This window comes from Melopsittacus undulatus, chromosome 2 (assembly GCF_012275295.1).
Source record: "Melopsittacus undulatus isolate bMelUnd1 chromosome 2, bMelUnd1.mat.Z, whole genome shotgun sequence".
NCBI classification, from domain to species: Eukaryota; Metazoa; Chordata; class Aves; order Psittaciformes; family Psittaculidae; genus Melopsittacus; species Melopsittacus undulatus.
In genome coordinates this window covers 21,308,399-21,437,474 of record NC_047528.1, presented here as the reverse complement: position 1 = coordinate 21,437,474, position 129,076 = coordinate 21,308,399, and the positions used below count along the sequence as shown (strand labels likewise).

Below are 129,076 nucleotides of genomic sequence, written 5' to 3'. Positions count from 1 at the left end.
GCTGTATATAATATACAGTCTGATAAACTCATTTATCAGGCTGTAGTCCTACTAGAGTGAGGTGTCCCTGTCCATGGCAGGGGATTGAAACTAGATGATCTTAAGGTCCTTTCCAACCCAAACCATTCTATGATAATGTATCTCGTGCTAAATTTCATCCCTTGGCTCCTCAGTCTGTTGTAGGAAAGGCAAAGACTTGCCCTAAGCACACTGTCTTGTTTCTATCACTTGTTTTGGTGGAGAAGGCAAAGCGGAGGCATGGGAGGCCTTGCCCATTGCACAGAGACGGGCTCCTGCCTATGCACAGACCTCAAGCATGGGCTTCCTGCAAGCTTTGGGTTGCTTGAGTTTGTGCCCTTCAGGACAGAAGTCTTTTCCTAGCACTAGGTGAATGGGCAGGCTCTGTGGGTCTGTCAGCTCCTAGGAAGTCCAGAAGTGTTTCCAGAAGGCACAAGGGGAAACAGCCCAAGGCTCAGCCTGGCCAAAGGTCTTGGGGGGAAGGTAACTGTGTGAAGAGGTGCACGAGGGGGACTTGCCCCAAAGCTCAGGGTAAGCCTTGTAGGATGTCTTCAGTTAGCTGCTAGGTTGAGGAGGAGCAGAAAGTGGGATTACAATATACACACAATGGAAAGCTCAAGCTAAGAAAAGCATTGCCATTTTAAACAAGCTTATAAAGAGGCACTTCTGAAGCATTGCTATGAGTGTTCTTTGGCTCCTGGTTCTTCATTCATATGGATGAAGAGAACCAGTAGCCCTCATTCTGTAGATGAGGATAATGGATTGCCAGTGATCCCTCTATAGAGCCTTCTTGAGAGAACGGGAAGGAGAGGAATCCACCAAGGAGAGATTTAGAAAAGGAATTGAGGGATCAGACTACAGAGGGGGCAGAGGTACCGGTATTCTCTGAACAAGGAGCTCTGACCGCACGTGTGGTACCTGTGCCCAGTGCTGATGCTTGTTTTGAGGAACTGAGGCTACAGGGAGGATCAAACACATCCAAGGGATGCTGAAGTAGAAATGGCACCATAGAATAGCACTTCGTGTGGTTTGAGAAGGGATCAATCACTGCCAGTGACTTCTGGACCATGTAGGAGGGCAGAGCTGAGGTTTCCTGTGCTGCCAGGGGGATGGTAATTTAGTAGCCTAATCACATTGTTTTTCACATAATGAAAAGCAGCTAGCTGTAGGCATGTGTACCTTGTGGGTATTTCCACAGCCCAAACTGAGCAAAGTAAGGTCATACTTACGCTCCAACTGTGTTTATGTGTTATTTTTACGTGTCTGCAGCAAAATAAAGAATGAGTCTGTAACATCCCATAATGTTCACAATAATACACAGATAAAGGTCCACAGGGATGAACATGTCACTGAATCACTTTGGAAAGAGGCTATACTTTGTTCAGGGCCAAGCAGAAAGCAGAACAAATTAAAACTAAATTCCTCAGGAATGCTGTTTCAATGCAACAAAATGTTAAAATAGTTCTCATGCAGAGCATGAAACAGACCCATGTGGGTAAATAGCTCCTGCAAAATTGCAAGGATATGAGTGTTGCAGGATGCTACCCCAAAGTCCTTGCTGAGTCTTTGCTCAGCCATTACCTCCTACTGAATTCAAAGTAGGTTTGTTAGCATTTAGCCAATGGGCCATTAAATTGCTTTACTTGAAATGCTACACAGGAGCAAACTTAGTAGTGCCGAAAACAAGCTGCTGCAATACCAAGGACAGATTTATGAGAACTTGCAAGAAGAGAAAAGAGCTTAATATGGGAGAGGAGAGGGGATTTTGTTTGTTTTGGCTTTTTATTTTAATATAACAAAACTCGCAGGAGCTCACTTGTTTAAATCTTTAACTTCTCTTATCATGTTTGCTCAGACACATGCATACATACAGACAACCTCTCAAATGGTTTATCTAGGTAGGACCAATCCATATCACACTGGTGGGTCCTGGTCTGGATTCCCTTGGTGCTGTTGGCATGCTCACGCCCATCACCATTGGCTTGTTGGGAGTGAGGGCTCAGCTGAGCTGTCATTGTGCTCCAGACTGAGACAGATATTCAGGCTGTGTGATTAACCAGCAATTTACTGTCTGTGATAACAGTGTGGACTGTTTTAATGGACACACACTGTGTCATGCAGGGGTCTAGCAAACCCAGGGAGGGGATGCATGGCTGCAGCAGCTCATCAGGGAGAACATGCTTTACCTGCTTTCTTCCCACACACAGGTCTGGAGCTGCACAAACAATGCTGAGTTTGGATCTGCATGATGTGCACATGCTGGTGGGCAAACTTACAGGTGTGAAGCCAACAGGATCCAGGAGTAGAAGGAACCTGCAGAAAAATGGTGATGGCAAAACCATTTCTCAGTGACAGTGGAGTGTGAGTCAGCTGGGGGAGGAACACACAGGGGATGACATTAGAGTTAGAAGCAGCAATCCCAAGCCTTCCTCCACTGATCATTGTGTTTACAAGGTGTTTATTTACTAGAGCTCCATAGCATGCTGGCTTTGTCATTTTTATCATTCACCTCCAGTATTCTCTGGGTATTTGTCTTCTGAGCAAAGGTTTACTTTCATTCAAAACTTTAACACAAAGGGAGGGATCAATAAAATATCCACATCTAATGAAAAAAGCCAACCCCAAAACAGTTAAAAAGGATTAGAGCAAGTCCTGTTATGAGGGAACTCAGAGCTCTCCCACAAGATGGATCACTGTCACGTCAGGACCACAGGTCTTGCAGATTTCACCCCATAGGTGTGCTGTACCATCACCAATGTGATGGGTTTATTTTAAGAGGCTGAAAAATCAGTAATCTGCATCTACACAGCTTTAATCTGACAGAGGGGAGAGTTAGATTAGAAAATAGGCAGAAGTTCTTCCCTGTGAGGGTGCTGAGGCTCTGGCACAGGGTTCTCAGAGAAGTTGTGGCTGCCCCATCCCTGGCAGCGTTCAAGGCCAGGTTGGACACAGGCACTTGGAGCAACCTGCTCTAGTGTGAGGTTGTCTCTGCCTGTGGCAGGGGGGTTGGAACTGGATGAGCTTTAAGGTCCCTTCTAACCCAAACCAGTCCACGATTCTGTGATTCTAAGTGATGCTGCCTCTCCATGAGCATTTGTGAATCCACATAACTGCTTTCCTGTTTCAAAATCCCACATTTTGGCTGCCTTTAAAACAAAACAAAACAACAAAAAAAAAAACGAAAGCCCAACAACAACAAAAAATAACCAAACACCAAAACCACAAACAAATGAAGAAAAACCAAACCAACAACAAAAAGACAAAGTCTGGACTCTGAAAAGTAGCTCAAAATTTCCATTTCAATTCCCACCCCTCATCCCCACCTTTGTGCCCCAACTTCTTTTCTGTTTAACAGCATGGAAAAGGCATGTCCTTACCTCACCTTTACTGAGATCTTAGGTATCTCACCAATAATACAATGGGGACCAGAGGATGTTGGGGTGGGTCCTAGTAGTTAAAGTCCCTTTGAATGAACTTGGATCAGGGTGTCTATAGGGTGCATTTAAGCTGCCACTGCTGGGTGGACAATTGTCTGGTCCAATCTGCATCACTCTGTGCTAGTGGGAATCACAAAAGACAAGCATCACCACCTCATTTCCAGGACCTGCCTGTGCTCAGCACATCCTACCCCTGTCAGATGAGGAATGGAGACAGTAATGTTGGCAGCCATGTTATAACCCACTATGCAGTGGTTACGACAGTCCCTCCTGCAGAAGCTGCTCCTGGTTGTGAAATGCTCAGATGCTGAGATGCTTCAGAGGAGGCCTGGAAGCCAAGTGGTCTCAGGGCAAGGGTCTGAGGCCACCCAGCAGGGACACGAGAGCCCAGTGAGCAGCATTCCAAACCCCTGTACCTGTCCGCCTCCCTGGCTGTCCTCCAGGGTTCTAATGGAAACTGCTGTGGGAATATTGCCCTGCTGGGTCTTGCTGCCTCCTGAGTCACCCACCCAAGGGAGCCCCCACTGCAGGCTCTGGTCCCACACAGTGCAATGGGAGTGGGAGCAGCATACATAAGAGAGTCATGTTCCTGGGGGCAGCTGCTGAGGAGACGACAGAGATGTGCAGCTACCTACCATGTAAAGAGAGGGGTGTTAAATATGCACAGCCCACGTTCCTCATGCTCCTGAGGGAGCGGAGGACTGCGGCCACACCGAGCAAGCCCCAGGGAAGCCAGGAACATGTGGAGTTGTTCTGCATCATCCACACAGGGAAAAGAGGGAAAGAAAGACTTAAGTGGATCTGAAAACTGAGGTAAGGAGAATGAAGCTTTTAGTTTTTATAAGCAATGTGCTCCTTATTTGCCCTACTTAGGGCACTGGCCAGCCTTATTGAGCTGTGCTCTCATGGGCCTTGCACCCGCCTGACCACTGGCTTCAGAAAGAAAATCACACTGCAAAACACCTCTCACCCCTTCTCCCCAGCTGCCCTTCTCCTCAATTTTAGGTCAAAAAGAGCAAGTGTATCTACAGTAACAGAAGCTGGGTACATAGAGCTAAGCAGAGTGTTTGCCATGGTTGTCCTTAGGCAAGTTGAAAACCAGCGTCTCTGGTTCTCAGCATCCATGAGGAAAAGAGAAGGAAACCTCAGTGTGACTAAGAAGTTGAGAAGGAAGAGCTCTCCTTTTTTGGGGTGTTCCACTGAAGGTATCTGAGGTACAGTTACAGAGATAGCTTCAACTCTGGCATTTCCCAGTTCCTGAGTGTTTGACTTCAGATTTTTAAATGTTCTTCTAATGCTGGCAAAGGGCATGTGTTTATTTTGCACAGATTATGTATAAACTGCATATTAGGAAATGAGACAATTTCAGCAACTTTGCACAGAAATAATCAGGGTATTTTATCAGCAGCTCCTACAGACCTCAACAGCGACACTGAAAATATTTTAGCATCTTCTTCAGATATGTGAAGGTAAAAGATTGGTGCTGTGTGGCTTCTGAGCATGTCTGTTCATTGACTGAAGTTCAGAGAAGAACAGCTTCATGTTAAGCAGTTTCCATGTGTGAGTTTCCTATTATGCCAAGTCAAATGTAATGGGCCCAGATCTGTCAACACGAGTTTCCTCAGGAAGGTTTGGTCAGCAGTAACAACCCTTCACTGTGAGCTTTAGCCTGAAGAAAGCAGCTTCTCCTGCAGGTTGCTGTTGCTCTGCACCTTCCTCCATGGCTTCATGTCTGCCTGCTGCCATGTGTCCTGCAGACTCGGGATCAGCTCTGGGCTCCTTGGCAGTACCCTCTCTGAGCAGTACCCAGCAGGTTTGGAAGCAGGTTTGAAGGAGCATTGTTAGCATACAATGATGTGGCATGACCCTGTACAGAGCCCAAAGCCCTGCTCACCTGGGGGGTATCTGGGCAGAAACCACTGTGAGACTGAAAGTTTAAGGATGAGTAAAAGCTCCAGCCAAGATCCCCTAGGAAATTATTTCTGTTTCTGCAAAGGATTTCTCTATAGAAGTGATCAGGGGGCTAGAGCACCTCTCCTGTGAGGAGAGACTGAGAGAGCTGGGCTTGTTCAGCTGGGAGAAGGACCTGGGGGGACCTTAGAGCAGCTACAGTCCCTAAAGGGGGCAGACAAGAAATCTGGAGAGAGACTTTTTAGAAGTGCATGTAGTGACAGGACAAGGGGGAATGGCTTTAAACTGGCAGAGGGGAGATTTAGGTTAGGCATTAGGAAGAAGTTCTTCCCTGTGAGGGGGTGAGGCACTGGCACAGGTTGCCCAGGGAAGCTGTGTCTGCCCCATCCCTGGCAGTGTTCAAGGCCAGGGTGGATGGGGCTTTGGGCAACCTGCTCTAGTGGAAGGTGACCCTGCCCATGGCAGGGGGTTGGAACTAAATGAGCTTTAATGTCCCTTCCAACACAACCGTTCCCTGATTCTATGATTCAGCTATGATTCAACGGAGAAACACTGAAACCTCCCTCAGCACAGCAGGGCGGCTGTGGGGGTCCAAGCCCCTGAACACCAAACACCTTTTGTGATTCAGCATTATGATCCTGAGTCACTACATTTTCCTTCTTTTAATTTTAGAAGTAGCTAGTTCATCTCCTCTCCCTCATCTCAATTTATTCCTCCTCCCATACCTGTAAAATTTCCCAACTCCCAGTGAAAGTTACTGAGTTTCCCACTAACTGATGCAGAGCTCTTTTGCTCTTCCCTACTCTGTCACCACAACCCCAGCTCTCTGGCTGTTATTTCACCTTTCCTTCATCCAGTCTGTTAGCAACTCTTTTCCTAAGAAGCAAGCTGGACTCACTGCAACTTTGGTGGTGTGTCTGCATGGGCTGCTCGTCCCATTGCACAAGCACAAACACGCCTTGAGCCAGCACCCAGTAGCTCTGGGAAAGGGGGAGAAAACATTGGAGGGACCAGAGGTTTCTAAGAAAAATTAGATATTAAGGGAAAATCGAAAAATTCTGTCATCTTGGACCAAACCCGAAATTGTTTTCCTAATACAGAGGAAGAGGAATAAAAAAAGCCCAGAACAGACAGAAACCAGCACCACAGATGGAGCTGAGGTCCTCCCTTCCTTGTCAGGTTAAACCAGGACAGCAGAAAAATTAGACTGTGAAACTGAAAAGCAACGTGTGTCTATAGTCAGATCATGAAGGAAGAGCACAGTTGTGATTGTGCCAGTGTCAGCGTTTTTAGATAACGTTTTGTCTAGGTGAAAGGAAACCATAGACAATGTGATATCAGCCTTGTCTGCAGTTACCACATTTAGGTTCAAAAAAACCCCAACCTTCTTGACATTTATTGGGTCTGCAGTGTAGATGGGCCATTATCCTTGTGCACATTCTTCATACTACACTGATAACAATATTTGACTACCTCACCGTGCTGCTGTTAAAGTAATGACTGTACTTTGTGTTGGGGTTACTGGAGGGAAGGTGCTGTTCTTGCGTATTATTACAAGAAGTAATTTGAGCTGACGAAACAGCACTCTTTTTTTCTTCTAGGTGCCTGGATACAGAACGACACAGGGGCCTGAGCTGGAAAGGGAAGACTGAACTCCAGAGGATTCAGGGTTTCAGTGTTCCTCATGAAAATGATGATTTTTAAGAGGCATTGCTCATGTGGTTAGCCAGCAGAGAGGAGCTCTAAGTAACTGATACAAAGGGACAGCAGCCTCATCATAACTGTTGCTGTGGATGACAGTAAAGGATAGCTTAAGGGGAAAAATGTAAGAAATATTGCACCAGCAGTTAATTTGCACTATTTCCATCAATTCAGCTAAGCCTAAGGAAAACAAATATATGAGTTTAAAGATGGTTGCTATAGAAACCAAAAGAGATTTTATGCTTGCTTATGAGAGTAAAGGAGGTTCTGATTGATAAGACAATCACATTCAAATAGTCACTATGGAAACCCAAGGTGACCTGGAGGAGACGTGACTCCTCTGCTCTCCTCCTGTGGGCAGACAAAGGCAGCCTGGGTGGGGGCAGGTGTGGTCTGGGTGATAAAGCACACTGCAGCAAAGCAGCACAGTGCTCACCGTGATGCTAGATGTGCTCAGCGTTTCACATCACAAAGCTGTGTGAGTGCTGGTCTTTGTATTGGTGAAATACATTTACTTACTTGCCCTTGAAAGAGAGTTTCTCTTACTGAAATCAATAGGAGCTCTGCAATTGACTTCTTTAGGAGCAAAGCAGATTTTAGAGACCTTCCTGTGCCTTCAATCCATCAAAGCAAGGAAGCACATTTGCACGTTCCCCATCGAGCTCAGTGTCTGGCAGCTGCCTGTGCATGCCTGAAATTGGGCCACAGAGCTGCTGAGCAATTTTGCCTTCACTAACAAGACCTGTGCTTGCACTCTGGTCCCAGAAATAGGCCAGAAAGTGAGCTCAGTGTGCAAGCCTTTTTCTTGTAGACTTGTTATTTAAGGACAAAGGTCCTCAACTGGTCAGCCTGCACATGACATAAACCAAAAATTAAGAAGCCTGATAGTACCTCAGTAACCAGTTAGCATTTGTTTTCAGTATCCATTTTTTAAGTTGTTAATAGGAAGTTAGGTTAAAGAGAATGTGCTCGAAACTCCTGGATGCAGTCAAAAGCAAAAAAGTTACTCCATATGTTTACTTTCATGTTATTATCATGATTAATGCAGTGTTAATGCCATGGATGTCAGCTCCAGGTATTTGAAGCACACTAATTCCCCAGCAAGGATTCAGGCTGGGCCAGACCCCACCTGGTTCCTCTGCCCAAGCCCAGACACATGCCTCTCCCATATAATTTAGAAAATCTTTGATTCACACAACCCACATATGATCAAATGATACAGATATTAATCATCAGAGATTTTTATTTGGCATTATTTTTGGTAAGATACAAAGAACTAGCTGTCAGCCTCAGGAAAACACTAATATTCCTCAGATCTCACCAAGTTTCCAGTATAAATATACAGAGAGGAGGAAAAAAATGTTGTTTGGAGAAACCCTGAGGATGCAGGTCCAGGATGCAGGAGTAGGGTACCAAGCAGCACAGGCTCCTTCCCAATCTTTCTCTCTTCTGTCAGCTGCCAAAGCTGGTAAGAATGGCCAGGAAATTAGTCCAACTCAGCTTCAAGGCTGTGCCTTTTCTAACCAGCCTTGGTGGGTTTAGAAATTGCCCTCCCATATAGGAAACCTATCTGTGCTTCTGCAGCAGGTAATCCATGAAACCCAAACCCAAACAAACAAGCAAAAACCAAAACCAAAATAAGAACCCCAAAAGAGAATACTGCTCCTGCTTCCATTATCAAAGAACAAGTTTAACCCTCAGGCTACTCCTAGCAATGCAGGTAGCACTGACACTGTGGCGGGGAAGCAGGGAGAGCTGGTCGGACACACATTATCCTGATAGAAATTCCTACTGCTTTGAAAGATAAGCAAAATTGTTACATATTACTAAAGCTGTCAACTCGCAGCTGGAGTGAGACATCACTGCTTTAATGGGGTCATAATAATTCAGTTACAAACAGCAAGAGAAAGAGAATAATAGTGAATAAAAGATGTGCTCACAGGAAGGTGCAATCTGCCAGGTGAGTTTCTGTTTTGGTTTTGAGCCTGTAGAAAGGAAACACATAGACAAATAACTAAGAACAAGTTAAGCTCTTTGCACAGGAATGAATGGTGTAAATGTATAGCTGAGCTTTTTATCCTCAGCACACTGCTGCTCAATCTCTCCACCACCAAATGCCCATCACCAGCATTGTAACTCAGTTACTGTGCACCTCCCAGCACAGGTAAATCCCACTGAGAGAAAGAACAGCTGTAGCTGTCCAAAGTGTAAAGGTATCTCAAAGCATATGTGGGAGCCCAACAGCTTTTTCTCCTTAGCAGTAAGGATTGACAGCACTACTTTGCCAGTGCTGGGAATGGATTGAGAAGATGCTTTTCTGAGGACTTATCACCCTTTTCCTCCAGGCTGCAGTGGTCTCAGAGCATCCCTCCTGGAAGCACATGCTACTCAGTATTCCCTGCAAATCATCCTGACTCAAACAGGCTCCCTGGCCCTCAGAAGCCTTGTGCCAGAGGCATAAGCTGCCTCTTACAGCCTGCATCTGCAATCTCCACTTTGAAACCTGTCCCAGGAGATGGTACAACTTGCTCTCCTCCTCCCATCCTTCAGTTTTAAAGACAAAACCCTCAAATTATTATGACGGCAGCAAAGCAGCATTTTGAGAAAACAGGCCATGAAAACAACCAGACTCATAGGGGTTTGAAATCCTAAAGCTCCCAACACTATGGGATATGTTTTGCTTTCAGAGCCCAATCCTTCAGCTCTCCACAAAGCATTAAGTGGCTGTCAGCCTTAGAGCTGTTCCCTGGTAAATACCATGAATACACTAGCAGGTAGTGAAGGGTTTCTCCAAAAAGCAAAAGGCAGTAAGCACCATCTGCTGGCTTTAGCATGGAAAAGGAAATCAGGAATTTTTCACTTGGTTGTATGCCTCTTTGGCTGTTCTGCCTCCTGGTTTAGGGCAAACTCAAAGAAACTGGTGCAACAGCATCAAAATGGAGCAACTAGGATGGGTATTCCTAACCAGAGCTAGACTGCCTGGGCAACATCAGTTGTCCCTCAGACAGACCACGATAATATAGGACAAAAAGAAGAAAGTTAAATGCAGTGGCAGTTCACAATAAATCTGTCAGTGTTCAAACTGGGCATCATTAAAGACCTTAATTCCTCACCTGGTTTGCATTATATCTGAAACATAAATGCTTGCATGAGCCAAATATTGACACAGCCTTAAAAATGAAACAGCCAAGAAATGTTTTGCAAGAGAATTGTATACAGGCTCATTTTCTCCCCTCAGTCCCTGATCTCAAATAAGTATGTGGGGATTTGGCACAAAGAGCAGAGCAGCATTTTGCAGATGGCTAATTCGTGTTGTAGATACTGGTTACCAAAGGACCAGTGATTAAGCCAGTGAGAGCTGAAGGCACATACTGGCTTTGCAAAGCTGCTCAGCAATTTGCCATAATTGAACCCAAAGCATCAATAAAAGTTATAGATACATGAGAACTGCCAGTTTCCAAATAACCAGCAGAGCCAGCACCAGCCTTCTGCATTCGGAGTGAGACAGAAAATGCCACGTTCACAGTTAATTCATGGGAAGGCCTCATCCTGCAGCACTGGGGCCTAAGACTATGTCATGTCCCTGATGGTGGTCTGGAGATCCCAGCCCTTCCTTGGCTTGACCCACGTGTGCAGTAGTGCCACCCTGGGGCAAGGTGTCTTCTCCCCATGCCATGGTGTCTGCATGGTCCGACCAAGCCAACATGCAGCAGCTTGGGAGAGACAAAGGGTGTCTGTGTGCATCAGAGGGTCATTTCACACATGGTTGCTCTATAGGGAGCATCTGGGTTTGCGCGGTGAAGGGAGGCTTGCTCAGGTGCATCAGACCAGGCTTCCTCCTCCCTTGCTAATCCTGAGCACTGTGCGCGCTCCTCATTCAGTCAGGCAGCCATAAAAGGGGCAAGATGCCCATTTTGCTAGCTCTCACCATGGGATAATTCTTCCTCAGAAGATGCTTCAATAACCATTTGGAGTCATGTCCTCAGACTGTGTTTAGAATATGGAAATGTTGATGTTTAGCTTTTTGAAGCCTACTCTTGCTTTTGATTGCAGAATGAGTAACCTCATCCTGACTAGGTTTGTCCTGCCAGACATCCGTGGGAAATGGTCACAGTGGCTGTGCTATGCTTGCACAGCAGAAACAAACTGGAGGTGGCTTAGCACCCTGCCTGCTGTGATCAAGTCGGTGACCTAAGAACATAGCATCTCTGCTCTCTGGTTACATGATAACAAATCTCTAAGAGTTCCTTATATCCACAACCTCTGGCTTGTTGAGAGCAAGATGAATGGCAGGTATTACAGGTTTCACTTCAGCACAAACCTCTCCAATGTCTTCTTTTTGTCTCTAATTTGCAAAATAGACAACTTGATGGTAAGTGCTGATATGTTCATGTGGCCATAATCCACCGAGAATGCTCTATTTGGATCATAAGCCATTATTTCAATGCTAATGCCAGCACTCAGGTCATCTAATGCATCATTAAGTACAGCTTGACACTACCAGTATCTTTAAACATCATCTGTCAGCAAAATCCAGCTTCATTAAAGTCCCTGCTAAAACATCCTTATTACTCCATTACTGTAGCTCCAAAAGTCCCTGCTAAAACATCCTTATTACTCCATTACTGTAGCTCCACAATAACATGTTCATGCATTGCAAGGTTTATTGCTTTACCATCCCACTAACCCAACCTTTCTTTGGCAAAGGTCCTACCCTTATACATGTTTACAAAAAAATAATGCTAAGCTTCCCAGGAGCTTAATTGCTTTTGTTTGCAATACTACACCTTAATATGGATGGCTATTTGTAAGTACTTATTATGCATCTTTGTAGAACCTAGTAATAAACTGTGAAACATCATGTGCAAAATTAACTGGAACATGGCTTGTTAATTATAAAAGGTGCTGTAAAGTACATGTTTCATTTAACAAAATGATTAGTTATAAATATTTTATTGCAGGCTGATTGGTACACCACACAGCAGTTAACAGGGACATTGCGTTGCACTGGGACCAACCCTGCTTTTTCTGACTTTGTAGGAAGCACTCTCAGCACTCTCTTCAGGTGAATGGCCCCTAACTCCTGCATCAGAAGGCAAAATGCCTGGACAGGGTCTTGAGCAATCTGGTCTGGTGTGAGGTATCCCTGCCCACAGCAGGGAAGTTGAAACTAGGTGACCTTAAGGTCCTTTCCAGCCCTAACCATTCAATGATTCTATGCCTTCCTCTGGCAGATGTAATACATTGTACCCCATCCCCAGTGTAAAGCTAAAGGGAATGAGGGGGCTTTGGGGTCGTTGGCTGAGCTGCACGACATTGTCAATCATGTCACCTCCCATTTGTACAGAATATTTCTTAGTGCCAAATATTTTGGAGGCAGGTCCTCAACAGGCATTAGCTGCATTTCATGTTCACTCACCATCAAGGGCAGGATGTCCCCATACATTACCTTTTATGTCTGACTTCAAGCTGAATAAACACCCAAGCACATAATGCGGGTAAAGTAATAAAATTAAGATTACAATGAAGAGAGACAAAGTGACATATTTAATGATGTAACTTTGTACATCCAACGGGATATTGAGGAGAAACATCACATGAGACTAATTACTGTCAAGGCCAGAGGGATCCAACAGCACAAGCAGGAACCACTTATGCTCTTCCTAGGAGGAGTTTGCTCTACTGTGTCATGATGGTAAAATTCAACACCCACTTAGGCTTCTCCTTGATGCATTCAAGGAAATGCCATTTTTCTTCTTGCAAAAAGCATGCAAGGATATTGCCATTCCTATGCTCCACGAGAATATAAATTGCTGCTGCTAGGTCTGGTCTCTCTTTGTGGCTGCTCTTGATGCCTCAAGGACCTCAGACACCTTGCAGAGATCAAGTATTATGTGACCTCCACCAGACTGAGTGTGGTGTAGATTGCATCCTGTTAAGTATGGTGAAGAATGAACCATCAAATCCCACCCAGGGGTGAGCCCCTTACTCATCACCTGTAGTGCTGACAATTTAACTATTCTACAACATCCTTTTCTGTTGGTGGGGCTGACCCTTGCCTCATGTCTTCATAAAGTATGGCCACATTTGGGAGCTCTGTGATGAGGCTTGGGTGGGTTTTGGAGGAGTGTCCAGCACATGCTTATTGCTGCACAGGGAAAGGAGCAGGGAGAGCAGGAGCCTGCCTTTGTGTCAGTTTGAGCAGGATTAGGATATCAGGATTGTTTCCACAGTGTCTTGCTCACTTTGTAGTAAAACCCAAGAAGGAAGCTTGGATCCTGTACCATGCAAAGCATCACCTAAAACAGAACAATGAAGTACAATTTACAGAAGAATTTTCATGTGAAAATTTGAATCTCATTTAATACTCCTTCTCTTTTATGTACTGTAAACCATGACTTAAATCTGATTAATGTTCTTACTCCTGGTTTTGGCTGAAAGACTTGTTCTCCACATGAGAGAAAACAAGTGAAAAGCCCCAGAACTGTCCCCCATGCAACACGCACCCACTGAATTCCTCCTGTTGCAACACAGACTTTTCCCATGAAATTTTTTCACCTTGCTCACGGCTCTGAGAACTGTGTGAGCTACAACTCTGGGACAAACTTGGGATGTGAAGAGTAACCGAACCAGAAGGCTTTATTTTCTTGACACATTTTTACTTAGTTGGAAATAACAGGGTTTTATAGCCTTGGTTTCCACACTGGTTTCTGGACAGGTATTAGAATTTCAGGAATAATTTTTTTCTAAATGTGGATCAGGTTAATTCGTTACAGACACATTTTATACAAAAATGTCAAATTTGTCATGACTGAGCAACAATTAATGTGGCCCAAATACAGTTCAGTTCTGTTTGCAGAGTTATCCTACTCTCCTACTGGTTTTACTCCAGGCAGACAGCCTACCCTTCCTCTTTCCATAACCGTAAACACGAAACCCCTCTGGACACAGGGACAAACTGTACGTTTAGAACGTAGCTTTCCCATATTTTTCAATTTCCAATACTCTGGGTTTCAGAATATTCTGGGAAATTCAGTGGCTACAGCAGCAGAGAGGCTGTTGAAGGATCCCCTTTCTGCAGGATTAGGTCCATAAAGCCAAGCTACACTTCTTTAACAAAATGCAGGCTTTCTTTTCAGGCTTTGTACTGTGTTATGTGGACTCACACACTTCCTCACTATCTGCTTGAACTTCTCTACATGCATTGATTTATAATCTGGCTTTTCCAACCCCTGGGAGTAGAAAAACAACATATTATTACTGAGAAAGATTTTATTTGGTTTGCTTAAAGATCATTCATTACCAAGTGTGTTAATGTGAGCCCATGCTTCTGGACAGTTTTGTATAGAAATGTAATAAGTTTCTTAAACCCAGCACAAGTTCATTATTCCAACAGTTGAGAAAATTTAGCTTTGCGTTAGCTTAGCACCTTAGGGTGGATCCCATCACCTGACTCCAGCAAATCGCGACAACTGGGCGTAAATCCCTTGTGCTTTTTACATCCTGGCTGTATTATTTAATAAAATGGAAACCCATTTGGGTACTTTTTAGTCATCTGGATATAGTGATATAATTATTGTTAAATAATGAAGGAAAACAAAAGCCAGGAAATAAGCCCAGGGCTTTCTCTGTGCTACGAAACAAATTATGGTAATTTCAGGCTCCTTGGAAACACATTGTTGAGAAAAGCATGGTCTGCAGAGTGTGAAAAGTCTATGGAAGTTTGGAAAAATGTTTTTAAAATTTTATGGATCAGGTTAAACTATGGGTCTTGTGAGTACCAAGTGCAACGTGGAACAATTTTTCCTGGATATACAAGAGTGGTCCTCTTGGCACCTCCAGAATGGAGACCTCCATCACTTCACTCCTTTCTTACAGGCCAGAACGGATCTATCTGAGCAGCACTTAGGTCTGGAGGATCAAGATTATTGCTACAGAGCTGGACTAAGACAACCTGATTGTCCATTCCCTGGTCTTGAGTGCTTGTGTGGCCTGCCTGAACAGCAGAGGATGACAAATGGGACCCTGACGGAGGTGGCTGTTGCTGTTTCCTACCTTCCTGGGCAGTGGATGGGGTGGCAAGACAGAAATTACTCTGAAGCCTCTGCAGAGATGAATATCCCCTTTGGCCTCCTGGGGCTTGTGAGGTGAAGGCAGAGAGCAGCTTTCATGCAGTGGCAGCAGGTTAGCTGTGTCCCCAGGTACCTGGGAGCGCAAACCAGTGTCCCCACCGCAGCCCTGGCTCCACTGCGATCCCCTCAACCCTTTGGCACTATGAATACATGCTTGTCAAGAGGTTCTAACCTGCAAGTGGTCATCTCATTCACATTTTTCCTCTCTTCTGCTATCTTTGAACCTTGCTGCCTGATTTGGGCTGATTTTCTTCTTGCGTATCTTCCTCTGCTTCTGACACTTGCTTCTGCCATCTGTCTGGCTTGCCCCTTTCCCTGATCCTTCTGTTCTACCTTTTCCCCGTTCAGGTACTCAATTCCCTTCTCTCCTTCCCAAGGCTCATCCTGCTGCAGAGTCCATCCCACAGAGCAATTCCCATAGAAAAAGTAGAGAAGACGACCTTAAGGTCCTTTCCAACCCTACCTGTTCTATGATTCTAAGCCAGGTGAGCGCTGTGCCGCCCCCTCCCCACAGCTGTGACCTCTGCCTGAGCCGCGTCGCATCCTCGCAGTCAAGGTCTCCTTTCTTTGCTGCCCCTACTGGCCATGAGGGCAGCCTGAGCCATGACTCAGTGGCCAGTTCTGGGAGGTGCGATCACTCCAGGTCATCCGGAGACCCGGGCTGTCCATTTATCATTTAAAAGGTCAGAGCACTGTTCCCAGGCCTTGAACCCAGCCAGCCGGGATGTTTTGTATTGCTGGCAAGGTGCTTTGTCTGCAGAGCCCACCTCCTTCTGCAGCTGGACCCCTGACTCCACCGCCAGCAATCTGCTAACCTGAAACTCTGCTCTTTTCAATACTGCCAAAATTCCCATGCTGGAGCAGCATCCTGAGCTGGAGCACAGGTGGGAACACAGGCAGAGACCTCCATCACCCCTGCTCCAACCACTCGTGGCCACGCTGAGCACCTCCCAGCACGACTCCAGCCTTTCATGTCGTGAACAACAGCAGGAGAAGGGATGGATTTAGCTGCCTGGTTACAAACATTTTGGAGCATGAGTAAAGGAACCTTTTGCTTTGTGTAGGCTGCCCAACCCACAGCTGCCTTTCTAAGCAGGTGCCAGGTCTCCTCCTCTAGCAGAATAGATCTTCCCCTTCTGACAGCTCTTGGCTCCTTCCCTGTTACAAGCTCACAAAAGGAGCTGGAGGCTAATCCTGGAGCATAGCTCCCATTTCCCTTCCTCTTCTGGAGCTGTTTCCTCCTCCAGAGCCAGACAGCAGGAAATGGGACTGAAGGAGAGAGAAAATTTATCCCCAGCAAAGTGCACGTGCTGCCAACAACCACAGGCTGGGCAACTGCTCTGTGCTGGGAAGCCTTTTCTTCCTCCACCTAAGCCTTGTGCCAGATAAGGAGATCCCTCCAGCCAAGGGATTGCATCTCTCACAACCACTTGGCTTCATTCTGATGGCCTCAGTGTATCCAGTCACTGGAAATATCGCTCTTGGCCCACACTGGGCATTTTTTTGCAGGCTTGTGTAGAGAGAACAATTTTGCTGGCAAACCCATACCTGAAATACAGAATTAAGCCTCTGGAGTTCTTCAAGAATAATTTGTTGTTCAATGTTGCAAATGAACAAAAGAAAGCAGGTGTTAAGGAAAGAAGTCACCCACAGTGCTATTAGTCACACTCACAGTAACACTGTGCAGTGAATTGCCTCGGAGCCTGGAGTGCGTGCTTCTAAAAGGGACAGGGTTGAATTAGTTAGCAGACACTTCTTTCCCTCTCAGATTGTTTTCCTGTGCAAATAAGATCCCATTAATATATATTCAAAGAAGATGCAAACAAGATCCCATTAATATGTATTCCCTAAATAAAAGTCTCCCCTGTACCTACTGAAGACAATAGGGATTCAACACTACCTTTGAAGGGATCATCCTCTTTTTAATCCGTGACTGTCTTTTCATTGCAAGCTAAGTGTGACAGCTTCTGGGAGCTCTCTGCACTCCTTAACCTGTGCATAGTTCCCAGTAAAATCAAACATGTTATGGACAACCAAAATATTTGCAGCTGTCCAAGGAAAGTGGTTTTGTCTGTTTTCTCCCTCCTTTTCTTCAGGTCAGCGAGGCACAGTGTTTGCTGCAAGTGCTCCACATACTATTATTCATTCAGCAGAATGACAGGCAACAGTTTCAGATTTTCACAGAGCTGCCTTCATCAATAGTTTACTGAATAAGTAATGCTTCTTGAGCAGAAGTATTAAGAAGATCCTGAGATGGTGATGGGACAGAGCAGCATTTTGCTTCATTACCAGTACACATACTCCTGATGGTGTCATCCAGGGATTGATCCAGAGCCATGCTGTCATACTGTTGACCCTGTACAGCCTAGAGCCAGGATCCAATGCAGACCAGGGCACTGGGCAGATCCTGCGAGAGGTGGTAGTGTGAGAGCAGTGAATGGACAAGCTGCAGCAGACATGTTCCAAAGCACAGGAAAACTTTGTAAAGGGATTTGAGGAGAGGTGATAGGGGTAATACTGGAAGTGATGCACATCTGCTCAGCTCCCCCACCTTCCAGAGGCAATCGCACAGGGTTGAACGGACATCTCCAAGTGACCAGAGAGCCCAGTCCCCTTACTCCTGTTAGGGGGCATCTCTATCTGGCTTCCCAGCAACTTGTTCTTTTTGTTCTCACTGCCACATAGGAGGGGAGAGGAAGGGGGTGAGCCCTGAGTTCATGTTTTCCAGAGCAGGGGAAGCAGAAGAAGCTCTCCTGCATTGGGAGATCCCATCCAGTCATGACTTCAATTCTATTTCAACCCCATCCCAGCCTTGGCTCCTCCTCTTGCTGAACCTCTCATGTGGAGTCTGTGGCTGGCTTCCTTACTGCTCTTTTTTGCACTCCCATACTGTGTCAAAACCAAAGGACGACCAGACAGACTCCCCATGCCAGCAGCAACAATGCATATTCATGCAGCCATCATAATAAAAGTGTGCAATACTTAGCATTTATATTGAGAATTTTACCTCCTGAGTAGCAGACATAGATTAAAATTCTAATTCTGCTCCTGAATACCAATATCTGCAGCTGGCCTCCCTCCCACCCCCTTCTGCTTTCCTGAAAGTCAAAAAATAATTGGCTGATGTGAGAGATGGTGTTTCTTTATTCAGCGTGATGGGGCTGGTGGAAGTCTGTTACTCATGCCATGCACGTTTGGGTCCTGCACATAGCCTAAGCTCTGTCATTCCCCAATAAGCAGTACATGCTGCTGTGTGCTCTCAAAGACCCAGCCCTACTCAGAAGGCAAATCAGCCAACACTCAGGACAGAATTTTCCTCTGGTTAATTGTTTATCCTATGCCCGTCTATCTGCATCTGCTGCAGAGGCTTTGAATCCTATTAGCTTTTTTTCAGGCAGTCCTGTAGGCTTCAGCATCCCAACATCTCTTCACCAGTGTCACCTCCTACCCACACATTCTTGTAGTTTCTCCTTCATCGCTTAGAGGCTGAGCTCAGTCATCAAAAACAGAGCTTTACCTCAGCTCCACACTTGGTGGGGTTCACCGCTGACTTGTGCTGATGCAGGCAAGTGTCTGGGAACAGCTTGCCCGAACAGCAAACTTCAGTTTGGGCAGCTCATGCTATGAAGATGAGGCTTGATTTCTCTGTCAGATCAGAGCTGCCAGCTGCAGAGCCAGTAGCTAGCATTATTTGGAGTTTGAATTGCCATTTGGATATGTTTTTGGCTGGCTCTACCATCAACCTGAACAGCTTCCCATGTAATTCAGCATGCCATAAACAGTGTTTTTTTCCTTGTTATTGGGTAATTAGGTTCTCCCAAACCACCAGTGACAGCTCTGCATCTGGCTGCTTGGCTCCTTTCTGCCAAATCCTATTCACAGCAGAAACATTTAGGAGATGAGGGATGCACACTAATGTTTGAGGGATGCACGCTGTAGTGTTTGAGGGATGCACACTGTAATGTTCATCATATCCTTCCCTCCCAGAGGCTCTTTGCAGGGTTGAAGTGATGCTGAGCACTTGTACTCTGTTACCATTACCAGGAACCCAAGGCAGTTACCCTTTTGCTGCCCTTCCCATGCCTCCTTCACCAGCCATTTGAGGAGGGGAATGCCATCCTCCTGGGGTACTCCCCTGAAGCTGTGGGCAGGAGATGCAGCTTGCAGCTTGAGGACTCCTAGACAAGCTGAGGCACTCGAGGTGGAGGGAATCATGGCACTGGTGGGCTGTGGAGCTTGTTCAAAACCCTGCCAGTGTCAGCTGCACGAAAGCATGATAGGCAGTGGGTGGCGAAGGTGGCTTGCAGCCTACCTTAACTTGTGTAGCAATAGCAGATAATCTGAGAGAAGAGATAGAACACCTGAACCTTTGGGAAGGGATGATGAGGTAGATCACACATTACATGAGCAGTACATGCTCTGTGTACTGATTATGTTTTCTCAGCAAAGTTACGTTGGAGTGCTGGATGCAAGCAGAGCATAGCTGCAGTTACAGACATGTTGGCTGGAAGGGACCTTTGGAAGACGCTGATCCAATGCCCTGCTCAGAGCAGAGCTGTCACCAAAGCTGGATCAGGCCTTGTAGCACATCAAACAAATTCTTGAAAATCTCCAGGGATAGGTATTCCCTTTTCTGGATAACTGCTCCTGTAAAACTCTTATGTCCTACCTAAAACTCCCAGGCCACAACACATGCTGCTGGCTCTGCTTTCATTGTCTGGCATTACTAAAGAAGAACTTGACTCCAGGGTCTTCACAGTAGCCCTTTGGGCAGTTGTAGTCAGTATTGGGTAGCTGTTAAATCAGCCTCATGTTCTCCAGAGTAAACCAGCTTGGGTCCTTCAACCTCTCCTCCTGGGCTGTGTGCTTTAGATCCTGATCATCCTGGTAACCTTATGCTGGACCTTCTCCAGCTGATCCATAGCTCTTTTGAACTGGGAAGCCCCAAAACTAGATAATATTGAATATTATCCTGCAGCTATGACTCAGATTCCAGCTCTCTTCACCCACTTACCTCCTCTTTGCTGCCATTCCAATCAGAATAAAGCTCCCTGTTTCCATCTACAGAGCTACTTCCATGCTCTTCTTTCCACTTGTTAGACACTGTGGATACACAACTCAGGGACAAAAACAGGTCAGTATGTCCAAAGAGCTCACATCTTTTTGCTTTTTGCACAGTTTTACGAATCAATATTACCTTCCCACTACAACCTTGAACCACTTAAAATGCTTGACCAAAAATGTTAGGCTGCTCATGTGCCAAGAACGCTCTGCTATGTTCACTAGACTTGTCTTCCTCCTTTACCATATTACACAGACTTCCTTGTACCCATATACTTCATATAGACCTATTGCATACACTTGAGCCGCAAACTCTCACGGTGTAGCTCATCACTTTCTGGGTTTGTGTGGTCACAAACTCCATAGAAACCTGCTCCAGAGTCAGAGTTCCTGCCTGTCACAGCAGCTACAGTTAACAGGAACTTGCTTAATACTGAAAGCAGCAGAATGTTGCCCTGGTTGGTGCTTTCTAGCACGTGCTCTAGCTGCATCTGTGAAAAACACAGATGAAAGCTAATTTAAGGGAAGAAGAAAACCATGGTAGAAAACACAATCTTGAAAAAGTAATTTTCAAGTAGCAACAATGCTCATGCTTTGAGACTGCAGAAAAGAATCTGTTTTGCCAGAAGAACAGTGTGCGATTTCAAAAATGTTAGTAATTATACACACTGTGTAACTGAGAACAATATCCATGTAGCTCAGACCCCTGTAATCAGCAAACAGCTTGTTTCTTCCAGGCTCCAGCATGCAGGAGAAACCCCAGACATCACTGACACACACTTGAGCATGTATTACAACCGGCAGCACACTAACTAACAATCCATGCCTCCTGTAAATCATGCCTGTGAACATCCTGATGATATTGTGTGATGGAGCAGTGGTCCATATGGCAGGTGGTGTTGCAGGTCACCCATGAGACCATCCTGCAGCACAGTAACATGGCTTGTCAGTGCAGCTGAACTTGAAACAGTGAGGGGGTGCCTGGTTTGTGCATTACTGAGACTTTTTGTTATCTTTTGAAGCCACAGAGTGAGAATTATTTCTCCTACCACAGCAGCAATGGGAAGGAGGGGAGGCAAGGCTGTACGTGACTGCCACATTGAGCTGTTAGCATGAAATGCATACAGAAAGCTACAGGCAAGTCAGAAATTCTTGAGTCCTAAGCCCTTTTCACATCAGGCTGTAATTTGTGTCATGTCTGCACAGAAACCAGTTACCAAAGACTGCTGTAACCATGGCTGAGCAGTACCAGGTATTTGTATTTTATCTTTACAGTCTGTATTAACTCCACTGCCTTTAGTGCTACAAAGAGCTTACAAGATGAAAACAGAGCAAGAGAGCAGGGACAAGTGCCTGGCTGTGGGTGGGAAAGATAAAAACAACAAGGAGAACAGGGAGAATGACTGCTGGCTGCAACAAGGATGTTATTATTACTGTGGCTTGGTAATTCAGTCAAGCCACAGAAACAGTTGGAAAGGGACAAATTCAGCTCCAGATCTGAACAACTTGGTTTTGTGGATATACAATACAAGCTTGGTGTATGACCTCTTCCTACAGACTAGTCAATGCACCCACGCACCTGGCACACCACTCCACTGCCTGTAGGGCTTATTGTGTGCCCAGCTACAGGTTTCCACTGCCACCTGAGATCCCCTGGGGTATCCCAGATGTTTGTTTGGGATGGTAGGTACAATAGCAGACCTGAGTCAAGCCCCCATCAACACAGGCAGGAATCCAATGAACAATTCAACTTGCCCCAAAGTGGCAAGAACTGTTTTCTTTGTTAATAAATAACTACAAAAATCTTCAAAACAGATTCATTATCTTTTACTTAACATTTATTCTGCTGTATGCTGTCATCAGTATACAACTCCATCACCCAAACCTAAGCCTTCCTCTTGCTTGCAGGAGAGCTTTTGGCTGCCTTAGTCAGATTACCCCATGTGAGACCCAAGTACAGTGCGGATAATTTCCTTATAATCCTTAATGATGACATCCTGTTTAATGTTTGATTGAAACATGCACAGGATAATATCCCTTGCCAGATGTCTCAGCAAATGATACAAGTTATGAGTAGAGAAACTTTGATGAGCTTCCAGAAAATCCAGTTAACTTGGTGCAGTTGATGAACAAACCCATTTCCTGAATTCCTATACTCTTTATAAGGAGCTTTCTTCACAGGAGCCATCCTGCAGCATGGTCGGCATTATCTCTAAATGCTCATTCATGGAAGTCTTTTCAGGATCAGGCCTGGGATTCATGTTTCACCTGGAAGAAACCTGGCTACTGACAAAGAAAAAGTTGCTGGGAAAAGAGCTGGAAATGGGGTCCAAGAGTGATCACAGGTTAGGCAGTACTGGCAAAGATGCTAGCCTCAAACTGTCTGGAACTGTTTTTTACAAGAAATCACCAAATATTCAGTTTTTGCTACAGTTTAGATTATAATAAAATCACATGAATTACTATAGTAGGAAGTGAAGGAGAAAAGAGATTTCAGTACAATTAGACATTGCTTTGTATAGCCAAATAACTGCACGTCATCATATGTACTGTGAAAATTGGTGAGAGAAAATGACACCATCATGACCAAACGCTGAAATACATGTCTGAGGCAGCTTACCTGGCAAGGACATTATCCCCTGCCCCTGAAACATCCACAGGCATTGCCCTATCCCCCAGGTCCAGTGAGCACCCCTGAGGCAGCTCTGTAGGGGGAGATAAGCACCCCGGTGCAGGCAGAGACAGGGCTGAGCACTGCCATGAGAGCACTCTATTCCCAGGCAGCAATGGAACTTGCGGAATCAATCACAGAGTCATAGAATGGTTTGGGTTGGAAAGGAACTTGAAGACCATCTAGTTCCAACACCTGCAGGGAGACCTTGGAGCAGCCTTCTCTCTCTTCTCCAGCCTGAACAAGCTCAACTCTCAGACTCTCTTCACAGAAGAGGTGCTCCAGCCCTCTGTAACTATAGATGTTCACCCATTTCTCAGTTCATCATAAAGAAGCTCTTTCCCCTCTTCTGAAACTGCAGTGTTGTGAAAGAAATGAGAGGAGACTTGCTTTACAAAATGGTAGCCAATAGAAAGCTATTGTAGTGATAACAAAGTTTGTGTGTGTAATTTGTTCCTTGCTTTGTAAGCTGAAATTCAAAGTGTCGCAATTTGTAACAGCATTCTGACTTCTGATTTATGTTACAGATCATGTAATCAGATCTTCTACATGTAAAGCATGTAATCAGATCAGTGACTACACGTGCTGAGGGACCTACCTGGTTCCAGCTGGACACAGCAGCTGATTTCTTCAAAGCTGATGCTTCTTCAATGTCTTTATGATGTAATGGCCAACTATTACATTTCTGCTTACATTTCTGGACAAGAAGAATAACCCTTATCACAAGGCTTTATCTGCAGATCTGGAGTCCATGTATCTTGCTAAAAAACAATATACCTGCAGGATGAATTTTGGTACTAAACTATAATCCCTGCTTCAGAATAAGTGGATTAAGTTGAAGGGCAAGAGGTGCAAAAAATTACATCATTTCTCAATGGCATGTTAAAAAATATGCAACTCTGATCTTGGAGCTAAAGTGTCATCTCAGTTACTAGATTGAAATATCTACATGTGTACAAAAGTACACAAGAAATCACTTCAAACTAATATCAAGCTAAGCGAGCAGAAAGCTGGTCCAATATTAAACTTCTCGGTATCATAAAGTTAATCAAATAGCATAAAATCCCAGAAGCATCTGCTATAAACTGTATTTGTCTGTTGCAACAGTGCTTTGGTGGAAGTAATAGCTGGCATGGCAGGGTCAGGAGAGTGCTCCCTGCCCACTAAAGCACCCAAAAGCAATTTCTTCTCCTGTAGGCACCCAAACCCTCACAGATTTGTGATTTTGAGGAATTAGAGAAGGCCACTTACACTTCCCTTCAGTCCCTGTGCACCACTCTTCATTTCACAGCTCTCCAGTGTGATCACAGGCAGAATGTTTCCATCTGAATAATTTACAAGCTAAAAGCACTCAAGAAGGATATGACAACATTTACAAAGGTACAGATGCAAGGATGGTTTTCACTAGGCCACTGCAAGGTACTTTTTTGTTGAACCTTATTTCCATAGGAAAGTACATCCTCCACTGAATTGCTACTTCAAATATGGATCAGTTTGGTGAAACATAAAATGTGTTTTTATGCTTTATTTGGATCTCAAAAACTGAGTTGTTATTATTGGCTTAAATCTTAAGAACATGGGGAAAATAGCTGGCAAAACGTGTGCAATTTAACTTCAGGTCAAGCAATCAGTATTCGCAACTACCAGCAAATGGCAGTTGCATCAGAGGGGAACGCATTACCACAACACAAATGATGAACACAACATTACTGGGACAGTGAGCACCAACTGAGCTCTTTAATTTTATTGAATGAGTTTTAAATACTAGGAGATAAGAATGACAGCATAGAAAATACCCACTGTTTAAGGAGACATCTTGTATTTTGACATTTGTAAAGAATACAAATGGTCTGCTTAAGATGATTTCGGTGTAGACTTCATACTCACCATGGGTAGTGAGTATTAATTAGAGCCTTATTAAACAAAACATCACTAGTTGCTAACAGATACTATTTTGGAAAAGAACATTATTTTTTTCTGGTTTTGAGTGTGTTTTTTAAACAAGTGGGGCATATTTTATGAAAGAAAATTAACACATAATTGAGTTTCTGTTACCCGAGGCATCCCTCAGCTAAAGTCACACAGAAAGGGCCTAATACATCATTCAAGGATACAGCACATTCTTTCCCGTTACCTTTACAAGAGTTAGGTAGCTGAACAAAAGCATTTGATGAAGCTGTTTCCAGCTTTATCCACCAGCCTTTGAAAATCTGACCATACTGTTAATTTGTGTTCCCACCTCTCAGGATCCTATTGATACATAATGTATTAGTTATTTATCCTTCAGTTTCAAAGGAAAATGGAAAAAACACTTCTTCCATTAGAAAGCTAGTTCCTTGTCCTTGAACTTACAAGGAAAAACCTGAAAGCACAATCCAAATTACTTAAGAAGGAAATAAATAGATTTTCAGTTGAATAGTTTGGAATAAATGTTTTTTTGATCCCATGTTATGACTTTTGGAAGCCAATTCATATTGTAGAACAGCTGACACTGTCAATACCAGATTTATTTTTAGCTACTCCCATCATTCTTTGCAAACAGGAAAATCAGCTGAAATGAATAAAGCAGAAGAAAACTTTCTCTTTCACCAACAACAAGATGTAAAAAATGAGTCAAGTAAGCAATGCTGTTACCGTAAAAGATAACAGGGAGAAGAAAACACTTGATGACTGAGGCAATTTGATACCTGTTGCATTTTGCTTGTAGCTCATAGTCCACTCTGAAAACCTTGTAATAATTTCTCACTATTATGTCTGCACAGACTGCTATTAAATCCTAATGAAATAAAGCCACAGAGAAAGCCTGTAAAAATACCGGTTCTAAAATAATCTTCTGTATAATCACTTTGAAAAAAACAATATTGAGGATTTAATGTCCTGTGTAATTTGCTTAACATTTTTCCAGCCGTGTACAAACTTTTAATGAAGAGCAGTGATTATTATAATGACATTGTTCATATGAAAGTGGAGAAATAAAGGTTCTAGCCTATAAAATCCAGATGTGGTGCTACATCTACACTTTTCATTGACAAACCTGTAAAAGTGGAACAGAAATAATGCACACTTCCTGTGCAATCCTTTCAGGCTGTCTCAATTTCCGTAATTCCTCACTGTTTCTCTGTAAGACCAATTTCTGATGCAAGAAAATTTTTCAGTGGCAAGACTAACCCCCAGATAACCTCGATTCTTGGAAAAATCAGCTTTGGCTATTGATCTGATTTAGGGAATGATAACCCTCTTAATGAGACACACATTGTCTTTTTCTTTTTAAATTACTTTTGAATGATTATAGAACATTGACTCCTTCAAGAAGAAGAGTGCGTTAATGTGGCTACTCAGCAGAGAATGTGAACTTACAAAAACTCCACTTGTAACTCACACTTTTTGACTACTTTGCTGGGAAACTGTGGTTTTCCAGAATAAAAATATCAATTTATGCTGTAGCATTTGTATGTGCAGATAATAGGTTGCATGTTAAGTCTGTTCAAAGGATGCTCTCAGCTGTGGCATCCAGGAGTGCCTTTCATATCCAGGTGCCCATTGCAGTCACATCCTGGCTCCATCCTGGCTGGATTTTCATTTACAAACCAAGGGCAAACACTATCCCATTATTAGCAGAGACAAACTCAGACAGGGAGATGCTGAAGGTATTGTACATCCCCTGAGTTAGGTGGATGGGGTCGCCCATGCAAGGTCCTTGCCTGCTGCAGGCATGTAGATATGTACACATGCAAGTGTACAGCTGTGGGAAGCAAGGGGTCAACCCAGGCGCTGACTGGGGTTGGAGACAGGAGGTTAGCTCATCATCCTCAGCGAGAGGGATGCTCAAGATGCTGGTGACAGCCCTGCATCCCTGAGCCCTGCATCCCTGAGCAGGTTGCAGCTGAGGTGCTCTGTTTCCCTCTACTGGTAAAAGCTCAATGATCTTTTAAGCTGTGTCTTTTCACTGGAGGTGTCCCAGGGCCACTGTGCACTGCTTTGCTTGGGAGCCCTCCTTTGGACCTCCCCCCAAATCTCCTCCTCAGTTGAATACTCCTTTGTTGAGCATTGTCGTACAGCAATGCCTGTTTAATGCTGTTGACTTCAGCAGGGTTGGGCAGGAACTTAAATTATTAAGAAATATTTCAAGGTGATTTATGAGTATTCAGAAAGGCTTCATTGATTTCCCAGAGTGAAAACGAAGACACTGAAGCTATTCTAAGCGATTTAACAAATCTTCTAATGAATTGCTGCTATTTGAGTGTGCTCAAAAGCCAGGACACAGATTCTGTTGTTGGAAAGTCTCAAGATTACGAGCTGGTAAGAAGGTGCAATAATTGTACACATTGCACTGAGTGCACTATCCAGGTATTCTAATTGCTCAGCTAGACCGCATAGCCAGCAGCCAGCTCCAGTAAGGCTTCATGCATGATCCTCTGTTTTCAGCTGCCAGAGAAAACATCAGTGCTCACATCCATTAGTGGCCTCTAGAAGTATGCAAAATTAATTTGAGAAGGAGCTTTCTGAGCTTCCACAGACAGCATCTGCAAAAGACATGGGTTTCCCGGCTCACAGACTTCTGCCCTCTTGGATCCTTTCAGGTTTTTTATCCCTCCAAGATGCCAGAGGTTTCCCATATTGTATCTAAGCAAGTGGAATTCTGATCTGTGGTAGCAGTGGCAGGACTGTTGTTTCAAACTCAGAATACATTTGAGGTTTTTCCACATGTAATAAGAACAAATGGAGAGTTTACTCCAGGAGAACTATGTTAAGGCTGTATTTACTCAGACACAGAAGTGCCGGTGCTGTTCTTGAAACATCCAACTGTTCATGCTCAGATACTTCAATTTAATATGGCTGACAGATTAATTGAGCTACTGAACATGTCTTAGCACAAAGTCCATTGTAACCACCTCCAGAAGAGCCTTGGGCAAACTGCAGCACAGCTCGAGTAAGACTGTAGCTAATGCCATAGAACCTGGTGGGTCCTACAGTGAGTAGGAGTTGAAATGAAATTACAGTTAAATAAAATTATGGGAGAAGGAGAGGAAATTGAGTGCTCTGGGGGTAAATTAGTCTGCAAAAGCCTAAATACCCAATTACAGCTTTCTTGATCATTTATGAACATGTTTCTGCTACAGCAGCAGCTGGAGTTTTTCAGAGATACCTTTATACCCTTTGTGTGCACCCTGAACTGTTCAAAATGTATCACTGGTTTTAGGTTTTGCTGATCAGACTCTTTCTGTTTTAAAATCAATTTGTAGTTACTTCAGTTTTTCATTTAATTGGAATCTATATTTGAGGAGTTTTCATTACCTGCCCAGATGAAACAGTAGTTTAATCAAAAAAGGAAGAAGGAAACTGTTCCAGGACCTCATCATTCTGATGGTAAGAGCTCCAATTTTTGGCCCTTTCATGGTCAGTTTTGATCTGTTTGGTGATGTCTTAAATTTATCATCTTTAAACCCAATACTGTGCTGATGAAGTTAGATGCAGATGAATTTTGTCTTTTATTATTCTCAACACCCCACTTTTTGAATACACATGTACACTATAGATGTGTAAATTCAGCCAAATCCAGGCTGTGTTGGAAAGTGGTTAATACTGTACATTAGCCCTGCAAATTCAGTAAGTGGCAGAGGAGAAACTTGGTGGAAAATAACTGCTTAATTCAGCCTAATCTCTACTGTTGAAGATAATGGGATTCCAGTGACATTACTCAGATTAGCTGGAAGACCATGAGTGCCTGCAATAACCATGGGCATAATTTAGCTTCCTTCTGCACTGTTGTTAATGTGCAAGAAAGCATGAGCTCAGATGGATGAGCTGATTTCTGTTTGATTTGCAGGATAAGCCATTAAAAGGAAAAACAATCATTTCATAGTAAGCTGAGCACAATTAACAGGCATTTGGGGAAAATAGACATTTTTCCAGAGATACTTTGGAAAGCAGAAAAGGAGCACAATGGCAAAATCATAAGATTTAGAAATTCTTTAGGGAGCACAGTGTGAGAAAGAATGGATCCTTTTGTAAACCCTCTGTAAATGATGTGAAAGTGGGCAATTTCAAATCTCATTGCCATTTGGAAATGAGAAAAATGAGTGATGCTGGATCATATATCTCATTACTCCCAATTTCTCAATATTCTATAATACATTTGATCGGCTGGAAACCTCAATTTTTGTACTTTTACCACACCATGATCTTAATGAACATGAATGCTTTAAGCACGGCAGAAGGACTGGTCTCTTCTTGCCTGATTCTGCTCCACTTGTGGGTCAACCATCCACACAGTGTGATCATTTTTCCATTACACATGTGAGTGAAGTGTCCAGAGCTGGAATTCCTGATGAGAAGTGAAAGACAGCAATGATACTTTGAATACATACGCAGCAGCTTGAAATTTCTTCTTTTTCTCCACCTTTTTTTCTTTATTGCTTCTGGAGTTGGCTGCATAGACATTCAATGCAGGTTTCTGTTAGATCAGCAAACAGTTTAATTTGAAATTAGAATTTGTCACAGGTCAGGAAGGCTTATGGGGTGGATATGCTGAGAATCATGTGGCCTTACTCTCAGTTTTGCACTGATTTCCCATGTATCTGGGAGCAAGACTTGTGCCTCTGTGTCTGGAGAAATGCAGGATTACTTATCCCTGTCTGTAAAGTGCTTGGTGATAACAGGGAGAAAACATTTAATAGAAGTTAATATTTTCCATTTTTCAGTAACAGAAGAACCATAAAATGAACCCAATGAAGGAAAGTTGTGCCCAAGACTTGCGCAGGAATGGCAGGATCAGCAGTACCAGACAGGCACCAAACAACAACTTGCTTTTTCTATCAGGAAGGTTTGCTGGGTGAGTGCTCAGTGCTGCTGCCAGGTTACTAGCAATGGACTTAAGTTCAGGACAGGCAGCAGATGTACCCCAGTGAATATATCCTCTTGTTTGATAATTTCAGTCTGGTACAGGATCTAATCATTTTTGCCCCTTGTAGTCATAGTTTCATGCAGCCCATGTTTCCCTGTTCTGCCAATGAAAACATCATGCAAGACAGCAGAAAACTTGCTGAATTCCACATGTGTAACTTCTATCTCTTTTCTCTTACAAAAGAAGAATCCTGTCACCCAGAAGAGCTGTGGGTTAATTTGACAGTTTCGACAAATGCATTTTATCTGTTACTCATTTTCATGTTTCACATTGTATATTTGTTCAGATTTTTTCCCCCAGAAATGGAATGGTTTTGTTTCCCTAATTTGGATAGATATTCTGTCCTTTACAATTTCCAGTGATTTGGGAAAAACAGCTCAAATTTCATTACTAGGAATGTGAGGCCTTTGTGGGAAACCATCCATTTTCTCTGGTGGCTTTTACAGATGCATGCACAGCGTGTCCTTGGTGCAAGAAGGTCCTCAGTGTGGCTGTCATCATAGTGGCAGACAAAGCCCTGCTCCTTTCCGGAGGCTTCCCAATGCTCTGCTTGAACAGAGCAGCCTTACAGGCATCCCTCACTGCATATATAAACACATAAAACACTGCAATCTCTGTCTTGGCAGGATCTATGAGGGAGATGATTTCTGTGTTAATTTTTCATAAGGGAAGGCTAAGGAAGCAGCAATCCCCAGCTCTGGTAGCTCTTGTGTGGGTGAGTCTGCAGCAGTTTGTGTTAACATGTCCCTCCTGGAGAGTTTTCACTACATAAGAGCATGCTGATAATCCTTTGCAGGTGTACCTAAGAGAGGACGATTTCTTAGCACATGCAGGAAGATTCTGTTTATACTGAATATTAAAAACCATGCTCTTACCTGTTTATCATTGTAAGCTCAGCTTTGGGGGGAAAAGAAAGCCCTCCCCCAAAATAAAAATGTTAGGATATGGAGAAAATATTGTCACATTTTTTCAGACCACAGGAGTTTGTCACCATGGAGACCCTCCTGTTTTCTTCAAGAATGACTCAGATCTTACAGATGGAGCATATGTGATAGAAGCATTATAACCAGGAATTCACATTAAACATTTCAGAAAGAGGTTTTTGAGCATCAACCAATGTTCACAGACTGCTCATGAAGCAAAAATATGCTTCCACTTTTGTTCTTAAGCTTTATTGTTTCTAATGTAAAACAACGGAAGGTTTTATTTCTAAAGCTAGCTGGATTTTAAGGAACTTGTGATACATGAGGCTGAAGACTGGAGGACTTCACTATTATGTTGTGGTTTTATACAAAGAAGTACTCTAAGAGCTAAAGTATCTAGGTTTTAAGGACATACTAAAGCTAACAATTGAAAAGCTTGTTTTCATTATTACTTATGTAAGTACAGTTTTTAACTGAAGACAACCAGATTGTACATGAGATGAAGCCAAGAGCAATAAAACGTGGTGTGTCAGCAAGCCCCCAGCTGCACTCCAGCATCTGATGGCACCAAGTAGGGGGAAGCTTAGAAGCACCAGCACCACTGGAGTCATGTCCTGACAGCCAACAGCAAACTGTGACTACAGGAGCCCCTCTGGGAAAGGAGTAAGCCATGGCATGCTGTTACTGTTGTACCTCATACAGCTTACCAGACTGCCCAGCTCCACTGTAGTCACTGCTTAGCCTGTGTAAATGTATTTTTAACTGAGCGTGGAAAGTATTGCAGTGACTGCCAAGGAGACCAAACCGAATTAGACTGAAAATGCATGACAGGCTTCCTCCAAGCCTGCACCACCCACCTGGCTTTCTGGTCTGTAACAGAGGTAGATCTGAGATCTCCCCTTCGATATTCTGCCAACAATATTGCTGCAATGCTAGCCTGAGGCTTGGCTTTGTTACTGCCAGTAGTACCAGGGGGCAATGAGGTGAGGGCAGGGGTAGTGTTGCACAATTCAGGGCAGAAAAGAGCCTGCTCTGCCTTCCAGGTCCACTACTCTTTAATCAGACTCCTGAGAGGGAAGAACATCCTTCCTGTCAAACACCGTTGTGTGTTGGTGGAGAGGGAGAGAAAATGCAGCCCCACACGGTGTTAATTAGAGCAGCAGTGCACCTCTAAGAGATGTAAATGGGGTTTTAGATGGCCCAGTAATGAATCAAAGCTCCTGCAGCCATATGACACAAGATACAGAAGCAGTGACCACCCACCCTTGGAATGTACACACTTTGCACTATGGGATTTGCTGTCAGCCATTGTAATTCCACACCAGAAAAGGCATTGCTTGTCTTTTCAAAATGTGTCAGAAGATCAGATGAAGCATGAAGTCAGAGTAAATACCCTGATGCGCTCAGGCTAATCTAATAGAAGAGAAATTAGGTATTTGTCCTTGATCAGGATCAGATTTGTCCTGCTTGACCATGTGGTTCTAATCTGTGTGGAGCTGCATTTGGCAAGGATGGCAGCAAGAGCTGCTGTTCCAGGCCCAGGATAAGCTTGGGCAAGTCCATGGAGCATGGAGTTAGGCAGCCTCATGAGAACAGGGAAGTGTAAAAAGTGTAGGGCACTATTCAAGTGGCACAGACTTTTCTACAATGCCTTTACCCTAGGAATATCCAGGATGTAGCCTAGGTGCTCAGATGGGACACTGCTTATGTTTTTAACTTCTTCGTTATCCTGATAATAAGCAACGCAAAGGAAAGGTCCAAACTATTTCCATTAGCCATGAACAAAATGACTATTTGGAGAAATTAAATTACTTCAGCTTCACAGTGTTGGAAATACCCTGTTGAGGACAATGTAAGAAATGAGCTGAAAATTTAGCAACATTTGTACTTAGCATACATGGATCATGGAAAAATACAAACTAAAAAGTCACTGTGGTTAAGAGCTACACTCTGAAATTCATTATGCTAAAGCAATGATTTCTATAGATTCAAGAGGTCACCTTTCTAGTAGTCAGTAATCAAGTTGTGCTGGGCATGCTGAATGATCCCACTTACACCTCTTTCATGAATCCAAGATTTTTTTGTGTTTTCCCCACTGGATGGAAATACTTGAATAAAAATATTATCAACACAATTGTTCTATTTGACAAGCAGTGAACAAGTTTAAGAGAGAATATAATGCTTCTTTTATTGGAGCTAAACCTTCTTACAGTTTGTATAGGTTTATTTGCACTGATGGTAACATTTGGTCTGCCGCAGCCAGTGCTTTGCACTTTCAGGCACCAGAAATATGCTGTCTATAATGATATCATCTTCAGGAATATTTCAAAAAGATTTGCTGGAACCAAGCTCCAAGTGACTTAACCTGCTTGTTCTTACTACTTTTCCTGATAAACTGTTACAGAACCACTCTCTTCTATGAGCTGGAAGCTATCCTCTGAATTCCAGCCAGGACTCATCCGCAGCCGGTTTCCCACTTAGAAGAGCTCTTCTCTCTCTTGTATATTTACGCTCCGTACTTGTTCCACTTCAGAGGTTGCCTGAAGTTGATCAATGGGAATCATACACTGTGTTGCAAATAATTTCTCTGCAGAGGCTTATAAAGAGGTGTAAGCCTGGGTGGATATACCTGGGTAATCTCTAATCTTTACTCTGTGCTGATTACAAGCTGCCTACTTTGCTCTCAGAGATTTTTGCTGTTTTTCTTATTTTGCTGTTCAGTTTCTAACTCAGGTGGATATCTGACAATTCTTACTTTTCCCCAGTACTTCTTAAGCAACAGGAAATTGCCTGCTTTGTTGCTCATGTCTTCCTTTCACTCTCAGTAGGCTCTTTCCTTGTTGATAATTGTTCATCCAGTTGACCATGGAGACCTTTCCCTTTTGGTTACTGCACAACCTTAGCATAGTTAATGTATATAGTTTTTACAGCTTTACAGTAAAGATACTCTCAACATTTCTCACAGTCAACCCCTTTAGTTCTTAGAAGCATTAAGTAACTCTCCCCATTTTATCAGAGCTTATCCTTTTGGAGTCAGCAAAACTTCCATTCCATAAGTAGAATTCTTGTTTTTGCACATCCCAAGAGATTCAGATTATTCAGTTCAAAGTTATTTTCCCTCCCCAGCTATCCTGAAAGATCCCACTTACTTCCCAAAACCTCTGTCTGGTGGAAAAAAAACTGTTGAGTAGCATATCTCAGAGCATACATAGCTGAGCATTGCTAGCATTTTACTCCAGACTATCACTATGAACTTGGAGTTGAAGGAGATAGTGATTTCAGCTGTCCTGTTGTGGTCTGGAGTAGAATAACAGTGCTTTGTAGCATCAAAAATTGATTAGCCATGATATCCTGTTCCCTTCTAAACCCTGGTGTTATTCCCTGCATGATACTTAAACTCTCAGAAATCTTAAGCAGTTTGATGCTTTGCTTGGCATCTTGCATCTTTGTTGCCATGCTGATGCTGTTGAGGTTGAAGGCATTGCATGCCATCTATTGACTTGTTTGCAGGGGTCCCCACCTCAGGCCAGTCAGAAATGACTGTACAAAGAGAAGGTCTGTTCTGAAGCTCTGATGTGGCCTCTCCATGGCCTTCAGGCATGTGGGCTCTGTTGGGTCCCTGCAGTCTGCAGCTCATCAGGTTGTGTTCTGCTCTGTGCTGCCTGCATGTGTTCCCAGGGCTGCCAGCATCCCCACACATCAGCTGTCAGTGCTGTTGTGTCTGCCTGATCACGACAGTTGCTCATCTCCCTCCATGCTTTCTGCAGAGATGTGTTTGGTCCCTTTGTTTTCATAACAGCAAACTTTCTTCACCAGCTCTGTAACCATAATTGCCCTCTGTGTAGTCCATGCTGGCATTCCTGGCCTTTTCTGGTAAACCATACTCCCTTCTTGGAAACATCCTAATGGTGTCTGGAAGCTGTTTCTAACTGACTTTGGCAAGGGGAGTGCTTTTCTTGCCAACTTTTCCCTACCCTGCCTTCCTGTTTGTAGGGTACTATGATCCCCAGCACTTCCCTTGTGCTGTAGCCATGTTGTTTCCCAATTTCCCATCTCTGTCTGGGGCTTACCAATACAAGCTCACAGCCTGGTGATCTATCTATCATCTATCTATCTATCTATCTATCTATCTATCTATCTATCTTCTCTGTTGAGCTTGATGTTAGGGATAAGAACACTGTACAAGCACTTAATTAATTCCTGAAATATTTTGTTTCTGTAGGGTTCTTTAGGGCCTGAAGAGTATGAAGTGTCCTTCAATCTCTTCTGCTGGCTGATTTCTATTTAAATTCCTGACATAGACAATGTTCATTTATATGCTATAGCATATGAACCACAGGAGCTGGAGCAGGAGCTTGGTGTACAAGCAGGATAAGTGATCGGAGTGTGGGCAGGGAGGGCTGGCTTGGGCACAGAAGCAGTGAGGTCCACACATGGGCAGACTGAGGTGGAAACTGCAGCTGCTGGAGCAGAGGCATCAAGGGTGAGAAATGCAGATTGGCAGTGAAGGAAGGCTGATTTCTATGGATCAAGACTGCTTGATCACAGTTCCCACTAAAACCTTCCAAGCAAGAAGAGTGTCCAAGGGATCTAGATGGCCTTAGGATGGGGAAATGTAGCCGCAGACACATTAGGGGTTGTGTTCCTCTTCTCACACCACACTCTCAGAGGGTTCCAGCTCCCACAGCTCAGCAGCACCCATCTGACTTGACAGACCAAGAGTTTGAGGGGGTTTTGTTTTACTAGACAGGCAAATGGGTCTGATAGAGGGGCAGCAGAACATGGGTTGCTTTAGGGTGAAGTGCCTGCGCAGATAGAGCTCTGACAGCTAGGAGAGCCCTGGCTGTTTGCAGGACCTGAGCTGGTAGGTGGGTCAGGGGTAACAAGAAGGTGTGAGTCCCTATGTTTCTGCCCTTCAGCTGCTGGGAAGCCTGAGCTGGGTGTTTCCCAGCAGGGCGTCTGTGAGCAGGGCAGCACTGGCTTGGGAAATGCCTGCCTGGTTCCCTTCCTTTTCCAGATGCAGTCTCTGTGTCCAGCATCTCAACCCAGCGATGACCACACTGCCAAGCTGTAGGCTTGCTTTCCACTACCATGGGTCTCTGTTCATTGAGTAGGCAGCAGTGACAGTCATGCCATGTGAGTCATTATCTGTGGGCATTAACAAGTCTCCTCAGGCCTGGTGGCATTTGCTAGCAGCAAAGCACTCTCAGAGCAGCAGTCCTGGTGAAGAAGACCCCAGGGGTGAGGTTTCCAGACACTTTGATGTGTCTGCAGAGCCTGCTGCCATCCTAAGATGTCAGGGGCATCCCTGTGGATAGGCTGTGTTCAGTGTGGTTGCTCTTGGGTAGGATGGATGCAGCTGCAGGTAATGTAGTTCAACAGGTACTGAGAAGTGTCTGTGTGCTAGGTGATGGGCAAGGCATGAAAAATATGGACTGTTCTCACCACGCAGAGTGCTTACAGCCAGGTTTACAGATTCTTATGATCTGCTGATAATCAAAGCTTGGGGGTAGCTGTCGAAGGGAAAATACAAGGTACCATTAGGAGAAAGCAGTGCATTAGTTCATCAGTGTAGGCAGAATGTCTCCCAGTGACTTATTGTCATACCATGCACATACTTTAAAAAGCAGCGGAATTAAATCAGCATTTGAAGCTGCCCTCTTGAGATTTTATTTGAATGTAATGTATTTCAGTTACTGTGTATTCAAAATTCCCATGCTAATATACAGTCTGCAGAGGCTTATAGCGTGTGCTGGTCGGAACCTGAGATAAATAAATATAATAGTTTCATGGTTTTTTAAAAAGAGAAATAATCTCCTTGGTTGCAAGTGCCTCAAGGAATATTGAGCAGGAAAGAGACAGAATTACTGGGGAGTGATTTTGAAAGCAGCTCTTACCGGCCAATTGCTCAAGCCAGTGCCAGGAAATAAGGGAAACCTTTTTTTTATTAAACATGATTGCTGTGACCTTCTCTTGTTAACCTACAGGAGAAAAAAAAGGAGCTGTGCACTGTGTGTGATTTGTTGTTATTACAGCTGGGCTGGGCTGCAGTGAACCTGTAGAAGCAACAATGTTTATTTTGATTTATTTTTGCTTTGGCTTTGCTCAAAAGAGCAAAACCAAATGAAACATCTTCTAGGGCTATGCATGTGTACCCATTTCTCTTAGAGTACTGTGACTGCAACCCCTGCTCTCACATCCTTAATCTCTGTGAACAGCACAGCCAAGCATGTCCCCGTCTCCCTCCTTCCGTGTGCAGGAAGGCTCTGCAATGGGCGTTGAGTGTTGTCCTCCTCTCACTGCAGAGGCCCTAGCTGTATCTGACCCTTGAGCAAGGGCTGATAAGGTAAGCTTTCTCTTATCCATCTTCTTCCGAGGCAAGCACCACTAATGCTTCCCCGGGGACTGCATAAATGAGATGGAGAGCAGCAATCTGATGTATTTATGCACAGCAGAGTCAAGAGGGCCCCATTGTGCTTGGGATATGCACAAGCAGAGCTCCAGACAGCTCCTGCTATGGGGCACCAAAGACAAAACACAGACCAGCACTGAGACCAGAGGAACAAGGACAGGGCAGTCTTGTGGAGGTGTTTTGTCAGCCTCCGAGGTGTTTTGCAGAGGTACAGTAACATGTGCAGCTGATTGTGCATAAGAAAATCCCCACAGAATCCAGACTCTGTGAGCTAATTGTGGATTAGGTCATTTTCTACGTGCCTTCCAAGATGACTGCATACACCTAATTAAGATGCCTAATGTATTTTGTTTAGCACAACTGATGATGGAGGAGGAAGGTTATTCATCTGGTATCTGGGGTATTGGCAGGGCAAGTTTTTATGTGGATTGGAATTCAGCAGGCTTCCAGTTTCCAAGGAATAAAGTTACCAGCAAGGCTTAGTCACACAATTACTTTAAGGAACAGTCAAGTCACTGAAAAGACTTTCTAAAATGACAAGATTCCACTGATTCATCTTTATTTGTCATTTCTTGGCCTCAGCTCTCACTTCAGGAAAAATACACATTTGACTTATATTGAAAACAAGGTTATTTAAACAATTCAACAGTCACAGAATGGTTAAGGTCTGAGGTTAGAAAGCATCCAAACTTTATGAAGTCCAAAATGCCTGCTCAAGAAAGGCCCCCTGAAGCTGGTTGCCCAGGACCATATCTATCTGGGTTTTCAATATCTCCAGGGATGGAGACTCTGCAACATCTCTGAGCAACCTGTTCCAGTGTTCAATCACTCATAGAGTAGAAAAATGTATTTCTTGTGTTTAAATTTCGTCTGAGCCCATTGCCTCCTGACTTCGCACTGGGCACCAATAAGAAGAGTTTGGCTCTGTTGTCTTCACTGTCTCCCGTCAGGCAGCTATATATGTTGATAAGATCCCCCTGAACATTCCTTTCTCTGGGTTGAACAGTCCCAGCTCCCTCAGCATTTCCTCATATGTCAGATGCTTCAATCCCCTGGTTATCTTCATGGTGTCTCCAGTATGTTCATGCCTCTTTTTGTACTGGGGAGCCCAGACCTGAACACAGCGTCCCTGATGTGTCTCATCAGGGCTGAACAGACAGGAATGATCACCTCATTTGACTTGCTGGAAACACCCTTCCTAATGCAGCCCAGGAGGTGCCTTGACATCCTTACCACAAAGGTACATTGTTGGCTTGGATGTCCACACAAAAATGAATTTTATACCACTGATGCACATGGCCAACTTAACTGCACGTTTAAAACAAAGAATGGATGTAAAATGTGAGTGCTGGCTGAGAAAGAAGAGGAGTTTCAAGTGGCTTGTCAGAGGGAAAAGCCTGTGGCTGTCTGAATGGCCAAATGCCTTTACAAGACAAGTAGCGAAGAGCCAGGAGAAGGGAAAAGTGCCTGTGGTGTTTGACCCAAGGCACCGCCTACACTTGTGCTTTGTGCCAAGTTCTGTTTCACAAACAGGGTGGGGGCAGTGTGTGAATAAAACACAAAACTCGCAGAATTCATATGAAAAACGGGTGATGCTGAATGCCAGCTGCCACAGAGCTCATGGGGCTGCAGTGTTTGATGTCCCTGGTAGGACTCAGCCATGCTTTCCCTGGCATTTGCAGTCTCACATAAGCCATCCTGTCCTCAGGAATGCAATGGAGAGTGCAGCCAGTGGAGGCTCTTTGTGTTTCACAGCTTGCTCTGTTACAGGGACATTTCTGGTGCTCTTCTGACCACAGGCTCGTCAGTCAGGTCTGAAGCATTCCAGGGAATCCGGCAACCACGTGCCTTGGTAAGAACAAAAATCCATCAGGAATAGGGCTGCTGCCATCTGTTGGTTGAAATACCATGGGGAGCTGAAAGGGTCCTTGAATTGATGCCACCTAAGATGTAGATCTACTAAGAAAGGATATTTCGTTTTTAATGACAAGTGTGATGTGATCATGTTTTAGACATTGGAAGAGGGGGACAAAATGACTTGTCTGCATTATGATATTACATACTCGACACCCTGCATATCAGTTTAAGTCTTTTGCTGAGGAGCTGGCTGAAGTTTTAGCTTTTCAAGCTGTTGGTCTACAAACATTTCTCTTGGCAGCAGTGCCAGATTCAGCAGCTTGTGCTGCTCTAATTGCTCATGGGCACTCCACAGCCAAACATTAACTGCTATTTGTGTGTCAGCACCACAGACCAAACAAGCAAACTGATATGGCCTGGGAATAACCCCTCCCCTCTCCTTTTTCAAGATCACTCAAAAGTTGCATAAGTTTCCATGACCCATTTTTGTGTCTTCCCACGAGCACAGCACTGCTGAGGGCACCCTTTGGAGCTGCTGAAAGCTGCCCTGATGCTATGAGAGACTCCTGGCTGTGTCACTGGGGCTTTCAACAGATCACAAGTCTGGAGGCACTACCTGAACTTGTGGAAGTTCGGGACCAGACAGCAAAACAGCTGCTCCATAGGTCCCTCCAAAGGCTGTAACTACCCTGGTTTCTTCCTCTCTTCCTCCCAGGCCCAGAGCAGCTCAGAACTGACATTCACCACCCAAAGATCTGCCCTATTCTCTGGCTGAGAGGTACAGATGCAAATGGTTAAAAGCAAATCCTAAAGGCTGAGCAGCCCTGAGAGAGGATAAATGTTCACCATGAATCTGCTCAACCAATCTACATGCACTAATGTTTCCAGACTGAAGGGCTTCCACAGGAGGTAAAATGAATCTTCAGTCTCCTGTGTCCCAGACAGCCTGGGTATTAGGTGTTAACATTTGCATTAAACTTCCCCAGCTGTACAGCAATGCCTTGTTTTTCACTGGGCTTTCTCCAAGCTCCCATTCTCCTCTCTGCACTCTGTCAGGCTCCACTTGCAGCGACACTACCTGCCTAGCAGCTCAGCTCCAACAGATTTAGAAATAGCTACTGAGTATATCAAAAAGCCATGGTATGTACTTTGGGATGTTTCTGGGCCCTTTCATTGAAATGTGCATGGGCAGATGCACCAAAATTTCTAGCTAAAACACAGGTCTCCTCTAGGGTTGCCAAAGTTTGGATCTGATCTAGAGATGGGGGGGGGGGGGGAAGGTGATAGTTTCCAGATTTATTTCTATTTATTTATAGAATCCAGAATGGGTTTGGCTGGAAAGGACCTTAAGATCATGCAGTTCCACCCCCCCTGCCATGGAACACTTTCCACTAGACCAAGTTGCTCCAAGCTCTGCCCAGCCTGCCATTTAACACTTCCAGGGATGAAGCATTTGCCACTTCTCTGGGCAACCTGTTCCAGTGCCCCACAACCCTCACAGTAAAGAGCTTCTTCCTTATATCTAGCCTGAACTGCCCTTGTTTAAGTTTTAACCCATGACCCCTTGTCCTATCACTACAGTCCCTGACGAAGAGTCCCTCTCTGGCATCCTTGTAGGCCCCCTTCAGATACTGGAAGGCTGCTATGAGGTCTCCACGCAGCTTCTCTAGGTAATTTCCATGTGGGATGAATGAAAAGTGCAGTCTGCAAACTTCTTGTGGCTCCCACTGACTTGAGTGGATAAGGAACTCCTTCTCATACATGATCTAGCAGTTCTTGCTCCTCACACACTCCAGTCTCCCTGCAGCCAGAGGTCAAGTTCTCCTGCAGTATGATCTTGTTGGTAGGTTTTGCACTTGTGTTTCCCAATAACTTCCAGTGGCTGCTATGTATTTTGAAATTTTAGGAAGTTCACTTCAATTTTTGTGTGATCTTTGCAGAACTGGTGGAAACCAGATGGAGAAGAGCCAATTTCCCCAGTAGTTTAGAGCTCCAGCTGGACTCCTGTTCAAATTGTAGGAAATACTGAAGAAAGACTCTCATGCTGAAAGCCTGCCTGTGGCTTTCAGCAAAGGTTTAAAGGAGAATTAGCTGAGTAGGTTAAACACCGCCTTACTCATTCTTGTAAATCACAGCTCTTAATACTTCATTCTTATTTTGCTTTTTTTGCGCAAGAATTACAGTCCGAGGATGTTGTGTAATGAGCCAAATAGATTAATACCTATATTGGCAATTTTATTACAAAACTGTCAATGAATATAAGCTAGAGGCAGGTACACAATGATTATGATGACAGTGATAAATAAAAGGGGAGATGTTGGACCCTGATCATCCTTGACCAGTCCACTGTTCAGGTTCTGTCTCATTCCTTCATTCAGTTTTACATGTAGTCCATCTAGCTCTTTCGAAGATGAAGCCCAGGTAGGGTTCTGAGGAGGGCTTGCTACCCACTATGTGAAGAAACACTTTTAGCTATCTTTAATACTAGTTTGATCATGGTCCCTCAGTTCTAGTGAATATATATATATATTCAATATATATAGTGATATAGTGAATAACTGTTCTGCATTCACCTCATCCACTGCCTTCGTGATTTTGCAAATGTCAGTCTTAGTCCCCGCCTCCTTCTCTCCAAAGCCTTCTCAGTCTCTCCTTACAAGTCTTTTCATAATCTGGATTGTTTTAGTTGTCCCTCTCTGCCCTTTCTCTAATTCCTGGAGTTATATCACATACTGGACAGCTAAGCATCAGTGGGATCTTCCATGCGAGTTATGCAGTGCAATTTGCTAACTCCAGACACAGCAGCCCTGTATGACGTGTGCTCCAGCCTCTCAGAACCACAGGACACCTCATCAGAGAAAAGCTTAACTGTGCTCACTGCACTGCTCTGACTGCATCTTACTGCACAGGTCTCTGTGGGCCAGCATGGACCTTGGACAGAAATCCCTCCTAATTAAGTGAAAATGTGTGATAAATGTAGGTAAGTTGACCCCTCACTCCCTTATACTTACAGTGTCAAGTGACCACAAAGGCACCTAATTGCATAAAGACTAGATCGACTTTTCCATGATGCCACTGCCCTCCCAAGAGGACAGATGACCACAGGGCAGTGGCTGTAGTGTCTGGGTTCTGCAACTGCAGGATGCTGGGGACAGGCACCCAGTTCATGAGGTAGATGACATGTTAGGCTGCTAAGGGCAGAGGCTCTCCAGGGCATTTCACAAGGTGATAGAAATAAAACCCAACAGGCCAAAGACATTAAAGAAAGCCCAAACGAAACAAAACCCCTAGAGCCAGGAGAGCACTTGGTTACCAATGATGTTTCTGGTAAATGGCATGACTAATGCCTTTCCTGAAAGTCCTCGCCCCTTTCCAGCAGCCAGACACCTACCATCAGCACTCGGCAGTGGCTGCTCCCCATCACCGCTCACTGAAAGCCAGGGGCAAGTGAGCCTCCCACCAGACAGCAAAATCAAGATGTTAAAATTTGCCGAGTCCTTGGGGCTCTGCTGGACCAACCCTGATGTGGAGCATGGATGAAACACACACAGGAAGGAGGTCTCCTGAGGTCTGGAGATAAAACACAGTGTGTGGCTGGGAAGCTGGGAAGGAGAAGGTGTGCGGCCAAGGCTGGCTTGCTGCCTTCTAACCCTTCCACTTTGGGTGGAATTCCAGCAGAATCACATCCTGTGCATTTGTAGAAGTGTTCCTATGGCCCTTGCTGCGAGGCTTGGACCTGAGGGAGAAAGGAAAACTAGTTATAAGGAAATAGCACTGAGCTCTTACAGATTGTTTTTGTTTGACTCAATCCATTAGTTTGGGTTTTACAGTTGTGTGATGCAAAATATGCACATCCTTAGAATAGACCTAGAGAAAATAATGCTTATCTCTTGCTTCACAATTGTTACTTGCTGATGCTATTCCTAGGGTCTTCAGGTGGACAAAAAGAAACTAGTGTCAGTAAGGATGCACATAATCTGTCACCCTTGCCCAGGGTCAGAACTGAGGCAATGGGCCCCAAAGCCAGTGCCTTTACTTGCTCTTGTGTCCAAACAATCATGAAATCAAGTTGATTGACTGACACAACACTGAGCCCAGTTTTCACTAAGAGGTCAGGTGAACTCAGGTCCACGCTGGCTATACCCTGTCTTATGGGATTCAGTAATGATCGCAGGTCTTTCCTGTCCCACTTGCTGCAGTTCCATGGGCTATAGCTCACTACAGAACCCATTTGGCATAAAATGGGAAGAGAAAAAAGTGCAGAAAAAACATGCTTTTAGATCTTCTGGGTCTTCTGAGCTTACATTTCTGTTTATGTAGGAGTCAGTGTGCTCCTGGACAGCTTGTGCCTTACATCCCCCAAGGAGATGCTGATTCCTGCAGGCTGCAAACTGCATTCTCCAAATTGGAAGAGAGACTTCGTCAAACCTGGGAGAAGAGTGAAGGCAGCGAGAGGGGACAAAGCTGCATGTCCCCATAGCAGTGGGGGAAATTAAAACAGGGCCAGCTATGGCTGCGGTGGTGATGAGGGGCAGCAGAGCCCTGCTGACATGATACACAGCACGTGCCACACTAGCAGTAACAGGGGAGAGCAGCAGCTCTGTTAGCCTTCCTCGTCCTCCCTCCCATAAATCTGCCTCCAGCTGACAGCTGGCGATGTGCTCATCTATTCCCAGTCGTAAGCATGCCTGTCCCTTTATAAATCTAACCTGATGGCTATTTTCCTATCCTTGACTCTAGGTAGTTGTGCAACTTTTGGGCACACCAAGAATGAAAAGGGAGCAGTATGCATTTCCAAGAGGTAAATATATTGCTAATGCTGCTCCTTCTGTTTTCTTTATCCCTTACTTTTGTAAATGCTTCATATATACCTGCTAACATCAGCTCCCTTGAGAGCTCAGCACTGCAATAGCTCTCTCTTCTCCTAATCTTCCCATTCCTAGAAGGACCTTCTGAAGGTATCTCTAGACATTAACCAACAGTTTCTGTGCAGGGTTCAGGTTTGCTGTTGGGAATCACTGCTCTTCCATCGGAGCACTCCTCCACTGGGACAACATGGTCTGCTATAGCTGTGCCATAGCTCTGCTATATCTCAGCATTCGCTCTGGGCCATCAGATGCAATTTAGGACAGCTTCATCGTTTCATGATGGTTTTCTGCCTCGTGATGACTGACTTCCCTGTAACCCTTTGTGCATGTGAATCATCTCCAGTATAGAGATATACACCTATATGCATAGAATAGATGTATTTCTGATGAAAGACAGGCCCAATAATTGCATAAATAAAGGAGTACAGATAATGGAAATAAAATCAATGTACCCAGCAGGAAATAAGCAAGTCACCGATATGAAATGCACATTACACTGCTGACAGGTGTTTTAATACAGCTTGTGAATAAGGGATTTATTTATAAGAAAAAAAGCTAAGTCAAAACCTCAGAGCCTAATTATTTATCCAGCTATGCAATTACTAGTTATAAATCTCTAAAATGGCTGAGAAAATGTTTGGGGAAATGCCAAGTCTGGCTCTGAAATGCTATTGCTAGGAACTGTGTTATTCCTGCCGATATATTATGGCCAAAGACACCAGAGACTTTTTCTGGGAGCTCTGCCTTTTTGCAGCAAGAAATGTGCTTTCAGTGATGGTTTTAATATCACATTACAGGCTCTGGCCACACAGGGGAGGAGGAATGGAGGTAGTTGGGCCTTTCTGGATTAAATGTCTATTATATGGTTGCCAGGGACAACAGGGACTGAGTTTAATTCTATACTCATATCCTCTGCTATTCAAATTGTTCCTTGGGGATGTGCCTGATCAAATACAAACTGCACTAAATCCTGAGACCTGTTGGAAGAGCATTGGCCTAAGTGATATAATACGTGCTGAGGCAGAAGAGGAGCGTGTGAGTTAGCCAGGGTCAGCTTAGCCTTTCCCATCCTGAAGGCTACAGTGTTTGAGACACAGGATAGTGACAGGTCCTCAGGAGCACAGCTCAGGGACACAGCTCTGCTTCAATCCCAGCCACTGCACAGAGGGGTTTTTTCCTAGAAGCTGGCACTGATTCTGTTTCAGTGCTCTCTGCACCTTCCATCCAAGGCATACCTAATCCTGGAGGGCTCCTGTACCCAAAACCTCAGGTCACTAGACATTTGCCAATGGTAAAGTACTAAGCTCCGTAAAGTAATCAGTTGGGTTTCCTAGCATAACAAGAAGAGTATCAGTGCAAGAAGTTCAGCTATACGCCATGATTTTCGCCTTACCCACCTAGATGGTGAATACAAAGAATGCATTATATACCCTCGTATAGTTTCCACAGGGCTATTCCATGATTGTACTTTTATGGCAGGGATATCTTACACATACCTCCCACAAATTTCTACTGTGGTTTATAATGAAAGACCCAGAAACTGGACCAGTAATGAACTATAGATTCCTTGTTAGTGTAAAACATATTACAGTAGTAAAGCATAGGAAAAAGCCAATTAGCATTTGCCATCTGGGTCAGAAAACCCCAGAGAGACTCAGTAAAGAGCACTGCCACATTGAAGGATGCAACTTTGGTGGAACCTTGTCCAACTGATACTTGCCAAGGCAAACTGCTGACTGGTTTGTGCTAGGTTTCAGAAGCTGTCCACACAAGGATGCTTTCTGGGATGTGCAGCCTTCCTGGGTGTGCTACACCTCCACTAAAAACTGAAGAGCTGCAAACAGCTGCTGCACCCACTGTGTTTTATCAGCCCAGAAGGGAGGGAGGGAAGCACTGATGACACTGCCAAATGTTGCCCTAAGCCACACTTCCACAGCTGCTGGCACTGTATTTGTGCTGGTTTTTCTGGAGGCATACATCTGATCTGGGTCTGCGCTGAACCTGCAGTCAGTGGCATGCAATGGATGCAGCAGGTGCTTTGGGTAGCACTGCAGGGTGCACACACCCTGCCTTCCATGCCTTCTGCATGGTCTCCCTCCAGGGCTGTGCTTGCCATACCTGGATGGAAAAAACCCCTGGATGAATACAGCACATCATTCCCAGGATGCCAATTCTTCCATAAAGGAGGTCTTCAGCCTGCTGCCTCACCACCTGCTGAGTGTCTTGTGCAAGCTGCAGTGGGTCTGGGGGTGTGGGTTGGTGTGTGCCACCAGTCCTGCAAGTGGCAGTTCGGACACAGCTTGGCTTCATACCAGACTCAGAGCAGAGCTGATGCTACTGTCTGCGTTGCTGGATTTCTCACTAGTAACAAAGATTTGGAGGGGCGGCACCATGACTCAGGGGTCCGGGTCCAGGAAAAGGGTGCTGAGCACCAGCAGAAACATTCAGCAGCAGTGGGGGGACCTCAGGATGGAGTGGTAGAAGTGGTGGTGTTTTCTGATGTGGGATCATCTTTCCATAGCTTGAAGAATGCAGTGATGAGAGGACAGTCATGTGGGAGATGGCAACCTCAGCCCACAGCCCTCAGGGCTACTTAGGACAAGCTACATCCCAGAGGTCTTGCCCCACATTACTTTCAAGTGGCAGCAATGCAGGAGGTCAGGGCATGTTTTGCTTGTGTGAACTTCTTCAGGTGGACTGTGGATGCCAGTGGGATGCTCACTCGGAGGGGTGCTTCTCAGCATCACCATGGGCCCCAGGATCTGTCTGCCCACCCAAACCACAAGGAGACTCTTCACACCACCCCAATGCTGCATGGCTGTGCAGAGCTCCAGCACAAGGCCTGCATCATGTCCTGGGTAGCAGAGAATTCTCCTCCACTGGGAAATGTTAGGAAAAGGCTCCTTCTCTACTGAAAGCCGCACCGCAGGTTGGTGCCATCCAGGCTTGAGATTTGTGTGTGACTGATGATCGTCTGGGGATGGAGGGAGAGAACAAGCCCTGCCCAGCTCTGGTCTTGAGGGCCTGCCGGCTGATCTTACTTTCATTTACAGTGATGAATTCTTCATGCTGCACTACTAAACCCCTCTTGTACCATCCTGTAATCGTTTGCTGAATTGTTTAACAAAGGAACAGATTTGGCAAGGTGTCTCTTAATGGATATGCAGCATGCATCACTGCTCTGCTCCCCTCACCTTGGTGGAGAGCCATGGTGTGCATTGCAAAAGTAGCTGGGAGCAGGATTTCATCAACACATCAGATCAGCTGTGCTGAGTCAAAATTCTTGTCAGCATGATCCTGGCTCTGATGGTGGCTGAGAGCAGATCCCTGGGAAAGCACAGGGCAAACACAGCAGTACTCTCCAAGCCTCCCATGATTTCTGGCTGTGTTTAAAAGCAGCAGCTGAACCTGCACAGGACGACACTGCTGATCTCAAGTCTAACACCATAACTACACAGGCATCTTCGGCTTTCACCCTTAGCTACACCAAGCCGAACACAGCTCACAGCCACAGGCAGAGGCTGCACCCTTTGCTCCCCACCCTGCATTAATCTTGCAGCTGTGGCCTGCAGCTAATCTGTGGCTTCTCAGACACTTTCTGCAGACTGCTGTAACCTGAAGGGATGGGTGGTCTTCTGCCATTTGAGGTGGTGGGGTGGAGCAGGGCGCTGCAGCTAAAGCAAAGGTGGGGATGGGACACTGGGGTCAGGACTGGGAAAGCAAGGGCTGGGAAAAGCACAGGGAGTTATGAACCATCTCCTTCCAGTGCCTGCAAGCTGTCAAATGTGCTCAGTAGTGTGTGAAACTGCAGCCTTGCCATGTGCAACCTCAGGTCTCGACCTTCACTCACCACTCATGATTCGCATGGTGGCAGCAAGTGGGAGATCTGGCCAGGTCCCTGCTTGGCAGCATGAAAGGTTAACCTGGGCAGCCCTGCATGACCTGCAGCTGTCAGGAGGTCCAGAATGCCCATGTCCACATGGATGAGGATCTCTGCATCCCACAGGGAACAAGTGCCCAGCAGGTCACATACCCTGTGAATAATGAATACCAGGAATGTGACCCTGGTGAGGTCTCACTGTTCCAAACCAGGTTGTTGAACATGCTCCTCAGACCACACAGCACGGCGAGAAACCAAAGCATGTTGCAGGGGATCTAGGGGGGAAGGGAGGAACGGGTGACCTGGCATGCTGGAGCGCCCTACCATAGAGCAAGAGGTGATGCAGGACACTCAACACCCTGGAGGCCAGGGCAGTCTCTTGCAAACATATTGTACAGTGTAATACTGGAGTTAGGTACCACTGCAGTGTAAATGTGGCAAGTCTTGAGCTCAGGGCTTGCAGCATCTGAGATATGCTGGGCTCAGGGAGATGTGTGGGGTCCCGGAGGAAAGAGGTGGCTCCACTGGGATGGGGACCCACTGGCACCTCATGGGAGTAACAGCCCACAGGCCCAGGGCACCTTACTGGGGAGACTGGGCTGTGAAAGGGTAGGTGTGTCACTATTTACCTACCTTTCCACTCTCCATTTCTCCCTTTTATAAAAGGCTGTTTCCGAGGCAGTGTCACTTGTGTGTGAACAGAAGTTCAGCTGACTTTTTTCAGAGAGCTGGAACTGATATTTTATGAACAACTTCTGTTTAGCCAACACTGCGCTGCCCGCAGTGAAGTCCTGTCAGAAGGGTCACATCCTCCTGCCTCAGCCAAAACCAAATTAACTTGAAAAATTAAATACAGACTTCAGCCCCTCTTTGGGAAGTGAAAGTACTTTTATGAAATCCAGCAGCCCAGGAGCCATTAAACCAACAGTGAGTGAGAGAAGCAATGGCTGGCAAGGATTTTGGTCCCCATGACATGCCTGGGCAGAGCTTCCTGCTGCTATTTTCCATTTGTGAGCTGTCATTAGGATGCCATGGGCAAAGTCTGTGCTGTCAGATCTGCAGCAGAGGTTGCAAGCTTGGCAGAACCCAGGTACCATCGTGTTTTGTGCACTGATGGGATGCTGTGTCAATCCTACGGACAGTAGGAGCTGAGAGAAGCAGGGATTGGTCTCTGCGTGACTCTGCAACAACTCAGTGTGAACTAAGGGAAGGAAACCTCACCCACATGTGAGTGCATCAAGACTAAGACATCAGCACAACAGTTACACCCTGCAGAGAGGAAACCCTGTGAGCTCCACAGGTATTTCTGTTGGGTCCCCTCTTGTGGCAGTGGGGATTGGGTTGCTGAGATAGGTTAAAAAGAAGTCAATAAAATGGGGAAAAAATCCTCTTCATCAGGGGCTGTAGTGATAGGACATGGGGTAATGGGTTTAAACTTTAACAGGGAAGTTCAGGTTAGATATAAGGAAGAAGTTCTTTACTGTGAGAGTGGTGAGGCAGTGGAACAGGTTGCTCAAGAAAACTGTGAACACTCCATCCCTGGCAGTGTTCAAGGTCAGGTTGGATGGGGCTTGGAGCAACCTGGTCTAGTGAAAGGTGTTCCATGGCACGGGGTTGGAACTGGATAATTTTAAGGTCCTTTCCAACCCTAACCATTCTGTGATTCTATGATTCTAAACCACAGTATTGTTAATTAGGTGAGGACTAAGCTGTAACTTAAACGCTGATAAATGACTGCTGGCTTTGATTTATGGCTGAAGCTGTCTAGTCTGAGAGAAGGAAGTAAATCTGCCCACCAGCATCTGTCCACCAGCAAGGGTACACGGTTCCCACGGAGGTGGGAGAGCACAGGAACAGGGCAGGCAGCAGGACTGCAGCCATGGCTGCTGGTGGGGATGTGTACCATCCCCTCCTGTCCGCTGAGGGCAGTGGGAAGATTGGTTCTGCCCTTTGAAAAGACATTCCTTTGCTGCAGCAGAAAACACAACACAAAAAGCGTGAAACAGCTGGCTAGGGGACATCGTGCTGCTCTGCTTAATCCCAGAGCACTGAGGGGGCTCTTGCTGGGTCAGAACAATAACACAGGAACAATAAATCAACCATATGCTTGTACAAGCGGTGGCAAGTAGCAGTGCAGGAGGCAGCAGCCCTTCTCCTAAGCCTTCAAAGCATCCCTGGCCTTGTAAGAGATCATGGCACACAGGTAATCCCTGAGAGTTCCCATGCGGCAGAAACGACACTGCCGTAATCATGAGCTGAATTCCACCGCAGCACCACCACACCTGTATTTTTTTAGATGAAAATCACACCCCATTTGCTCTCCTGCCCCACATCACAGCTGGCACTTTGGTGCCCGATCCCCTTCCCCTCGGGATGGGCAGGAAGCGCCCAGCGGATGGCACCCAAGCAGCTCAGTAGGCAGCCAGCACACAGCCCCAGGAGCTCGTCTGTCTGATGAAATCATCTCACAGTGTGAAGATCCTTGCAACTGAAACTGGAAATTTCTTTATTTCTCCTCTAAAGAGAAAACCAGCTCACTGTGGAGGCTGTTTGTCCTTTGGGGTAGGAATCTCACTCTTGCCAGGTTTCGCATCTCTGTGCGCTGCTTGGCAGCAGTGAGATTCTGTCTCTGGCAGGCAGGATGAATGGAGCAGTGCTGATGCTCTCCCCCCCCCAGCCTCCTCTGCCAGGACAGGTACACCGAGGGGCAGTGGACAGGCAGCAGCTTGAGCTGGTCCTCTCCACAGGATGTGTTTTCCTGAGGTTCACTACAGTGCTGTTAAAAGCAGCTCTTCCTCTGCTGCAGCCAGTTACCATGCAGAGCCTGCTTCTAAGTCTTAATGCCCTGAAGCACTGAGCCTCCTTGAGAGGAGCCACAGTTTGAGATGTCCTGCACCCTCCCAGACAGCCAGGGACATCAGTCTTCATTACCCAAAGGGACTGTGAAGCTCGTGCTTGTCCCTTGAGTGCTCTGATGGGACTTCCCTCTGCTGGAGTCACCATGCCTGCTGCAAGGGTGCTGCCAGGCTCTGCCTGGCTCTGCTGCTCTCCAAGAGGCTTTTCCATGGGAATGCTCATCCTGCTCATTCCAGCTGGGATATGAGACCAATTTAAAATCACCCAGGGAATACTTTTAACACTCTTCTCATTCTGTACTGCCCTTTCACTTATTCACTTATTAAGGGTGGACTATTTCCAAGTGTTCCCTTCATGGGAAAAAAGCAACCACAGAGTTGGGCCAGTGGTTGGTGATTTGCAGCATCCCACCCAGAGAGGGCATTTGGAAGGTTTCTGTGAGTGTTAAACAGCTCCTCTCCTAAAGAAAGTATCTCAGAGCAGGTGCAAGCTGAAGAAGCTGCCCAGGGCCATTACTTGCTCCATGCCAGCAGAACTGCTCTTCCAATACGAGACTCATTTGGAAACTTGTCTTAGCACAAATGTGACTCAGATGAAGCTGATACTGCACAGGCTTATTTTGCATGTTCTGGGAATCTGGAAAATACTGCAGGAATCCTTTGAGGCTGATGCGTACAGTTTTCTTATCCCACTGGGATGTTACCTTCTTGCTTGGATCTGGGCTAAGCAGGACTGCTCTCTTTGGGATGGGTAGGATAGGGGTCCAGCTTCAAGACTAGGCCTCCTATGTGCCAGAATAATAAAAAGCAGCATTTGAGAGCAACAATGCATTTGTTCAGAAATGTGGATTCTGTTACATCACCATCAGGCTTCAAACCTCAGAGGAACTGCTTATCCCATTGCCAGAGGCACCGGCGTGCCGATAGGACTGACTTTCCACTAGAGGGTTGTAGTGCTGTATGGAAGCAGATGCGGTTGCTGTGGCAGGAATATTGTATGTACTCCAGGCCTTTGTCAGCCGATCAAACGCATCCTGCGACAGCCCAGCTTCCAGCAGCCTCCGCAGTCTCTGATATACACAGCTTGCACTCTGTGAGAGGGCTGGTGCCTGAGCAGCCTGCTTCCCTGCCTTCTCTGGGAAGCCTCTAGCATTCTCATGACTCAGCACCTACTCACATATATATACATATATATATTTACACACACAGATATAGCAAGTAAACACACTATGTGATACACACACAGATAATATGTCTATGCATATACCTGGGATTATATGCACGAGCAAAGCCCACAGCCTGGCAACACAGTGAACAGGACAATTAGCAGTATTGGTGCAATCAGCAGGATGGGAAAGCAATAGCTGTTCACATACAGCCCCCGTGCCAGGCCAGGAGCTGCTGTGCTGTGCATTGCACCAAACATGAGTGCTGGCCCTGGAGCTTGCAAACCAGCCTTGAACAAGAGATGTCGGAGAGGACTGACACTTCTGCCACCAGCCATGTCCTCACATCCATGGCAGCTCAGTAGGTCCTAGTAGGTTTATGTATATGTGACCCCAGTATGCACCTGCACAACTTTCACAGTAGCTGTGTATTTTTGCTTATGGATTTATAAAGTCATAGAATCATAGAATGGTTTGGGCTCGAAAGGACTTCTAAAAGTCATCTAGTTCCAACCCCCCTGCAAGGAGCATATGTTTGCAGCTTTCTGAGTAGCTGGTGTGCAAAGTTCTGGTAACTACTGACAAGAGCAGGGTGGGTTTACTGCCAAAACCGAAAACTGGAGCTGTCTAACACAGCAGGGAAAGCCCCCAAACCACTGACACTGCCTGCCTTCTGCAGGAAGGGTGGGAAGATAAACACAACCACAGGGTTTGCCTGTAACATGATGTCCTGGTTTTGGCTGGGATAGAGTTAATTTTCTGCCTAGTAGCTGGTGCAGTGCTGTGTTTTGGCTTCAGTCTGAGAACAGCACTGATAACACACAAATGTTTCAGTTGTTGCTCAGTAGCACCTACCCCGAGCAAGGACTTTTCAGTCTCATGCTCTGCCAGTGAGGAGGGGCACAAGAAGTAGGGAGGAAGCAGAGGATACCTGACCCAAACTGTCCAAAGGGATATTCCATACCACAGCACTTCATGCCCAGTATAGAAACTGGGGGCAGTTACCAGGAGGGGCAGATTATTGCTCAGGTCGGGCTGGGTATTGGTCAGTGGGTCGTGAGCGGTTGTATTGTTCATCACTTGTGGTTTCTTCTGTTCTTTCTATAATAATAATAGTCATAATAATAATAAATTATATCTATGCTATAGAAGTAAATATTATTCTATTATTATGATATTTTACTTTTATTTAAATTATCAAACTGTTCTTATCTCAACCTGCAGGTTTTTATGTTGTTTTGATTCTCCCTCCCATCCCATTGGGGAGTAGAGGTGAGTGAGTGTGTAGCTGGGTGGTACTTAGTTGCAGGCTGGGCTTAAACCAACACAGTGTGACAAACACAGACACTTTACATAGTGTACCACCTGTTTGTCTGATACTATCACCTTTTCCATATATAGCTAGATGGAAAATAGGTTTTGCCTACATTTTTATCTCTTTTGTTATTAGAAAGACTTTGACGAAGTAAGTAGGAGATATTCTTGCCACATAAATTATTACAGCAAAAAATGGACCTTAGTTCCTTCAGAAGATGACTTGGTACTTCCTAAATACATCTGTGTAGAAACCAACTGTTGAGTCAGCAGAGAGGCCTGAGAGTGCTGCGATGGACTGTCCGACCCAAACCAGACATTCCAATCATCTGCCCTTTATAGCTGGCTTTCTTGTGCTAGCAGGAGACATCAGAGAGAAGTCAAGTGAGCTGCTTCTTGCTATAGAGGACAAAAAGGCACCAGGGAGACTCATCCAGCTGTGGAGACCTAAAAGGTGGACACAAAGGGTTGGGACAGTCAAATCCACAACTGATGGTCTCCATAACCAAGTCTCAGACCTCAGGGAGACCAGGCTGGCTGGAGACCAGGGACTGTGGTGCTGTGAAGAAACCATCTCCTCCTTTGAACCAGCCAACAGCAGTGACAGTGTGACACTGCTGATACCAGCAATGTGGAAGAGCTCTGTAACTCCAGGACACAGGGACTACCCCTCTCCTCCTGAGGTGCTGCCCTCCTGCAGTGAGGTGACCCCATTGGAGGAGGGTTGTTGGTCACCACCAAGGATGGGAGGCTGCTGATGAGCTGCAGAGAGAAAGGGTGGCAGAGAAACATGATGTGAAGCAGGGTTTGGAGTGTGTTACAGTCATTTGAGAAGGAGGAGAGGGAAGGAACCTCGGAGCTGTACCCGGGAATAAGGTGTCTCAGCAGCTATAAGGTTAGGAGGTTAGAGTGCATTTTTTAAATGAGCTATTCTAACCAGTGAGAACATTTATTAACCAATCATGTAACAAATATGTTTATTAATAATCTTTCACATCTAAAATCCCTGTAGAAGATTGAAAAAGCCCATGTGTATTATTTTGGTGGTGTGAATGGTGCAGAGGAGAGTAGCCACACACAAGTGCCTCTGCCCCATCAGGCACCAACAAAAAGGCACCAGCCTTGCAGTGGGACAAAGGTGGGCGGCTTTCTGCGCCTGCTTTTGCCAACAGCTCTGCAAACCCTCTTCTCGCAGAGCGAGGAGTCTCTGTCCCTCCCAAAGGAGTCATAAAATACAGCTTCCTCCACCCTGCATGCAGCAATCAGACAGGCTTAAAAGCTTAACCACTCATAGGGTAGCAATGCTTAGAAAGATTGCACTGGCCTGTTTGCCTACCTCAGTCCTCTTTTCTAATCCAGTTGCTCCTCGGTATGGACTTGTAGGGGCACACTGTTAGAGACAGAGGCAGAACACCGAACTTGCTCATAGAGAGGGAGCTGCTAATCTTGTGTCTATGTAGGAGTGGATTGAGCCTGGTGCTGCTGCTCTTGCTCCACTTACCAGCCAGCTGCTGGGCTGTGGAGCACACAGATCATGCACCAGGCATAGAAGATGAGAGCAAACAGATTTTTTCCTTTTATACTGTTTTATTACACAAAGCCAAGCAAATCAAATCCAACCCCTCTGTCAATACTCCAGCTCCTCATTTACTCGACTCCTTTCCACATCTCTGGAAGAACAAAAAGGCTGAAGACTAGATGAGATCAGTGTCAAGAGCATTACACACATGAATATTTATCAAGGAAGACCAGACAAAGGCCAATTTGCTGTCCTGCAGCAGCAGGAGCTCAGTCACCCCAGCAAGTGGGATGGGAGGGGTAGGTGAAGAGGCTGGTCCATGCCTTTGCTGGGCCGAGGTGTGAAGGATGCTGGCAAAAGGCTCTGACTGTGCATGAGGATAACTGCAGAAGCCGTTGGTCAGGAACAACACTGAGGGGCTCCTGGGTCTTGGAACAAAAGCTAAGTACAACACAGTCACAAACTGCAGTTCAGAGAAAAAACTCCAAAGAATTAACTGGAAGATGTTACCATTTTGTGGGCATGCCAAGTGCTCACAATAAATCTTTTTCCCGAAGGAAAAAGCAAGGTTAAGTCAAGCTACAAAGCCCATCAAGCATGAGATTTACAGCAATCTAAAAGGGTTATAGGTTCATTTCTTAAACAGTTGAATTATGGCTGCTTCTGGGTATCAATACATTAAGCATGCTGACCCCCTCAGTGCTGTGGGAAGCTAGGGTATGAGCAACAATGGAGAGATCGCACTGGTTATAGTTTTTATGTGCACTTCAAAGTCACTTCCAAAAAAGAAGATGAGATAGTAGTTGAGTATTCCAGCCACGGACATGAGGAACAGGAACAAAATGATGCGCTTTCCAAACAAGTGACCGGGAGTGCTGAGGAGATAGAAAGGGGGAAAAGCCATTTAACATTAATGCATGTCACCTCATTCAAGAAATCCTCAGACTTTGGACTCTGTTGTTGAGACCTGCTGAAAGACCTTGTGCCTGAGATGGATTGGGCAAATTTCCTCTCTGTTATTTCAAGGCAGCTGCAAGGTCTTCAATGCCATTTCCAGCATCCATTTTGGTCTGGATCTGGCCTCCTGTGCTCAGCATTGGCTACTGCTTACAAAAGTGGCCATTCAGAGGGACTTGTATGTCTTCTGTGCTATCACAGCCTGTGGGACAATCTTGTTCTGCATGTATGTAATGAGCTTTTGTGATATAAAAGGATGATTTTGTGCAAATAGCAGCACAAACACACAAATACGTGTGTTCACAGAGGTGTGAGCAGGAGCCGCTGAAGCAGTCACTCTGTTCCTGCAGCTCCCCTCACCCCAGAGCCACAGCACCTCCCATGTCTCTCACGGCTCCTTCCAGAAGATGTGGGCTTTTCTGTGCCATCCCATGCAAGCAGCCATTGCAGGCAGCACCGTGAGCCAGCAGCTGTGCCTGTGGAAGCGGCAGTATCCAGCTGCACTGCTGCTACATCCCCGATTTCATGAAGAGGCTCTGCAAGTCCTTACCTCTGAGTCCTCTCCCCCAGGTAGCCCACGAAGTACTTCTGCCGCACAAACAGGTACATCAGGCCGGCAAAGGCAGCAGGAGCTGCGTAAAGGGTAAGACAAGATGTTACAAACACCAGCTCAGGTCTCACTGTACGTACTGTTCCCAGCTGCTGCCTGTGCTGGACGGGGAAACTGGAACCTGCAGCCCTGGGTTATGGAAGGAGCGTTGGAACTGGGATGGAGATCTGTGCATGGGAAACAGAGCACTTGCCTGGCCCTTGCTCCGGCTTTTCTGAAGACTGTGTGGGTACAATCCTGCCCACAGCTATGCCCACTGCACAGCACACACTCACCCCTATTGGAAACACAGTGTGGCTGTGTCAGGTTCAGGAAGGAGGGTGTTGGCTCAGGCAGTGTCTACCAGAAATAAAAGGCAGCTGATACATGCACTTCTCTAGGAGCAGGTGGAGGACTATACTTTGGTCCAGTACTCATTTCTGAACACATCAATAAGGGCTTTCTCCTCAGTTCTAACTTTCCCCACACTTGCAGGCAAAACACTCTTCTTCTGGTCAGGAACTCCTCTTTTCCAAAAATAATAGCCATGGACCACAGAAAAGTACTCATCTTAATCTCAAGCAAACTCAAATTGCATTGAAGGGGATCATAGAAATGGAGGTAAATATTCCTGGGCTGCCCTCAGCACTGGGAAGGGCTGCAGCTCTGGCAATGTAATCAAATGAGCCCATTTCTAGTACTGAGGGTGCATAATGTGGCATCCAGCATCCAACTACTAAACTGTTCACCCAGAACAGAGGGATCTCATCTGTAATGCCTATATGGGAAATGCCCCTGGCCAGAACTGTCCTGAATCATGTCTGGGAACATGTCTGTTGGCGTAAACCATGCCAGAAGGGTGCAGGAGGGGAATTACCTCCAAAGCAGTCACCCACCATCCCTTGCTGAAAGTGGGACAAGGTGGAAGGGAAAAACAATCAATGAACATTACCTGGGCTGCAGAGAAGTCCAGCACACCAGAGCACAGCGAGGAACGTGGGGTACGCGTGCCCGCAGTTCTGGCTGGGGAGGGATTTACACAAGACAAATCAGAACATGGGGAAATTGAAACAAACCCAACGTGTTTCACCAGCAAACTGTGGATTTGGGCTGCAGTTACTACTGCAGGTGGGCTTCTACTGCCTGCCATGCCTGAACACGGCCCTGCCTCACCCGCACCTCCACTTCCCTGTTCCCTCACTTGGATAATGGATGCCTTTGTCCTGCCTGGTGAGGAAAACAAACCACCCCGCACACATGCCTGGCACCTGGGAAAGCTTTCCTCCTCTAACCTGTTTGATCAAGGCACGTGTATAATAGATGTTGTGTGCTTTACTGGCCTGGAAAATCCTTGTAATTAAGTCACATTAATCATGTTACTGGCATTGAAAGCTGCATGGAACCAACAAAAGGAAAATCACACTGCAAACAGGAGTGTCTCACAGAGTTAATACACATCCTTGAAGGGGAACAGGAGTGAATTCCAGCTGCCTCCTTTGACTGGGAGTGCTTTCTGAGAGGGAAGTGCTTTGCCCTGGGCAGAGGTTGGTCACCTGTGAAGGGCAGGACTTGGACATCCCATCCAGTTTCAAACACATCATCAGTACTTCACAGGTAATAAAAAGTGGTTGATGTTTTCTCCTCTGGGTTGGAATTATCTTTCCTCTTCTCTCCCCGAAGGGATGCCAAAGACAAGAGGTAAAAAGCAGAGAGGTAAGTGCCAAGGGAGCTGCTGTGGACCAAGGGGTTTGTATGAGCTCTGCCACTGACCTGCTCCTCAGCGAGCTGGTGTCTTGCCAGCTCTTTCCTTTAGAGCCACAGTGCCCCAGGACACTGGCTGTGTTTGCATCATCACCATTCCAGCATTAGCTACTGCTGGGTGAGATGGCTCCCAAATGAGGGACATGGTACTCAAAGGGCTTACAGTCCAACATAAACACAGCACAGTGTCCAGAAGGAAGATGGGTTCACCAGCAAACGTATTAGAGAACTACATGTCTGAACACCGCTGCAATGCACACAGCAAAGGATTGCAGATGAATCCTTCATTTGAGGGCATTGGTAGCCCACTTTTTGACTCCAAAAGGGTTTGTTTTAAACCCTAATGAAGAGAGAGATTGACCCCTCTCTTCCCCCACCGGCTCCTCAGGGCTTGCCTACTCACTTGGCAGTGTAGACACGATCAAAGGCGGAGGATCCTGATCGCTGGAACCCCTTGCTATTGCAGCACTTGCTTTCATGCTCCACTTTGCTCGCAAAAAAAGCTGTTAAAGAACCACAGAGTATTCTGAGATGTTATTTGAAGATATTGCAGAAGCTAACCTTTGTGGTCTCACTTCTGTTCTCAAGAACACCAGGGTGAATGGCAGGAGAGGACATGGGTGTGTGGAGGTGCAGGATGTGGCCAGCATCCTCACTCAGTCACCAAGGTATAACCAAACCCTCTGTGCAAAGAGTACAGTTCCGTGTGACCTCAGACATCCCCACGTCTGTATGTGACTGGTAGCAGGGTCCTAACCTGCTTCATCCCCACACTGCACTTCTGACAGCCTGCACCTCTGCTGCAGAAGTACAGCCCTATGGGAAAAAAGCTTTCCAGCCAGAGCTGCCAACCCCAACCTCACTCTCTAATGGATCAAAGAGACAAGGGAATCTGCTCTCTTAACAATACCCAGAGATGTCCTGCAGCTCTGGTTCATTTTCCAGAAAAGCCCATTGAGAATCTGGTCCTCACGCCTGATCTCTATGTGACCATCCTGTGAGTATCCCCCTTTTAAACAACAGTGTTGTGTCAGCATGTTAGCTGCTGCAAAACTGCAGCACTTCAAGATAATGTATCATGCGCGTGACTAGCACATTTTATCTGATGACACTAAACCAGAGACCATACATCATGTGTCTAAATACACCAGAGAGAGAGCCCTGGTAGGCTACCAGCTGCAAGCATTGTATTGTTGTACATCCCATCACAGTGTACCCAAAGCACTTCGTGGTTTAGAATATTAGCCATATATATATATATAAACATAACATGCCAGGAAATACATTATTATAACAATAGAAGTGTACCCTGGTATGCTGCAGGATTTCATCCCTGGAATCTGAAGATTTACCTCCCTTTTCCCCTTACTGATGTTGTAGGTAGGTATTTTGTGCGCTCATTGCCTTCACTAAAAGCGACCGAGTACTTTGCTTTCCAAGAGTAAGTGATTCCCTGAGTATGCACAGTCTTCCTCCAGGAAAACCTGCAGTGGTTTAAGCCAGTGTCCCCATCTGAGCCAGGCTACAGACCCTCTCACTGCCATCAGCACAGTGCACTGGTTGGTGCCTGGAGTACCTGGCCCTGGAGGACCCAGAGCAGACACTGTCCAGAGGCACAGCCACTGAGAGCCCTCAGCATCTCCATCCACCCATGACCTAAGCCTTTTGGCATGGTGTTATTAATCTGCTTGCAGGGCTGAAGCAGAGCTGATAGATCATATCCAGGGGTGGTCCCTACTGCAGGGCTGCACTCCCATCTCAGCAATATTGGGCTCCTGTTAATCTGGCACTGGGAAAATGGGAGGCTACAGCGGGAAGCAGCTTGCAACCCCATGGTTATATTTCCTGCTCTTTACTCTGAACCTCGAGACAAGAGGGTGATTTCCCAGGCGAAATGACATGAGTAAACAGAGCAAGGCTGGAGCTGAGGAGTTTAATTCAGCTCAGCTACACCAGGAGATGATGCCCTGAAGCTCCAAAGCTGCTCAGGCTGCCCTGAGCCTGAGCCACTGCAGTCCCACTCTGGTGAAGTTAATGTTCAAGAGTTCAGTCCAAGCCTGGCTGTTTCACAAGTTCATGCCAATAGGAACCATCCACTGGTGCTTCAACCTAGTGAGTGCCCGATCTGCTCAGTGATGACCATTGATTTACCCTAAAAGCTTCTGAATTGCAACATCCCTCTGAGGCAAGAACAAAACTGAAAGCTGCATGTGAGAATCGGCAGCATCCGGCCTCACAAGTCATTCTGTAGGATCTGGAGATTCCCAGTATGAATAAGATGACAGTAAATGGATGTCAGACTGGGGCAGCACCACAACCCACTTCTAGCTCTCACCCCAACTGTTTTCTAATCCTGCACCAGGTGCAGAAAAGCATATAAACCCGAATTTACATGGTGCTGACTTTGTGTACTTAAAGACAGTCAAGCAGATGCCCAAGCTCTTTGCTGAACCAAAGCCACAGCAAGAGTTCAGATATCTCTTGACAAGCATGTATGCCACCTTAGTTATTACATCTGTTGCAGGACTTCCTATTAGTTCAGTCTTGCTAGACAGAAAGCCCTGGGAAGAGGAAATCAGATGGTGCAAGGTCTGAAATCATGGTTCAGAGCTTTGTGCCACTCGTGCATGGCACGCTAAGTATTCTGCCAACTGTTGCACTGCCTGCATGCAGCAGTGGGGTCAATAATCTCACAGGCAGATTTCATTAGATGAAAGCATATGGTAGGCTGGAAAGCAAATGCCCATGCTTCAGGGTGAGAGGGGAAAAACCTAGTATATAAAGTCATTTGGCTAAATAACAAGAAATGCATATTTGGCACTTACTGCGGTACACGCTCTGATCCCACCATGCTGTATTCAGGCGATGTCACACACTGTGCATTTACCAGAAATCAGCACTGGGTTAAACCATGTGGTATTTAGTGCCTATGTCGAAATCCAACCAGTCCACATCGCTTGTTTGGATTTGCTTTCTGGAAGCTAGGCTTTTGTTGAGGCTCCCACCACTTCCCCTCTCTGCAGCAGCTCAAGAATAGCCCATTTACTAGGCCTGAACTATGTTCAGTTTGCACTTGTTGGGAATCTCCCATTCCTACCAAGAAGCCTTCACAGAAGATTGCTTGCATGTGCATTAACCCCTCATCCCACTGCTGGCTCTCCTTGAACCTGGGCCATCTCAGTGTAGCTGGGATAAAACACACTCCCTTCTCTGTATTCTGGGCAGAATTTCCTGCTAAATTGCTCAAGGACTTGCAAGACATGATGATAAAATTAAAATGAGAAGAGAAACTTCTTGTTTTATTTAAAAGTCCCTGAAGAATCGTAGGGACTATAGAGGTCTGAATAAGAGCTGAAAAAAATAAACTTCTCCATTACAGGAAATACGCAGTGTTCTTGGGACTGCAGTTAATTAAGATTAGTTGGACTGCAGGACCTGGAGATGCAGGAAAGCAATAGAGCTGCCTGCCCACAAATAACCCAAACACTCCTCGGATGAGCTGGTGCAATTGTGACCCCTTTGTCCAGCTCTGTGTGAAGGTCTGACCCATCACAGCCCACCAGAGCCCCAGCCCCTCACCATGGTGGCAAGGTTCTGACTGGAAGGCAGCTCTGCGTGCCCACATTAGGAACTTCAGCCAGCGAAGGAAGTCTTACTCATCAAATTGAACTGTATGTTGTCACAGGATACCCTAGCATGTTAGTCCTTTCATTAGCTGACATCTGTATAACAAACTCACTCCAGAATATCATGGACTAGGACCATGCAACTGCCAAGGTACTGCAACAACAGCATGGAAAATTACATGTTTAGAAAATCATTCATTTCTAAAGCCAAAGTCATGTCTAAGCACACACACAGTTATAACCATCTATCCAAATTTCAGATCAGCATACACCATCCTGAACTTTTCTCATTTCCCCTTTCACCCTTAAGGAAATCCTTATTTTTGTCTTACCATTCTGGACAACACTTATCAAGGTGACAATGGCGAGGAGGACAACGCTTCCCAGGGTTTCCTGGTCCATTTTGCCTGTGGCTGCCAGAGTGGATACTGCAGCCTCTTTGACAGCCCAGCCCTACAAGCATAGAAGGAGGAAGTGAAGGTCTTTCTTAACTTGAATCATTAACACTTCCTGTGGCTTCACAGGAGAGTGGCAGCGCTTCACACTGCACTCAGGTGCCTGTCAGGAAGCAGAGCCACAGGCTCACTCACTCATCATACACAGATGGAGTGCAGAGAAGCAAGAGGTTAAATGTCTGTGATCTAAGAGAATATATAATGTAGGAATATATCTATATCAATAACTCCTTGGAAGACTATGACAGCTGCCAGCATTCAGCAGGCTCAGGCTCCACAGCTGTACCCCAGTTTTAGTAGTCAACCCCCAATACGGCTGAACATAACTGCTACATAATGTTCATGCCTCAGCTTTGACCCTGTGACAACAGAGAAGCACAGGCTGCAGTGCTGGACTTCTGCAGAAAGTCCCAGAGCTTCTGTCAGATCAGTGGAAAGCATCCTCATCCAAAGTGCACATCACTCTCTGCCCCTAACTGCTCTGCTCCCTTTTGCCCATATTCTGATAGGGAAAAGCCTTCAAGAAATGCTTGCCTTTAGTAGGGATTTAACACTAATTCAAGTAGCATTTTCACCAGACTGAGCCCTGGACAACTTCTGTCCCATCTTTCTGTTTCTACTCCACTGCATGGTACCCAGAAGGTCTGAGTGCCACCTAGCATCCAGACCATGACAGTATAACTGGTGACCTCTGGATTTGACACAGCCTGGTAGGAGTTCACAGCAGGAGTCAAGCTGCAAAATCCACCTTGTTCAGCAGGGACACATTTATCTACAGCTCTTATTCAGTCTCTCTATCATGCAAATTATTATCATTTGCATTATTAGATATGGAAAACACTGAGGTACTTTGGGCACAAGCAAATACAAAGAAACACGCTGTCTGAGAGGCAGGTGATTAACATTGTGAGTTCTGACTTACTCGTAACTCAATAGGAAAAAGCTGTCCTTCTGGGAGAACATTCCATACTGTCCATCCAGACACAGCTGTGTGAGGAGCAAGGCCATAAATGTATCAAGGTTTAGATTTGGCCTGGTTTTAACATGTGTCAAATTTGCTTTAGGAAAACACAAACCAACCAACAAAAGAACAAACGCAAGAACAAAGAGAGAAGCCCAACAGCACTTTGAGAATGTTTTTATTATATTTTTCCTCCAAATTGGTCTTTTCTTAATTGAGCATCAAAGTTTATGTTTTGAGGTCTACTGAACACAGGATCATAGCTGGTATTTAAGGATGGTATTTAATGCTAAGCTTCCACTAATCTTCTGAGGAGGAAAATCCATCACCTAAAAGTGGTTACGGAATTAAAAATGGAGGAATATTGTCCAAGCAGAGTCCAGCACTGTGACTGTGAAGAAAGGACCTGTGCTTGGACAGACGGCAGCAGGACTCCCAGTCATCCTCTCGCAGCAGGCACTGATCCTTCACTTTCTTCTACCTTCTTTATAGCCTGCAGCTTGCTTTTGATTTACAAGGGACAGTAAAAGCAGATGAGCCCACTCTGAGATCTGCTCCAACTTGCACACACACACTTCCCTGCTTTCAAAGACTTCCCAAAGGTAGCCTCAGTTCAGCGGGACTCTCATGTTAAAGGGGGTAGGAATCAGGCTGCTAAGGTTTGAAGTCACCATAATGCTAAAAACCCCCATAGGAGGAGTTTATGCCAGTGGGTTTCCAAGCTGGCTGACCCAAGCTCCCAGCCCACACCCATGTGCTGGCCAAATCAAGGGCTGAGCTGCCAATGCCTTCACTTCTTCTTCATCCTGCTCTTTGCTTTCCACCTCTTTGCTTTGCTGCTGCTCAGCGCCTCTCACTGTGTCCTCACCCCTGCTTTGCTCTACTGCTCTGCCCCTTCCGATACTTACCTGTCCATGGCACCTCTTGGCACTGAAGGACCTGCTGGCAGCACCACTGGAAACCCAGCTCACTCCTTCCTCTCGCCAAAGCTCACTCTAAAGTCACCTCTCACATATGAGAGGAAGGGAACAGGGCTTCACCCTTCTCCCTGCAAAAAGAAACACATGACATCAACTCCAGGGCTTGCTGAGCTGATCTGGGGGTGTGCAAGGAGAAGACAGCTTTGCCAGAGAGAATCTGTTTGGTATGGCTGCCTGAAGATAAGAACTGCAGGGTTTTGTGTTTTTATCTGTGTAACATCGCTCTGAGCTCTCTGCTTGAGTAAAAGCAGAGGAAATCAAAAAAGTATGACGGATATGGAAGAAGATGTCCCTTGCCTTTACCACAGCACAGCAACCCTTGTAAATAGAGTCTGACAGTGCAGAACCCCCTTGCAGGTGGAACATTGTCATTTCATACTCTCTGGCACTGGAGTAGCTGCAGGATGAAAGGAGGCTCTGGTGATGTTTTCTGCAAATTGGTGAATTGCCTTGGCAAGGGAGGGCTAAACTGGAGCCAAAATGATTCTGCAAACAGCTTCTACACAGCTTGTTCCCTCCGTTGGATGGCTCTTGTGTCTCCTTCTTTTGCAGGATACACTGGGTCAAGTGAAGTTGGCACCACTGAAAAACCCTGACCACCTGGGAAAAAGATCAGTGCGAAACACCTCCATCATATCCCTATTCAAAACAGGGGATTTTCTCAAGTAGGCAAAATAAGGGCCAAGGGACAGACGTACCTGCGCTTGCTGTAACACCCAGTGGGGTCTGTGCTCTCCAGGCACAGGTACTTCAGCAGCTGCTGCCAGACCTCAGCCCTTCCACTCACTGTATTGCTGTGTGACATCCACGTCTTCCTTCCCCTATCCGAGGAAGATAACCTTGCCACAGTGAGCCGTGAAGCTCATGAAAATGTGCAAAGCCAGCGAGCTGTTCCAGTTGAGCTGCAAGGCTTCCCACACATTGAATCCCCTCCTCTGGAAATCTTGAGCAGCCACTCAAAATAATCCTTCTGTAGGGTTTTTTCACACTGAAGGGGAAGGGACAGGGAACATGGATCCATAAATACATGTTGAGATGCTCATTTCTCCTCTCATGCACTCTGCCTGGCACTCGGCTGCAAGGGCTCCAGTGAAAGGGAGAAATAAAAGCTGCTTCTGTGAAGTTTCTGTGTGTAACTGTCAGGCAACACACAGCTCTCATGCTTTATCATACATGCAACAGGACACAAGCCCTTTGGACTGGTTGGTTAATATTAGCACTGTGCATTGCAAACTTAAAGCACCACATTAACCAACAAATACACAGTACTTATACACGTAGTGCTTGTGGCTGCATGCTGTCACATCAGTCTGCTTCAGCATCCCTTCCAAGGCCTGGTAAAACCCCAAGGAGAGCATGAACAGGGCTGGAAATGTGAAGTGCAACACAAAGAAAAGGGCAGTGCTGCAGTGGTTTAAATGCTGTCTTCATTTTGCATGGCCAGGAGAATGACACTGGGAGCAGTCATAGTGCTGCCTGGGAAACACCTCCTTCTCCACATTGCCCAGACTTCCTTGACTTCTTCCTTGCTGTATAGGAGACAACATCCTACATTTGTACAAATTCAGCTCAAAACAGTGCTTGAAGACAGAGCCTAAAGTCCTCAGGGCCCTGGCATAGCCTCCTCCTCATCCTTTCTGTGGCACCCACCACCCTACTCAGTAAAGTTTGCCCTTATTGCTGACATCCCTGTGGCTGTGTTTCACCCTTGGGTTCATTTCTGCAGCCTCATGTAACAGAGTTTGTGTGTTTGCCTTCCCCAGAGTGGTTATTTGGGTTTATCTTCATTATACTTCAGTGGATTGGCCCTGGAGAGCTGCTACAATGAAGCAAGACCAATATGAATCTGAGCCACTCCACCAGGATGCTGGAAAACAGCATGGGCACATTCGGTGTTTTCTCTGCCACTGGGAGACTGAAGAATTGAGCAGGGCCAAGGCAGACCTTACTGAAGCTTTTTTGGCACTCCCCCCCCAGTTTCCCAGGAGTTTATTGATGAGTAGGGTTTGTGCAGCGTCCAATGAGGGGCAAAGCCACTTTGTGGGGATTTCCTCTCTGTCATCCTTCCCTGCCTCACTCCCAAGCAGCAGGTTCTCAGCAACCATTGTGATACCATGAGGTGCTACCGTGGTGACAGCCACCAGACAGCTCAGGGAACAACCACCCTGTCACGGGAGGAGAACCACAGTTACAGGAGAGCTGAGGCTGGAAATGACCTCTGGATGTCATCGTCTCCAACCCTGCTGCTCAAGCAGAGCCACCTGCAGCCAGCTGCACAGGTATTCATACACATTGATAAGGTCTCCCTGAGCCCCATCCAGGCTGAGCAGACCCAGCTCTCTCAGCCTTCTTTCACAGGAGATGCTCCAGTCCCTTCATCATCTCCACAGCCCTTTGCTAGAGCATTACCAGTACTCTGTGTCTCTCTTGTACTGGGGAACCGAGAACTGGCCTCACTAGAGCTGAACAGAGGGGAAGGATCCCCTCCCCAGCCTGTTGGCAGTGCTTAGCGTAATGCAGCCCAGGACACTGTTCGCTGCATTTGCCACAAAGGACCATTGCTGGCTCATGTTCAACTTTCTGCCAAGCTGCTTTCCAGCTGAGAGCACCCAACATGTACTGGTGCATTGGGTTTGTCTCCAGCTGCAGGACCTTGCACTTTTTGTTGAACTTCATGAGGAACCTGTCAGCCTATTTCTCCAGCCCATCAATGTCCCTCTGGATGGTAGCATGACTCTTTGGTATATCAGCCACTCCTATGAGTTTGGTGTTCTCTGCAAACTTGCTGAGGATACACTCTTGCCCCATCATCCACATCATTAATGGAGATATTGAGCAGCTTTGATCCCTGGCTACACCACTAGTTTACTGGCCTCCAACTAGATCTAGCCACTAATGACCACCCTTCTGGGCCCAGCTGTTCAGCCAGTCTTTAATGCACTTCACCACCTTCTTACCCAACCCATACATACACAGCTTCCCTGTGAGGATCTTACAGGAGACAGTGTCAAATGCCTTACTGAGGTCCAGGTAGACAATATCCACTGCCACCTTCTCAGCTACCTGGCCAGCCACTTCATCATGGAAGTTTATCAGGTTGGTTGAGCACAGCTTGCATTGGTGAAGCCATGTTGACTACTGATCATTTCTTTGATCCTTGGGAAGGTGATGGACCAAGTAATCCTGGAAAGAGCCTTCAGGCACATCATGAGCAAAGTGAAGCTGACCAGCCTGAAGCTTCATAGGTCACCCTTCTTGCCCTTCTTGAAGATGGGGGTGACATTTGCTTTCCCCCAGCCCTGGGGTTCTTCTCTCAGTTGTCATGATCAAATATGATGAATGACCTCGCAATGACATCTACCAGCTCCCTCAGCTCTTGTAGGTACTATGGCCAATGGATTTATGTGGGTGCAGGTTACACCAGCCTTTCTCCTCTGTCTCTGAGGCCTGGCATTCCTGAAGGCAAATCACATTCCTTTGGCATGACTTGTTTTTCACAGCTCACATTAGCTGCTGTTATCACCTTAACACTTTTTAGATGGCTGAAAATTGAATTGCTTAATAATTCATTTATAGACTTTCTAGAGCAGAAGCGAGACTGCCTGGCCAGCAGATTCCTGGGTCTTCCGCTCTGCTCCCCTTTGAGAAGTTTCTTTCACACTGACTCATGTCTGTCAGTGCTTCCACTTTCCATTAGCTCTTGCAAACAATTACCAAAGGTCTTTGACCAGAGCGGATGAATTTAGCCTTCTGTTCCTCCGGTCACACCCGGTCTATTTGGTATTGCTGGAAGAGATACCAAGCCCGCCCTCCGCAGCTGCAGCGCGCTGTAAGAGCTGCAGGAGCACCACGCACAACTGCACTGGTTTGGCGAGGGTGACAAGGAGACCCGGGGTGTGCGGCCATCAGCAAGCACTTGGGGGGCCACTCATGCAGCGTGTCTCTGTGGCGCAATCGGTTAGCGCGTTCGGCTGTTAACCGAAAGGTTGGTGGTTCGAGCCCACCCAGGGACGGACGGTCACCTTTTATGGTGTTCGGGTCTTTTTCCTCCCCCGCTGGCTCCGGCCTGCGCTGCCCTTATACCGCCGGGAGCTGCCGGATTTGCCGCATAGCCCCTGGCCTCTGCCTCCGGCGGGAGGAGTCCTTCCTTGTCCACTGCCGGCAGAGGAGAATAGGTGCCTCGCGGCCACGCCCTCTTGCTTGCTCAAAGGCGGAGCAGAAGCCGTGTATAGCAACGGAAGTTTCCGTAGTGTAGTGGTTATCACGTTCGCCTAACACGCGAAAGGTCCCCGGTTCGAAACCGGGCGGAAACACCAATGTTTTTAGTCTTATTTTTGTAGTGGTTGACCTCAGTTTTCCTGGTTCCTGCTTTAAAACGTGCACAGCGTGTAGGACATTATGCACGGTGAGGCCAACACATGTCCCGGTGCGGGAGAACGCAATCCGCCTCCCGTGCCGGGGGAAGCAAGGGCCGGGCTGGGTGTTTTATAAGGAAGATTTGGCTCATTCCCCTGCACAAGCTTCTCCTCTGCAAGGAGACTTTCCCCATCCGTGCGGAAGGATGACCTAAACGAGGAGAAACGGGTCTCAGCGGAGGAGGTAAAGCTGCTGCAGTGCATATAAGGAAAATGGTGGGAAAACAGTCTGGCTTGTTCCTGTTTCAGGCTGAAGGGAAAGACTGAGATGGGACAAAAACTTCAAAACTGGTATGATTCCACCATCAAATTAATAGCATTGTCACTGCTTTTCCTGAACAACCACAGGTATAGAAGATATTTGGTCCCAGGAACTGCTTAAGTTTGGGCTGGAGATAATGCCCCTTAAGGATAACATTTATGGTGCTGCAGCACAAAGCATGTAAAAATCTTATCCTGCCCTGGCAAAGCCAGGGTTGATTAGGAAATTCAAATACTCAACTTCTTTCTCACAGCCTTCTCTGTCACATCTCTTTCTCTGCTACACCTATAGAGTGAGCCAGTGACAATAGGGATATAGAAAAATAAAACAACCTACACAAAAGGTAGTTATGGTATGAAGAACTGTAAAACACTGTTTAAAATCTCAAATACATGTTTTATACATAAAAAATATGGGCTGTCCTCTCTCTAAGCCAACAAGGTTGAGCACACACACTCCACTAAAAGAGGAACATAAATAACTTGGGGTTCTCCCACTCTTGAGTTCTTCACCTCTAGCGTTTGCATTGACAGGTTCTGCAACAGTACCAGTCATCAGGACCACAGCCCATTTCTGTACACAGGAGCAGGCAGATGCCTCCTCACCAGGTGCTCCCAAGCCCCACCATGGGTATCAGGAGAGCCCTTTTTGATCGTCATTTATGTAAAGAGCAATACAGACCCGTGTCCAGGGAGAAACATCTGAGGGCTTCTTCAGATTCTCTAGGAAACAAGAGCTGGAGGCATCCTGACCCCAGCAGGTCATCCAGACCTTCTTTCCACCCCGTTCCCAGCATTTGCTTTCTTAATGAGCCCCATGGCTTCACCGTGCTTTCCTTTGCTGTGCAGCTCCAGCATCTCCCTGTAGACATCTGCACTGTCTGTGCACAGCAGTGCAAACTTCATCAGCCTTGGAACCCTGTTAACCTTATTGTCCCTCTTGCTCTGTCAGCATGCTTAAATCTCTGCTCAGGCTGTAAGTTCTTCCATTCAGAGTCTGCATCCCGGTGGATTTTAAAGCATAGCACACACATAGAGCTGGATTATCTGCTCGGAATCTAATGTGCTTTGCTCTGAGCACAAAGACAGTACCTGGAGAACAGCAGCTGTTTAGCTTTACAAAAGGAACACAGATAGGATGCAGCAACTGTCATTGATACATTGTCAGGAAGGGACCTGTTATTTAAAACAAGAACTAATGCTGGAAGAATAAACAGCAATAGCCAGCTATATTATGAAAAACATAAAGATGAAAAATCAGTTTTGTAATCAGCACCACGACAAATTTCTAGAGCAGTGCTCTAGTGGCTATACAGCTAAAAATCCATCCAGGCAGCTCCTTTGCAGATGGGCTGGTTCACTGCAGGCATGATGTGAGAGACAGTCCTTTTTTTCCCCTGTACTCTTGTTTTAACATATCATGAAGTAGTAAGATCTGAATCAAAGTGCCGGAGCTGATTCTGAACTAGGATCTGTAAATCTCTAAGTAGCACAGCTGTGCTCTTCCCAAATCAGAAGACACAGACTGACAACATTATGTGATGCAAGAAGTGAAGACACACGTAAAATATCAAGCGCTCAAAGCTACTGGGCTATTTACCCTGTAATGCTGATAAAATCATCAAAATACAATGACTAACTTCTGCCCATTAATCATATTTGCTATATGCCCACCTTGTATACTTCCAATTAACAGAAAACTAATACAATTCTTTGTGTTCTTTTTATGGCAAATAAAAAGCAGCATTTTAAGGCTAGTCTCAAAACAACAAGTCCAACCACTTAACGCAAAATAGTTTCTTCGGTCACAGGGTTTTCATTCAATCTCAGCTGAATTCTCACTTGCACGGGTTCAGAGGTAGTAAAACATTTGTGGAAACTGACAAAGCTGCACAGCATTATCTTCAGTGAACTATTTCAGGAAAATAAAAGGCAGCAAAGAATTTGCAGCACTAACAGATTTAGTTTCATAGTTACTTTTATCTCAGGTGCTATTTATTAGCTCTTGGATCTTCTCTATGTGTGTGTACCCACACTGTACCCATGCAGCTGCTGACTGAGGACCCCTAACAACATCAGGAGGTCTCTTCCTTGTGGTGCCCTATGCATTCTGCATCACACCAACTCCAGGCTTGGCACTTAACTCACCCCTTGGTCTGTGTCATGTCTGGAGCCAGCAGTGAGGGAGTTCCTGCTCCACAGCTGCAGGTAGCTGCCACTCAGTTACTCACAGACAGTACCTGTACTTGAAGGCAGCTCCCCACTGCTTGAGGAAACCTACAAGTAGTCATGGTTGGCAGCACACCACTTTTTAGTGGTATGCATGTACAGAAACCACTGGCTGCAAAACTCCACAGGAAAATCCTGTCACCTCCCTCAAGTCTTGCAGAGGCACCTGGTTTATTCACAGACAAATCAAACTTGAAGCTTGGTCAGCATTTCAGGGTTTTTAATAAGGGAATTCGTAACAGGCCAGTATCTCACCAGCAGTACACTGGCACTTTGCATTCAGAATCCACCGATTTGTTTTCTACTGTAACGTTACCAATTACCCTGAAAACAAAGGAGTTCAAGCTCTTTACAAAGATTTACATTTCAAGAATTAAACCATTCCTTGTCTGAAATGCCAGTTCCATAAACATGTACATAACTGCAATAGAAATAGCTTGGCAAGGTGAGTTCAGTGCCACTGACAGTTATTCAAACACTTCTTGAACCTGGTTCAAGCAATCCGAGACCATTTACATCCGTAGCCATGCCTTGTAATACCAAGTATGTTCAATTGCACCTATTGGAAGAGCAAGACTGAGGGCTTATTTTTTTACCTTCAGATCTACATCAATGAAAAAAAAAGCAGAATACCTCTAAAACTGGCTGAAATAAGGGCTTGCTGGGAAAAATCCTGGTATTTTTGAGTGCAAGAAAAATGTGCAGCTAAACTAATTTAGCATATAATGCCCTGAGGTCTGTGTCTTGTGAAAATAAAAGACTCCCAGCTAGCAAAATGAAAGTAATACAAACACCACAAACACCAAGATGTGAATCCCTCTGCTTACTCTCTGCTGCCTTGACACAATGTTCATTATTTAATTCCTATTGGCCTTGTCTCTCCTTGGCACTCTCACATGTAGATGGGGAGCACTGCTCTAAAATCTCCTAGTGACAACTGCAATGGATGTTAACTTACAGTTGATTTTAATTCTTAGAAACCTATCTTCTATTAACGAACTTGTAGATATGAATAATGAAAAGTTACATCTGAAATTCCTTCTCAGTGCTGCAAACATTGGCCTGAATCTTCTTAATTTTACTTTAAAAATAACCTGGCTCAGAAGAATATTCTGCCAAATTATATTTTCAGTTACCCAGGATTAAAATTCAGTACATGCTGTAAATTTAAATAGGAAAATTTCTACTATGCATCTGCCCTTTCTTGGATCCAAGGGGTGGACACATCAAAGTGAGCTTACACAGCAGTAATTCTGAGAACAGAGCTCCTAGCAGAATACCAGCCTCCAGTTTACTGTTGCAAATGATCTTTTTATCAAAGGATGCAAACATGTCTGGTTACAGAAGGTACTTTTGTTTTCTTGGGATTTTTCTTAAATGTCAGACAAAATAACTTCAGGAATTGGGTGATCACTACTACCTGAACAGTATTTCTTACACCATTAAGACTACTGAAATTTATTATTTCTCAGACTCAGTAGAATATGGTAAGTTTTCCATATTAAAACCAGCAAAAATGAAGACTCATAGGTGTTTTTAAGCTAAAAGTTGTAATTATATCTGACAGGTAAAATAACTGCTTCTCAGAATAATAAAATGCATTAAAACCTTATTGTCTGCTACAATAAAATAATAAAAGAAACCAACCTCAAATAGAAATTGTTCAAGTACAGCCAGTGTGCAATTAAACTAGTTAGAAAATATAATTTAATAGTGCTTTGTTTCAAAATATACATAATATTGAAAAATACTCAAACCCAAAAAACGGAATATTTACCAAGTTTCAAACAAACTTTCATCAAAATGAGGTAAGTCTATGTCACCTGCCATTGAGCTTGGTGCTGAAATAGAGAACAGGTCTTCAAGGATGTCCTCCCTTGTAGGACTTTCAAAATTAAGTTTTTTCACACTGGATTTGCTGACTGTATGAAGTTCTGAATTACTGTCCTTTACAGGACTGTAGTAATTATGGTCCTCACTTGTCACTGCTGCATGTGGCACACTGGTCTTCTCATCAGATGCTGCTGTTGGAACACTGCTATCCACCATTTCCATATACATACATTCATCCTCACTTTTTGGAGCCTCTAAAGAAGCAACTGTTGAAGCAGGGGACAGTAACTCCGCCAGTATTTCGTCATTGCTAGTGCACCCTGATACAGAGTTTCTGCTGAATTCAGATTCATTATCTGCGGCATCAATCTGACACTGCAGCTCCCTTAAAAAGCTCTGCAGTAATTCACTGTCATTGTGAGATTCAGTCTGTGGTGCAGTGCTTACATCTCCATTCACAAATTTTCCATGTTTCACCCGTTCCACTGCCAGCCTATCTAATGAAGCCAACTTCTTCTTTTTAGCATTAAGTTTTTTTAACAGTTTTAGCCGAAGTTTTTTTGTTTGGTCAGTATCTGACTCCTCTGCCTTCCCACAGTTATGGCTATGTGAATGGAACTGAGTCACTTTACCTGAGGTACCTAAAGTATTTCCTGACTTAGTCCAAGTTGGACCTTCAGTAGTGGTATGACTTGCTGTTGGAAGACGAGTGCTTTGAGAAAATCCTTTGAAAGCTGATAAAGGATGAGTATTATTGCTCTGAGGAACCACTGACTTCAGGGCCTCAGTGGTTTTGTTTGTACCTCTGCTTTGAAATCCACCAAAGTTACTTGCTCCTTTAACTGGCAACCGCACCTCACTTATTTTTTGCATTGAGGGAGTTTTGCAACTTCTCTCACTCTTGAGAGCTGAGGCACTCGAAGGCATAAAAGAAGTATTCTTGTTTAATAATTTCTTTACCCAGCTTCCTACAAATCCTCTTTTTTGGTCTTTGTGTGAAGGCTGAAAGGAATTATTGGCAGCAGCAGAACCGGCAACCTGAGAATTCATTACAGTTTTCCTTGCATCTTTTAAGTTGGGTGATTTTTGTATATTCTCTACTGGCGACAACTTGTTTAGCTGTAGTTCTGAATTTAATCCTCCATGCAAATTAGTTCTGCCATCTGTTCTTTGAGCAAGTGAGTCAGACAGGTCAGGGTGGTGGGTTTTGGGCACAGAAGGAGTAATATTTGTTGGGTTCAACTTTTCTAGAGATAAGCAGATGCTGGAATCTTCATATAACATGCATTTATTGCTCATAGCTAGCCTAGTTCCAGCAAACCTTCTTGTACACAGAGTGTTAGGTGAAAGATCTAATTCCTGCTTTTGGGGTGTGCCCATTTCAACAACAGGGTTATTTCCCACCACTTGTCCATTCGGCAGCGATTTACCTTCTGAGTTAACTTCAATTTCTTCAAGCATCAGTGTTGCAAGACCATCATGTTCCTCATGGTTTAGAAAATCTGGCACAATACTTTCATCCTCAGCTACCTGCTGCTGTTTCTCATCTGGATTTCTTGCAGAATCCTCTTTGAGATGTTCTGCGGGTGTTTTGTCTACAGTGTTATCAAAACCACAGTGCAACACTGTGGAATTTGACTGTACAGTATTAAGAGGAAAATCTTCAATATTTCTGTTCTTGAACTGTGAATTCAGTTCTTCTGGCACATGTGGTGTTTTCCTTTCCCAGATAGCAATATGAATCTCTGAAGGAGGAACTTCAAAACTTGCATGCCTCTTGCAATATGGCCCCTTTAAATCATCACATTCAAGCCAACTTCCTGCAAAATAAATAGCAACCAGTGTAGAGACTCAAAGACTTGAAATTGAAGTCACTGTCCTCAGACACTTGCTAAATATTTGTAGTACCCCATTCCCCTAGCAAGCAGAAAAATAAAGGTTTTCTCCACTCTTTATTATTACATTAGGGAAAACTGGGAGATTTCCACTAGAAAAAGATCAAACACAAGCAGAATTTGCAACAATATTATTACAGGTCAGAGCAGGTGAACACAAAAAAAGTAAGCTAAGGGGTTGCTTTTATCTAAGCTAATGATGCTGACATCTTGTCTGAAAACACCTGCACAGGTCTGAGAGAAGAGCCAGCTCTCAAATAACATCTCTCTGCAGGCTTTTACATTGGCTGGGTGGGAGGCACAGGGGTTTAAGGTAAATTGCTCATCTAATAATCTGCATCATCTTCTGCAAATTGTTCATAGATCATGAGCAAATATTTTACAGCTTTAAGAATTTAAAAATAGATATATAGGATGTATAGGATGTTCCTGACTAGGCACTTCCCAGCTGCTTCCTCTCCCTACTTCTTAAACTCTGGCATTGTGATTTAGACAATTTTCATGTTATCACACTTGATAAGACTGCACTCCATTCTCTTTATGGAAGCATGAGAAGCAAAATATCAACTTTTCTTCTTCTCTGATTACAGCATTCCTGTCAATGGTACAACCATCACACCATTAGTCACATTTCTAACATGGATTTGTACCTCCCACACCTCAGATGCAATAAAGTTCAGAAATGAAAAGAAACTTCATTAATGCTGGTAGATCCACTATGTTCTTCTGCTTTCAGCCAAGAATGGATTAATAACTGACTTCAAACTAACCAATACTCTATGTCCCACAGCTGTGCTCACACTCTATTTTTTAACTTTTACAAAGTTACCAAGGAAAACAACTTTACCCAAATAACTTTTGCCAGTGAGTACAGTGTAGGACAAGACACTTTTTCAGTTAAAGCAAACTGAAACCTTCCCCCTGAGTGACAAAGTTCCCACAATTATTCACAAAATTTTAATATTAATTTTAGAATCCAGACAAAAGAAATCCTCATTCTTATATATGGACTGTTGAGAGTATTGCAGTAACCCCGAAACAGTATTTGATGTAGACTCATGAAGTATTACAATAGAATTTACGGTTCTTACCATCAGAATTCAAAGACCAGGTTATGAAGTGTTGCTTATCTGTTTGATACTGAACAATAGATGTTATTTTGTAGGTGTTTCCTTCAAACTGAAATGAATAGTTCTCCAGGTTGTTATGTGGCAAGCCTTCTACGAAATGTAACATTAATATTGAGGGTACTCTAATAAAGAAACGATAAAGAATCAGTTTATATCAACAAAAAGGTGGCAAAAGTTTCTCATGAAAAAGTATCTCAAAGAGTCCTGCCCTTTCTATTCTACTCCCACATAGGACTCTTCAGATTGCACAGTAGTCAAAGGATAAGAATACCCCAACTGTATATTCCATTTCGTTATGGACTGAGGGGGAAAAAACAATACCACGTAAAGGATTTGGGGAGTGGGGAAAATGTGAAAAAAAATAGGATGCAAATGTGCCATAACCACAGTAGGAAAGGACATTGTTCTGCAGTCCAACTTGTAAATGGATATCAAACAACATTTTTATCCACCAATGGCAGGGGGTGTGAAATGGCTGACACTGTATGTCTGCTGTCTATATTTACTTCTTGGTAGTAAGTATTTATGACCTGGCTCAAACATATATGCTGGTCAGCATGTTAAAAACTGCTCTCTGTTTCATGTTTATTAAACACTTTGTCATTTCAGAATTTAAGAATTATCTATAATTTTAACAAGTGAATATTTATCAGAATTTAATGTTTAGAACCTCTGTAAACCCAAGACAATAGTTTGGTTTTAAAAGTGACATGTTCAGTAAATTAAGTCTCAGCATTTTATGTATTTTACTTTCAAGTTCATGTATTCAAACTTACTTTTCCAAAATCATCTGTCTTCTTTGAGATCTATCACTACAGTTATTACATGGTCCAACATGAATAGCATTAAGTGGGTGCCAATCAGGGATTATATTTGTGAATGTCGTTAGTGTTTTCCTTAATCTGGGTACAGACAGAGTAAAAAAAGAAAAAGAAAAAAAAGTGTAAGACGAGTTGCTGATCAGAACACAATAAATACACACATTTGGAGAAAAAGTTATAAAAATAGTAAGGTAAAGTCAAATTCTATTCATATTCATGCCATTTGTGTGAATCCCAAAAGTCACCACTTGTTTTGAGGAGCTCTGTGGCCTTCAGTTTCGCAGTATTTGCTCTTTCCCCTAAGCATGTTATGTCTGTTTCCTTTCCAACAGAAGACAGACCTTGTTCCAGGTCCTGTGCAATTTACTGGCTAACGCAGAAACTCAAGGAGAGAGGAAGAGGCAACAAATTACCTCACAATCCATTTTATACAAGGTTTTGTTTTCAAAAAACAGTACACTGGCAGCAGAGATTACACAGAGGTTACATTGTATAAAAATACAATGTATGGGATATTAAAGTGAAATAGCATAGTATATTCATTCATTAGCTACAGAAAGGACTTCCTTTATATTCAACTTAACCTAGTTTTTCAACTTCAAAAATACCAGCCAGAGTATGTAACAAAGGCTAAGTATGTAACAAAGAACACATCCTATTAACCAAGACCATACATTAGCTGGCAGTGTAACAAACAGCAATAATCTCATCTCGCTTTTGGATCTAGTATTCTACTGTATAAAGCTAAGACAGTGGAGAGAAACAGGTATTTTTGAAGTCATGAGCTGTCTTCTGAAGGTGTCTCTCTTCCTGCTGACTTTAAAGGAGCCTAAGTTACTAGCTTGTACCTCCAGCTACATAGAAGTAAATAAATTCTCAAGAAATTAATTCCCTGTAATACTATTTTAGAATAGATAATTCATGTGAGAGAATCTCTTGATTCTCTGTAATCCAAATGAGTATTACAGACATTCCTCAACAGTAAAAGTGTACTGGGCTTATATTTGTTAAAACCACAACAATTCTCAGCAAAATCTTGGAGTATGGCCAGGGACTCACACAATTACGTATTATTTCTTTTTTAAGTGACAATATGGTTTCCCTAGACATGCAACAGCAGTAAACTGTCTGCAAACACTAACCTAAAAAAGCAGATCTTAAAGCACTTAAAACTTCACCAACAAGCTTAAGCTGCGGGTGAGATCTGGAGATACGAAGAAAATCAACTATTATATGCAGATTTTAAAAACGACAGAACAGTTCCATAGAAGCTACTTAAATAAAAATCTCACCGGTTCTGGTATTTGTAGCCACAACATATACATTCAAACTTCCATGAAAATGAATGCAAGAATAGTTTCTCAGCTTGTTGATCCAGTTGTAAGAGCAGAGGCAGTGCAAAGACTGGACTCTCCTTCTCACCTGCAAAGATGGGACAGAAGAAACAGTCACTGACTATTTGAAATCAGTTTTCAGTACTTCAAAAAGGGAAAAAACAAGCTTACTACTATTATTTTCATTCCAGTTATCCCTTCAAGGCTGTATTTCTAATCCTCACGCAAAGAGATTGATCCATGTTATTAGGTTGTTATCAATGACAATTTCTTGAGTAAACCATAGTTACAAAGACAAAATTATGCTCTCTCGAAAGTCAAAACCAGTCTGAACAGCTGATCACACTGTAAAGTATGTGTATGTCACCAGTAAGAAATTAGGTACATGAAAACTGCCTTACATGCATATGGACATACATGTTATTATGTACTGATATATAAGGCATTATATGGAGAGTTTCTGGAAAGTAAATAAAGAGATGCTACACTAATTACTTACCAACTTCACATTTAAGCCGAGTCTGAAGCTGTGCAAATATTCTGTTTCTGATTTCATTGAGAGGAGATTCTGCTTTTGGAAGAACATCTAAGGAAAAAAATACGTAATGTCATAATGTATTTATGTGTAACACCCTCAACCTTTCACACACACATGTACCCCTAACATGCACTCATTCTCTGCCAATTAATGCCTTTCGTATTGACCCACACTTCCTTAAAACTGTTGGTAAACCAGCCAGTGTTTGGTATTGACTGATTTGAAAATTATAGAATTTACACAAGCTATTCACACTTTACTGCAGTCTGCTAACCAGAATTACCTGACCTGACTTAAATTATGGCTTAGTGTGTACCAACAGTTAGTAACAACATTTAAGTATGTAGTGGAAGGTGTCTCTGCCCATGGCAGGGGGCTGAAACTAGATGATCTTAAGGCCCTTTCCAACCCAAACCATTCTATGATTCCATGACAGTGTAACCAGACATTACAAACCCCGGAGATTCAGAGATTAGAAGATGATATTAAAACCTAAACATTAAGATCAAAAGTGCAAAAATTTGCTTACATGCTCTTGAATGTTATACACTTCATAATAAAACATACTGTTTCTACATAAACACATTCTTTAAGCACAAGCAGGAATGTAACTTCTACTACACAATCATGATCACAACTTGTACAAATTGAAGGATTTAGAGCAGCTGCTAAGATTATTTACTCCTTATAAAATGCATATAGAAAAGGTAAAAATGTTTCTTGTTGCTCTACTGCTTCTAATTCCTTTTAAAAACAGCTTATGTAGAAGAGACTTAACAATTGCACAGAGGAGCAGAATAAATACTGCACCTATTCTCCACAATTTTCATTCAATCTCCTATCCACTGTTGCCCAAACAAACTATGCGAAGATTTCTGGAAAGCAGAATATATGAACTACTTCAGAATATTTCTGGACCACCACCCCCTTGCCCTGTAACAGAGTATGTTTTCTATGCCAGAAGGCAGATGAAACAATTTTTGATACACCTATTATTTTTCCCAGGAAAGATATGACCTTCTTAAACTTATCTAATGCTCTTCTGGGACTATATGTTATATATTTAAACACACTTTTCCTGAAATGCCTATTGAAAGAAAAAAAAAAAGAATCATAGAACCAACTAGGTTGGAAAAGACCTTTAAGATCACCTAGTCCAACCAGTATCCCAGCATTGCCAAGACCACCACTAAACCATGTCACTAAGGGCCTCATCTACCCATTTTTGGAATACTTCCAGGGATGGTGACTCCACCATTTCCCTGGGCAGCCTGTTCCAATGCCTGAGCACTCTCTCAGTGAAGAAATTTTCCCTAATACCCAGTCTAAACCTCCCTTGGCACAGCTTGAGGCCATTTCCTCTTGTCCTAGCACTTGTTACTTGGGAGAAGTAACACCAAGTACCGTTATGAAGGGCTATTAGGTGCTCCTCACTCAGAAAGACCACCTTATTATTTAAAAGAGCTAAAGCTAGAAAGGGAAGTGCCAGTCTATACAGTTCACCAGGAGGAAACGGGGTAACTGCCACCTCTCACATCAAACAAGGGCCACAGGCAGAAAAGATGTACACAGGAAATAAATAATGATTATGAGATGGGGAGAAAAGGCAAAGATTAGAAAGTGGTGAAAAGCAGCAGGCAGCAGTGATGAGGCTAAGAGACATAGGAGCTCAGAGAAAAAAACTCTTCACCTTGGCAGGAGAAGGTAAATGGAGTCCCCAGGAGTGGCCAAGAGGAAGGAGGAAGTATCACTACTCCAGGTGGGATGTGACCCCTAAAATTTCACACTCTATTGGGACAGGCAGTTTCCCCTCTAAAGGCTTAGAAACCAGAACTGAAAGTAAAACACTACACACATTTATGATATTAGAACATCCAGGAGTGCTGTGGATGTGACTCATATTTTGAACATGTAATGATGGCAATATTGTGATACTAATAACTCTGATTTACTATAATGGAATCCTCATGCAACACATGGTGGAAGAATATAGCTAAAAACACTTTCATGGGGGTGTTGCATGTTTATGATTTAGGCTGGTTTAATGCCACAGTCCTCTTTCAGATTAAGATAACAGAAATTCCATTTACTTGATGGTTGCATACCCAGACATTATTATTGGAATTCACAAAAATAGGTATTATTAGTCATTTTTATCACTGATTAACATTTTCAAACCAGAACCTGAAGTAAGATCCAAATCCATACTAAGTACATTTGGCCCAATTTGATAAAGGTACTATTAATTTTTATATAAGCAGCCATTAAACATTTAAATGGCTTCTTCAAAATCTGATCAAAATTGCAGAAGAGAGCCACTGCTGGGTGTAGAACTGTTTGTGAAATCAGATATTAGAAATTAAGCAGGATGATCTTCAGCTGCAAAGTATGGTTCCAATACCATTCCCAGCTTCCCCAAAAGCTACGGAATTTAGGATCATTTGGAGACTCAGGGGAAAGACCTTATGGTGTGAAGCTGTGGGTGGAATTTAAACTGAAATTATTTATATCCTGTTTCATTTTATGCCTTTAGTGCTACTCCATAAAGCAAATTCTAACATAAATGTAAATGTGTCAGCATTGCACAAGCAGTGTCAATGCATCTGTCCTTACATAGATGCGGTTGCCAAAGGATCCCTACCAATGTAACTCTTCCCATGCTAAACTGTGAGCCTTGGACCCAACATAACACGTTGTTTGTATCCAGAACTTCTCCATGGGCAATAGGCAGAACAAAATATCTCCAAAAGAATATGCAGCTGTCATGAAGCACAATGAATGGCCAAGAGAAGGTAAAAAAAAAAAACAGCTGAGAACAGCCCCTGAATATAAAGGCTGTAGGAAGTAAAGCACATCCTTGCCTGTTGGTTTGTCAGCTGTAATCCTCACTGAATCTTTTTGCTAGTTTGGACACAGGTATGCCACCAATAATACCTTTTGACTAATTCCTTCTGTTAGCTCAGCTTTACAGCTCCTATTTATTAAATTATTGCCTATACTTTTTAATATGTTTTTAAAACAGAAACACAAAGATAGGATTTATCAAAGCAAAAAACAAGTCATGGGTCACCTGCCCCAGGTTACATTCCAAATGGAACTGAATGAAAGGCTCTGATTCCATCTCTGGTTAAGTAGCGATCAGTATTAATTTTCTAATAAATGATCTCTTAGAATTTCAGACTTAAGATACCAGTGGGTCAGTTCAAGAGGACTAAGACAAACAGATCTTAGTTTAAGAATCTTAAACTGAATACACAGTAGAGGAGCTGATCAAAGGCCGTACTAGTTGATTAGTGACACATCCTCCTCTGACTCAGCTGTACTGCCCAGAAGGTTGCCCCTAGCTGCCCATCACCACCCTGAGCTTGGAGGTTAGTCCTCAAACCTATTAAGCTGCACATGTAACACTCACAAACCCTTTCAAGAAAGCATGAACCAGGTTTATGTGTTTGACTAATTTTGACTAAAACAGGTTATAAGTGCTATCACCTACAGCACAGCTTGCAGACCTTAAGGGAAGCATTCCTTCAGTGAGTGCAGCTGGAGCCAGAAGACAAGGTACCTTCCCAGCTTTACTATTTTTAGTGTGACAAGGCATCTGCCCATTTATACAAGGATATAAGCCACAACAGAAATTATTTTGTAGATTAAGATTAGAACAACATATGTTAACCATCAGATAGGAAGGAAACAGGCTCAATTACATTAAAAAAAGTAAAAATATCACAAATTCTGTATGGAGGATACGACAATAAAAAATTCAAGTTATACTTAGTGTTTAATTCCTTCAAAGTGTGCATGTTGGCCCAAGAAAGAGGTTACTGGGATTCTGCTAGATAAAGCACACTACTCCGCAAATTCATGATAATGAGTTGCGAATCATTCTTTTGTGACCTTGAAGTAGAATGAAGGCACATTTAAGGGAACTGTACTAAATTCCACATATTTGTAGCAGATGAGTCTGAATATGAAGAAAGAACAGCTGATTTTACTCACCTTTTACTTTATTCCTTTTACAGGTATTCAGAAGCACAGTTGCTTGATTATATTTTGTTAAGAGTTCCTGGACTAAACATTTTCCATGATTATAGTCTTCTGCTAAAGGAAATTTTAATGTTTCTAAGTGTACTAGTGCTGACAAAATACAATCTAACCAACAAAGGTTATGTACATTTCTCCACTGAAGACATAAATCTCTGTTATTAGTGGAACCTTTATCACTTTTGAGCAAAGTTTCAGATATTGTTGAGGAAAGTTCAGAATTTGGCAAGAGCTGAGCTCCAGGAGTAGAAGTATTAGGTGGACTTGCTTTAGAGTTGTTGGTGTTTGTGGTTGTTTCAAAATCCACCTTCTGTGTGCAGACCTCCACACTGATATCAGGTTTTTGCTGGTCATTTTGTAACACATCATGTAGGCTTGACTTGGGAAGACATAAACCATTCTGACAGCTTTTGACAACAGGGTCTGTATTAATACTGTGCACACCATTTGCCACATTATTAGTTCTTGCTTTTTTTGGATGTGATTCAACAGGAGAAAAGTCACCGATGCCACACAATTTCCTTTTCTTATCAGTAGGTGGAACTTGATGATTTTCTGAATCAGCAGAAGTAATTATGCTGTTTAACGGTTTATAACCAAGAGGGTAGATACACTAAAGGAAAGAAAGAAAGTTACAGTGAAATCTACAAAGCAATTTCAGGTTAACAAGAGCTAAAAAAAACCCCACAAAACATACTCTTAAAAATGTAATGCAGGACTTCTGTAAAGTGGTATTTTTGTGAAATCATTAGATATATTCAGCCATGTTGGCTTTCACCAACCACTTCATTGTTTTTCATGAGCCCTAGCATGGTTTCGAAGAGAATCTGCTCCATGATCCTGCAAGGCACAGAGGTGAGACTGACTGGTCTGCAGTTAGACAGGTATTCCATTTTTCCTTTCTTAAAATGGGGGTTATATTTCCCTTTTTCCAGTCATAGGGAACTTCACCTGACTGCCACAATTTGTCACATATGATGGACTGTGGCTTAGCAACTTCATTCACCAGCTTCTTCAGGACCCACAGATGGATTTCATCAGGTCCCATTGACTTACATTCAGGTTCCTAAGATAATCTCAAAACTGATCCTCTCCTATCGTGGGTCTAAGGTCTTCATTCTCACAGTCCCAGCATTTGCCTTTCAAGACTTCGGCAGTGTGGTCAGAGCAGTTGCTGGTGAAGACTGAGGTAAAGAAGTCACTGAAAACCTCAGCCTTCTCCGAATCCAGGATAGCCAGTTCTCTCATTCTCTTCTGGAAACATCCCACATTATCCCTACTCTGTCTTTTGTTTGCAAGATACCTACAGAAGCCTTTACTGTTATCTCTAACATCCCTGGCCAGACTCAATTCCAACTGGGCCTTGCTTCCCTAACCTGATCCCTAGCTTCCCAGACAATGTCCATGTATTCCCCAATATTATTTAGAAGCAGGGAGGGATGGCAAAAGCAACTCAGAGACCCATATCTAGCCTAGTGTGTACTAGTTTAAAGGCACCAGTCCATGTGGGATTGCTATACCCTCCCCACATACAGTGGTTGAAAAGTGAGAGGCAACAAGGCTTCTTCTTTCAACAGTCTGCTTATCATCACCAAAAAATACTGAACTTAAAGAGGTGTAAACACTGAATGTAAAGGCCTGTACACAAATAAAAACCCCCTGTTAATTAGTGTAATACCTGAGGATTTCCACAAAGAAAAATGGACTCTTGAAAATTAATGCGGTAAGTTCGTAAAACTTGGATCTGGCCCTTCTCTTTGCAGACTGGACAATGCTCATGTGCAGTTGATTCCACAGGATTACAATTCTGAAAAAAAAAAAAAAATAAAAGAAAAAGCAGTATAAATGTATGTATTTCATATGTTATCACAACGTAAGACATACATATTAAGATAGAAAACTAACGTGCAACTTCTAAATGTAACACCTAACACAATATTAAAAAGTAAGCTAGATTTTAAAAAGATACATATTCATACAGTAGTGTTTAAAATTAATTCATCTTTTTATTTAAATATTCAAATATTTAATAAGGCATCTTTAACAACACAATTACGCGATATTTCATTCTATTTGAACTAAACCACAAGACTCTTATTGCCAGGAAACACAAGCTCAGACCTTTCAAAGACAAATAAATGTCAATAGGAATGCAAACAGCAGTAAAAACAGTGCCAGTAAAAATATCATAGGCACAGATTTAGTTAAAATAATCTTTCGCCATTGTTATAGATTTCCGTGGAAAATAATTTTGAGATTTTTGTTTTTTTGCAAAATTAAGACCAATTAAAAATCTCTCAAAGCAGAGAAAAATATGAACTTTGCACACATGTAAAACAAGTTTCAACTGACTTTTCCCAAATACCCCACCATGTGGAGTGTCGATTTCCCTATACCAGTCCCTTCTCCAATCACTTGCAAACCATTTGTAGTCTTCTGGGTAGCCATCATCCTGAGCCACTGGCTAATTTATGTCACTTGTAACAATGTCATGACCACTAAGGCTTTTTCAAAGACTCCTGAAAAATAAGAAGTGAATAAAACAATTAAAAAAAATTAGATTAAATTTGAAGGAAGAAAAAAAGATACCAACAATAATGCAGCCTGTATATCCTGAGGAAATTAATTCAGAAGAGCATTTTTTAGCTGAAAATACTTATTTTCTAGTGCAGATTATGAACTTAAAACTTTCCATTAATTCATGTAATAAATTTAACAGCTTTAACCCCTGAATTTGTAAGCTTATCTATTCTTTGCACACAAGGTCTCACAGATTCCAAGTACACTATGCTTTGCAGAAATGCAGATGTTGTGCCTGAGTATCTCTGCTTACTGCATCTAACCCTTGGAGAGAACAAAAAACATGGGTACAACAAGATCCCATACAGTTAAGAGACTGCTGCTGAGGAGCATTTAAAAAAAAAACAACCCTACTGTTGCACCTCTCAAACCAGTGGATTTACCGAATAATCAACTATTAAAAGTTTATCCTGCAAATGTAACAGTTCTTAACTACAGAAGGGCATCCTGCTGCTACTGTCACTTTTGGAAACCTCTCCTGATGTTATTTTAACACTGTTAAAGACTTCCTAGCAAACTAGAGCTCTTCCACAGTTATCAATGCTATGTAACTCTACTGCATATTTTACAAGTGACACTGAATATTCTATTTCAAATGATTTCTCATATTCAGGGCCTAATTTTGCTCTTATCACATATCATACATACACAGAAACTTATTTTCTGAAGGGTTTCTACAAGAATGCTGGAGAGGGACTCTTCATCATCAACTGCAGTGATAGGACAAGGGGTAATGGGTTAAAACTTAGACAGGAGAAGCTGAGGTTACAAGGACAAAGTTCTTTACTGTGAGGGTGGTGAGGCACTGGAATGGGTTGCCCAAGGAAGCTGTGAATGCTCCATCCCTGACAGTGTTCAAGGCCAGGCAGGATGGAGTCTTGGGTGACATGGTTTAGTGTGAGGTGTCCCTGTCCATGGCAGGAGGTTGGAACTAGATGATCTTGAGGTCCTTTCCAACCCTAACTATTCTATGATTCTATTTGTGAAGAACAACCTCAGTATGAACCAGGTGCACACCAGAAGGCAGCTCCTTAAGTCTATTCACTGGCACTGAGGCTAACTACACCTTGAATCAGCCAGAAAAACACTGAAGTTTAGAACTACAGGGACCATTCTGTTCCTGTTGACTTCATATGGAACAACCTAGAATAAATACATATCTCCTTAAGATGTTAAAGAGGAAGTTAAGGCAAGTTAAATTGTGAAGTCATCAATATAATACCTTTCCTTCAGCCACACCTGTTCCCTTTTCATTATTTCCACTGAAATCCTATCCCACACCATGATGTCCTTTAAACCCTTTCTTACACTGCTGCACTAACTCATATTATAGCTCATTTCAGAAAAAACAAATTTCCCAAGGTATTCTTGGAGACCTGTGTAAATACTAATTTAACCCAAATCATTTATAATCCTGGACCAGGACAGACCCTACAGAACTGGACAGAATACTTTAAAAAAAAAAGGAGCATAAATAAAACCAATTCAATAGAAAATGTAATAACTTATTTCAAATCAGTTCCAAATAGCAACTTGAGTGAGTCAAAATCAGATGACGGTGTGTCCTATTGATGCTTTCAGTGTCTTCCGCAGCAGCACTTCTCAGAATTATCAGGCTGCAGCATGTGAAGACAGCATATCCTGACTTTTAAAACTAATGGTGGTAACGGACAGTAAGTACATAAAAATATTAACCCACTTGCTTTAGAGAGCATGTTTAGTTTTCAAAGTAGATTTGGAAGGTGTACAAGAAACAGCACTGTCCCATGCTCAATCAAGCTAAAAATTCATGAATTAGCTGAAAGTATACACACTTGTTGGACTATAAAGGAAAGGCAAGCTCTCCAATTTTTCACACAGTGGCAATATCACTATTGCACCATGACTCTATTATCATATATTTAGTCTAGCCAGGAACTTGATTTTTGTCATGCAAGTTGTGCAGAGATGAACCATGCTAAAACACGTAACAACTTTACTCTCCATGCTATAGCGAGCAAAAAACTGTCTCTAACTGTTGTTCAGTGGGCTTTTAGTCAATTCCTTGGCCTGCAGCAGTCTCAGCACTCCAGAGTAAATAAAATACACAGATCACATGACTGGAACTCCAGGCAATTTCTCACCACATAAATATAACTCACACTCAAGAAGATTAGCAACACTAACAACCTTCAGGTTATTCCTTTCTAAGCTTGCCTTGGGTTTACAAAATATTTCTTTCTCTGCAAGTCCCTGTTTTGCCTGTCATCACTCTCAAAAGCAAAGCAAGGGTTTTGTTATGTTTTCTGTTATTTCTGCTCTCATTTTTAAAGCTTAAATACTGTTCTGAGATGTACACCACCTTCCTCAATTGTAATCACTCAGCACCACAGTATTGGAGTAAAGACTTTTACTGCATTTAAGAATATAATAAACTTAAAAATAAATTAATTGTCCTTTTATATCAAAGACATATACTCAACAAGCAAATAAAACAGGTCTGCCAGTACTAGATATGCAGAGTGGTACAAATTGGCTTGCCTGCACCTTTCAAGATTTGTAACATAACAGCAAGTTACTAGTGATCTTTGTACAATGTACAAAAATTGTCAACTGCCAAAAAAACCAGCCAATTAATAGACTGTTGTATGAGGGCTGAAAAAAAACCATTGTAGCTTCGAGTAAATTCCACATGACAGATGGGAAAGTACACAGGAATGCACTTTCAAGCTTACCGGGTCATGTTTTAAACCAGTTATGCTACTTTCCTTCTTCTACCCTGAATACTTGAAAAATGTAACCCAAACTATGCTTCAGACCTGGTGTAATTATTAAGGTTATGCTCATGCTTCATTGATTAGCTGACATAATGACTCAGTGCTGCAGAACAGGGAAGTCTCCTCTATCCTCCTGTTTCCCTCTTCCCACCTTCTCGAACAGCACATTTGTCAGACTTTCCATAGCTAACTGAACTCAAAAAACAGCAAAAAAAAAAAAGTCAGTAAAGCACGAGGTTTTCTGCTCTTCTAGTAAGTTAAGTTCGCCTATGAAAAGGTCCGATGAGGTACAGAGCTGACAGGACAGAAGACTGAAACCAGTGAAAAGGTAGAGGATTGGAGATAAGGTTCGATGGGCGGACTGTTAGATAGCTATAGCATTGGCTAGATGGCTGCACTCAAAGGCTTACAGTCAATGGCTCTATGTCCCAAGCAGAAGCCAGTAAGGACCACTGCCCCGCAGGGGTCCATACTGGGACCAATACTGTGTAATATCTTTGTCAATGTCACAGACTATGAGTACACCCTCAACAACTTGCTGATGACACTAGCCTGTGGTGCAGTTGATACCCTGGAAGAAGGGGACACCATCCAGAAAGACCCTGACAGGCCTGAGAGGTGGGCCAGTGCAAACCTCATGAGGTTCAACAAGGCCACATGACAAGGGATAGGGACTACATACGTTTTGTTGACAAATCATTCAGTCCTTTAAAATAAATGCCAGTTGGTACAAGGAAAATACAACCTAAACTAGTGAAGTTTATTACAGATGTGGCCAAGAGATGGAAGATAGCAGGAAGGGACATGGCACAGGACGAGGGAACAGGGGTGTAGGGTGCCCGCTGCCAGGGCTGTGCTGGCCCCTGTGCCGGCAGCTGCCCTTTTTGCAAGACCTAAAGGTGCTCAGCTGCTGCAGGTACAGCTGTGGTTAAACAGCCTCCTCAGTTCTTAATCCACATCCAGAGCGATCCATATGTTACGGAAAGACTGCAGAAGAAAGAAGTGTTCGTGGAGTCAATTGTAAGAAGGTAACAACACTGACCAACGGGCACAAACACATACGCACGTGCGGCAGTACCTCACCAAAAGCATCCTTTTACCAGCGAGTGCTTTCAGCCGCACCGCGCCCCCTCACTACACAGCTACTGACATGAAATACTGAGTCGGCATTCAGGAACCCGTAAGTCACCCTCTCGCCCCCAGCCCCGACCACGCACCAGCACTCTCCCCGCGGAGCTCCAAACACACCCCCCCCAGCCCGCGGGCCCCGCTCTCACCTCCTGGCTGCCGCCATGCCTCGGCTCCCCGCTCCGCGCTGGCGGCCCCAACCCCAAGATTTCCCTCAGAGGCCTTCCCGCGCCGCACGCGCGCTCCGCGGGCACGGCCCTCTCCGCGCGGCCGTTACTGAGCAGCCGTTATCCCGGGGCGGCCGCCGGTGTCAAGCGTGGCCCGCATGGCCGCCCGCCGGCCTGCTGCGCAGCTTCCGGCGCCTCCCGGCCGCCATGCCGGCCCGGCCCGCCCAGCGCACGGCAGGCGGCGGAGGCGGGGCCTCTGAGCGGCGGTTGGGCGGGAGCGGGGGTACACTGCGGCTGCCCGAGCTGGCCTGAGGTACTCGTTCCTGCCCTTCCCCCTCGCGGCACGGTGCGAGGGGAGCGTGCGGGCAGCGGCCTGCCCGCCTCCGTGGGGGCAGGCCCGGCGAGGAGTCGGCCTCGCACCACTCTCGTCTGCTGACTGCCCGAGGAGGGAAGGGCCTTGTAGCGGCTCCCTGCGCCGGTTGCAGCGCAGTGGCGGGAGCGGCAGCCCTGCCCGCCATGAGCCTGCGGGCCCGGATAATACCGCGTTGTCGCTTCATAGCCGCATGGCTTCTGGCCATGCATTTGCGCGTACTCGGGGCAGGGAGTTGATGATTAATCTGCAATTCATTGAACACCTGCTTAAAATCACGCCCAGGGTGTGGTTTAACCTTGTCCGAGGTTCAGTACCTCGCGTCTTGCCTTTTTCTCCTATCACTGAGGCACTGGTTCCGTCAGTCCTGCTTCTGCCGGAGTACTGTGGTGATGCGCACGCTCCCTGTTGAAAATCTAGCAGCCAAGAGCATTCTTGGCAGTCGGGTTTGGATGCTTCAGTCTCAAGAAGCTGAGGTGATGCGGAACTCTCGGTCTCAGAGAATATTTCTGTATTAAGAGCCTCAGGCTGAAAGATGCTAGTATTTGTATCCACATTGTCCCCTTTTCCTCGAGCGTGAGCTGCAAGGAGCTAAACGGCAGCGGCATTTAGGTCAGTGCTCTGCTTCAGCTACGTCAAGAAGGCTGTCAGTCAGTGTGGTCCAAGACAGCTGGGTCCCTGGGGCTGGAGGAGGGAATGAGTCAGGAAATTGTTCTAGTGATAGCACCAAAAAAAAAAGCCTTCTCTGTTATTGCCTGCCTCTGCTTTGCTGGCACCTTACTCTTTCATATTGTATGACTTACATTCGTGAAATAATCTGTTAGTGTGGCGGCTTCACTGTAACGTCTGTAACCTCACATTTTACTGTAGCTATTCTTTTAATTTGTATAGCAATATTTTGAAGTTTGAATTAGTGTTTGAAGATATTTTTCTCTATTGGAGGAAATTATTTGCCTTACTGGAGAAAGATTGTAATGAAATTTGGCAATAATTTTATGTGAAGTACTTTTTTGAGCCTGGGCTTGGGTTTTGATTCATTAGTGCTTTCATGGTGGAGGATGTATATTTTTTCAGTGTACTTGCATCAAGAGTGTAAAGCACTTTGGGGTATGTTGAGTAGGAGCAGGAGCTGGCTGTCTCTACAGCCACTGAGACTGGTGTTTCTGCATGTGCACCAAATGCAATGTATTTCATCTCTTGCAGTTGCTCTGTTTAACTGTTAAAACTGGTCAAATAACATAGTCCACTGAAGAATGTTGTTAAGTAGTTTCATTAGGCAGTTGTATGTATGCAGTGATTTTACTTGTGGTATTTTAGAACTCTGAGTAAAGTGGGTTTAGCCCTAGTAATACTTATTTATGGTTAAAATACAGTGTTTGCTTGTGTGCAATTTTTCGCTTGTTTTCCTTGTAGTTTAGGTTTTCACTTTTCCCAGGGGTGTCTAGGGTTCACTGTTTTGGATTGGGCTTCCACCAAGTATAAGCTTTTGTTTCAAGTGTATACTTTGTAACTGGTGATATGGCTAAAGGTGTTTGCCTATGTTTGTGTGTGCTCTAGAATGATTAAGTAGACATTTTTCCTGTTTGTTAGTATGGACTAATGTTGAAAAATTTCTAGTATAGATTCCAGTTCTCTGATCATTTAGAATTCATGACTTGATGCTGTTAAGATTTTTAGAGCTAACATTTAAGCTAACATAATACCTCTCCTCCCTTCTTTTCCTCCCCTGCTCTTTTTGGTAAGTTAACATATTTTGGGGACAGATTTTTTAGCAGGGCCTATAGCAATAAGCCATGGATAATGGTTTTAAGCTAAAACAGGCTAGGTTCAGACTAGATGTAAGAAGAAATGTTTTGCAATGGGAGTGGTGAAACACTGGCACAGGTTGCCCAGGCAAGTTGAAAATGCCTCATCCCTGGAAACATTCAACCTGGTCAAGTTTGAAGATGTCCCTGCTCATTGCAGGGGAGTTAGTCTTAAATGACTTTTAAAGGTCCCTTCCTACCCAAACTATTCTATGATTTCAAGTATTTTCTATATACTGTTAAGTACCACAGTATAATTTTCTGATATCCCTCCTTTTTTCTTTCCTGACATTCGAGTTGAATAAAGGAAAGCTTGGGCCAAAGAAAAATTCCAGACCTGTACTACAGAGCATGTAGTGTAACAGGAAAAAAAAACCACACTCTTTTCATTAGTATGTTCAGATACAGAGGAGAAGAATTAATTATATAGTGGCTTCCCCCAGGGCGAGCTCTAAAATGAGTGTTGCCTAAGCTTTGATACACACTACAACACATACATGCACACACACATAGATGTGTGTATGTGTTGTTGAGATATATATAGAGAGAGATGTTTCCAAAGAGTAATGTATCTGTACCAAGAATCATTATCTGGAAAATAATTATGAATGTTAGGGAAATAATATTCAGGTCATATATTTAGAAGACTGTACTCAGGCTGAGAACATATGCTATTCATGTGTGTCTTCTAAAAATATTTTCACATGCAAATTACACACCCATTGGCTGCTTCCTTCAAACCAGATTGTCTCTGCCTGAAGGTCCCTGAGAAACTGAATATGGAGTGGGAGGTACTGACTGAAAACCTTTGCTCTGAAGGTTTTGTTTCTGAGCTTTTGTTTGCTTGGCTTTCCTTCTCCTTTTTCCAAGAACTAACAAAAGAACATTAAAATTTAAACTTGCAAAGTACCGTTTTGGAAATGTAAGAAGAATGTAGGAACTAGTTGTTTCCCTACTATGGAGTCTGTAGCCTTGCTGGAGTAGGAAGAATTCATTCACTACTCTGAGTTAAAGGCAGACTTATTTTTTTTTCCTGGGTTCTTAGGAGCAGCCCTTATTTTGTCATCCTTAAGAGGAACATGTTCTGTGTTCTGTAGCAAAAAGAGAAACTGATCACTTTAGGCCTGATGCTGTGTTCTCAGAAATTGTTGTAAAGATTTCCAGTTGGGAATTGCAGCTGGCCTTCAAAATATTTCTTAATTTTCATTTTATTATTTGAGTTATTTTAACTTCATGTCCTACAGCCTGTAGACTTCTGACCCCATTCCAGTAGGGAACAATAGCAAAAATGTACTAGCTTTGTGTTTTCAGAAATGAATTATTCTCAGGAATATTTCTATTAGGAAAGTCTCAATGGTAAAATGTCGCTTCAGAAACCCCTGTAAAGATGGGTGATGTTTGATATGATCATGATTGCTGTGTTGTGCACTTGTGTCCTTAAGATTCTTCCAGTAGTTAGATTATATTCCTGTGGCATTGTAGTGTTGCATTGCTTCTCTTAGTGTAAGTCAGCATAAATAGGAAATGTATTTTCACATTGATGAAAGAAATTGAATAGGACCCAGCATGAGATAAGTCAAACAAAATTCATGTCACTGTGTGGGTACAGATCTTGTCTAGCTTGACAAGGACTGCTAGGACTTTAAAACATTATATGAAAATTTGAAGATGTGTTGGTTAAAAGACATAGAAAATAAAAAGTATTAAAAAGTTAAGTGAGCAAATCATAGATAGATAGTATTTGATGCCTTGATACGTTATGTTGGTTTCTGGTCTCATACTGGTTTTAATTGATGTTGCTCTTTAAAGGCAGCTTATATTTGGCTCTTATTTTTGTTTGGTTTTTATACTGGCTTTCTGCTGTTCTTCATGTAAGTCTGAGATTTCTAAGTTTTGGGGGTTTGTTTTTTTTTTTTTTCTTAGTTACAATTATAGTTTTAATTGATTGATTTATGGCAGAATTCAAAGACAGTAAGGTGATTCTTTAGCTTTGAGAGTAGTGATTTTCAGCAATAGCAGTTGAAGGCAGTGTTTTACAGTACTTGTTGGGGTGATATCAAATGTGCTGTTTCTCTTTTGTATTTATAAAAGGGAAATCAACTCTGAGTTACATCCATGCAAGTATACAATATTTGATGCAACACATGACCCTCTTAAAAAAAGGATTTAATTGTTTCATTCTGGTTGTGAAGTGACTTTGAAGACTGGCTGGTTTGTTTTCTTGAAAACAAGCAATAATCAAACATTAATTAAACCCAAACCATTGTGACTTTGGGAAAATGTTTCTAAATATCTTGCCTGCAGACCTTGGTTCAGATGTTAGCAGAACGAAGCATATTAAGTAACACACTCACTGTCCAAGAAATTAACCAGTTCTTGTTAGACTCTATAACTTGCCTCAACATTTTTCATCTGTTTCTGGTGCTTTCAAAAGCAAGGGGTCTCTTCAAGTAAACTGATTTTGTACTGCAAGATGGCAATCCATCCTGAGAAAGAAGGAGCAATGATATATTTAATGGGAAGTTTAAAAGTGACTGTTCACATATTCTTGCTTATCTAGGTAAACTTATATTGACATATTATTACCTATCCATTAGAGATTTTCCCTCCAGTCCTTACTGATACTTTTTCTAAGTTTTATCACTGTTATCCTATGGTCCTTTTCTTATTTAGTCTTGGATTTTTTGCTCTGTACAGTCCCATTTAGGAAAACATCCTGTGTAAGGGTGCTAGTAGTGTTATAGCCACCAACACCACATGTGAGCAGAGGCTTCAGTTGCTAGCATCTCTTTCTAGTAAGTGCTGTATAAATGGAAAGAAAGACTAATTCTTATTCTGAAAATACCTGTCCCATCTCTTTCTTGAATTGCCAAAATATTGCATGCTTCCCTGATTTTTCACACAATTGCATGAGTCTAGATGGTCTGTTCAACTTGATGAGACTAACTCTGTGTGAACTTACACCCTTTGCAAAATCTTTCCTGTTTGAATTATCTTTTGGTGTTTTTTCTTTTTTTTTAATGTCTAAAAATGTGGTATCAGGCTTGGAGTTAATGCATATTTGCGAAGCAGCTGGCAAATCTCTTGGTATGAATTAATTCCTTAGGTGGGGTTAGTCAACTGAAAGAATTAGTCTTTATGAAGTGTAGGGTACAGATATTTTTACACATCAGGGTACAGATATTTTTACACATCAGTTTTTATCTCGTGGTGGTGCTGAAAGGCCACATCATGATTGAATTTTGTTATGTTGGTAAGAATACATGTGGTTCTTCACCATCAAAAAGCAAACATTTTGGGCCTGGAGACCATTATCCTTCTCTAAATAAATAAATGTTTGAGAAAAATCCCTGAACTGTTTGTAGAGTGTTTTTCTCTAATTCAGGTCCTGTGCTGGCAGATTATGTGGGGAGTGGACATGGGGGGATGATGGTGGTGACAAAAAAATTGGTTTTTTCCCTGCAGCCTAAAATATCAATAGTTCAACTTCTAGCTGAAACCTATTACCACCTTTGTTTTGCTGAAGTCAATTTATCACCTCTCATTCTTCTGTGTTGCAACTTACTGACATGTTCAATATGTCTAATTGTATATCCTCTTCCCTGTCAATCTCTCAGCTTTTCTTGAAAATTAGAGATAATATGTTCCAAAGCTGTGATAATGTTCAGTAATTGTTCTAGATAAAGCATAATTTCTACTTTTGATTTTAGGACAGAAGGGAATGGTTAATTGTCTTTTTCAGTCTGATAATACTTTTTCCTTATATTAGGAGTGTTACTAACTAGTTACGTGGGTAATTTTCGTATAACTTGTAGTGTGTTAATGCAGAAGTTCTTGAGGTATGCTGATGCCATGTCATCTGTATACTGATGTTGTTCTCCATATACAGTACGGTATACTTGACACTCAGTTCTTCTTTTCTTTCTTTTTCATTTGTTTGTTTTCTAGTCCAGGTTGTCAGAGAAGTAGCTTTGTACCTTGGCCAAAACTGAAAACCATCTACTTTTTATATGGCAGCAGCACCTAGCAAGGTTTGGGTATACCTGTCTTGGTAAGATATCGTGGGAGCACCTCCTTGCAATTTGTTCCTTCTTTCTTCAGACAAGGTGCCAGGACACTGACTTTTTACGGTGGTGGTCAGGTACTGACCCTCCTGTTTCAACTAGAATGCCAAATACTATATACTACTATGCAAAGTTACCACTAATATGGAAATGCAGTTATTTGTGTTGCAAACAAGTGTTCTTTAGTAAAAATTTACTTCTAAACCCAAAAGCAATATAGTTTGGTGTTAAAAGGGAGCTTAAATATTTAGCAGAATCAACTATTCAGCTTTATTAGCCAGAAAAATATTAAAGTTTCTTGATAAAACTGTAAAAGAAAAGTATCTAAGGTAGAAATTTTGCTGGTGAAAACATTCTGTCAGTCTGGGGAGCTGTCTGATCTCTCATTTTGCTTTCAGAGTTGCTTGCTTGATTCCTGTCTCTTGCTGCTTCCTACCTGCATCTTTCAGCCATGTCCCTTTCATGACCATGTGGTTGGTCCATCTGAGTTTGGACAGCACCTCATCGTGTGACATAACTTCTGCTACATATACATGGTGGGAAAGTCTGCTGAGAGGTCTAAATTTAGTTCTTTGTGTGGATAATAAGAGCAACATTCTTGTAATACCCTGTAGTTTAAGAGCTAGTGTATCAGGTCAAATAAGAACAGGCCCTCTATGCAACCTAGCGTATAGCAGTGGCTATTAATAAATGCTTGGGAAAGGCATGTAAATAATGCCTTGAACTGTAGAATTTGAAAGGTTTTCAGTGTATTTTTTAGAATACTGGTGTTTAAAAATGCCTTTCAGATAACCTTGGTCTTAGGCCTATCAGAACTGCTAAAGTCAATTCCTTTCTATATATCCTACTACTGTTTATTTCTTATTGCTGTAGTTACCACTTAAATCACATTTTTATGGTTTACATAAAGTGTCCACAGTAAACAAAAATAATCGTGAAATCCTAATAAAAGAACAAGTAAATAAAATATTCTGTTCTCTTTCAGTTGTATTAAATAGATTTAATTAATATTAAGGTGTTTTAATATCTGAAGTTGTTTACAATAGGAGGTAAAAAATTATTTGCTGGTTGTACAACAGGGTTTTAAATTCTTCCACAAAAAAGCAGAATGAAAATAGTGGTGGTAATTGCATAAATCAAGGGCTTTTTAAGAGCAGGAGAGGCTGCCTTTTCAGCAAGTAGCTGCAAAAGGGAAGGTAAGCAAAGATACTGCTTTAGTCAGTATCAAGTCTAAATAAAGCTTTTAAAGGAGAAAACAAGATCTTAGCCAGGAAAGCAAGGCAGAACGAGCTGACAGCAGTAGTAACGTGGGAAGTAGGATAATGACTGCAAGCATGAAATTCAGATATAAAAAGGCTGCCACAGAGTAATTTTTGAAGAGGGTGTAATACTGGGCTTTTTAAAATTATTATTATTCTTTTCCATATATATGGAATATATTTTTTCCAATGTATATACTTTCATGTATATACTTTCATATATATACTGTTATGTATGTCATATATATATTGTTAGAATGTGTCCAGAGGAGGCCATGAAGATGACCAGGGGCTGGAACAGAGTCTTCTATGAAGATAGGCTTAAGAGAATTGGACTTGTTCAGCCTGGAAAAGAGAAGGCTCTGGGGAAACCTTAGAGCAGCTTCCAGTGCTTAAAGGGGGCCTACAAGAAACCTGAAGAGGGGCTACTTACAAGGCCTGTAGTAACAGGACAAGAAACAATGTCTTCAGGCTGAAAGAAGGTAGATTTAGATTAGATATTAGGAAAAATACTACTCATTGTGGGGTTGGTGAGACACTGGCACAGGCTGCTCAGAGAAGCTGTGGCTACTACATCCCCGGCAGCATTCAAGGCCAGGCTGGACAAGGTTTGGCGCAACCTGGTGTAGAGGAAGGTGTCCTGTCCACAACAGGGAGTTGGAACTGGATGATCTTTAATGTCCTTTCCAACCCAAACCATTCTATGTTTCTATTATTATTTAGAAGATGAGTTTTTAATCTCTTACTTATTTAGGGCTGCAGAGTTCGTGTATCTCCACAGCATATCTAAAACTCTTACTGTATTTCATGCTTCAGAACAGAAGGACTTTACTGAACTGACATAAAGCAAATTCAAATTTCTTTTATTTGAAAAAAAATAGCACTTGTGGTGCTGAGTAATCACGGTGTCCTGGTTTCAGCAGTAGCAGTCATTTTTTATCCTTGGTAGCTGGTGCAGTGCTGTGTTTTGACTTTCGGGCTGAGAACGGTTGCTGATGCAAGTATGTTTTGAGTTACTGCTCAAATGTTTGGTTTGTCCAAGGCCTTTTCTGAGCCTCATGCTCTGCCAGGGAGGAGGGGAGGCTGCGAGGAAGGAGAAACAGGACACCTGACCCAGGCTAGCCAAAGAGATATTCCATACCATAGCACGTCATGTCCAGGATGTAACCGGGAGAAACCCGAGAAGGGCTGGAGCTCTGGGGGGATGGAGGAGGTATAGGTTGGTGCTCGGTTGGGCAGGGTGGGGTGAGTTATGGGTCGGTGGCTGGTGAGGTGTTGTATTCTCTTCCTTTGTTATTTGCTTTATCATTATTATTTCTAGTAGTAGTAGCAGTAGTGATTTGTGTTATACCGTAGCTATTAAACTGTTCTTATCTCAACCCATGGGGTCTACATTCTTTGGATTCTCCTTCCTAACTCTCCAGGAGTCGGGGGAGCGAGGGGGGGAGTGAGTGCGCAAGCTGTGCAGTTTGGTTTTAAACCACGACACATGGTTTTATAAAACATTTCTGCTATTTCTTCTTTTTACATTTGGATTTTTCACTGTTGTGTGTTTGGGGGGGGTGTTTTGGTTTTTTTCTTCATTTTTGTTTTAATTAGCAGTGCTGTACGTATGAGGTCACTTCTAGGTGCACAAAAGAAAGATGTAAACATCTGAATACAGATCCAAGATAGAGATCCTTATTAGAGCAAAATGGGAAGAACAAAATAAAACCACAGTACTAAAACAGAGATTCCCAGGGTTACTCTGATGAAGTTCAGTCACTGGCATTGATTACTGAAGGACTGTTGGTGCCAGTGGTGTTAATTTCTCTGTTTTTATTGGCATCTATTAGAGCAAGGCCTCTAGCCTACATTCACTGACCTGTTAAACACACCTGAAGCCAGGACCCCACACCTGCTTCACTTGCTGGTTTATCACCTACTTCACTCCATCCTATTCTCTTCTATCAGAATCTACTCTTGTACAGCAGACTCACTTCAAAAATCACTCTCAGAACAGTACCTGCTTGAAAGATGTTGGAAGTGTGATACAGTACTTTTCTAATGTGCTGTGCTTAGGAATAATGTTCAACAAGGAACTGGTCCCACAAACCCGTCTACATATAAGTAATCCTGTCAAAGGCAGTTGAGTGCATTTGATTAAGGATTACAAATGATTAATGGTCTGCAAGGTTAAGAGTACTACCTGTATCATTAATGAGTATTCACATATTAGTGCTGCTTTAAGAGGAGGTTGAACTAGATGACCTCTGAGATGTGTTCCAACTGGAATAATTTCTTTATTATCACACTTGTCTTATTCGGATAGACATTTCATTTATTAAAAATGTATTAATTGAATAAACTAAGCTCTGGCAGGTCATCACAATTATTTTACCTATTGCATCATGTTGTAGCATGGAGTTGCAAATTTGACACAAATTTAATACTTAAAACAGTGAGAGAAATACACCCATGCCCTTTTGTCTAATACTTTGAATTTCTTGTATACAGTTTTGTATCAGATTTAATTCCTTGTAAAAGAATTCCTTCCTAGCACACAGTTGATATGGTTCCAGATCTGGAAGTAGTCCAGAGTTGAGTGCCTGAATATTTGATGGTTTATGTGCAGTTGAACTGTGTGAATGGACTTTAGCTTGTTCTGACTAATTCATGTACCGCTAGCACTGAGACCACAGTAACAAAAGCATCAGTGCAGGTTAGCAGTCTAAGAAAGGCTTGTAGCCCTAAGAACTTTCCAAAGCAAGGACTTGGAATATGAGAGGGCATTCTTACATTGAAAAAACAACCAAACAAACCCACCACCACCCCAAAATAACCCCAACACAACCCCCCAGTGTTGCAATGTACTGCGTAGATTCTGAATATATGTAGATATTGAGACACAACTGGTTGAGTTAGGTGACTATTAAGATGAACAGTATCATTATTTAAGAAATTGTATTTTGATTAACAGTAGTATCACCCTTCTCATTAAAATGTGTGGGGAATTCATATGCATTTCTTTCCTGTGTTTGGATAAAATTTGTACCTGTTGATGCTTCAACTATTCTCAATTAATATTGTTAATTAATTGCTTTTAAGCCAGAAATTGGTGATGAGGGAGGAAATCTAAAAATTACTGTCTGTAAAAGGCCAATCACTTTCACATGCATGTTACCAGATATGATTTTATGTAACTTTTTAACCCTTTCAAATATGTGAATTAAGCATGGTAACAGGATATAGCTGTTGTCATGCCTTATTGGTAGCAGCATGTTTCAGGAAAGTACTTGGGGTTTTGTCCACTTTTATATAAGAAGAAAAGGAGGATGGTAAGTAACATAGCAAGTGATGTGTAAGGGCTTGACAGGTTTTACGGACTTTTAAGGAGTATAGAAAGCAACTAAAAGGAGTAAGAGGCATCAGGAGAGAGCAGAGTTACTTCTTTAGGCTATTCTTCACTACAGAGATGTTGTGGACATTTTATTAGTTCTAAATAATGTTGATGGGACATCACCTGATTATCAGATTAGAGAATCAAAAGATTGAATGCTAGAATAAGGTGCTAAACAACCGTAAGTCATAAGTACTTGATGTGATTAATGCATTCAGTGGTTCTGAAGGATGAAGTGGCTGATCTGCTAATAGGAATGCATCTCACTAGGATGAGGTGTTGTGCCAGAAGCCCAGAAGCTATCAGGTGTTGTACATACTGTACTTTTGAACACAAAGAGCAGATCTGGAATTTGCAGACCAAGGACTCATATTTTAATGCCACATAAGTAGATTTGAATACTAAATGGATAGTCAAGTAGTTCTGTGAGCAAAAGATCTAACAGTGCCTCATTTTCTATGTAGTATCTTAGAGGAAATGAAAACTACCTGCTGCAGCTGGGGTACTTACAAGGTGTCTCTTAGGTATGTATTTGTTTTCTAATAACATGGGCATATGCTGCAGCCTCTACTTCAGTCTGGGGGTCTGTCTTCTCTATCCGCCTGCCAGTACCTGGAATTCTGAAATCTCTCAGTTCTTATTAAACTGTAAATGAAATGAGTTGTGAATCCTCATCTCTGACAAAACTGTCAGAAGTTGGGTAGTGGATTCAAATGTTAGGAAGGGTCAGGCATAACCTAGGGAGATACATTAAAAAGCATTAATCTCTTCTGTCTTTAGCAGTCTAAACAATGATCTAAATTGCTTCTGCTGTTAGTGGAAGAGAGATACACATATATATTTATGTACTTGCGTGACATGTATAGTTCATCCCACCTTCTTAAATTTACAACATATGGCTTCTGGCAGGAAACTCTCTGTAACCCAAGCAATTCTGGTGTGGCCCTACAAGCCTGTGCAATTGCAGGCATAGTAAACTGTGATGCAGAGATGGAAAGTTTAAATAGTCCCTATACTGCTTTCAGTGGCAAAGCTGTCCTCTATCTCATAATTTACTTAGGTGACAACAGTAGTTCCTGAAGCGCTGACGTTCGTAGCTGCAATTAGCTATGTGCTTGTTTCCTTATTCTTCCTCCTGTTTTATTAGCATAGTCATTTGTGTTGTAATGCAGTGACTTGGATCAGAAAATCGATCCAGACTTCAAGAGTCTATTGCAAGAAGCAATTCTTAGCCAAAGTTAGTTTCCTAATATGGCGAAAAAATAGTGAGTGGCTCCACCAACAGATACATCTGCACAAATGTTGTGGCACAAACATGAGAATAAGCACTAGGAGGGTTATCTCTGTTTGCATTGGCACTTTTACCAAAATAGCTGTTCATCAAATTATGCCTCTAGAATCTGTTTTGGAAGTGATTAGTCTTGTCTGCAAATAAACATCCAAACTAAAATACTGTATATGTTCTAAAATCAGAGAAAGTTGTGGGGAACTTGAGGGCAGGATATATTAGTAATTATATGTTGGGGTCATTCCATATTTGTGGTTATAAAATAATTCACACTGGAAGGAATAATTTTAATTACTTGAAGTTAATTTAAAATTACAAGTAAATCATCTGCAAAGATTTTGCTGTGTGCCCACTGTACAAGAAATAGGCCTAAAATTTGTTGAAAGCGTGCTTTATAGTAATATTTATGTAGAAGCTCTTTATCTGGGCATTTCGTCTCAAATGAACTATGTTTCTGGAATGCCCATCTGGTTTAGTTAAATCATTTACACTTTATCAATCGGTGCATATACGTATCCTTTGTGTGTTTTTAAATGTTATGGATACATAACTAGTTCTTGGAAGCTAAGTATAGTCTTTTCAGTAAGTTTACAAAAACAAAGCCACTGTATTTCTTGCTTTCAGTTCAATCTCCTCAGATAAACTGGAAATTTTCAATAATGGCAATACATTCATTCTGCCATTTGGAGGAGCCTGTGCCACAGAGTAATGATCTGAAGAAAGCTCACTTACTTGCAAAGAAGAGTCTTCATTTGGGAAGTAGTTCTGATGCGGCTAAGAGGTGCTTTGTCGAGTTCAGGTTAGTACTTTGTTTTGTTGTTTTTATTATACGTATTTGGGTTGGTAGGCTGGCATTTCATTTAAATTAGCATACATACAGTGTCATATCAGAGTCTGACAGCCTTTGTGTTGGTCATTTGACATGTAAAGGATCTTGAATTGAAAAGGCACATGCAGTGGCATGTGCAGTTACAAGATGTGTGGAGGGGGATTGTCTCAAAAATTATTTTAGCACAATTTATTATGTGTGGAGTAGTTGTTCAGGAGGGAGATTATGATGATCATAATGCCACGATGCCCTTTTGCTATGAGTTCTTTTTCAGAGTTTTCTTATGTGTTTATTTTCTGAATTCAATATTCTGCTAAGCCAGAGTTGCTGTTTTGAATGTAAGTGTTAATTATTAAGTTTCAAATCATTCAGGGGAAATAAAAAAGAAGCCATGGTCAAATTTTCACAACCTAAAATACCTTCAAATTTTCCACTTAAAAAATCTGGGTTTTAATGTTCTGTCAGTCAGAATTTTTTTCTAAAATGGATCCTCAAATCTTGGCATGCTAACGCTGGATCAGGATTAAATTTTAGATGAATGGTTACTGTAAATTGTGGGGTTTTGTTTGTTCATTTTTTCTAGACATCCAATTATTTTTATAACATAATGACTTCCCAGCAGTAGTTGCTTTATACACATACTCTGCATTAGAACTGTTTACAGTGTACAAGTGATGATATAGAAAAAAAACAAACCCATAAGCCAAAAAAAACCAAAACCCCACAATCGAATTGCTTCTTATCAGGAAGGCAGAGTAAAGTTTGTCAGCCTTTACAGTGGTACACACAGATCTAGAACCTTTTTATGGTATCTGTCTACTTTGTTGCTAAATTACTAGATCACTTTCATATATAAAAATATATCTCTACAGATGTATATATTATCTGAGAAGCTTTTACAATACCATTTGTCTTGCTAAAAGTCCTACAGAATGAAAAGTACTGGATTTTTCAAATTTAATACTGTTGTATCTTTTGGGTCCAGAGGCTCCTTCTCTGCCTGGTTTTGTGCACTTGCTTAGCTTCTTATCAATGCCACTAACTTCTTATCAATGCTATCCTGGTACAGTAATGATGCTGAAGAACTTCAGTGAAGTAGAAAGAACTGTACTGTTTTAGTGTAGGCCTCTAGTCCCCTTATGCTTAGAGAAAACATGGAGATACTGGTTTAAATCTCTACAAACGGACAATTAAAGTTCAGAAACTAGTTAAGAAAAGCTTTTGAACTGCTAAAAGTCCTCCAAACATGGACAGCAGTAGTGAAAAAGAGACTGTTCCTTCAATGAAGTTCTAAAACTTGAAGTGCATTTCAATGAAATCATCACACAAGAGAATTAATTAGGAGATATTTCTTAGATGTTCTGGGTTTATTTTGCAGTATGAATACTATGTGTCCACCAGATACCAATTTTAAAATATTTTTTATAAATGCTACAGAATTATAAAAGCTGAGGGCTTTGATATATCTGACTTTATTTTTAATACATTTGAAGAACAATTTTCTCAAGCATATTAGGTTTTCCTGTTGGTAAGAATGTATTCTAGCTGTACATTAAGTCAGACTTTTACTGAACATGGTTCTATAGAAGCCAAAGTAGGAAAGAGTAAAATGTAAAACAAATTCAGGATTATTCAGTAATAGTGCTTATGATGTCTGTAATATGGATATTGAGAGCAGTGAGTGTGTTTTTCTTCTAGATCTTTCAGCAGAATTATTATTTTTCCTAGTAGAACCTCCTGTTTGTGGTGAAAATTGAGGTTTCCTCAAAGACAGTCCCATATCTGAAGAGTGAGAAGGTAAGGTATTCGAGATTATATTGTTTCAGCAAACAGTTAAAAGCAATTTCAGTTACTTTTAACGTACACAAATATACAAAAATACTTGATTTATCATACATCAAGAAGTCTCAAATTGTTTATATCAGTTTCTGTTTGTTGTTTTTTTCCTTTTTATCTCATGGGTGGAATTTCTGAAAGTATTTAGCTCTGCTTTATAAATGTGCTTTCCATGAAATCAATGAGCTGACCTGAGTGGGAATAAAGGTTGGTTTATCTTTAGTGAGACAAAGTTAAGTCATCACTAAGTGGTTTTGAAATCTCATCCTTGAAGCACTAGGTCTTTGACATTCAGTGGGATGAGAATCTCAGAACAGACTGACTACTGGGGACACCCAAGCTACAGTTCAGGTAAATAACTTCTTTGGAGGAGGAACTTAAAGGTTTCTTCTTTTGAAAATTATGATAATTAAGCACCAAAGGGTGAAATTTAAACTATAAATATTTTTCACTTAACATTTACATTTAAAATAGATATGCCTACATTTGTGAGAGATTTTGTTAGTTACAGTTCAAGCATTATACAGTCATCTAACATTTCAGCAGTCCTGTTTCTAAAGAGGACTTTTTTACTGGCACAGAACATGAATCTCTAGTTCTATTCCCAGACACATTTTTATCTTGTTTTCCAACATTTAGCTGTGAGTGCATAGCTAGTTCAGCTACTGCAATTTCCATTTTGCAAAGGCAGAGATGTCTTTTGGTAATGCATGCATAATTTAGAAGTAACAGCTTCTATATTGGAATAAGTGTTAGGGGCTCTGTTCTGATCATGGCATTAACTTGGTTTGTTCCCTGCTCCAGCTGGTCCCCACTTTCTCTAGGGAAAGGGTAGCTCAGTTTGTGTTGCAACGAGTCAGTGTAGTTTGTAACCTTAAGCCTTGCAGTCACCTGGAACTGGTGCTTCTGTACTTCATTTCTGATCTCAGAAAGCACAGTGGTGCAGTGGGTACTGCTACCTCAGTAGTGGAAGCAGGAAACTTGGAGAAGAACAGGGTATGCAATGGGAAGAGGAACCATTATGGCCATCTCCAGTAATCTGTCCTAGTTTATCACCCAGTTTCCTCTTTGACCCTCTGTTTTGGGGAAGAGGGGGAGGAAAAGGTGGAAAATAGTTCTGTAATTGGTACAAAAAGAGCAAGATTTTTTTCCTGTTTAAAAAACAAGTTTGCCTCTGCATGATAGTGTTCCAAAGAGAAAACATTAAAGCTTTGGGGATTTTTGTTTTTAATATATTTTTAGGGACTTACCTAATTTCAATTATAGACTTACTTTTTTGCCTTCTTCAGAAACAGAAAGATAATTTAAAGGGTCAGGATTTTGAGATCAAGAATAAAAATTGAGAGTAGTTTAAGAGAACAGATTACAACAAATCAGAGATACGTGTCTTATGTTTAAAAAATATTCAACTTTGGTGAACCATTAACATAAATGAGGTGATATGAGGTTTCTATTTTCGGTTCTATAGACAATGCAGACTGTGAGAGGAACAGGTGCATCTAAAGTAGATTATCTGGTTTAAGAAAATAAGCAACTATTCCTGCCAAGCAATTGGTTAAACAAAACTATTAAAATACAAGTATTTTCATAGTAGCTCTCTAATTAATTTAAGCAATTAATGGAAGAAATATCATATGCTTGTAGTAAGTTGCATGTTTCTTCAGGGGTGACAAAAAATACAGATATTTTTTCTTGCCCTTGACAATTCAGTAATCCTGTAATTCTTGTCACGGGTATACTAAACAACTGGGGGTGAATTTCTGCACCTCTTCAATTTGTAAGGTCATAAAATCTGAGCAACAGTTACTAAGAGTTCTTGATAGTTGAAAGAAATCACACAGCAGACAGCACATTCAGTCTTACAGAAGTGATGTATTTTAAGAGACAGGCTGTATCACTGTAGGTAAGGATGTGCTATTAGCACTGAAAAGTAGAAGTATGATATCTGAGCAATATAGAAGCTGTGCACATACCTCTTTTTGTGCCAAATACATTGTTATGTTAGTATTACGGAATATATTTGTTCAGTTCCTCTTGGAACACAATTAGCTTCCTCTCCTTTGCCACAGAGAGACGTCGCTTACCTTGTTCTTGGGACTCATGATCCAAGAGATCTCTGAGAGAAGGCTCGTTGGCTGTGAGGACTGATATATAGCTTACCTTGGGGCTTAACAGTGATAGCAGGACTGGATACCACCCAACAACTATGCCAGGTTTGGTTCCCACCATTGTGACATTGTTTTGAGAGCAGGCCCAGAAGTTTGTTGTCCGGATCATCGACATCCAGCTTCAGTACTCTCCTTTTGGATCCCACCATTTTAATGTGGTCATATTGAGCTGGTTGGTTATATTTTTGAAAGGGGAAACTCTTCTGCCTTATCTGCAATAAGGCTATGGGAGTTTCAGGGTCTTCCAAGAGAGGATCTCATTCCTGACATGCTCACCAAGAAGAGGTGAGAAAGCCTGTGTACTGCCTTGAAAATTAACTTTTTTATCCTACTGTGGATGTGTAATTGTGTATGTTATGGAATACCGTCTTAGGGGATACAAATATTATACTTGGTATGAAATGAGGGCTCCGATCAGTACATCAGATGTGGATAGTCGGTGACCTGAATTTCATTTCATGCAGCACTGTGAATATAGCAGTCCTTTAGAGACCTGGTTTGGTTCATATTCTTAATGAACCAAAACCAGTTTATCGAGGCAGCCAAAAAAATACGGATCTATCATTGCTTGTGGACATAGATGGAAAAATATCTTTTGCATACGGGTTTTGGTTCATATTCTTAATGAAGCACATACAGTTCACCTTTGATAAGCAAGTTATTATTGTAGATATTTTACTTTATCCAAAGATTTCTGGGAGCTGGAGTCTTATTTTCAGGGGAGACAGATAGGGAGACAAAAGCATGCATACTTGAGTCTGGTTTGGAAGCTACTGTAAAACAAGTCACGACTAAGGAGGAAAATGCATTCTTGTTTTACCAGGTGATTCTGGTGTCTCAACTCAGTTGCCTTGAGGATAGTATTCATAGTGGTCTAATGGGAACACACTAGTTAAAACATTATAATTTTTTAGCTCTTTTTTCCTTTAAGGACCACCTGGGGAAGTAACTGAAGTTTGTTCCTTTAGAAGCAAAAACGTTGGGATTTTTTTAACAGTGTAACCTGAATTTGCAGATGCTGTTTGAAACAACCAAATAAAGTATAGAAAGTTTTATCTATAGTTATAGGCTATATATATCTATATACATAGAGAACTATTTATATATATAGATAGCTATAGAATAGTACTGCCACCACTATAGATAGTGATGGAAGTACAGTTGTGCAGCTGAACTAAAGGGATTTTGCTGGATAACTACTTGCCTGTTACTGTCATTGACAAGTCAGAGATAATTTCCAAAGCTGTAGTCTGGCTGAGGAGGAGTATTTGCTTTTATGTGTATGTTCCAAGCCAAAACACACACTTTGTTTTTTACCAGTGTTTTTACTAAGATCCAAAATCATCACAGCATTGTTGCTGCAAAGAAAACAAGTTATTTTTAAAACAGAAGGTATTATGAAAAGAACAGTGACACCTGAGTGGCACACAGAAAACTCATCAGCTGAACTCCTGACAGAATCTGGCAGAAAGTCAAAGTCTGGTTTGTCTCTAGTAATTCCATTAACATTTCAAATGTGGGTGATGTTCTGGGAATTTCACAGAAGGGATTATTTTTTAAGTGAAGAATTAGTGCTTTAAAGCTTTGCCTGTGCTAGGAATATTGCTGCTATTTTGCAATAGGTAAATGGATTACATATGAGACACCAAGTTTCTATCAGCCATTCTGCTACTTTATCTGTACTGGCATAATTAAAGTATCAGCCATCTTTCGCCACAGTGTGAATAGAGCTGCATCAGTATAAAACTGCATATATTGGTAGGTTATTTCTGCGTAGAACGAAACAACCTAGGGTTGGCCCCATTCCAGAAATTTTTAATTGTATTGCAGTTGCTATGTTTGTATAAACTGTTTGTATTGGAGACCTTATACCAGAAGAAAGTGACTTCGTTCTAGCTTATTTGCCTTTATCCATAGAGCTCCATAAAAAGTTACAGCATTTCAGTTTCATAGGTTCAATTTGTGAGCAAACTTGCCCTTTACACGGACTTATCTCCATCTGTGCTACAGGCTAGAAACCATGAGTGTTTTGACAATAAAGATGCATCTTCCTTTCTAATATAAGCCTGATCTATTCAGTTAATACTAGAACAAGAACAGTTCATACTGTGAACGGTTAGAATATGTCCATCTGGCTTCACACATCAGAGCATATAGAGCAGCTGTCCCTAACCTGAATCCCAGCTTAACTCCCTGTTACTCAGCAAGGAACACAATGTTTTACATACTCCAATCACACTTCTGTTGTTTTATGTAACAGTGTATTGCCTTACTTTTCTGCTGTGTAAATGAATCTTGTCCATTATGTGTTACCTAACAATGAATTAAGAAAGTTGAAGTCAGAATATCAAAACTTGGATTGCTTGCAAATAAGGATGATTTGCATTTGCACATTCTGTAAAGATAATGTTGAGCAGATTCACATGATTTCAAAGCTACAGGTTAGGAAGAGATCTTGATCCCACGTTTAAAGGAGGGGAGTGGATCCTGACAGGGAAAAGACTGAAAATTAGTATAGCCCTTCTGCTCAAAGGCTGGGAGCAGTAAAGAAGGGATCTGGTTAGAGGCTAGAGAGCAGGAACAGAAAGAGCCAAAAGCCTAGGGGACCTTTGACCATTCAGAGAACATTCACTAGCTTTAATTAGCTGTTCTCTGTCCTATGCTCATTGAGTATTTGTTCCACCCTCTCTCTGTCCATTCTGCCTCTATTGCTTCAATACTGCTTACTTCATTTGCTTCCCCCCACCCAATCTGCCCTCCTTACTCTGTATATCCTTCCATTTCCTGGAAATAGAAGCAAAAGCCACCCCCAAAACAGAACTAGTGTTACATTTACTACAATCACAATGTTTGTGCTGTGTATGAACTTTTCCCTCATGCTGTCTTATCTGTTTAGACTGCTGGTTTTTATATGACCAGGGACTTTTTACTGCTCCATGCTTATGCACTGTCCACCAGAACTGGAACTTCAGTTTTCATCAGTCCTTAGAAGGCCTTAAATATGATTAATAATAATATTCCCTTATCCTGCTTTTTTATAAGAAGTTGTTTCTCAACAAATGACTACCCTTAATGAGATGAGGTAGATTAGATTTAACAAGATAAGAGGAACTTTGCTTTTGTTGTTTTTCAATAGGTGAACTAGTGATTTAAAAGTATAATGTTACAACTGTGGTTATATTATAGCCCAGAATAAAATTATAAACTCTTCAGAATTAATCTTATGTTGACTGTTTGCATTGCACTTGCAGTGGTTTGTAAAATGTTGGATTGTTTCCCATGTTTTACATATTTTAAATTTGCTTTCTAGAAACCATTTTGGTTAGGTGTGGGTTGCTTGTCAGAAATCTGTTCCGAAGCTTCAATGTAAGGCAAGCAGGGTACTAATGATGGATACGAATGGATGTCTTCAGGATGACAATGGATGCAGCATCTTCAAAAGCAGTTTTATTCTGGTAAGAATTTGCATGCAATTTATTAAAGACTACGTGATAGTTCTCAGTAAAATGTATTTGTATATCTCTCTGAAGATTTACCTGATTGTTCAATGAAAATTTATTCTAAAATACAAAAAGTAGGAGTATGACTGTAGTGTGCAGTATTTTAAGTTCTGAAACAGCGTACAACAACTTTAGTTTACTTAGCAGTGATTTCTGGCATATAAAAATGGTTAAGTATCTTTGGAAAAGTAAGTTATTTTAGAGAAGTAGTTAGTGGCCATTTATGGCCACTGTTCATGAGCCTGTTTCTCTGAATATTTAAAATTTAATATTGTGAACTGTCATTTAAAAAGAACAGCTTTCTTTTGCACTCAGAGTATGTTATAACTAGCCTCTGGTGGCATATTTCACCGTTACATATGTAACTGTTCTAACAGGCATTGCATCCAACTTTGCAAGAGATATGAAACACTTCTGTCATTGTTGACAAATTACTCATAGCAGGAAACTTTTAATCCTTGTATAGGTTAAAAAAGAAGTGTAACAGCAGAATACTAAGTCACTACACTGGTACTGCTTTGCTAGAAGCTTCACACCTGTGGAAGTTTTACAGTAACTACAGTATAAGTGGTTCCCTTTAGTTTAGTCTTTGAAACAGCTTAGGCCAACAGTTCCTTAAGCAAAAATTCTTGTTTTCACCAAAAGCAATTATATTCTTATCCATGTGTATACTGACTTCTTGAAATTCGCAAAGAATTTGTCCTTTCTACTCCTTGAATTGCACTGGTTGTTAGTACTGCAGTAGAACTGTTCCGGTAATAACTGGCAGTTCCTAAAGCTTCTTCTTAAGGGTATTTTTGAGGTCCTGAGTATATACTACTTAGTAAAAAGAAGCACAGAGACTGAGTATTCCTCTGATGAACTAGTTTCATAGCTGAAGTAGCTGTTCCAGCAGTGAAATTAGAATTTTGACACACCTCAAGAACTCTTAATTTTCTTATGCCATGCTGAAAGCTGTGGTGGCTCAGGAGCTGATTCACAAGCAGATTAGGCATTAATCAGATGGACTACATTGGTTAGAGGGGTGGTAGTTAATGTCTGAGAGCAGTAACAGCATTTGGTACACTGCATGCCTGTCAGGAGGCCTTAACCCTGTGGAGAGGCAAGGATAAGGAGCTCAGGTACATCATTGTGGAAACACAGTTACCTCCTATGGGCACCTGATGGGACCAGCAGAACTGTGGGGTATCCTTGGGGGGGGGAGCAGTGCCAGCCTAGCTGACAGAACCTAGTTGAGCTGTACTCAGTTGCACAGTACATACATGCACCATAAGTTAACAGGTATCTATAAGGCAGCAGTAATTGAACCAGAATATCCTCCTCACTAAGATACTGGGAGGGGAAAGTACAGAGTGTTCCTCATAGATGAATTCCAGAGAGATCTGGTATAAGTGTACAAGTTAGACCTGAAAAGATTAAGGTAAGCAGTCTCCTCATTTGAAATTAGGATAGAAATGACTAATAGTGACTTCTATTTAATATCCCTTTCTGCAACACTCAGCTTTTCATTTTTACTTTCTAGGTGGGTGGGAGATAAAATCTGGCCCTCAAAGTGCTATGCACTCATTTCAGTGCCAAAACACAAAACACAAATCAGCAACTGTAATGTAAGGGCATAGTAGCTTCCTCTAGCTGCACCAGAGAAGTATGAATGCTAGATATGTGAATGTAAGCTTAGATATCTGTTTAGATATGTTTATTAGTAGCTTTTTAAACTGCTGTGATTCTGTAGGCTATTGTAGTAAGTTGGGTTGAGGAAGTTAGGCTGTTCACAGCATTTTTTGCCAGGCTAATCTTTCATTCTGGTTCACTGCATATCAAGTGTTTAGTTCTTTGTTTGATCTGTTTAGATTTTAAGCAAACTTCTAGGGAGGAAAACCAAGAAGGGGTGAGCTCTTCTTAAGTTTTAAAACCCCTCAAATTCTGAAGAACAATATAAATTAAGAAAAACCTAGTTTGCGGTTTCCATGACATAAAGCTATCTTATCTACAGTTGCAGTAGTTATAAAAAACAAGGCTAGAGTGTCTTTTTCTGTTGATCTTTTCTAAGGTGACTGTACTGACTGGTATTGTTTCAAATAAAAACAGTTAAAACAAGTGATTGACTTATGAAAGGGTTGACTGACATTTAGTGTTTAATTCCTCTTTCGCTGAATCATTTTTGTGATATTAACTTTATTTCTGACACTTTAGTAGGTGGAAGCCTGAGGGGGAAAATGTTGTAGTTCTTTCACAATTCATTAGTTTGTGGATGTTTCTGTTATGTTGTTTCCACACCAAATGACTCATATGTTAAATGAACACGCCAGCTTAAAGGCATGCCCTCAATAGTGCAGCCCACAGTGAAACTTGATGCCACTGCATATAAAAATGTGGAAGATGCTCAGACCCATTTGAATCCTCAGTAAGTTTGGTGCAGATTGGACACACATGCTGTCAATTAGTGTACTTGCTTTCCATCAGGGTACTTGCTTTCAAAAAGCTGTGTTTTACCATATCTGTTTGCTCTTTCTCGCACTGCTGTTCTGATGAGATTGTATGCTACATCTGTCTGGTGAGCATAAGTTGGAACAGAGAAACATTGATTTATTTAATAACATGGCATAGTTTCAATGTATTCTTTTCTGGTCTATTTGATAAGAGACTACAGAAGTAACCTGCTTTGCCTTGCCACCTGTGTATTTTTTAATGATTTAGACAGACTCAAAAATGCTTTTATTTGGGAAGTTGATAGCACACATATAATGCCCTACATATTGTGAAAACTGTAATTAGAGTGAACCAGTTGGCCTCTGGTTATCTTACATCTCCTTGAATTTTTATTTTCTTACCAATTTAGTTTTTCCTCATTTAATAAAAATGTGAAAGACAAAACAGATTTACCTATTGACAGCATCACACACATGATCAGTTACACTAAAGAAGCTTCATACCAGAACACTGTAACAAGCAGGTCTTAAACTGGCTCAGGGTTCCAGTCCTACATTTTCTGAGTATCTGCAATATGAAGACAGATGTGTACTCACAGCCTGCATTGATTTGTATACTGAAAATATGTATATAGCACTATAATTTTTGTTCTCTGGATGACAGACCTGTGGTTTTGATAGGAGTAAGATGGATTGCTGTGACAGACTAGATACAACATGCCATGAGTCAGGTACTCTGGCTTTTAAATAACAGTCCTGTTCTGCTATGCATAATATGTAGCAGAGTAGTTTATCTCAAAGTGAACAGATATATTTATATTAAAGAGTGCTCTTCCCATAAATTTTTCACTTAACACTACTCATGGCTGTACACTGGGCTTTCTGTCTGTCTCCCGGCTCATTTTCAGGAGGTTCTTGATGCTCACCTAGTTCTGCTTCCACTGATGTGGAGCTTATCTGTCCATCCCTTGTCTGCTTGGGGCTGCAGGACTGTAGACACATTAATGAAAACTATGTGTAATTATTAACAAAAGTGATGATAATTTCCACAGGAAACACTGGAAGACAGTAGACAGTCTTCTTCAGTCTTCTAACTTCAGTCTTGTTTCTAGCACCCCAGACCAAGTTATCTTGGGTCACATAAGAGTGCCTCACTGAAAGAGCATAAAAGGTATAAAAATATGACCATGCTACTGTTTCAGCTGCAAGTGGTGTTGAAGTGCAGGCAAGGAGAGGAAGGAGGCAGCAAAGTGAAAACATGTCAGAAAATGTGGCTCTGGCCAGGCTGATGTGTTGGAGAGAATGGGGTGTATGCATGTGCAGAGGGCGGTATCTCTGCCTTCCTGTACACATGTGCCTTTACTAATCCCAGACAGCAGCAGCAAGCCAGAAATGAGGCATACAGGTATATTCCACCTCTACAGGGGTGAAAGCTGCCTCAGCAGCCTGTTCTTCATGTGTGTCTTCTGTGTTCTGAGCATTCAGCTTGTCAAGGTCCTTCATTTGCCAGGAGAGATCCTGGAATCTCATAGTGTATGCTGCAGGATGTACAGTTTGAGTCCTGCTCTCACTTGAGCACCTGTTCCTTTCCTATACCGTGTGATGGAGATGTGCAGTTTGGAGGGCAAGTTCAGGGGCTGGGCTTTGAGATCTAATCGGGGTTTCTATGAGCACAGACAGGTGTGATGTCAGGCGCTGAAGATACTGGCCTGTTCCCGTTCCTGTTGGGTCCTTCCATCCCTTTCTGCTGGGGTGCTGGTTTCTCCCCTGGCTCCAGACACGAGTACGCTCAGGTGGTCTTAGGTGCTCCTCAGGGACATCGCCCCCGAGTCAAGCGTTGCCTGATCCCGCCGGCAGCGCGATCGGGGAAGCTGTCGGGGTGCGCAGGGCTCGGCCGCGGTGCCTCGGGCCAGCGGCGCGGCAGCCCCCGCGGCATTAGGACCCGGGGGCGCGGCGGCGAGCGGACCTTTTCCCGCCGCGACAGCTGCTGCGCGCTCCCCATTGGCTCCGCGGTGCGCGCCCCTCGGAGCGGGCCCGGCCTCAGCGGCGCTGGGGACCCCGCTGGGCTGCTCCTAGCTGTGCGCCGCGGGCTCCCGCAGCCCGCCTGCTGCCGGCCTGCTGCTGCAGTGCAGCGCCGTGTGGCTGTCGGCTCCGCACCCCGGGAGCTGCCCTTACCGTGCGTGGGGTCTGTGCTGCCACAGACGGGCTTGCGCTTGGGATGGATACCCGTGTGCCACTGTTGTATTCCTGCTAATGCCATAGCACGGCGTTCTAACGCAGATGGTAGCGCACTGAGCTGTTTCGTGCTGGCGAATTACATGTGCCCTCCTGTGCAGTTGTGGGCCGTATGCCGGAAGGGGGACAGGTTCCTGCCTACAGCTTTTGTGTACCCTGGGAAAAGACGTGCAAATAATTATAGATGAAAGTATTTAAAATAGCAAGAGATATTTTAATTATTCCAGGAAAATAATTTGCACAACGTATAGACCAAATGGTAAATACAAACTGAAAGCTTACTGTGTGAGTTGTAGTTTTATTGCTTCATGTCAGTTTTGTGCATACATAGTGTAACATATAGTGTAACATCAGATCTTCCTTTAAAGGCTATACAGTGGACTGTGAGAAATGTTCAAAAACATGCTTTGGCTAATATTAAAATATCCTCCATTTAATGCCTAGATGATATTCCTACAAGACAGGTACTGTGCTCTTACATCAACTACTGTGTATCCTGCTGAAATCTTTGCAGTTTAATATTTAAAATGAGACATTAAGAATAAAAGTTCTCATCATTAAATAAGAATTAAAGTGCAGCAGAAGCTGATACATTATCTGACACTTGGCTTCTATGTCTGCCTGTCACAAAGTAATGGCTCTCTTAAACTGTACATTAATCACCAACAAGAAGTTGGGAAATGTCTGTCTGTTTCAGCCCAAAAACTCTTACTACCAAATAAATAGCTTTCATACTATTGGTATGAGCAAAGAAATGCCTTTAACAAGAAATTCCTTCACATCTAAATGAAATCAATTTATACCTTCTCTCATACAAGTTTAGTTTATTGTAATTGCCCAAGGAAAAAAGTGTGTGGGGCAACTTTGTAGGTAAGTATACAGTGAAGTCTATTTCAAGTTATGTATATTCACTACATGTTTTCAAGCATATGATAAAATACCTCTAAAAAAGCAAAATGTCCATTTTAGCAAGTGATCAGTATTTGGCAGAGGGTTGTGTAATTAAAATGATCACAGGCAAAATCTATATTTGTGGAAGGTGAATCTGGCAGGCAACAGCTCTACTCACAAGTTCACAGCCTGTGTCATCCCCCAAATAGTAACTTAAACAAGGAGAGTAAATTTTATGTTCCAGTTTTCCAGAGGTGAATGGTTGGCTGCTTTCAGAACATAAATGTTATAAGGTATGTTGCCTTTTTGGTTCAGAAACTGTATGTTGCCTTTATGCAACCTGTTGGTTTGCTTTTATGCCAGACAGCGTTTCTGTCATTGCAAGAAATACTGCAAGATAGTAAGGTCTTCTCAGACTGACAGCTGTACATGGACAGCATGTACATGAAATTCCCTTCTCCAGCAGAAACAGTACCCATGCCTACATGGAAGTGTCACTGTACAAAGTTTATGTAGCTCTTTAAATCCTTGTTTTCTCTCATACTGGTACTAGCTTCATTGTTTCTTTCCAGGAGAGAGTTCCCAGGCAATCTTCCTGGTTCTTTGTGCTGACTCTATTACTGACCTTTTGCACCTTCGTTTGTACCCTCTATCATACTGCGTGATGCTTCAGCCATTTACTTCTGCTCTGTTCACCAGACCCAGTCACCAGCTAAGCCATGAAGGCCCCATCCTTGTGTTGGCAGTGGGCAGCCTCTCCCTCCTCTTCTCCCGCTATCTTCCACCCCCAGACAATATAATGTTCTGTTTGCCTTCCCAAACACAGTGGGGAAAAAACCTCAAAACATATGAAGCCCTATCCTTATGCTCTTTTCCATTTTTTTCCTCACCCATCTTAATAAAATTAAGACTCTTTGCTTTTCAAGAAAGAATAGTAATTTTCTCTATGTTTTTGTCATGACTAATACAGTGGGGTGATGTATTTTCTAGCCTTTGCTGTGCAATATGCATTTCAAACTAAAACAGGATGATCTAATCAAGGTAACAAACAGTATAGTGGTGGTGTACTAAGGAGTTAGTGCTTAAGCTATTTCTGACTCCCTTGTTTGCGGGTGATCAGTAAGTAGTCACTTTTTGGGTGCTTTTTATCAAGATCTGTGATGAGCATTCTTGTTAAAACAATCCTTTACAAAAAATGGCAAGGGAGAAAATGTTCTATTTTAGGTCTATGAAAAATAGAATTCTAGGAAACTTGACTGGAAATGAGGAAAACCATGTTTTAGGTAGAGCATTCTGTTATTCAGAAAATGAATTTATAATAATGCTGATTTTAGTTTTTAAGATATTTGACTTTATTGCATATATAGGAGTTTAATGTGGGCAAATTTTAGTTGTTTCAAAATCTTCTATGACCATCCAGTTGAAAATGACTAATTAATAGCATTTAATGCAAACTGCAGGAAAAGTTCCTGTGAGATTGTGCATAAAAGTTCAATGATGGAATCAACTTGCTATTCTTTTTATTGACATTTTTACGTAGGAGCTATCATATTGGCTTAAACCACAACAGTTTCCTGTTTCATGAGTAAATACATCACAGTGCTTCAGCTGATGTTAACTCCTGATTTCTTCCTGATTTCTTTATGTAATAACCAATTTGAGCTATGCTATTGTTAATAAGGACATTGTTTTTACATTTTTAACTGAATTTCCTTGATAATCAATATGAAGAAATGGCATATGATACGAAAAACATTTCTTGTGATCAGGTTTGAATTTTCTGCACTTTGGGTGTTTCTCTGTATTTTTTTTTCCTAGTGTTACAAGTTAGCAAGCATACAAATGTCTGACCTGACCTCTCTAAAGCAGTTGTTGTTTTATATATCCATGCATAATACTCTTGATTTTAAACTTCCTAATTTTTTTTCATAGAATGTTTTCAATATTTATCCTTGCTCACATTTGAACCTTTTCTGGGTCTTTAGTATCCTTTGAGTGACCTGTAGCTTGTGTGGATTTTTATTGTTTGGGGTTTTTTTTCTGGTAAGGTCACAGCATTGATTTTTATAATCCTATTACACTGGCTTTCTTATAATTCTTCTCCGCTGTTTAAGCAGCCTGGTTTGTTGTTTGTTGGGTGTTTTGTTGTTTGGTTGTTTTTTTTTTACTGTAGTGGTATACCGAGCAGAGATTTGCACTAAGCAGCTGAAGTGGTGCCATGGTTCTTTCCTGAGGCTAAAGCATCTGGTGTGCTTTCCCATTACTGCATGTTCAAATGAGCAACTTCCAATAAATAGGCAGGACTACCACCTCCCTTGCACTTGACACTAGCATTCACCTGCCTCAGTGAGTCAGTGCAGGGAACTGCACTGTTTAAAAGCAATTCTAGTCTTACTAATAAAGGGTTGATCTTTCTCCTAGTTTTCTGCCTGAGCAGGCTCACCAGTGATGGTTGCTGCTATTGTGGCAAGATTAGAGGAGCACATGTCAAAGGAAGGAGGAGGTAGAAGTATACATGTTTTTTCTTCACTGATCTGCATCAGATCAATTTAACTAGCATAAGACTGTGTAAGAGTTGTAACAGAAGTATCGAGTTTGGCATAAATGCAGGATGGATGCAAATATATTTGTAAGCATAAGGTGAAAGAGCAAAACAAAGGGTTAACGAAATGGCTTGTGTTGATAATGAAGGACACCGTTTCCAGAACACCCTTTCCAGCAGTATCTGTGCCACAGCACAGAGGATATGGCCAGAGGAAGACCTTGAATCCTAACAGCAGGAGGATGGCAACAATGTTGTAGTATATTACAAACACTGTTGTTTTTCTAGTAACCAAACAAGAGAAGAGACTGCAGGTATACGTTTAAGACCTATATTTCAAACTAGGGAAAAACAGACTGTGGGCAGCAATATGACCTAAGATTTATGGGAGGCAAGGTAAGCAAGATCCTGAGGCAAAGGACTATCACAGCTAATTCCTGAAGGATATCCTAAAAGATTTACTCAAAAAATAGGTTTCTATTGCTAGTTAAGAACAACTGAAATGGAGTGAGGACTTAATAGCTGAGGTCCTTGTTTTCTGTCATGCATATAAGTTATCCTGGCTAGCCATTTGGACAGAACTATAATGATTTAAACTTGATTTGGCATTTTTGGGGTCCACTTATTAATAGCACTTTTCCCTGATTCATAGTAATCTAAATGACTGCAGATTTTATGCCATAGTCCTCACCCTCGTTTCTGGATGATTAACAACTATACCATAACATAGAACCGGATCCATTCTTTTGAGACACTTTGCAGTTAACTCTTTGCCATTAATTAAATTTATTATGATGAAATAGATCAATTAGTCCAATATTTTGCTTTTTTATTCTCATCGGGTTTTGATCTCGGCCTGTCTATGTCTTAGGTTTTTTTGTTTGCTTGCTTCAGGAGGAAATCTTCTCTTTTGGCTTTGAAAACTTCTGTTACCTGGATGAATAGATCTGGAGCAAGAACTAGATCATCATCAGTAGTAGTTGGTCTGTTCTTTGTGTACATGATGTCTAATATGACTTTTGCTTACTGTTTGTGCTATTTTCAAATTTGTGAGAGACTCCTATTTGATTTAAGTAACTTCTTGAAGCTCAGTGTTCCTTTATAATGTTTTATTCTCTTTTTTTTTTTTCCAGCAATAATCATGTTTCTGGAGACTCAGAGATTTTCTTAGCATGGCTGGGGGGTTTACTTCCTTATTTTGGTCTTTAGGAATATTCTTCATGTTACTAAAATCTTTTAAATAGGGTGTATTTAAATTTCAATAAATTTAACAGGGAGAAGTGTGTGTTGCGGGGCACGAACTCTTAGCATATAGGAAGGGGTTCCTTATATTTCATAGTTTTACCTTATGAGTCCTATATTTTACTATTGTCTCATGGATGACTTCAGAAAAAAGCTTATGACATGTGTCACGCATATGACAAGGATTTCCATGGTTTGTTTTCCTTACCCTGCTTTCTCTGCCAAAAGGTCTGTATGTGTCCTGGATCTACATATACCTTCTCATCACTCTTACTCTCCCTTCACTTTCACTGTATTGAATTGTCTTGAGGATTTGCCCATCATTCAGACTGGGGGAAAAAACAAGTGGTGCCAGCCATGAACACATTCCAGCACTTTCTTATAGGATTCAGGAATTTAGAAAATAACAAAGTTAAAGTTGATGCATAGCTGTGCATCTTCTGTTTGGTGTGTGTGCATGATTCTGTGATAATTACATGATCAGGTACTGTTTAATAAAGTATAGTATAGCATTGTAAGACTGGTTTTGTATTACTGTGTTACTTGGGCATTGAAGTTCCTGTGCTTCTAGGCAGCACTCAAACATGGGCTGAAAAGATTATCTGCAATCCTAAATACTTACAGTGTAAATATAGTCCTGTTGAAAAGAGGAAATATACATAGATGAGAAGGGAAATACTAGGAATTGAGGGGGAGTATTCATGCTTCAAGCATCCAACTCAGAGACCTAAATCAAAAGACTGATCACCCTAGATCATTTCCACAGCTTATCCAGAGACTCTTTCAGAAGACAGTTTGGAATATTTCAGGAGTGATCAAAATTACTCTCAACAGAAATGTCTCTGTTTCCTGTGTAGGAGGATCCATCTCCTACATCCCACGCTTGCCTACTTTACACACTTTAAAATAGGTGGTGAGCATACACCTTATTTGCTCATGGGGATTGTAGGGGCATTTTAGTAAGTTGAATTTCAAATAAAGTTTTGAAGGACAGCAGTGAACTGTGGTTTCAAATATTTAAGGAAGTTTCCCTAAAGTGTAAGGTGTAAAACGAAAAAGGCTCAAGAGGTTTGTTTGAAAATGTAACGTGGGTGAGAGAGGAGCTAGAAGCTGGACTGCTGACACTGAATGAGAGGTGGGAGATAGGAAGGGAAGAGAGACAAGAATCCAAACTGTTTTTATTTTATGTTGTTTTGGCTTTTTTTTTCCAGTAAAAAGTGAGAGGTTTTGAAAGTGTTTTGGCCAAACACAAAGTAATAAATGGATCAGACAGTGTGATCTAACGAACTTTTCAGCTTTACATTTCCTAAAAGTTGGCCCAGCTTCAAATGCTGCAAACCACAGCTGTCTTCCTGACACAGCTGAGGAACAATAGGTGAGGTGCTGATAAGTGAAGAAGGGCCTTGAAAGTGAAGAAAAGTAATGTATTACAGAAGAAGCCAGGGAGAGCTGTGGAGACAGTGATGTGTTCTCCAAGTGATCAAGTAGGAAGAAGGTCTTTGCAGCAGTTTTCTGAATGAATGTGAGATGAGGTTGCATTTCTCAAAAGCAGAGAAGAAAACATAATGGTGATGATGATAACCTGATTGAATGCTTCAGCTGATTGGAAGAATTAAGAAAAATACCATCTTGGAAATGTGCTGAAAGTATCTGAAAATTATGAATATGAATCTTAGGATTTGGAGTAATTTTGGGATCTAAGGTGATGTTGGATCTGAGCAATAGGCAGGGTGATGATGGTGTAGCTGCACAGCTTTGTGTGTGTCATCAGCAATTAACTTATTTGTATGAAAACCTTAAAGATCTGTTCTCAAATATAACTGTATTGTTTACTCTTTGGAGTTCTTCACTCCTGTGATTGCTTCCCAGGTAATATTGCTTAGAATACTTTCCCACCTGCCACCAAGGACTGGACATTAATTGCTGGGATTGATTTGTAATGTTGCAGTGAGGTGCCTAGCATGAAAAGTTGTGTTTTGCATTTGTTGAGAAGGCACTGATCTTTTTAGTTGATTTACAGTAATGATGAATTAGTTTACAGTAATAATGAATAGAGTTCAGTAATTTCTTTACAATTAAATTATGAAGTCTTCTAATAACTATACTCCATAGTACTTCAGTAATGAAGTATGTCCTTCTCTATGATGTAAGAATCCTCCCCAGAAGGAGGAAGCCTTCAGTTTGCTTAAGGCATTTGTAGCCAGGTCCCATACCCAGCCACAGTCATCCTTTCCTTCCCCTTCAACATGTTGCACAACTCAGGCTGAGAAGGGGGGCTGGGGAAAGGGCCGAGGAAATAACATCTGCTCTTGGCTAGTTTTCCACTGGTGCATAGTTGTATGGGCATGGTAGCAAAGAGGAGTGAATTAGAATTGTTTCTAGGCTTTTCTCACTTAAACCAGAGATGAGGCAACTTTAGTGTCAGGGAGGCATAACCCAAAGCAAAAAAAAACCCCAGCTTTTTATTTTCTTTCTTGTTATTTTTTGCAATAGATGCATTACTACCAGCTGTTGAAATGTAAACTGTTAATGCATTTTTGTAAGAGCAAGAAGAAAGGCTGTCTGCGGTGTCTAGTAGTTAGGTGTCCAAATTAAAGTATTACAGTATGTAGCATGCTCAGGGAAATTAAAAATTGCCTGTCCACATACATGTAACTGAGTGACAGGCAGGTTTTAGTCCTTAACTCTCTTGAGATAAAATAATCAAATTCTGACACTATATTCTAAGTGTGGTGTTGCAGGTTCTTTACCATGTACTAGTTTCTGACCCGCATGTGGTGTACAAGTGGGAATTCAACATTAAAATGGGAATCAAGATTTTGATACCTATCCTGAGCTAACTCCAGCATTAAGAAGACAAACATTACCTTCTCTGACAAATTGGAGGTCACCTCTGCCTTGCATGTTTATGAGTTGCCTCATAGGTAAGCAGTCTAAGTAAAGTTAGCATCTCATTTCAGCAAAAAGGGCATCTTAGTGCCCATAATTTAATGCATAGTGAATAGAAAACTTTGTATGTAGTATTTTTCCCCACTTAGCAATAATAACAGTTTGAGTCCTTACCTCTGTATCAATGCTGTAGACAAATCAATATCTCTTTCAATAAATTTCAGATGTTTGTGTCCTCTTGAATCTTGGAATATTTTTTAAACTTATTATTTTATATAAAGGGTCTTGCTGCATCTTAAGCTATCAAACAGGAGGTACGAAAGTAATCAGAGAGTTGGTTCTCCTGAACTTTTTTTGTTACCAGAAAGTGTGTTTATTTTAACTCATCTGGACCCCTTCCTGGGGTGGATGAGCGATGCTGCTGCTGAAGTTTGGATGACACAATACTCCACAGTGTAGCCTATTTTTCTGCATGCTTTTTTGACCATAAACCTGATACTCCTGTAGTGTCTTTATATTTCAGTGGGCAAACCTCCTTATAAAGAAGACAGGTTTTTGCGACAGTATATTTTCTTACTGGCAATTGTGTATGATACTATGTGTGGACTACCACTGGGTTTTATCGTAGAATCATAGAATAGTTAGGATTGGAAAGGACCTCATGATCATCTAGTCCCAACCCCCCTGCCATGGGCAGGGACACCTCACACTAAACCATGCCACCCAAGGCTTCATCCAACCTGGCCTTGAACACTGCCAGGGATGGAGCATTCACAACCTCCCTGGGCAACCTATTCCAGTACCTCACCACCCTAACAGTAAAGAATTTCTTCCTTATATCCAGTCTAAACCTCTGCTGTTTAAGTTTCAACCTGTTACCCCTTGTCCTATCACTACAGTCCCTAATGAATAGTCCCTCACCAGCATCCCTGTAGGCCCCCTTCAGATACTGGAAGGCTGCTATGAGGTCTCCACGCAGCCTTCTCTTCTCCAGGCTGAACAGCCCCAACTTTCTCAGCCTGTCTTCATATGGGAGGTGCTCCAGTCCCCTGATCATCCTCGTGGTCTCCTCTGGACTTGTTCTAACAGTTCCATGTCCTTTCTATGTTGAGGACACCAGAACTGCACACAATACTCCAAGTGAGGTCTCACGAGAGCAGAGTAGAGGGGCAGGATCACCTCCTTTGACCTGCTGGTCACGCTCCTCTTGATGCAGCCCAGGATATGGTTGGCTTTCTGGGCTGTGAGTGCACACTGCAGCTGGCTCATGTTCATTTTCTCATTGACTAACACCCCCAAGTCCTTCTCCGCAGGACTACCATGAATTTCCTTTTTGCCCAACCTGTAGCTGTGCCTGGGATTGCTCCCACCCAGGTGTAGGACCTTGCACTTGTCCTGGTTAAACTTCATGAAGTTGGCATCAGCCCACCTCACAAGTGTGTCAAGGTCCCTCTGGATGGCATTCCTTCCCTCCAGCGTATCAACAGAACCACACAGCTTGGTGTCATTGGCAAACTTGCTGAGGGCACACTCAATCCCACTGTCCATGTCAGCAACAAAAATGTTAAACAAGACCAGTCCCAACCCTGATCCCTGAGGGACACCACTCGTTACTGGTCTCCAGCTGGACATTGAACCGTTGAACACAACTCTTTGAGTGCGACCATCCAGCCAGTTCTTTATCCACCGAGTGGTCCACCTATCAAACTGATGACACTCCAATTTAGAGACAAGGATGTCATGTGGGACAGTGTCGAACGCTTTGCACAAGTCCAGGTAGATGACGTCAACTGCTCCACCCCTGTCCATCACTTTTGTAACCCTGTCATAGAAGGCCACCAAATTGGTCAGGCAGGATTTCCCCTTAGTGAAGCCATGCTGGCTGTCACCAAGCACCTTGTTTTTCATGTGCCCTAGCATGCCTTCCAAGAGAATCTGCTCCCAGATTTTGCCAGGCACAGAGGTGAGACTGACTGGTCTGTAATTCCCTGGGTCATCTATTTTCCCCTTCTTGAAAATGGGGCTTATATTTCCCTTTTTCCAGTCATCAGGAACTTCACCTGACTGCCATGATTTTTCAAATATGATGGCCAGTGGCTTTGCAATTTCATTCGCCAGCTCCTTCAGGACCCGCGGATGGATTTCATCAGGTACCATGGACTTGTGTGCATTCAGGTTCTTAAGATGGTCTCAAACCAGATCCTCTCCTACAGTGGACCCAAGGTCTAGGTTTTCACAGTCCCTGCGTCCGCCTTCCAAGACTTGGGTGCTGCAGTCAGAGCCTTTGCCAGTGGAGACCGAGGCAAAGAAGCCATTCAGAACCTCAGCCTTCTCCAAGTCCTGTGTAGCCAGTTCTCCTGAAAGCTTCCGGAGGGCGCCTACATTGTCCTTAGTTTCTTTTTTAGCCGCTACATACCTATAAAATCCCTTCCTATTATCTTTAACATCCCTTGCCAAGCTTAGCTCCAATTGGGCCTTAGCTTTCCTAACTTGGTCCCTAACTACCTGGACAACATCCCTGTATTCATCCCAGGCCATCTGTCTTTGTTTCCACCTTTTATAAGCCTCTTTTTTCTTGTGAATTTTTCTCAGCAGCTCCTTATCCATCCAAGGATGTCTCCTGGCCCTCCTGCTGCACTTCCTTCTAGTTGGGATGCAACACTCCTGAGCTTGTAGCAGGTGATCCTTGAATATTAACCAAGAGTCTTGGGCCCCCTTACCCTCTAGGGCTATATCCCATGGAACCTTGCTAAGCAGGTTCCTGAAGAGCCCAAAGTCTGCTCTCTTGAAGTCCAGGGCAGTGAGCTTACTGCATGCTCTTCTCACTGTCTTGAGGACCTCGAATTCGACCATCTCGTGATCACTGCATCCAGGACTTCCCTGGAGAGTCACATTTCCAACGAGCCCTTCCCTGTTGGTGAGCACGAGGTCAAGCAGGGCACCTCTCCTCGTCGGCTCCTTTATTGCTTGCAGAAGGAAGTTGTCTTCCACACAATCGAGAAACCTCCTGGATTGCTTGTGCCGGGCCGTACCATCACGCCTACAGATGTCAGGGTGGTTGAAGGCCCCCATGAGAACAAGGGCCTGTGAGCATGAGGCTTTTCCTAGTTGTCTGTAGAGTTCTTCATCCACAGGTTCCTCTTGATCAGGTGGTCTGTAACATATCCCCACAGTAATGTGTCCCATCACCAATTTCCCCTTAACCCTGACCCACAAACTTTCTGTTAACTGATCACCTGTCCCCAGACAGAGTTCCATACTCTCCAGCCTATCCCTAACATAAAGGGCAACTCCCCCTCCCCTCCTACCGGGCCTGTCTTTTCTAAAAAGCCTATATATTATGAAGAAACACCAGCATAAAAAGCTACTTCACTTAACAGTGCCAGGCTAGAATTTCTCAAAGCTTTCAGATAGGCATAACAGTGAATGTTTTAATAGAAATAATACTACTTTCTGTCAGTTTTAGTGTTTTAAAATATGGTAAGATTATCTAATTTTAGTTTTTGCCACCTTGTTACTAAGAGGCAAAAAATCTACATGTGTAGAGATGAAGAGTTGATGAAAATAAAAATGTCACCTTTATTGATTTTTAGACCACTCTCTTTTATTTAAAATAATAAACCAAAACATATATAAATATCAAAAAAGCAGCAGCATGCAGGAGGTGAGCAAACACATTGCAGGTACTCATGTTTGCCCAAAGGGGACTATGCTGTGATCAGTTAATGCTGTATAAACCTCTTGATATAAGATATCACTACAGACTTTGCGGTAGCTGCAGTGTTTTGTGGTAAAAATGTAAATCTTGTAATGATCTAAACAGATTATTTTTTTCTGGGACTAGTTTGGTGTCTCTTTAATTAGAGCTGTACGCTGTGTTACCTGATTTCATCCTTTTTCTGTTTACATATTTAGGCCCTCCTGCTGGATTTGTTCAAATGGACCTCGGTAGCCATGGGGCCTGACTGAGTTGATGGGACCCTGGATGACTGCAAGTTTCTACTCTGAAGATCTGATTGTAGACCTCAACCTAAATTTCTGTGTTATTCCTCTATTTCCTTCTAATACGTGAAAATTATCCTAAAAAATGGTATTATCTTTGAGTCTCCTGCACACCTACTTTAATAGCATTCAGACACTATGTGCTTGGGATGTTGTTACAGATTGTTAAAATATTTCTGTTGTGTTATGTGCCAAAACCTTGTGATTGCTGTGATTATTGTGTTATATTTTTACATTCAGTGGCTTCATCACCTGTGTTTTCAGTCATTGTGGTATTTCTCTTAACTCAGATTTGGAAGTCAGAGTAACTGTTGGAACTCTATTCAGGTCACTTTTAAAGGTGTTAGTAGACTTGGTTTTATTTGCTGAACACAAATAAGATCTACTTTATTTTGCAATGTGCTGTTTTCTTAGTAGCCTACTACTACTGAAAACTTTCAATGTGATGATATCCTGTGATGCAGACCAATAAAATAAATAGGAAAAGGCATTAACCTTTACTAGCTCTCCTGTTGCTTTTCTATTTCTGTGGCTGTGGTTACATGACATACTATGCAGCTGAGAGTGAGGACATCTTGTATTTTTGTGAACCAGAGAATATCTTTTGTTTGCTCTGTTCCCTGTCCTGTTCCATATGACCATGTTGCAGTTACACTGAGTACTAAAGTTAAATGGGTCTCATAGAAGCTGGAAAGCACTTTGCAAAATCACATTAAAAATAGAGTTTGAGGGCAAAAATGGAAATGCTGCATCCCTGTGCATATTAGTATTTATATTGTATAGACTTTTTAAAGCAAGTATGCAGCAATATAGGATAATTAAGATATTAAAAGATCTAAAACTTTCTTTATATATAAAGTATCAAGAATACCTTTATTTTTTTTTCTTTGAAGGCTTATTACAGTGATATCTAAAAGCTTCACAGTATTTGACGGGATTTTTTTGCATATTCCCAGAACAACAGATGAGCACCATCGCCCTGTTTGACCAGGGAGAAAACCGAGCCACTTCAGTCAGTCGTAAAGTCGATGATACTGATTGGGTTCTCCTGCCTTTTAACCTTGTGCTTCCAGCTCCATTCTCCCTCAAAAGTCAAAGCTTCCATTATAATCAGCTGCTTTGCATTTCTACATAAAGGGGCCAAGGTGTTTCAGTTTGGACTCCCAGAAAATGAGGAAGCCAGGGTTGGTGGCCATCTGCCAAGGTGCTTGGTCTGACTTGCTCCTTCTGCAGAGGAGCTGATGGCAAACACAGAGGCAGAACTGAGTGTTGCTATGTGGCGTTCAACTGCCTTAACCATATGCCCATCACTCTCTTCCTGTAGTTGTCTGTCTTGTTCTCTGCACAACTTCTGGAGCAAACACATATACCAACCTATAAATAATCTAATTCGATGCACAACCCTGATTCATTTCCTGAGCAGTGTGTGTCCTGTGTACACACGGTGGCCACAGTCATGTGGAACAATAGTCAGCATACTATGAGGGCATATATTAAGGCTATAAGGTGTTTAAAGTTTGTAATGAAATAGAATTTTTCTAGTGTAGCTTTTTATAGCCATAGATCGAAGTATTTTTAACAAGGAGCAAGAAAAATTAATGTTTTCAGAGCTGGTTGTAGCCATTTCCCTGTCTAGTATGGGAATGGGACTTTTTGGCTTAGTGGAGTACAGAGCATCAGCTGGTAGGAGGAGGCTGGCTCTGGAAGGAGGGGAAGGAATAAGGATGGGTAGTAAATGCCATGGCTATACCCAGTATGATTTCAAGTCTCGGGTACTGTTTAGGGAGAATTTGCCGTAGCTTTTGTTTTCTCTTCAGCACTCCCAGCCCAAGAAATTAGCTCCTCTGGAGTTTCTCAGTGCAATAGATGTTGGGGTTGTGTGGTGTGTTGCTGTAGTCTGCTAATAGTGTAAAAAAAAGAAATGGAAATCAAAGGTGGTGTTTTCTCTGTATTTTTCTGTTGGAAGACAAGAAGAAGCACTCCTCAAGACTCCCCGTTTTCTTCCAGATGAATTTCAGGGGCAGCCCATGTGATCCTTGGCCTGAAAAATAGGTAGCAAAAACTTTTCAAGTAGAAAATGCCACTCTTGGCTCACCCCTTTAATTTTCTTCCCAGTCAAACTGTAGTGACCTGTTGTGTCTGTAAGCTACCAAGGGTGGTGTGTAGATGCCAGAGCAGTGGTGCTGGGAATCACAAGTTCATCTCTGTATCTTTAGACTTGATTAGGGTGATAGTTTGGTATTTTGTTTTTCTTTCCAGAGAAATCTTGCCAGACCATAGGCTAGGTTTCAGGTTTTGTTAATTTTCTACTTTATCCATGGATGGCACTTGAGATTTGGTGGCTGGGCTAGCAATTTGTTATGGGGAAAGTAAAGAAACCTCATGCTTTGTTTTTGCATTTTTTTTTTTAATCTGAGTCATGCAGTCTTTTCCCACAAGTAACATGGCAAATTCAGATGTCCTGTAAACAGCACTGGAGATGATACTGAGACATATGGGTAGTTAGAAAGATTTTGGTCAAGCCATTCACTGAAATTCATAGAAGTCAAAACACTTGCAAAAGTACATCAGTTCCACTGGTGTTTTGATGTAAAGAAAAAATGAAAACCCTCCTTTTAACCCTTTCTTAAAACAAGGATCAGAGTTTCACAGCTGCAGAGAAATTGTGGAAGCAGGAGGAATCAGTTTGTGTTGGGCAGAATCACCTTAGGCTGGTATCTCAACACTTTGTATCATGAAACCATGGCCTGAAACTACTGCCTGTCATATCCGATAATATTATACTTGATTTATTATGTTACTTCATCTTATGTATTGTTTCTAACCTTTTGCAGGGATTGTTTTCCTTTTCCGGTTGCTGTTTGTTGGTTTAGGGTGGGGTTTTTGGTTTGGGGTTTTTTGGGTTGCATTGTTGTGTTTCTTTTTCTCCGAGCACCTAGTGTGAGGGAGCCCTGATCCTTGACTCGGCTTCTAGGTACTAGGATAATACAAGTAGTAATCGTACCTGCTGCTAAACATTTTCTACCTTATTTTCATTTGCATTTGTTTGCCTTCAGCTTACAGTCATTGATTCTTGTTATGCCTTTCTCTGATGGATTAAAGAGCTCTTTAGTACTCACTATTTTCTCCCCAGGAAGGTGCTTTTATCCTGTAATCATGTTACTTCTCAATCTCCCTCTTCCCCCCTCTTTTTAAGAGAAACAGATTGAGCTTTTTATAGTTTTCATTATTTTTTCACATTCTCAAATCATTTTTGTGGCTC

The 129,076-nt window shown here is 42.7% G+C and overlaps 2 protein-coding genes, 1 long non-coding RNA gene and 2 other non-coding genes across 11 annotated transcripts; 3 read left to right on the top strand and 2 right to left on the bottom strand.

The window, feature by feature from the left end:
• Positions 1-54,534: 54,534 nt before the first annotated feature.
• On the bottom strand, positions 54,535-62,007 carry ALOX5AP (arachidonate 5-lipoxygenase activating protein). The gene is made up of 5 exons (XM_005149785.4): positions 61,895-62,007; positions 58,340-58,439; positions 57,128-57,198; positions 56,137-56,218; positions 54,535-55,504 (listed from the first exon to the last, which is right to left on the bottom strand). Exons 1-5 carry the CDS (start codon positions 61,962-61,964, stop codon positions 55,342-55,344), a joined length of 486 nt encoding a protein of 161 aa, XP_005149842.1. The 5' UTR covers positions 61,965-62,007; the 3' UTR covers positions 54,535-55,341.
• Positions 62,008-67,897: 5,890 nt separating this feature from the next.
• Positions 67,898-67,971, top strand: TRNAN-GUU (transfer RNA asparagine (anticodon GUU)). The gene has a single exon. It is a non-coding gene; the product is annotated as a tRNA-Asn (tRNA).
• A 227-nt stretch (positions 67,972-68,198) lies between these two features.
• On the top strand, positions 68,199-68,271 carry TRNAV-AAC (transfer RNA valine (anticodon AAC)). Its single transcript has one exon. It is a non-coding gene; the product is annotated as a tRNA-Val (tRNA).
• A 2,795-nt stretch (positions 68,272-71,066) lies between these two features.
• Positions 71,067-89,298, bottom strand: USPL1 (ubiquitin specific peptidase like 1). Of its 2 annotated transcripts, XM_031049530.2 has the most exons (9): positions 89,069-89,298; positions 84,808-84,974; positions 84,134-84,262; positions 82,411-83,068; positions 78,376-78,462; positions 77,835-77,964; positions 76,498-76,623; positions 75,683-75,843; positions 71,067-74,516 (listed from the first exon to the last, which is right to left on the bottom strand). In XM_031049530.2, exons 2-9 carry the CDS (start codon positions 84,904-84,906, stop codon positions 72,637-72,639), a joined length of 3,270 nt encoding a protein of 1,089 aa, XP_030905390.2. In that variant the 5' UTR covers positions 84,907-84,974; positions 89,069-89,298; the 3' UTR covers positions 71,067-72,636. The 2 variants fall into 2 exon arrangements, with proteins under 2 accessions (XP_030905390.2, XP_005149841.2); XM_005149784.4 differs by lacking the exon at positions 89,069-89,298 and having other exon boundaries at positions 84,808-85,819.
• A 47-nt stretch (positions 89,299-89,345) lies between these two features.
• On the top strand, positions 89,346-126,314 carry LOC115946609 (uncharacterized). Of its 6 annotated transcripts, XR_004080660.2 has the most exons (7): positions 100,077-100,487; positions 101,876-102,050; positions 103,812-103,877; positions 104,191-104,267; positions 105,986-106,129; positions 109,395-109,539; positions 125,728-126,314. It is a non-coding gene; the product is annotated as an uncharacterized lncRNA (long non-coding RNA). The 6 variants fall into 6 exon arrangements; XR_004080659.1 differs by lacking the exons at positions 100,077-100,487; positions 105,986-106,129 and adding an exon at positions 89,346-89,399; XR_004080658.2 differs by lacking the exon at positions 105,986-106,129.
• The last annotated feature ends 2,762 nt before the right edge of the window (positions 126,315-129,076 follow it).

What these genes read in the sequence shown, in the direction of transcription:
- USPL1 (XM_031049530.2), bottom strand. Translation starts at nt 84,906, where the DNA reads ATGATGGCTACCCAGAAGACTACAAATGGTTTGCAAGTGATTGGAGAA. An exon ending in TCGGCTTAAATGTGAAGTTG is followed by an intron (nt 77,965 to 78,375) that starts GTAAGTAATTAG and finishes CCATCTTTGCAG; the next exon opens with GTGAGAAGGAGAGTCCAGTC. An exon ending in GGCTACAAATACCAGAACCG is followed by an intron (nt 76,624 to 77,834) that starts GTGAGATTTTTA and finishes GTCTGTACCCAG; the next exon opens with ATTAAGGAAAACACTAACGA.
- ALOX5AP (XM_005149785.4), bottom strand. Translation starts at nt 61,964, where the DNA reads ATGGACCAGGAAACCCTGGGAAGCGTTGTCCTCCTCGCCATTGTCACC. An exon ending in GATCGTGTCTACACTGCCAA is followed by an intron (nt 57,199 to 58,339) that starts GTGAGTAGGCAA and finishes ATCCCTCCCCAG; the next exon opens with CCAGAACTGCGGGCACGCGT. An exon ending in CTGGGGGAGAGGACTCAGAG is followed by an intron (nt 55,505 to 56,136) that starts GTAAGGACTTGC and finishes CTATCTCCTCAG; the next exon opens with CACTCCCGGTCACTTGTTTG.